Source organism: Harmonia axyridis, chromosome 3 (assembly GCF_914767665.1).
Source record: "Harmonia axyridis chromosome 3, icHarAxyr1.1, whole genome shotgun sequence".
In the NCBI taxonomy this organism is placed as follows: Eukaryota; Metazoa; Arthropoda; class Insecta; order Coleoptera; family Coccinellidae; genus Harmonia; species Harmonia axyridis.
In genome coordinates, this window is record NC_059503.1 from 56395829 (window position 1) to 56540007 (window position 144179).

At 34.8% G+C, this 144179-nt stretch overlaps 2 protein-coding genes and 1 long non-coding RNA gene across 3 annotated transcripts; 1 reads left to right on the forward strand and 2 right to left on the reverse strand.

Annotated features, from left to right (window-relative positions):
- Positions 1-30612: 30612 nt before the first annotated feature.
- LOC123675803 lies at positions 30613-79398 on the reverse strand. The gene is made up of 7 exons (XM_045611323.1): positions 79052-79398; positions 48447-48586; positions 47823-47919; positions 47588-47762; positions 47084-47506; positions 46563-46643; positions 30613-33545 (listed from the first exon to the last, which is right to left on the reverse strand). Exons 2-7 carry the CDS (start codon positions 48577-48579, stop codon positions 31407-31409), a joined length of 3048 nt encoding a protein of 1015 aa, XP_045467279.1. The 5' UTR covers positions 48580-48586; positions 79052-79398; the 3' UTR covers positions 30613-31406.
- Positions 79399-85400: 6002 nt separating this feature from the next.
- On the reverse strand, positions 85401-86391 carry LOC123676421. Its single transcript, XR_006746936.1, has 3 exons — positions 86217-86391; positions 85767-85887; positions 85401-85698 (listed from the first exon to the last, which is right to left on the reverse strand). It is a non-coding gene; the product is annotated as an uncharacterized LOC123676421 (long non-coding RNA).
- A 46871-nt stretch (positions 86392-133262) lies between these two features.
- On the forward strand, positions 133263-133655 carry LOC123675480. The gene has a single exon (XM_045610838.1). The coding sequence runs from the start codon at positions 133263-133265 to the stop codon at positions 133653-133655; it is 393 nt and encodes a 130-aa protein (XP_045466794.1).
- The last annotated feature ends 10524 nt before the right edge of the window (positions 133656-144179 follow it).

The following is a 144179-nucleotide window of genomic DNA, read 5'->3' on the forward strand; positions in this document are numbered from 1 at the left end:
TCATGTTTGTTATAAATGGACAACGAGTATTATAATTCATTTTAATTGGTAATTGGTAGGTGTACAGGGTGGGCAAATTTCGATGTTTTAGCACTACAACTTTTGAACCAGAGGAGATAGACAAAATCTGATACCCACTTCTCGATCTCTTTTTCTGAGAAACTAAAAAGGGTAGTTTTCGTTTTTGACCATTTTCTTTTGTTTTCGAGTTATAAGCGAAAATTGGAAAAATGGCGAAATCGTTATATCTCCGCTAATACTCATGATAGAGCTCTGAAATTAAAACATTATACAGGCACTTTTTTACGTAGAATCCAGTGGCGTGCTCGTATTTTCAAAAGGGTTTTTAATTACGAAGCTATGACCCAAAGTTATGTTTTTTTAAACGGGAACCCTGAATTTTTGTGCCATTTTCTGAAAGCTTAATTTTTTCTGATTTCAAAAATATATAACATCGTATGATTCGGATCAATATAAATAATAGAAAATGGCCAAAAACCTCTTTTCACCTAAGAGTCTCAATACTTCTATGGTTTCAACTGTTGATGAACACAGAAAAATTGAGCTTTCTATAACAAGAGCAGTGTCCTTCCGTAAATCTGATTATTTCTATGCTTTTCACTTATTTCTACTGAATTCGAATCTAGATATGTTTTATAAATTTTTTATCTAAAAATTGATTTGGAAATAATGGAGAAACCACAAGATCGAATTTTTCAATCGAAAGAGTTGTAATGAGATGCATGTATCAGGAGATTATTTACATAGGTCTCCAGAATCCAATACGCACAAGTACCAATCCATTTTACCTAAACAGCATATGAAACAATGCATATCTGATTGAACTCAACATTTTAATTACGAAGGGACAAACAAGAAATAATATTTTCTCTATTTCTGTATCGTAATGAGTTCATTACAGTTCTAAAAAACAGTGATGTAATGAACTCATTACAGCATCGTTTTCAGATATATTTTTCGTTTTGTGGTTGTCTATGCTGACTTCCAATCCTATCAAATTTCAACAAACGTCAATAATTGTCAATATAATATAATTTGGAGATATAGAGAAATGATTTGCTACATATTCGCAAATTCTCATAATTCTGGTGGTGTTCAATCGATTTCGTCAGACATAATTCACGAATTTAATGTGTAATTGTAAATTATGTCTAAATTCCAAACATACGATTCATATTCAAATTCCGTAATCTGTCAATTTTCGTAACAGTCACACCAACTGCCAAGATACAATACAAAAGTCACTAGGATATATAATCTGAATTTTTCATTGAATTTCGGCAATATTTCGCAAAACTTGACTGAAATAGAGAAAATATCGTCTAATACTCGTTGCAGAAGGCAATTCCAACACTCATGCGTTCCAAAACTCGCTCCTTCGTCGCTCGTTTTCGAATTTCGCATTCGTGTTGGAATAGGAGCCCATTCTGCAACTTGTTTTAGAATATACTATTACCTAATAATGACAACAATTGCACAATGCACAGTCTCTTCTCGATATTTCAATAGATGAATATTTGAAACTGTGTTCAAGCTACCTAGGAACCTTTTTCCAAGTTCGTTTATCTTTTCGAAACTATTTGTATAAAATAAATATAGATTCGAATTTTGTAGAAATAAGTGAAAAGCATAGAAATAATCAGATTGACGGAAGGACATTGCTCTTGTTATAGGAAGGCTCATCAACAGTTGAAACCATAGAAATATTGAGACTCTTAAGGAAAAAAAGGTTTTTGACTATTTTCTGTTATTCATTTTGATACGAATCATACGATGTTATATATTTTTGAAATCAGGAAAAATTAAGCTTTCAGAAAATGGCACAAAAATTTAGTGTTCTCATTTAAAAAAACATAACTTTGGGTCATAGCTTCGTAATTAAAAACCCTTTTGAAAATACGAGCACGCCACTGGATTCTACGTAAAAAAGTGCCTGTATAATGTTTTAATTTCAGAGCTCTATCATCAGTATTAGCGGAGATATAAATGTTTCTCGATTTCGCCATTTTTCCAATTTTCGCTTATAACTCGAAAACAAAAGAAGGTGGCCAAAAATGAATACTACCCTTGTTAGTTTCTCAGAAAAAGAGATCGAGAAGTGGGTATCAGATTTTATCTATCTCCTCTGGTTCAAAAGTTGTAGTGCTAAAACATCGAAATTTGCCCACCCTGTACAGTTTTTATCTGTTCTCTTGTATCATACGTTGAAATGTATGATGCCCCGTTACATTTCCTCTGCTAATACTGAGATTCATCGACACATATGCTTGATTGTTTGAAATTAATATTTTGTATTTGCTCTTTCTCAAAAGAATATATCGGGTGTCCCAAGGTAAGTGGCCTATTAGATTATTATGGAAACTATTGATGGTAAAGATTTCAAATTTTGTGGATAGATATTTGGCCAGTTAAGGTACATTTTTAAAATAATTTCACATTTCCAGTGTTGCCGGATGTACGACAATTTGGCAACAACTTTGTTATTTTGAATGGGACATCCGGTATTTCTATTTTTTTATGATACTCCATAAAATATTAAATCTATTCACTCTTACTTTTCCATTCCTATCTTCAACGGTTTTTGAGTTATTAATTATTTTTCGAAATTTTAGATCAAATTGGCGTATTACGAAAATGACTCTAGTTCGCTCAATATTTGAGATTTAAGTCAGAAATTTTGCAAGTCGTTAGATATTGATCTGATCTGTGTCACTGCTTTTGAATTATGGTTGTCAATAATACAGGACGGACCAAAAAAAATCATCATTTACCAAGTTACAAAATAGTAAAAAAGTCTGTGTAAGTGAATAGAAAAATTGTAGAATGTGTTGTACTGATTCCAAAAATTGAAAAATATACTAGGTGTCTAATTTGAAAAAATAAACTTTTTTACAATTTTGTAACTTGGCAAATGATGATTTTTTTTGGTCCGTCCTGTATTATTGACAACCATAATTCAAAAGCAGTGACACAGATCAGATCAATATCTAACGACTTGCAAAATTTCTGACTTAAATCTCAAATATTGAGCGAACTAGAGTCATTTTCGTAATACGCCAATTTGATCTAAAATTTCGAAAAATAATTAATAACTCAAAAACCGTTGAAGATAGGAATGGAAAAGTAAAAGTGAATAGATTCAATATTTTATGGAGTATCATAAAAAAAATAGAAATACCGGATGTCCCATTCAAAATAACAAAGTTGTTGCCAAATTATCGTACATCCGGCAACACTGGAAATGTGAAATTATTTTAAAAATGTACCTTAACTGGCCAAATATCTATCCACAAAATTTGAAATCTTTACCATCAATAGTTTCCATAATAATTTAATAGGCCACTCACCTTGGGACACCCGATATATATATATATATATATATATATATATATATATATATATATACAGGGTGAGTCTTTGACTTGTACATATATTTTAACCGAAGGTTCTTGAGGTCAAAAGAAACACTTTTTTCATTTACCATTTTTTCCGATTCGGCCCTGTTAAAAAGATATAGCCATCTTAAATTTTCAAAATGAGCTAATTCACCCCTGAAAACCGGAACACTGAAGTTTTCTCAAGCATAAGATATACCTCTTGAACCTTGGAAATAAGCTACTAAATTAGAAAAACCATCATAAACTCACGTTTAACATTCCATTTGTTGAACAAAGTATTGTTTATAATCAAATAAATGAGTTATTCCAATTTCGTTGACGCTAAAGATTAAATATTCTTCTCTTGATTTCTATTTCATTTTCGATAATTATAACGAATTGAGCTCGCTACCACCCATATTAGCTCTGATACTCATATCCATTCATTCATTATATTTCATTTATATGATATCGTTGTTTATTTTTCGTGCAAGAATTAACCTTAAAATCTCAAATAAATAATATTCATCTATGAAAGATCTAACACAGACTATAGTAATCTGTGGTTTTAAGTTTGAATTTCAAATTTCGAGTGATGCCAAATATAAACACAGCAGTTCGGTTCGAATAATCTATGTTCTAAGTTCTAACCTAAAATTTTCATTTACAGTTTACACTGTTATTGTTATAAGATATTTGTTATGAAATGAAGCATTTGATTTGTTCCAACTATCTCATAAAAATATTGAAATGCATCAATATTTTTGAAACCATCAGTATGAAAATATGGAAATATGTAAAATATTATGGCTCTGTAATCAATGGAAAATGTTAGACTCCACTTGTAATCAAATTTGTTGTTAATGTGTACCTACATTATAGCCAACTTTACTACTTAATTCATCTTGATTTTGGCATTGAAAATAAATGAGAAGTATTCAATGTAAATATCCACAATAGAATATTTGGTTTCTTTCAACTCACCTAATTTGTTTTCACATTAAAACAATTATGGCCCTCTTGGAAGTATGTCAATCATAAGCTCTTAGGATGAATTTATGGAATAGCAAAAGAATAAAAGTATTCAATCTCAATCACATGAAAATTTGTCTAGTATGTACCTAGTCCTAGTGATATGTTTCGATGTGAGTTTGAATGAGCCGAAGAAGAATACAGTATTGTTCGATAGGAGCAGTCTTTAGTGGGATATTGATTGTTGTCATTATAATGGGACTATTTTGTGAAAACTTTTTTAAACATGGGTTTTATGAATAATCTGGACTTTTCAAAAAGAATGTTGATTTTAGTGAAGTATCTTCTTATTATCAGAGCTGTGCCAAAGCTCAGTGATTTTTAATCAAATCGAGGAGTTGAGGTGAGCTTATTCAAATAACTTCATTTTCAAACTAAGTTGGCTAGTACTTCAATTCTAAAATCTGAGACATGACTTCATAGTAAATATTCATTTCTGTGGTTTTTTTTTCCACAATAGAACAGAGTTGCATTCAGCCAAAGTACCCAATTTTTTGAATTTCACAGATAATTTTTTTTTTTTAAGATCAAGTTATTCGAAAACGGCGCTTTGTACGAGAAAATATGAAGAATACTTTTATTTTTCAAATTAGCCAAATATTCTTCAATGAACGTTCAAATTACTATTAAGAGTTGGTTTCTTCGAATTTCTGGTATTTTTATGGTATTTTATGTTCATAACAAAGAAACAGAAGAATGTGTATGGAATCTGGTGTTCGGAGAAGATGTATCACATCAAAAAAAAGCTATATTTCAAAAATCATTTCCTTCGATACAACCATTTCCGAGATATAGCCGAAAATCACATTTTTTTAACGATTTTCAACAGCCTGTATCTTTTTAACCGGGCCGAATCGGAAAAAATGGTAAAGGAAAAAAGTGTTTCTTTCGACCTCAGGAATCTTGGGTTAAAATATATGTACAAGTCAAAGACTCACCCTGTATATATATATATATATATATATATTATATTCAAAACCGTTATCAGATATATTTCAGTATTATGAGAAACTAAATTTCAATCTAGTCCGATCTGTTGTTACGGAAATGAGGAGAATTTTTTCGATATCTTGCTTGAATTTCCAATTGTTTTGTTTACGCTATCAACATCAAATTGTGCATAAAGCTTGAAATTGTTTTTATTCCTTCACATGGAAAATTTCAGATTTATTGGATCTGATGTCAATGAAATATTATTATTTTTTTATATTCATATTGAATTTTGTATGGTTATGATAAAGCTATCAACACGAAATCTACACGAAGCTAATTGTAATTGTTATTTGATATCCACACGCAACATCTTAACAAGATCGGATCTGTTGTCACTGATATATTGAGGTTTTTACAGATATTCTTGAATTTCCGCTGGCATTATCAAATCAAAGAAGGTAAAGCGATTAGATAAAATATTCTATGGATATGAATACCTACCCATGAAAAATATTCAGAGGAAACACTTTATTAGGGGAAGTGGCCTCCTGTCAAATTGGCTGAGTTTTTGATATGTTGTAGTCTAAATCATTCCAAACAAAAAGTTGAATACGCACAAGTTTTTCTATAGGCCAGTTTTGATGCAGGAGGCCCCTGAAAACTTTCATTTTTTCTCCATCGTTAAACAATACAAAATGTTATCCTGGATAATCATTACTATTCTGAAAAATCAAGATGTGAACAGTTCTCAGTATGAGATAATATTAATAGCATTGTTCTTTGGTGTTGTTGTTACATTTGGTCAAATATAAAGTGTGACCCAGCTACATACAATTTGGCCTTAGAGATCTACATTAAAAAATGTTTATAACTTCTATTTCACACCTTAGGGGTTGTCCATCAATCACGTGATCTTTTTTTACAATTTTTAACCCCCCCTCCCCCATTGGTGATACGTAGTGAGGTTTAAGAACACCCCCCCTCCCCCTTCTCAACATCACGTGTATTTTTAGTACCTACAACGAATCTTAAAATTTTCTGAATATTATCTTAATTTAAATACAGGTATAAACTATAATCTTTCTTCTGAAATTAAGGACCATAATAAAAATGTCTACACCAGGTTGCAAGTTTTTTTTGATTGCCATAACAATAATAATAAACGAAGAGTGTAATCATAGGAAAAACATGTATTGTACTAGTACATGAATATATTTAATGTAGTCAAGGCCACTACACGCCGCGCCGTGACGCTTAATATTTGTTTAAAAATCGCGCTTTTGACGAAAAAATAAATACACGTGATATCTTACTACACCCCCCCCTCCCCCTTGTGATATTTTCGTGATTTTTATCAAACCCCTCCCCCCCCTTTCAAGCCTCACGTGATTAATGGACAACCCCTTATTCTACTTCACATTCGAAAAATATACGGAGTGTTCCTTTCAAAAGAAGATGAAAGTGATATTCGAAATATTTTTCAGTTGTAGAATGAGGAGTACAATGAAATTCATAAAAATTTTATTGTAGATCGCTGAAGCAATTTTCGAATAATTGAACTTAAAAAATGTAAGTAGGTGGAACACGCTGTATAATTGACCAAATGTAACAACACCAAAGAACAATGCTTTCAATGAATAGTAGTATCTCATATTAATGACTTCTCACATCTTGATTACTCAGAATATTGATGGTAACCCAGGATAACGTTTTTTATTGTTTAACAATGAGTGTTTTCAGGGGCCTCTAGAATCTAGATTCAAAACTAGCTTATAGAAAAACTTTTGCCTATTTTGTTTTGTGTATAATGGCTTGAACTATAATATATCGAAGATTCAGCTAATTGGACAGGAGGCCACTTTCAATAATAAAGTAAACTGTATCCTTTCAGTTCGAGAGTTACATGTTTACGGACAGCCGGTCGGTCAAAATCAAATGGAACACGGATTGGACATCTGTAAATGGAGTCTCATCATTTGTGACCATTCCAGTCTCAAAATTCGAAAATCAAAGACATCGCGAAGAAATGATAGAGCTTCATGTTCAGGGAACGAGCACTCAAGGAATTTTAAAAGAATACGAGTGACGCCTTTTGATTTTTTCCAGTGTTCTAATATACACTTCCCCAATAAATCAACGAACCACTAAAAATTAGGCAGAACGATAGGATACATTTTCGTCCAAACTTCCTGTCCGATTTAGACATTTTTTATTTTTCAGAATTTCAACTCAAAACACCTAAGTTGATAGAAATGACCGTTATTACTTATTCCACATTATAGCCAATAAGTTTTATTGATTCCTGAAAAAAAAAATTTTGTTTTATTTCATTGCCATTGTTAAATTAAATCCTGTTCCATCTCCACAACCTCAGTAAGAAATATGGTCTGAAATTTCTCAATTTTCCTGATCCACATATGACATGATCAAATTTCATCATATATATTTTATTTCATCATTGAATTAAGGAATTAAGCTATTCGAAATGAAATATTAAAAAAACTATGTACATTTAATTTAATTCAATAACGTAAAAACATTATGTAGGTATGTATATTTGTTGAATGAAGTCGATTTATTATTATTATTATTATCATTTCTAGATTTGTTTTCATATGATTTTGACATTTGACTACCTCAGAGTAATAAATTGCCTATTTTATTGCTTTTAGATTCTTGACAGATGGCCCACGTTAGCATCTCTGTTCGTATCAAGGAAACTCATGAGTTCTTCTCTTTCTAATACTTTCTCCTCTACGATCCTCTGAAAAATCACGTGACACTCGGTCCATGGATATTAGGTCTATGGACGATACGAAGTTGAGTTGCTCGATTCTCATATGCACAGTTGTCCGACACCCTTAGTCGTAAACGAGGAATAGTTATTATTCAGATTGACTCGTGGAGTTATTCTTCCATGTCGAATAGAGAGATTTTAAACTTTAAATTGATAGGCGCGATAGTTTGCCTTTGTACTTCCTTGAAACCCATGAATGATTCCATATCGTTTGTATTCAAATGAAGTGGAAGGTTCTATGCTCTGGTCTATAGCATGGTTTATATAGAAATGAGTTGAGTAAAACCTTCAATGCATGTTTCGTTCGTTGGCGATCGAGTTTTATTTGAAATTATAAACGATCGTTAGTTCATTGAACAAAGTGATTCTGCTTTTTTACTGGGGTTTTTTTTTGCAAAGTTTATGAAGTTCTTTATAGGCGTACAACTTTGCTTCCGCCGTTTCTTTCCCAGAATTCAAGGCTTCATTGTGAAAAACAACTTTTATCAATTTGAAAATGTTGAAAAAACTAACTGTGTTTAATCCAGGGTCCTTGGAGGCCACCGAATATATTAATTATCCGAAGTTCACAGAATATCAAAGATGGGCAATTGGTTGATAAGCCGTATGACTGAAACTCTTGATAATACAAAAACATTAATTGCGTTCGATAACGATCGCCTGTGATTGTTTCAATCGGTTTTAACAACTGATGATACACTACGCCTAGCTGGTCCCACAATATACTGAGCATGTCCTTGGAACCGTCAATATTCGGTTTGGCCGTCGACTTGGAAGCATGACTGGGAAATCCCCAAGATTTTCTGCACTTGGGATTATCGTGATAAACCCATTTTTCATCCACAGTCACAATTCAATGCCGAAATCCCTTCCGTCTTTGCCTTGCAAGCAGCTGTTCATAAGCAAAAAAAAAGCCGTTCAACATTTCTCGGCTTTGACTCGTACACCTGAATTCCTTATTTCTGAATGATTCCTATGACTTTTAGGCGATTTGAAAAGGCTTGTTGCGTCACTCCCAATTATCCTGCCAATTCTTGTTGCATTTGACACGAGTCATGTTCAAGTAATGCCACCAATTCTGCATCTTCGAATATCTTCTCTTTTCCACCTCCATGCAGGTCTTCGACGTCAAAATGACCGTTCTTGAGGAGTTTAATCCACTATCTGCACGTTCTTTCACTAATAGCGGCCTCACCATAGGTATTTGAGAGCATTCGATGAGCCATATGCAAAATACACCATGGCATGCCGTAAGAGAGGCCCAAATATTGTGCGTGCCGAGAAATGGATAAACTCTGATCTTCTTCAACACTTTCACCCAGAGCAACGATATTTTCTGTCAAGCGTACATTTCGATGATGGGCCTTAAGACAACATTAACAGATCTGATCTCTTCAAAATTTGTTACTATCTTGCCAATTATACCCTCAGATTCGGGCGAATGAAAATCGTTTATTTACTGGCTGATGATGAAACAATTAGATATGTTAATTTTGATTAAAGGAGTGTGTTTTTAAGGTAGTGAACCTCTGAAGAAGCCCAAATATTGGGTGAAACGTCAGGTGAACAATAAAATAAAAAACCTCAAAGACTTCTATATTTGTTCTAGTATCCACTAATCAATATAACAATTATATTTTGGGGACCCGAAACAATTTCACATCATGTTATTTACTACATCAAACTGTTTAATGTTTTAATGGACCTTTTATCCAAATTAACTTATTGATTATTCTGTTCACAGCACAGACCTGTTTCGATGACATATGCCGAAAAGAACTGACATCCGAAGCGTCTTATGTTCAGTTGAAAATAGCCATTCAAATTGTTAAATGGCAATTACCCATACCCCTATTCCAACAATTTGCTAATAAAAAATTAACAGAAAAAATATTATTAAATTCAAAATAGCTGTTGTCAACACAAAGCGAGAACAATTCAACAAATTCGTCAAGTTCAAGCTTTGTATGAGGTCGGATCATTGACCAACGTTGTCTTACAAGGTCTACACATAATTCAACTGGTACATTCGTAAAAAGTGACTTGGCGTCTAATGAGACCAATATATACTTTTCCGGTATAGGTGTCCCAGATAACTCGCTAACGACTTCAAAAGAATTTACGACATGTTTCTCATCCCTTGTGAAAGCATCAGATAGTAACTGTGATAAAACTTACTTAATTTTTTTTAAATTTAAATGGGGAGGCAACCAAGCTTACAATCGGTCGAAGGGGAAAGTTTTCTTTATGTGTGTGGTAAGAAATTGATTTTAGGACAACTTAGGTATGGGAAATGAGGACAAAATGAACTTTTAGATTTTTTCAAAAGTGGCTCCGTATAGTTCGGGGTTTCACAGTGATGCAGTTTCTGCTAGTGATGATGGCAATCCTGCGAAGAAATTGACATCCTACTGTCTGTTTCACTGGTGCAATAGCTACAAATGTGGTTAGGTCGGTTGAATTTTTTTTGTTCACTTGGTTTCTGAATTGCTTCTGGAGAGTGTCATTACAATATTCGTTGTTTTTTTAATGTATTCTTGTTGGTACTGTTATGACGTAATAATATGTATAATTTTCAAGATGGATATTAATTTTGTTTTGAAATTATGCTTCAATATCATAAAAAAATATGTATCGGACAAAATGAGATACTATCCTGATGGACAAAACGACATAGTGTGTCATTTTGTCCGATACATGTCAGGAAAGTATATTTTTGTAAATAATATGGAATTTTGTTGATTGATTTCCACGTGATACTAATGAGCTCTTTTTCATGTTGTTTTGTACTCATTTTGCACGTACCATACGCGATATAACGTGAAATTCTGGTAAGTATCTTGTAAAAAATACGATACCCTTTCCTATTGAAATTCTTTCACCACTTCCTCAGTGACAAGGCATAAGAAAGCCAAAAGCTCATAAATGCAATTGTCACTTAACGTTAACGCCTTATTTCGACAAAACAAAGGCTAAATCTGCTGCGACCAATCCACCCAAGAAGAAGAAACAAGAAATTACTGAAACATTATTAAAGGATAAAAAAACCCTGTGGTAAAAAAAACAAGGCCGTTGAAAAAAAAAAGTCGTTGACGATGAAGAATTTGGCACTGAACCGTTTCAAATCAAAAATAAAAATGAAGATGACGATGACTGTCCCTGCATTTATTGCAATGACGTTTTTTTTTCGTTTCATACCTGGTGAGCAGTGGCTACGTTGCATGCGGTGTTTTCACTGGGCTTATAAATCGTATGCTACAGTCTCGAGAACCAAAACCTACATATTTTCGAACTTTGCATTCAAATATTATATTTATTACTAGTATGTCATTTTGTCGTTAGTATACGGACAAAATGGTTTTTGTTAGAAGTCAAAATAATTTCTTATATCTTTTATTTTTTAAGTTCAATTGAATTTTCAGCTTATAATACTTAAAAACATTTAACCTGAGTCAGTATTTAGAATCAATGGGGAGAATTATTGCAAAAACTGAAAATATATTATTGAAAAACAAAACAAAATGTCATTTTCCTCTATTTGAAAACATAACGCCATCGAAATATTAGTCGATTTGTGACTGCATCATAAAGTTATTCTCAATTAAACAAGTCAGCTTATGAGCCAAAATCTTGTCATTAGCGGAAGTTTTAATTTTCTGTTTTAATATGAAGAAATCTGAGGCTGAGGTTCATCGAATGCTCTCAAATACCTATGGTGAGGCCACTATTAGTGGAATAACGTGCCGAGAGTGGTTTCAACGGTGATTTTGACGTCAAAGACCAGCATAGCGGTGGAAGAGAGAAGGTTTTAGAAGATGCAGAAATGAATGCATTACTTGATCAAGACTCGTGTCAAACGCAACAATAATTGGCAGGATCATTGGGATTGACGCAACAAGCCATTTCAAAACGCCTGAAAGTCATTGAATTGAAAGTCATGAATTGGGTGCCGTACAACCGTACGAGTTGAAGCCGAGAGAACGGCGTTTGTTTTATTGTGAACCGCTGTTTGCAAAGTGAAGACGGACGGGATTTCTGCATCGCATTGTGACCTGAGACGAAGAAAGGGATCATTACAATAATTCCAAGCATATAAAATCATTGAGATATCCCGGTCATGCTTCCATGTCAACGGCCAAACCGAATATTCACGGTTCCAAGGTCATGCTCAGTATTTGGTGGGACCAGCTCAGCGTAGTGTATTATGAGTTGTTAAAACCGTCCGAAACAATCACAGGTGATCGTTATCGAACGCAATTAATGCGTTTGTGGCGAGCATTGAAAGACAAACGGCCTCAATACAACGCGAGGGACATGATAAAGTGATTTTACAGCATGACAATGCTCGACCATATGTTGCGGAATTGGTAAAAACATACTTGCACTGAGAGAAGTGTTTATTTGATATTATCGAAAATGCATTTTAGTTAATAAATCATTTATAGGATATATGGACCAACAAATATTAGTTTCATTGAAATAAATAATTTATTCGAAATCCCACCAATAATCATCATTGATTAGTACACTTCATTTATTTACGCATAACTTATATTAATAATGCTGAAGAAATATCCATTTGAAGGAAATAAATATAGTTGAGGTTAATATATCATTGAGTAATAATTGATAAACCTTATTTATATGTAATATGTATCCATGCCTAATAAAAAAAAAATATTTCAATTCAGTAATGGTTAACGTATTTCTTAGATAATTACTTTGGTTGTTTCTATTATCCGATTGTTAGGATCTGAGAAGAACCGTTTGCCTAATTAGGTAATTCTTTAGAGTTCACATTGACTTTATACGGGTTTGAACCCTAGTTAACTTGATCGCATATGTTCCCTCAAACCACTGTTCTGCCAACATCACACTAAGCAGGTACAAACGATCTAAACTCAAAATTCAGTACAATAAGCCCATAGTAACACAGATTTTATGTTTAAAAAGGAAATTCAAATCAAAGGAAAAGTTCAAGGACAGATCCTTCAAGGAGATGCGCTTCTCTTTGAGTTTTCTCTGCGGAGTAGTATGTATCACAATTTTGTTCGAGTAGTTTATGTTCCTAGAATCGGGCGGCTGAGTTCGAACAAACTAGGTTTTTAATATGTTTATGTAATTTTTTTTTGTCCGAATATTCTTGCTGGAGTTACGACCTTGCGGAAACATATTTCAATTCATTTATTCTGGTAACAAGGAAGAGAGAATTATCTTTCGGTTGATTATAAGAAAGATATCTTTCTATTGGTATATTGGTTTTTATTCTCTGGTTAAACTCGAAAATCGGGGATTTCAATATTGGAATTTATTGTTACCCCTCATCTACCCCACACACCATCAAGGGTAAGATTTAATTTCCGTGCTCCAGAGAGAATATTCTAATTGTTTTGTGTGTCATTTTAGGGTCTTTATTTTCTCTTAGAGATATTACATAATTTACACACCTCATGTTATCTGGAGGGATATTTCCATGATCTATTGAAGGCATAACTCATAAAGGAAAATTTCACCATCCTCATTATTTGTGTGGATAAGTACCCCACGGGGGATCTAGAGTAATTAATTGTATATTAATTATCATTTATTGTAGTTTTAGAGTAGGTAGTATATAGGATAGGTAATAGACGTAGAGTAGCAGATAGGTAGGTTTAGGCTAGTAGATTATCAACTTCAATATATTTAGAATTAGAATATCAATCTTTTATTTTTCCATCTCTCATTTTCATTCATTCATTTTTTCCATATTATGTCAAAAGTTTGGTAATTTCAAAAATAAGTGACCATAAATATTTAAATTACCTGGCGCCCTCAGAACTCTTCAAATTTTTTTTATTTCATGCTCCAGAGTGAAACCCACCCTGAGTGAGCTAGCTGGTCACCTTTGTTACAACTGGCAAATTTGGAAAAAATATTCACTTCCATATTGAAATTAACCCTGTTTGATTTTAAAACGTAACAATTTGTCCTTAAACTTTTCCACAGATTGGATCGCTAGAATTATGTTAGTTTGTTAATTATTAATAAATCCTATATTCCGAGTGAATAAATTATTGAATTCTTGTGAGAGTTTATTTATAAATAGCCAATGTTCGTTAACTACCAGTTGAAAATTTGTTGATAATGAATTTATGTTATTTGTGGAGATAACGTACGTTCATATGAATTATTTATAACCGAAATATATTAAATATTATCAAATACCTTGTAAACAAATATTTTATTCTCTATTAATAAACTTTTTTGAATGCATAATTTAACTATTAATGAATATATTAAATATAAATCTGCTGTAATAGTTGTGAATAAATAACCTCCAAAGAAGTGCTTTATTAATAAAAATATATGGATTTCTCTCAGTGTGGAAACGTTGAAGTGGGAAGTCCCACCCCGCCCTCTCCAGAAGTTGATCCTTCAGACTATCACTTGTTTCGATCAATGGCACATGGCCTGGCTGACCAGCACTTCCGGTAAGTAAAGAAGAAGTAAAAAATTGGATCGATTCGTGAATTGCTTTGAATCATCAATGTATAACCAGTATTTTACAATAAAGCCTCGACTTTCGGAAAAAACGGCGAAAGCAAAGTTGAATGCTTATGTATTTCGCATTTCAATAATTAATCCATAAAATCGCGTGACCCTCTAACGAACGTCATACTCTTTTCAAGTCTCGTCTGAAGTCAATTGTTAGCCAACCAAATAACAATTCCAGTTTGGTGCTGACGTTACCCAAACGGTCATAGAAGAAAAAACGATATCGAACAAAATAATGAGTTCCTACCGATTATCGCACGACGTCAGACCATTGTTCGGGCGAACTTTTACGATTTTTACGTTCGAAAGCAGAACAAAGGTAATTGCATTAAAATTACCGACGATAAAACATTATGTCCACTATAAAAATAATGGAACGGTCGGTAGCAATGACTTGAAATTGTGAATTGCTAAGTTCAATGTGAGAATTTTGAATCGAATGGAAAATTCACGATCAAAATAGTTCATTGTCGAGCATTATGGCAATTTGAAGTTGAGAAATGTTAGTTACATTTCGGTTTATAATTTTTAATTAAAACTACTTCTATCTATTTCGTGCGAGGAAATTGTTCACTTCAAAGCAGCTTTTATTACTTTATAAGGATCAAGTGCTTCCAGCTATGGAATATTGCTCTCATGCTTGGGGTTCAGCTCCTAAGCACTCGTTACTCCTACTTGATTCCATTAAAAAAAGAGCAGTGCGCCTAATAGACGATCCAACGTTAACTGCCAACCTTCATAGTCTCGATCACCGTAGGAAGGTTGGAGACTTATGCCTTTTTTACAGATACTACCACGGAAGGTGTTCTGCTGCCATTGCCTCCATGATTCCACCAGGGGCTCAATTTGATCGACGAACAAGGCTAGCCGATAATAGTCACCAGTTTGTCGTGCATCTTTCTACAGCTAGGACATCGGTGTATCAGAAGGCTTTTCTTTACCGAACTGCAAGGCTATGGAATACCCTACCTCAAGATGTATTCCCCCTTGGTTACAACTTACAGCAGTTTAAGACACGCACAAATCGATTTCTTCTAAATTCATCTCGGGGCGCTTGAAAGGGCGTTATAAGCTCAGTCTTTTCCCGAGAGATGCGTATAAAAAAAAAAAAAAACTTAGTAATTGCTGAACTAATAAGTTACTCTTCATACCATTGTGAAATTTTTCTATTTTGTAATTTTACAACAGTACTTTTCGAAGATTTACTATGCTCTTAGTACAGGGTGTCCCAAATTCGGTACACACTGAAAGCATCTCGAGAACTATAGGACTTGGAGAAAAAAACTTTAAGGACCCCCCAACAAAGCGATGAACCGTCTATACCTAATCATCGGAAGAAGTAGCCGAATGGACATAAACACCAAACTCAGGATAATTAAAGCCGTTGCCAGATCCCAACTCACGTACGGCTCAGTGGCTTGGGGATACGCGGCCAAAAACCACATCAAGAGAATTCAATCAACGGAAGATAAATATCTAAGATGGGCAATAGATGCCCCTTGGTTTGTTAGAAACATCCAAATCCACAGAGATTTAAAATGGGACAGAATAACTGACTACATGAAGAAAAAAGCCGAAAGAATATTGGAAAAATTGATAGTACATCCCAACGAAGAATTGAGAAGATTAATTGACTACGATCCTGCCAAAGATGCAAGAAGAATGAGAATATACCGCAAAAGACCCAGGGATCAATTGCGAAACGATGACCTTAATAAATAGGAAACTCAAGAAAACACATCAAATTGAAGAAACAATCCGAATAAAAAGGACTCCCGAATAACCCGGCACAATAGTGTGCCAGTAGAAATTTATCCGACCAAGAGATAAATGGTTTATAGGCTTTATGCCCGAAACCTAAGAAACAGCAGGTTAGGTTTAGTGAGTATTCTCGCACTTGATGAGCCTGGACCCTCACACTAGCTCCTTTGGATAAGGTTCGTCTGTAAATGGATGCCCCCGGCATTGAAAAAAAAAAATTAAGGACCCCGATCTAGTTTTTCTGAAAAATAGGATATCAGAAAGAAGATCATAGATATCATGTGTTTCACTATATTAGAACTTCTTTTACTTTTGCAGTCAGGCAATTAGCCTTTTACTGCTCCATCTCAATAGAATTCACCTCTGGTGAGCTATTTTGATTCTGCTCTAGCAGGTGGCATATTGCCACTCAGAAAGTTTGTGTAATAATCATTACACAATCTCTGTGCCAGTAAGGGTTTGGCTTTAACACACACTTCCTAGGGAAGTGCCATCTTCGGTCGTTTGTGTTTTCTAGGAGCTTTTTCATCGTAGTCGCAAGCCTTCCTCATAAGAGGGTTTGCGTGATTTTCCATTTTAATGAAGGTCTTCACGCTCAGATCTTTCAGATGGTCGTCTAGGAATTGTATTTGCAGGTCTTCATGTATCCGTACGTTGCTGACAAACCATGGTGCATTTAAGGCTCGTCTTAGGATCGTATTCTGCACGACTTGAAGTCTCTGCAGATGCGTCTTTACGGCGTTTCTCCCCAAGCCGGGCATGCGTAAGACATGAGCGGCCAAATGGTGGACTTATAAAGAAGAAGCTTGTTGGAAAGAGTAATTTTGTTGCTTTTGCGAAGTAGCGGTTGCAACACTGCCGCTGCTGTCTTTCCCTTCGTCACAACTGATGTGACGTGTTGGTTCCAAGTGAGCTTCTTGTCAAGTATCACTCCCAGATTCTTGGCCTCGTTTTTCCATTCGATCCTCCTACCGAACATTACGACGTGTTCGAGGGGATCTTTTTTCTTTCGGCTGAAAAGAACTGCTTCGCTCTTTTTAGGGTTTACTTCAATTCTCCATCGAGCAAACCAAAATTGAAGTCTGTATATGGCTTCTTGTAGGTACTTCGTTGCCATTTTGGGACACCAAGAACTGGCAAGAATGGCGGTGTCATCAGAGTACAGTGCTGACGATTTCATCGTTTTCGGCATATCGGATACATACATTGTGAATAATATTGGAGACAGCAGAGATCCTTGCGGAACTCCGGCTGAAAGAGACCTCTCTGAAGACAATACTCCGTCAACTCTGGCTCTAAACTTGCAAGAATGCAGGTAAGAAGCTGAAAGTTGGACCATGGAGAGTGGGAAACAAGCAGTTTGTATTGCAGTCCTTTGTACTATACTTAATCAAATGATTTGGCTGCATCCAAGAACACAGCTCCTGTGACTTGTTTACGGTTATATCCATCCGTGCTTTGCACCACTACTCGGAACACTTGTTGCACAGTGGAATGTTGGCTTTGGAAACCAAACTGTTCCAACTGTATGATCTTCTTTTCTTCCGTTATTGTCTTCACTCTTTTCAGAATGACCGCTTTCGTAATCTTCCTATGTACCAGAGAAGACTGATTGGACGGTATTTCTGTGGAAATTTAGCATCTTTTTTTCACTATATCTTGGTTTCTGTTCGAGATATTCAAAAAATTCTATGTTTCGTGTTTCGATCAATGGCACATGGTCTTGCTAGCCAGCACTCTCGGTCTTATGAAGAAGTAAAACATTGGATCGGTTCATGGATCACTTCGAAAGATGACTAGTTTTTTCAACACGGTATTCGTACGCTGCCCGAAAGATGGGAGGAAGTAGTGGCCAGCGATGGACACTATAAATCATAAATGTATAACCAGTTTGTTAAAATAAAGCTTCGAATTTCGGAAAGAAACGGTGAATGCAAAGTTGTACACCTAAAATATAAATATTTTTTATTTGTTTCGAGATTTAATTCATTTTATGTCTATTTTATAATTGTAATCAAGCCATATTTAGAATGTCCCACTTAAAAATCACCCACTCTCCTCTATATCGCTAAAACGTTAATAAATTTCTATTTCTATGATCTGTTATGAGAATTATACATATAAACTTTAAAAATTACTGAAAAAAAAGTTATAGAATTTTTCGAAAATCTCGAACAGAAACCAAGATATAGCGAAATAATTTTCGAAACAATCATTTTTCAAAAACGCCCTGTAACCTCCGAACAAATCAAGTTATCTACTTTCGAATGTCATATTATTTCGAAAAAAAATATCAAAGATCCTTGAAGATTTTTTCTGTAAGTCCTATAGTTCTCGAGATGCTTTCAGTTCGAATTTCGAAACCCCTGAAGAGCAATTTTCTTCATTTAATTAGCTTACCCGTTCAGACAAAAATGGGACTTTTCATTTGATATGATGCAATGAAAAGACGAATACTCACACAATTCAAGCAGTAAACAAAGGAACAACTATAATGAATTGATAAGGCATCACATCTTGACACATCATTGCAAGACTAAACACTTCATAATACTCCAGGATTATTCATTCTAGAATCAATTGCTCGAAACACCATATTTTAGCAGGCAAATTTGAAATGTTTTGAGATTTTTGAGATATTTTAGGAATGTTCCACAACTCGAAAATCAAATTTCTCTCCAACATTTCGAATTCTTCGCTCATAATCGATTTCAATGTGAATTTGTAAAAATTTTAATTTCAAAATTATCCCAATTTTATTGTCATAGAGTGTCATCTCTAATCCATCTTAAAATTCTAATCGGATCACTATTTGTTTGATTCCGAAAACATACAAAGCAAGGTAATATCTTACAGCAAATCATCAAGTTATTAATGATGACCATAATATAGAATCCTTTTTCAAATAATTTAATTAAACGGTTTCCGAAGGTTGTTGGATTATTCATAAATCCCCTGTGTTATATATCCTTAACAAGTTACCCACCATTTTTTCGAGAAAAATTGATCCAGATTTTTTTTTCAACAATTCTATGGATATTATAATTAGAGTATTGATATAAAACGTATTACACATCCTGTACATGTTCCATTGGGCAATGAACTCTATATTCAAGGTTGGTCATGAAATGATGTTAAATATTTTATGATGATTCAGTTCATTTCATGGATAATACAACAGATTGCCTTAACACAAATGTGAAATTAAATTCATTTCAAGTTTCAGTAGAGCCAATTATTTGATTGAAGGTGAAATAATAAGAATCTGTGAACATTGATTCGTTCTAATTTATGCGATTCTACTAGCCTTTCACTGATCAAGTTTGAAAAAATCTCGATCTCTCCTTATCAGGAAGAAGTTATTAAGTTGCAGAAAGGCAAGCAGGCAAAAAAGCTCTATTTTCTTTCACCATTTTTCCGATTCAGCTCGGATACAGGTTGTTAAAATCAAAACAATAAATGTATATTTCAGGTATATTTCGCAAATGCTTCTATCGAAGGAAATTATTTCGGAAAGTAGTTTTTCATTTATAAAGGGTGTTTTTTTTAGTGCTATAGAACTTTAAATTGCAATAAAATAACGATGGATTATTGGATTGACATGAATTTTATTTATCCGCAAGATAATCTTGTTGCATTACATTATAAATATGATTTCTCTAATTCTATGGTTATTCCGTTCATTCTTCCACATCTTGTAGAACAAAATCGTGCGAGAATATATCAGAAACGCACAGTTTTCATGGTTATATTTTATTATTCTATATTGGTACTCCGAACTTTCCGCCACGGCTTTATCTGTCAATTCATCAATTTGCCTTAAAGAAATGAGTTCTGCCAACCAACATTTTTCAATGCAAAAATCACTAAAATATATTTATGGAAATATTTCATCAATTTCAATGAAAATGCAATGAATTAGAGAAAATAATGTATAATACTCGTACAGAAGGCTCATTCTACCACTCGTTCATTCCAAAACTCGCCACTTCGTGGCTCGTTTTTGAATTTTGAACTCGTGGAAGAATATCAATGCCTTCTGCACTTGTATTATAAATAACTATTCTGGCATATGACCGCCACGGCTGGCTCGGATGTAGTCCAATCTGGACGTCCAATTTTCGATGACTTTTTCCAACATTTGTGGCCGTATATCGGCAATAACACGGCGAATGTTGTCTTCCAAATGGTCAAGGGTTTGTGGTTTATCCGCATAGACCAATGACTTTACATAGCCCGACAGAAAGTAGTTTATCGGTGTTAAATCACAAGATCTTGGATGCCAACTCACAGGTCCAAAACGTGAAATTAGGCGGTCACCAAGCGTGTCTTTCAATAAATCGATTGTGGCACGAGCTGTGTGACATGTTGCGCCGTCTTGTTGGAACCACAGCTCCTGGACATCATGGTTGTTCAATTCAGTAATGAAAAAGTTAGTAATCATGGCTCTATACCGATCACCATTGACTGTAACGTTTTGGCCATCATCGTTTTTGAAGAAGTACGGACCAATGATTCCACCAGCCCATAAAGCGCACCAAAGAGTCAGTTTTTTCTGGATGTAACGGTGTTTCGACATACCTTGAGGATTAGCTTCACTCCAAATGCGGAAGTTTTGTTTGTTGACGTAGCCATTCAACCAGAAGTGCGCTTCATCGCTAAACAAAATTCGCTTATGAAAATCGAAAATTTTCGAAATGAAATTGCACTATTTGCAAGGGTTGTTCAGGCGTGAGTATATTCATGACGAATTGCCAAACCAAACTGAGAATAAATTACTTGACAGCTGTTAAATCGGTCGCCATCTTGAACAGAAATGCCAATTTAAAGTTATATACCTCGAAAAAAAAAACCATTATAATGAATCTCCGAACACGAAATTCCATCCACATCTTCCGGTTTCTTCATATTGACCATTAAAATCCATAAAGATACCAGAACCCAACTCTTTAATCTAAGTTGAACGCTCTTCAATAACTATTCTTGTTATTTTATGGGAAAATCAAGAATTGATCACAAATCACTAATTTATGGCACAGCTCTGCTTATATGAAGATAATTTATTAAAGTTAACATTCTCTATTGAAGAATTCGGATCATTCTCGAAATCCATATTTGATCAAGTTTTCTCAAATACCTAGTCTCGTTATAAAATTACTCCAATATCCTCATATTCGTAGACAGGAAGACAGGTCAAGAAATCTTGGGAAGATTTTTATTACTACCCGAACTTATTTCTAATTGTATCATACCTCCCAGATACTAAAACTGCCTTTATGAATTAGTATAGTATATCCAAAGTTACTTGAACTTGTTCATAAAAACGCTTGGCCATAGATGTCCCTTTGAAATGGATACCGCGATCTGCTAAGTACCGCGATTTATTTGAAAGTATTGTTAGGCAATAAATTCACTAACCCCAAAGGAATTTCTGGAAACATGGACAACCCTTGTATAATCCAAATATTCAGCTTCCTCCAAGTGACTTTGGATAAACTATACCTTCTTTCAATCTATTGAAAGTGACAAGGAAATTTGGCGTTCGGAATAGAGTTCTTGTAATGTTTTCAACAAAAGTCTAATCTTTGATCTTTCAGAGAAAGTTCTAGGTTTCTATCTTCCTAGGCAAATTGGGTGTATTTTACATTGACTTAGTACTGTTCATGGTCGTTGTAATAGTATGCTCTGCAAATGGCATTCTTTTGAAATCCCACTATTTGAGTTTGGTGTAGAAGAAAACATCGACCACTGAGTGAATACTTTTCCAATTTATAAATTTCATGGTTGTGTCCAAGCCATCCATTAAGTTCCAGATTCTTTTTTAGAATGGGTCGCTAACTTAAGATCAATAAAATGGAAACTAACATTTATTACTCCTTTCAGGTTCTTTCCTTTTTTGTTTTCAGATTTATAATTAAAAAGTCGTGAACCGTTGGCGAAGAGAAATGATGGAGACGATTTTGTTTGGATGAAATTATGAAAAGGAAGCCCTTCAATAGTTCAATATAAATATGTCAGCTTTTTATGTAAACAAATATAAAAATCAATCACTACACCTAGGGAAAACAGAGTTTTTGCTGAGGTTTTTATCTATACTCTTGTATCATTATTATTATTACTGGGGTCGTTTTACTCTTGTATCATACTTTGAAATGTATGATGTCCCGTTAACATTTCCTCTGCTAATACTGAAATCACATCTACACATGCTTTGTTGTTTGAAGTTAAAAAATTTTTGTATTGCTCTATCTCAAAAGAATATATATACCAATATCACACTGAAGGCTGCTGCTACCGAATATTGCTGTATTCTTCTTCAGATCATTTCATTTCAACTTTTTCCTTATGCACCACAATGTGCATTTTGTGTTGCGAGGTCCTGCCGCACCAAACTACTTTGCAACTTTTCCTTGACTTTTCACTTCGCATATTTCGAGATTTTTCTTGGGAAATTCGAAAGAAATATAAATTACCCGAAGCGGCTATTTTCACCGTTTGTCTAGTGTGTTTATTAAATGAAAAAAGTTTTCTCTTCTTCCTGGTAACTTACTCGGAAATGTCAAGTAACATTTTCTTCGATCTTCAATAGTTTTCAACTTGAGAAGACAAAACGACTCTTCGATTTGGAAACACTTCAATTCAACAATTCCCAACTTTTTTGAATTGGATGATTTAAACTTTAGTTTTCTATGAAAATGATAAAGCAGTGGATAAATTGACAATAGAAGTGATTGAAAATAATTTCAGAACGGCAATCAAGAAAAATATAATCTTGTCAGGTAACATATTCAGGAATAACTAAATGTTCTACAACTTTCTGAACGTTGATCAAGTCGTTCTAGATTGTTTCATTTCAAGAAAATATATTTGACAAGCTTTAAGATGTTCATTCGAATTTTGGATTTGTTAGATCTTCCGGACTGCAGCCTATCAGCGTGGAAGAGAAAACTCCCCTCGTATTAGACTCTATCACTCCCGCTGAGGGGACCATTCACTTGGGGGTATTTGAAATATAAGGATTGAGTTCGGTCGTGTCTGACCCTCTTTATCACGATTTCGCAAGCTCCTGGCTCTGTTGTTAATTCATTCCTGAGGTTGATTGAAATAGTTGTTTTCATTGGAAGCATTTCCCTTTGCCTCCCTCATCTGAAAATCGAGTTACCCCTATGAGAAACCTTTTCGACTTTTTTTTTCATGTTTGTTTTTATTTGGTTGTTACTTCGATGTGAATTAGTTTCTAGTATAACAGAAAATTATATAAAATATAGATAGAAGGAACGGGAAGTAAACATTTGTGCTCGATCACGAATACAAGTTTATTGTCACCAATCACAATCGAGCTAGCCGATAATCGCTAGCACGCATAGGCGTGCAGAATCCTGGTTTGATTGTTGAATGTTTTATCAGGAATCCTTTTTTCAAATTTGACAATAGCTAAATCATACAACTGAGAAAAACATGGACCTTTTTGGAGCACCAAAGAATTTTCATTAAAAAATCACGTTGTAAACTATTTTTGGGCATCAATTGATAATTTCGAAATAAATCAAATTATGTCACGCTAGGTACTGCTATAGTGTTCCGTCAGACAAGGATCGACGAAGGTTGGAATCAAAACAAATGCATCAGTTACAACTTGTTACAAGGTGATTTCCGTTCCTCTTATTAATGTTCTAAGTGGATTATCCATGTCCTGGCCTGAATTTCACAGTTCCTATGACATATGACCAACAAATCTTTATCCGAAGCGTCATATGTTTAGTTGAAAGTTAGTCATTTAACAATATGGTTCGTTTATCTACTGCTGAACGTGTGAAAATTATGAAAACTAACTAACTAAAAAAAATGATGTTAGTGAGATATTGGCTATATTGAACTATTACTATCACACTAGAGGTGAATCAAACCCAGTTGAACCTTGTCGAGGTTTCGGACATTTATTATTTTGATTTTACATCTGGAAAACGGGATTGAAGACGTTTGAATTTTGATACTTCATTTTACATAGGATTTTTATTGTGATGAAATTAGATTAGATTAGAGATAATGTTAGAATTAATTGATGTCAGATTAACACTTCTAACTTTATCACTAGTATGAGTCCACATACACAACATCGTATTGAATTAAGATATATTTGTAATTAAGAAGATGACTTTTTTAACTCATTGCCAAATTTTGTGTTTTTTAGTCATGATAAAAGACAACAATTATATGTTAATTTAAGATAATAACTATCCGAAACGTCGACAAGGTTCAACTGGGTTTGATTCACCTTTCCCATAATAGTCTAATATAGTCAATATCTATTACTAACATTAATAGAAATGGACATGAATAATACTTTCATTTGAAAAAATAATGATTCTGTAGGTAGTTTCGAGCATTACGGACACATTATGGTCGAGATAGTAATCCTTCTGAGCGTACCATTGGTTTGATGAATTTATCCATAACCGGTCTAAATTTATCCATAACCAGACTCGCATAATATTTGGGCCTCTTTTAAGGCACGCTAATGGAGTATTTTGCATATGGATCGGCATCTCCGAACTAAAGCCAGATGACCAAGAAATGCGTGTAGAAAATATGCCGATTGGCTGCTTGAACAACAACGTTAGAATGATTTTTTGCATCGAATTTTCTTTAGCGACGAAGCTATATAAACAAGCGAAATTGTCGCCTATGGAGCAGTGTAAATCCTTATGTAACTACTGAGAGACCCATTGCATTCTCACGAAGTCACTATATGGTGTGCAATTTGGACTGGTGGATTGATAAGGCTGTAAAATTCAAAAATGAAGAAGGTCAATTCTCATAGCTATATCCAAATGATGACCAATTTCTTGTTTCGGTGATGTGAATTGGTCACCATGATCTTGTGATTTTTATGTTATGTGAAGGATTGTGTTTATACCAATAATCCATAGACATTGATGATTTGAAAACCAACATCCGTCAAGGTATTGATGAGATATTGCCCCAAATGTGCCAGCGATACATCGAAAATTACTTAAATCACTTGAATGATATTGTATTCCACTCATAATGCCAAGGTACGAGCATTATATTGAAATGAAAAGGAAACCGCACACGTTATTAAAGAAAGTGGCCTCATGTCAAATTGGATGAATTTTTGATATGTTATAGCAAAAGTCATTAAACAAAGAGTTTAATAGGCACAAGTTTTCCAATGGTCATTCTTTGATGTTGTTACATTTGGTCAATTACAGAGTGTGTTCCAGTTAAATTAAGAGTTCAATTATTCGAAAATGGTTACAAATCGCCTTAGCAATCTACAATACAAAAATGTTTAGGAATCCTATTCTACATCATCATAAATATAAGAAGTGTTCCTTTCAAAAGAAAGCGACAGTGATATTTGAAATGTTCCGTAATGAACAATTCCCTCATTTGCAGTTTCATTCCGTAAAAATCACAGACATTACAAAAAAAAAATTGAAGAGAAAATCTTTTCAAGGTCGTTTCATTAGACAGATTTGTGATATTTCTCATATCTCGAAATTATGATGGTCGTAAAGTATTTTTAAGTACGGAACAATTCGAATATAACTTTGTCTTTCTTTTGGAAGAAACACGTATATTATTTCGAATGTGATGTAGAATAAGGTGTACCTAGAATATGATTCCTAAACATTTTTGTATTGCAGATCGCCAAAGCGATTTGTAACCATTCTCGAATAATTAAACTTCAAAAAATATAAGTAGCTCGAACACTCTCCAGATAATTGACCAAATGTAACAATACTAAAGAACAATGCTTTTAATAGTATTTCATATTACTGACTGCTCACATCTCGATTACTCAGAATAGTGATGATTATCCAGGACAACGTTTTGTATTGTTTAACAATGGAGAGCAAATGAGAGTTAGCCTATAGAAAAACTTGTGCCTATCGAACTTTTTGTTTGGAATGACTTGGACTATAACATATCAAAAATTCAGTGAATTTGTCGGAAGGCTACTTTCTGTAATAAAATGTGCGGTATCCTTTGATGGATAATCTAAATGAAAGTGTGTTAAAAGTGTGTTAACATACGCAGCAGAAACCCGTGCTGAAACTTCCAAAACCAAGTCTATGATGAGAAGTACGGAGATGAAAATCCTAAGGACAATAAAGGGAGTAACACTGCGGGACCAAATAAGAAGCAGTGTTATACGGGAAGAACTGGAAGTGCAGGATATTGCTTGGTTTGTACGATCAAGGCGCAGGAACTGGAGAGATCACGTGGAACGAATGAGCAATGATCGATGGGCAAAGAACGAAAAGCCAAACTGAAAACGCCCTCCCGGCCGACCACCAAAGAGATGATTGAGAGTTGGACGTCAACATCGCAAGAGGCTGGATGAACAGAAGATGACAAGACATGGTCTTAAGAATAAGGAAGAAGAAGAAAGTGTGTTTTATTCACGTTTACTTTCGTGACCACAAAACCACATGATAACCCTTTATCTCTCCAATAATATAATATCCGGTTTCTTGTGTGAGCCTACTGCCTACTGTATTGCATCAGGGATTGCCATATTTTAATACCTGATACTAAACTTGATGTCAACTCATTATCTTCAGAAACTAAAGGTCACAGTTTTTGAGGATTCGTAGTCGAAACGGCAAATAAAACTCCGTGGTCAAAGGTGTGGTTTCTTTAGCTTTTTAGTACCGAGTCCAATGAGAACTCGTAATATTTTAAGCTTCATTCACTCCAACTCGTAAGAACGGAACGGAAGGCATTTATGATCGTAGCATGAATTTTGAGTTATTATTCAGACAGAACGGAGACGTAGGCTAGATTCGATTAGGTCGGAGAAAACTCGAGAGAAAACCAGTTAATTATAGAAAGTCTCTTTTGTAGGTTTACCTACATTTGTTTTTGAGAATGAATGAGCTAGAAGAAACGGTTCTTCCCTTTACGTAGGTTGAAGTTGCACGAAGAATAAAAGAAAATGTGGATATGGATCATGTTGTAGATTTTGTTGAATCCAGAACTAGAATGAAAAAATCCGTTCGTCTAACACCATTAGCATTTTTCGAAAACTTAAGGGCTTTCCTATTATAGGTTTAGTAATAATAATGATATTGAAAAACTGAGTATCTATATCTAAATAGAATAATGAATATTTAAAGCTGTTTAAAGTTTTTTAATAAATAACCGAAGGATATACAAAAGATTGATCAACTTGAACCTTTCAAAAAAAGTTTTTAGTTTATTATTGAACATGGAACCATTCTTTTTTCGACACTGTTTCTCTTCTCTTCTTGTTCGTAACTTGAATTGTTTGGAAATAAAGATTATTTATTATTATTATTATTTCATTGTGAAGAGGAAGGTATGCCATTAATAATGGAAAACGTAATCAGCCAAATGACAGCTACAGCTACGGATGCAGCACCATAATCTTTCCATGAAATTTTCCAATGGCAATTCGCACATTTGATAACTTAACGAATTCCATCTTTTAGGTCTTGAATAGATTGTGGAGCATTGGCATAGACCTTATTTTCCATGTGGCTCCAAAGGAAGTAAAAAGGTGTTGAATCACAAGATCTCTATTTTGCCACTGATTTCAACTGAGAACTGAATTTAACTTAGATGTTAGATAGGATGGATATTTCGACAATTTTTGAACTACAAAACGAAAAACTTGTATGGTACCTATGGGTTCGATTACAAACAGATTTACCCATTCAAGCTTGATCAAAAAACCAACTTGTTAAAAATTAAAGTACCACATGAGATTTATTGGGTCGGAAACAACAGAAAGGAAAAATATAATTGACATCAAAAACCATGAAAGGTGGCGCATTAAACTCATAAATATCCAGATGTAGCGTAATCCCCTCATAGTCCTGTTTACGATTTATTGACGCTAAAAAACACATGAACTCATCAGTCATCCCTTTTCTAAACGTTGCCGAATATTTTGCGTATTTGAGGCGGTTTCTGGATGTTTCAGGTATTTTTTTTCTCAATTCAGTGTTATCACATTCTGAATTTTTCGATTCGCCTTTAGATTTGAGGATTTATATAGGTTATGATGCGAATGGAACATTATTTTTAATTCGAATAGATGTTGTAGGTATCCTCGATGCAAATATGTTTAAGATTAGTGAATTTGATGAAAACAACTATCTGTGAAATTCGTTGAAATAAAAAAAATATTTTATTCATTCTTCCAGGAATCCAGATTTCTCGGAAAAAGTAGATAATGCCGCCCCTCTAGAGCGAAACCTGCGGTTTCAGGTTTTTCTGCTCAGTTTTGACTTTATAAAAAGCTTGAAAATGCTGTTTTCTTTTCCTTGAGATTATCGAGTAAAACATTATTCTTAATTCGAATGCGACCACGCTTACCACTAGTTAATTTCTAATTTGATATAAAAACTGAAAAATATTATAATATAATAATAGAATGTGGTATGAGATAATAAAACTTCTTATATTTATTAGGTAGGCTAAGTAGGAAATGGTGAAATGGAATCGTTTCTCGTATATTTTGCATTCTATTCTGATCGGAGAATTAAAATGGAAAATAACCCAGAAGCCGTCCCAAGTGGCAATAAAATTCGGCAACGTTTATCAAAGCGAACGCCGACAAGCCGCCTGATGAGTGAATGTGTTTTTTTAGAGTCAATAAAACGTAAACAGTACTATGAGGGGATTTTCACTAATTCTATGTAATGATCTGCCTAAATGAATCTCAACAAAATTTTTTACTACTTTTTTTTTTTTTAATAAACTCAGTTGAGTTAAACACAAATACAACATTTTTTTATAACTTAAATGATAATCATAGGCAAGTTAGCTATTTTATTCATCTAAAAGAAATGAGAAATACTTACATTTTGATTATAAAAAATAAAAACAGACAGCGCACTTTCTCCCAACAGTGCTTGAGATTACTTGCCTCAACTTTTCAGGCATAAATGGTCAATGTCATACCCTAAGGCAAAATCACCCCATTTCACCAGTGCCATTGTTGAAATTTTAGCCATTTCTTTGTACTCTTACTGTCACATTACGCTGTCTCTTATAGATGTTCGGCTCGAAAGTCTACCTTCAATTGAAAGAGAAAATTATGTTTCGACAACACCACCAACGGCAACTTCCAATGGTTTAGACACGATTGTTTTCAGTGCTTGTCGCTAGAGGGGGGAGGTAGCAGGTGGGGCCCAGACCTCCATCAAATATCACATGATCAAAAGAATACAACATGACTTTAACCTGAACAACTTGGGACTCTCCAAAAAATCCTGGCACCTTCTTGCCCCCTCCCCATTCCTAAAAGCTGGCATCGCCACTGATTACTTTGTGAATATTATTACCTTAATTCATTGCTTTGTAAATATTATTACCTTCATTAATTGCTTTGTAAATATTATTACCTTCATTAATTGCTTTGTAAATATTATTACCTTCATTCATTGCTTCGTGAATATTATTACTTTCATTAATTGCTTTGTAAATATTATTACGTTCATTGAATTCTTTTTGAATATTATTACCTTAATTAATTGCTTTGTAAAAATTATTACCTTCATTCATTGCTTAGTAAATGTTATTACCTTCATTAATTGCTTTGTGAATATTATTTTATTACCTTTGTTCATTGCTTTGTAAATATTATTACATTCATTAATTGCTTTGTGAATATTATTATCTTCATTCATTGCATCGTAAATATTATTACCTTCATTAATTGCTTTGTAAATATTATTACCTTCCTTAATTGCTTTGTAAATATTATTACCTTCATTCCTTGCTTTGTAAATATTATTACCTTCAATAATTGCTTCGTAAATATTATTACCTTTGTTCATTGCTTTGTAAATATTAATACATTCATTAATTGCTTTGTGTTCCCCCCCCCGTGGATCCGCGCCTGGGTATAGCTCATTGAAGAGCTTTTGTCGAATATATCCATATTTTTTACTTTATGGAGTAACTTTTTAATTATTCTGACGATTGTTTTCTTTAATCGTCAATTTTCGACAAATTCGTCTGAGATTCAGTTTGTATTTTCAAATTTTTTCGTCTATGGGTTCCAAAATGAAATTGTCCATTCACTTTATTTTTCGACAATTCTCAACTGAATTCTTCTAATGAATCATCGATAAAGGTGGAAAAAATTAAAACATATTCTAGGTATTTTAAATTTTAATCATCGACATCAACATGATAATACACAAAAAATTAACGTATAAATTATATACGCAATGATTTGGATAAATTACTTTATTTTTATCTATAAGTACATTTCTACAAATGATCGATATTGGAGCAGTCTATAGGACACTATGCAATTTAGATCAGAAGTCTGTCAATTATATGATATCTTAGCGTTCTAGTACACAGTGGACAGAAAGGTAAAGAGATGAATAAACATTCTATTGAGACAGACGTCATCAAGGTACATCAATTACTTCATATAATGAGTTTACTACTCGATCGAAGACAATTCTATTTCCCAACTCTTCTCCAAATATATACAATCAATATTTCTTTACTTTTTTCGAAAATTTTTACAAATTGGTCGATTATTGGAAAATAATTGCAACAAACAAAACATCCAATAGAAAATTACCATTCGACAATCAAGAACTAAAACTACATAAATTTTATATACAATATAGGTACACGAATGATCCAAATATAAACAAATAAACAACGTTGATAACAATTACAATAAAATATGTAAAAGAAACCATCAAAATAAGTCTTCACTAATCAGGAACTCATGTGTTTAAAAAACTCAAAGAGAGAAACATACACGACATAAACAAATATTCAATAAAGAATAAATAGAAAGATTTAAAGAGATGAAGGAAATAATTCAGGAAACATTCAACAAGTAAAGTTCACTAAGGATCTCCAAACATACGTAGGAAAAACTCAACTCAATGCCCTCAATTGAACTGACCAATTCATAATGTTCAAACTGGTATTTCTTGTTTTTCCATTATATTGTTAGCCTTGGAACTCACAGAACTTGGCACAACACTTAAACTTTCTTTTTCGGAGTTTGAAGCAACCGTAATTTGCCTGTTCTGGGTCTGCTTGCTGATCAACAGGCTTGGATTCGGTATGTTGCGTATGTTGAGATTTGGATTGGGCCTTGGGGAACGGATGTTGCCGACTCCGGACATCTTGAATTGCGTCTTTTTGATCTCCGTCAGTTCAGGCATTTTGGGCAGAATCGGCCTCGGGTTCAACGAGGCAGAAGTTGTGGGAGTGGAGGTTTGTATCGTGGTAGAGTTCATAGAATGCAAACTGTTTGGTCTCGGAGATTTTGCGATGTTTTGGGCTTGCTGCTGCAGTTTATTCAGTATGGGATGCTCAGAAGCCACTTTGGACAGCATTTGCAAGTTGCTCAGATTCGAAGACTTCTCAGCGTTAGGCATTGATTTGAGAGCGCCCAGGTTCCTATTGGTGATCATCATGTTGATGCCGTTTTTGGTGATCGTGGTCGCCGGTTTGGGGGAACTATCGGGACTTTTGTTCGACAAATCTAGAGCTCCTATGTTATCACAGACATCAGGTGTTTTAGGTATGATGCTAATACCAGATTTCAAGTTGATACTCTTCCGGATCCTGTCCAGAGGAATCGTAGAAGGTAGCGGCCTCTTTTGGACGACCTTTTCAGCAGCTACTCTGTTTGCCACGAGTTGGCTTTGGGATGTTGGAGGTATCAAAGTTATCTCCAAACTTGGCCGTTTATCCGGCATCTCTCCATCGTTTTCTGCTTTTCTCTTAACGCCAGCTTCGATTTTGCTAACGGTGAAACCTGGAGGGTACTTGTGCAGGATCTTCGAGGTGGTGTCTTCAACTTTTTCGTGCTTGGGTGTATTTGCAGGAGGGGTGCTGATCTTCCTTGGCTCAATGGTATACTGCGGTTGAGCGTTACTCATCTTTGCCAGGTTCTGTTTACGCTTCGCCTCCATCGTGTTATGTTTGATTTTTTCTATATTGTACTTTTCAGTATAAGATTGGAAAGATTTCAGGAAAGTTTTTTGTTTTTCACTATCTGATCTTTCGAGTTTCAATACAGGAACTGTTTTTTCAGTGACGCCCCACTCTTTAATAGCCGGTCTAACATCTTTATTCACGATCTTCACACTGGGTTTCTTACCGTCTTTAGAGTTGTTAACGAGATTTATCGTTATACTTTTGATCTCTTCTTTCTTTTTCTCGTTTGAGGAGTCAGACGTTTCAGGTGTTTCAATAAACCTGACCTGTTTGCTGTCGCTTTCTTTCTTCTTCTCGAATTCTTTTTCTTTATTCAATTTTATTTTCTCTTGTATTTTATCTACAATTGACTGTTTAGTAGTGTTCACGTTGCTCGTTGATACAGTCTGCACAGTTTTATCCTCGCTACTGACGTGTTTATGTCTGACTTGTCTCATTTGTAAGAGCTTCTCTTTAGTGCTGATCTCGTATGTTTTATCCGCGTAATTTTGGGAACTTCTGTGATGTTTGTGTTTATGACTATTATGTGGAGTTATCTTGACCTTCAATTTCAGATCTTCCTCCTCGTTCGATGTGATTTCTGCATGTAATTTTCTCTTTTTGTGTACGGATTCATTCTTTGAATGTTTGGACTTCTTCCGTTTTTTGCTCACGTAATATTCACCGTTTCTCTCGTCTAGTTTCTTTTGGAGAGCCCATTCCCTATCTCTTTTCTCAGCGAATCGCTTGATCTCTTCTTTGTCTGGCTCGACATATTCATATACACACACCGCTTCTTTTTCTGAAGTTTTCTCTTTCTCTTTTTCAGGAGTCTTAATTTTTATCTTCTTAGTGCTTTGCAATTGAAGATTGGCCATAAGCGTTTCTTTGTCGAAACTCTGGTCCTCGGTGTCTTCAGCAGGGCTTTTTGGAGGTTCTGGTTTAGGAGTAGGAGGTTTTTCAGGTACTTCTTCTTGCACCTTTTCGACTTTTTCTGGTTTCGGTTTATCGTCCACTTGAACGATTTGAAGCTGTTTGGAACCCGAGGTCGAGGTGGTGTTTATTATCCGTATCGGCTTTATCTTCATGGGACTGAAGATGCGGTAGAAGAAGCGCATCGGTTTAGTCTGTAACAAGAGAGAAAATTATTGTAGTGATGCTGATATTGAGGACTATAGATAGAATGGGTCTGGATTTGAAGGGAAGAACATACTGCGGATACTTGGGATGTTTGGATGAGCAAATCACTTCCAAAATACCGTTAAATTTTAGGAATTGGATCTAGACTTCTTCGAGATAGAATCGCCAAGTCGAATCAGTCTATAAAAAATTTGGTAGTTCTTATTACGCTAACAGCAGGGTTGATAATCGATTTATGCAGGTTTGTAGCTCAAAAGAGAATATTACGTTTGATTTTTAAATTGACGTGATTGATGTAAGCCTCTCTTCAAGGGATATAAATCTTTTATTCTTCCAAGTTTGTTTATACGGGGTGTTCTAGCATTGACGAGACGTTCTATTATGGTTAAGCGCTGATATTTTCGAAATTTTTTTCGACACAGTATCATTAGGTTCCACTAGAACTACATTCTTGAATTGTTTGGAAATATACAGGGTGCACCAAAAAAGTGTAAATGAACAAACATACGTTTTTTTTTTATGAAATACCCTTTGTTTATTGAATTTTAGCCGGATCTTTGGAAAAATGTCATAACTTCGAAATGAATGAACTTATTTCAATGAGATTTTGAAAGTGAATACTAGAAGAACCGACTTTTGATTATCAATGAAAACTTCAGTAGGTGTTCAGAATTAGATGATTCATCATTCATCATCCAAATGACACACCCAATATTTTATTAACCTCCGTTCAATCAAAAACAGGGTGTTCTATAAAAAAACACTTTGAATATAAAATCAACAAGTGTCCATCACTATTAGTTCTACTAGAAATGATCCTACTTCTGCTCGTGTAACTACTAGATTTGAATGTTTTTTATTTACCAGACCAGCATTTACCTATTTCTATTAAACTGTCAAATGTAATTGAGTTGGTAATTTGTGAATTGTCCTAAAAAAGCTATTTTACAATTGGTGAATATCTAGCTGATGAAACCTTATTTGTAGATATGGTATTCGCGTCGAAAATGACAGATTCCTCGGATAATTTCAAGAAAAAGGCCTATTAACATGAGCCTGCATTTGTTTTCGAGAAACAGGGTGTTGATGTTTTTCAACCTATTTTTTTTATAGCAAATTCCCTACACAAGATTAAATATCTTGTGAAAGAAAGGTGCCATGAGAAAAAAATCAACTCAAATATGGCATAGATTATCTAATTCAAAGTTTTCATCACGTGATATGCTTATTTTGAATGCAAATCTACAAATTTTTTTCTTCTGTAATAGTGCCCGCTTCATTCCTACAGAACTCTTTTTTGGAGGACCACTGGTAGTTTAGAAGAATGTAAAAAGAAACTTTAATCCAGTTCTGTACTTTCCGGTTTCTTCTAGTTTTGTCGTATCAATTACCGGTTTCGAGAAAAAAAAATTCAAACAATTCTCTAGTAATCCTCAGGAGAATCCAAATCATTATAAAGATCCAATAAGTAAACTGTGATGAATGAATTAATTACAAGGTTGGTACTTATTTACCCAATCTGTAGCGAAGATTCATAAATATTCGATAAACTGGTATAATCACACAAAAAAGTAGGACTACAAGAACATCTCGAGAAAAAAAAACGTTTGCGAGCCGATATTTATAGGACCTTTTTCCTGAAAATTATCCAAGGAATCTCTCATTTTCCTTTATACTTGCCAGTATAAAGGATGTTTAGAAATTAAATTTAAGGAGGTGTTAGTATCACTCATTTGCTATCGATAGAGCCATATTTATTGATAACCGAAAATCAACAGTTTCCGAGATGTTTGAGTTCTTGTGTTTTTTGAAAAATTTCTCATTTTACTTCATTCTTCGTCAATTTTTTCTCCGTTTACCAAGATTGATTTAAATTTCGATTTATTTTCATCAGAAGAGGATATGATATGTATGAAAAAAGCAAAATTATGCTGTATTAGATGTTGAATAAGAATTACTCTGATTTTAAAATTGGTATATGAAGAGAAGAATAGTAAATTTCTAATACAGATTTGCCTGCAACTTTCAAAGTCCACAATTCATGTATGATAAAAAATTATTTTAAAAACTTGCCAAATTCCTTCTTCATCTCCTGAAAAAGTTTTTGTTGAAATGCAGGCATTGGTTTTGTTTCAGCATATTTCGATTTGAAAGGGAAAAGAAGCAAAGAAAGGAAAGTATTGAATTCAATATTTTTATTGCAATCAAACTCAAAATTTGCTAGAAAATGTATTCATAAATCACCCTTCCATATGAAGGGTGTTTTTTTTAGAGCTATAGAACTTTAAATTGCAATAAAACAACGATGGATTATTCGATTGACATGAATTTCATTTATCCGCAAGATAATCTTGTGGCATTACATTTTAAATATGATTTCTGGCATATGACCGCCACGGCTGGCTCGGATGTAGTCCAATCTGGACGTCCAATTTTCGATGACTTTTTCCAACATTTGTGGCCGTATATCGGCAATAACACGGCGAATGTTGTCTTCCAAATGGTCAAGGGTTTGTGGCTTATCAGCATAGACCAATGACTTTACATAGCCCCACAGAAAGTAGTCTAGCGGTGTTAAATCACAAGATCTTGGAGGCCAATTCACAGGTCCAAAACGTGAAATTAGGCGGTCACCAAACGTGTCTTTCAATAAATCGATTGTGGCACGGTCTGTGTGACATGTTGTGCCGTCTTGTTGGAACCAAAGCTCCTGGACATCATGGTTGTTCAATTCAGGAATGAAAAAGTTAGTACTCATGGCTCTATACCGATCACCATTCACTGTAACGTTCTGGCAATCATCTTTCTTGAAGAAGTATGGACCAATGATTCCACCACCCCATAAAGCGCACCAAACTGTCAGTTTTTCTGGAAGTAACGGTGTTTCGACTTACACTTGAGGATTAGCTTCACTTCAAATGCGGCAGTTTTGTTTGTTGACGTAGCCATTCAACCAGAAGTGCGCTTCATCGCTAAACAAAATTCGCTTATGAAAATCGAGAACACCGGCACATTATTTTCGAAATAAAATTGCACAATTTGCGTTGTTCAGGCGTGAGTCTATTCATGATGAATTGCCAAACCAAACTGGGAATAAATCACTTGACAGCTGTTAAATCGGTCGCCATCTTGAATAGTAATGCCAACTTAAAGCTATATACCTCGAAAAAAAAAACACCCTTTACAAGCACGTGCCCTCTTCTTATTTCTTCATTTATTACCTTCCGTCTGAAATTTACTCTCAATCTACTCGCTACTTCGTCTTTTCTAACCATGGTAGATCCGGACATTTCGCTGGCCACGAATATAAACCAAAATTTGAATCAAATTTGTTATACGTTATTGTTGACGAAAAATGAAGTAAGGTGAGAAATCTTTTGAAAAACACAAGAACTCAAATATCTCGTAAACTGTTGATTTTAGGTTATCACTAAATATGGCTTTAGCGATAGTAAATGGGTCCTTCAAGGTTCACATTTAATTTGGAAACACCCTTATTCTTATTATTTGGGCAATAAGATACCCTCTTCTCTCCATCTAGCGCGTTGAAATTTCTATTATTCTCAGTCCGCATCTCCTACCGGCAATCATCGATCGTCTTTCCGATAGGAACCGGCATGCGGAGTGATTTCGCCTCTGCCTGAGAGGCACTCTCCGATTCCGTCCACGTACCTGTCCGGTAGTTACAGAGGCGCATATGTCAACCGGCCGACGAGCCATAGAAATGTAAATGAGGCTGTTATGACAATTAACGCTTCACGAATGGTCGGATATGACCTTTAAAGTGCGATCTTTCGGACTATTTTTAGAAACCGTCGGGCATAACTCGGCCTGTAGTCGGTTCTCTCGGTCGCGCACACATCGGCCTGGCGCGTTTTTTCTAATCGTTCGCGGACATTTAGATTGTACCACTTGCGCGCCGCGTATGGGCATGCATTTTTGCTCTTACCGCGTACCGGTTTTAGCCCCGATACGACCGCCGGTTAGGCCAGATCGGAAGCGACGAAGATTTCTGGACGCCCGGGACGCGCATCGCGACTAGCGAACCCAATCCCGTAAATTATGGATCCCGCAAATGCAGGATCCCCCCCAAATTCTGCGGGATCGAAATTGCGGGATTTGCCATGCGGGATTCAATATTAAAACGGGTGTTTTTTTTCAAGGTAGATTCATTGGCATTACTGTTCGAGATGGCGACCGATTTAACAGCTGTCAAGTGATTTATTCTCAGTTTGGTTTTGCAATTCATCATGAATAGACTCACGCCTGAACAACGCTTGCAAATAGTGCAATTTTATTTCGAAAATAATGGTTTTGTGCGGAATACGTATCGCGCACTACGTCCATTTTATTTTGTTTAGCGATGAAGCGCACGTCTGGTTGAATTGCTACGCCAACAAACAAAACTGCCGCATTTGGAGTGAAGCTAATCCTCAAGTGTATGTCGAAACACCGTTACATCCAGAAAAACTGTCTGTTTGGTGCGCTTTATGGTGGAATCATTGGTCCGTACTTCTTCAAAAACGATGATGGCCAGAACGTTACAGTCAATGGTGATCGGTATAGAGCCATGATTACTAACTTTTTTATTCCTGAATTGAACAACCATGATGTCCAGAAGCTGTGGTTCCAACAAGACGGCGCAACATGTCACACAGCTCGTGCCACAATCGATTTATTGAAAGACACGTTTGGTGACCGCCTAATTTCACGTTTTGGACCTGTGAATTGGCCTCCAAGATCTTGTGATTTAACACCGGTAGACTACTTTCTGTGGGGCTATGTAAAGTCATTGGTCTATGCGGATAAGCCACAAACCCTTGACCATTTGGAAAACAACATTCACCATGTTATTGGCGATATACGGCCACAAATGTTGAAAAGTCATCGAAAATTGGACGTCCAGATTGGACTACATCCGAGCCAGCCGTGGCGGTCATATGCCAGAAATCATATTTAAAGTGTAATGCCACAAGATTATCTTGCGGATAAATAAAATTCATGTCAATCGAATAATCTATCGTTGTTTTATTGCAATTTAAAGTTCTATAGCCCTAAAAAAACTCCCTTTACATATATGTTTCGAAGTATTCTCCGACCGCTGGGAAGACCGCCTAAACGGTGGAAGGACTCGTGGACGTCAATCTCCCAAGAGGCATAAATAATTGGGAAATACAAGCCACTGGCTTAAAATATGTAGAAGAAGAAGTATTCTCCATCCCTGGTCACTACTTTCTCCTCTCTTTCGAGCAGCGTACAAATCCTGCGTTGAAAAAACTGGTCATCATTTGAAGCGATCCACGAATCGATCCAAGTTTTTACTTCTTCATAATAATATAACGAGACTTCGTGTTTTTGTTGACTACAAAAGTGGTAATTTCAAAAGGCTGAATAATGGCCTTCCTCAAGGATCGGTTTTGTCTCCCATTCTTTTCAATTTAAACTTATGTGACATCCCTGTTACCTTCTGAGAAATGCAACTATGATATTACTCTCTTGTTTCGTCATACTGATTTCGGAATTTTTGTAATAATTGTACTGAAATACCACTTGTTATAATGGTGATATATCACAAGAATTTATTTAATAGAATATTCACGGAAATCTGTGTATTCTTCCTCCCCTCATACACTGCTTGTTCGAAGCTGGAAGTACTTTACAGACTGCACAGATTTATCTCTCGACTCCCCCAAGTGTTATTCAGTTCAACTCAATCTATTACTCCCCTTCAAATGTTATTATGTTGGTTGAACGGGAAAGTTGTAAATTATAAATGAGGTTAAACTCGAAGAAAAGTGATTTTTCAAAAGTTTCTTCTGTGGAACGCCACTTCCCCCTTCTCCGGAACGAGTGTAAACATCTCAATAGGAGCTGTTATGTCTCGTTCTGGACCGCCGAGATCAAACACATTCCGCAGTTGTTTTTTTTTTACAACCTGTCCTATTTAAGCGGAAAAGAAGCCGGTAATTAGCTGAGACAACAGTGCTGTCGTTCTGTTTGCCGTTGTAATAAAGACCTGGTCGCGAAGAATAGGTGGACAGATTTGTTTGTCAAGTAGGTATCTTCTCTGTCAGTAAGGAAGGCATTTCCGAAGGTTTCTTTGGTGAAAATTGTTTTTTTTTTGCTATTTTTCACAACCTTAAACCAATACTGATAAATATTATAAAATCAACTCATTTTAGAATTGACAATAGATTCGACAACTATCTGAGTAGTTAAAATCAGTGTAGATCAACTTTTAGAAACCGGCCAATTAATGACCTTTTTTTGTTCTACCTAATATTGAGAGGCTTATCGTTCTCTAGAAATTTGCAGTTAAATGTTGTTGTTTTTATTCAAATGTTGTGTTTTTCATCCAAAAGACTAGACAGAATATTCTAAATAAATCTCAATGGAATACGCTTAATTTTAATGAGTAACTCTGATATTCGAGAACGAATCAAGATATCTACGATTTTTTTTCAGATATCTTATCATTTCGAAAAAAAACCCGGAGGTGCTTGAAAATTTTTTTCTCTTAATTTTATACTGCTCGAGATGCTTTGAGTGAGTATCGAATTTGGCATACTCTGTACTGTCATTGATCATTTGGAAATGGTGATATTATATGGTTTGGTTTTGGTTAAAACTGCTTCCCATTAATTAATAAGGATGTATCAATTGAAAGAAGATTATTTGGAATTTAGTAGAAATCTCCTAGCCGTCTATATTTATGGTCAGAATGTTTTCTATTATTTCAACGAATAGTTGGACAATTTACGACTAAAATTTCATGTGAATGATTCAAAACGAAATTATATATTTTTCCTCTTCCAACCTTCGAATTTTATTGGGTTTTCATATAATTTCTTCAAACAATAATTCACATTGTAGAATGACAATATATTCATTGTGCGAATGGAAAAAAAATGTTGGTAACTTTTCGTTTTTTGCAAAAAAAAATTGATATGTTCAATGTACAGGGTGGGCAAATTTCGATGTTTTAGCACTACAACTTTCAAACCAGAGGAGATAGACAAAATCTGTTATATCATTCTCGGTTTCTATTCCAGAGAAACCAAAAAATGTAGTATTCATTTTTGGCCACCTTTTGTTTGCGAGTTATTAGCGAAAATTGGAAAAATGGCGATATCGAAAAACATTTATATCTTCGCCAATACTGATGATAGAGCTCTGAAATTAAAAAATTATACAGGCACTTTCTTACGTAGAATCCAGTGGCATGCTCGTCTTTTTAGCAGGATTTTTAATTACGAAGCTATGACCCAAAGTTATGTTTTTTCAAAAGGGAACACTAGATTTCTATGCCATTTTTGGAAAGCTCAATTTTCCCTGATTTCAAAAATATATAACATCGTATGGTATGTATCAATATAAATAATGGAAAATGAAAATAATTGTTCTTCAACTTTCTTGATGAGTCTACCAGAAAAATGTAGGTATACAGCAAAAACGTCCTCCTTGTTCTGTTCGTTGAACGTATAACCTCTTTTTTCAGGTGCGCGCGATACGGGTGAGAACGGAGGAGAGCAGTAATCGTGAAAAATTGGTTTTCCGGTTGGGTTCAAGGCCAAAGTGGGTGCTCTCAGGCTCGACTTCTGATCAATAGCTCGCGGTGTCACTAATTGTTCCTTTATCATGTAAATTAGGATCGATGGTATCTTCAGAACGACAGCTATACTAAGTTACTCGTTAAGAATAAGCACCACTCACGTCGATATATTGTGTTCTGATGAGTTTGAATTCATAGAAATTTTTTTTAGATTTTGACTGTCTTGAGGACAAAACATCGAGAAATGACGAATTGTTTGATTCGTCATTTTTCACAATTCAATTGAAATAATGCTATTCAGTACCTGCTAAATTTCATTCTCAAGAAATGTTACGCTTTTCTTTCCTCTTACATTATTTCTCCTCGATTTTCAGAATGAAAATAAAAACTATTTTTGACTATAACAGTTTAAATATCCTTCCAAACTAATCATAAGATTCGATTGAATTAAATCTTCGATAATTTGACATCAAAAACACATCAGAACGCAGCAATTAAATATAGTATCAGTGATACCTATACCTGTTTTTCTTCAATTTGTTATCCAACTTCTTGAATTTACGAGGCATGAAAGTACAGGGTGTTCAAATTCGATACTCAAGGATTTATCTCGAGAACTATAGAAAAATATCAGATATGAGAAGGGAGATCATGGATATCTTGATTCGTTATCGAGTTATAGCGCGTTTCTGAAAAATGACTGTTTCAAATATTTTGATATATCTTGGTTTCTGTTTCTGATATTCGAAAAATTCTGAACCTTTTTTTTTGTAATTTGCTTTATGATAATCATAACAGATTATATCTCAGATTCAGATTTAGCATCTCAAAAAACATATAAAATCGAAAAAATCAAAACTTTTCCGTGGTGCCCTGGTCGGCAAATTGACTGGACTATCATTTCGAAAAAAGGGATGGGGGTTCCTTGAAGATTTTTCCTTATAAGTCTTATAATTATCGAGATGCTCTCAGTAAGCAATTTGGGAAACCCTGAATTTATTTTGAATGATTGAGAAAAGGTTTGATCTTCGAAAAAAAGGTAACAAAAGTACCAGAAAACAAAAGAGAAAGTATAATTTGTTTTTTAACTGTATATTTGTATAGCCGTAAGAAGACGCTAATTTCTGAAATTACTGAACGGTTTTTCCTTCAGATGCCTTTCATTTCCAGGTAGACTGAGCGATAATTATGTTCTAAGCTCAGAGTAATAAACATAAATAGAGGGAGCATCTGTCATTTTCAGTAAGCAAATTTTTTCTCCAACAGGAACTATCAAATTTGACATGAAGCGCGCAGAAATGAAAACATATCAGTAATACGATATTTCACTCAATTCGCGAGTTTCTCCACAAAGAACGCACTACTTATGTCCCATAGTGAATCAACGTTTCATATTAACTCAAAATATATCGAAATAGCGGGTGTTTTTTTAGAGGTATATAACTTTAAATTGGCATTACTGTTCAAGATGGCGACCGATTTAACAGCTGTCAAGTGATTTATTCTAAGTTTGGTTTGGCAATTCATCATGAATAGACTCACGCCTGAACAACGCTTGCAAATAGTGCAATTTTATTTCGAAAATAATGGTTCCGTGCGGAATACGTATCGCGCACTACGTCGTGATCGGTAGAGAGCCATGATTACTAACTTTTTCATTCCTGAATTGAACAACCATGATGTCCAGGAGCTGTGGTTCCAACAAGACGGCGCAACATGTCACACAGCTCGTGCCACAATCGATTTATTGAAAGACACGTTTGGTGACCGCCTAATTTCACGTTATGGACCTGTGAATTGGCCTCCAAGATCTTGTGATTTAACACCGCTAGACTACTTTCTGTGGGGCTATGTAATGTCATTGATCTTTGCGGATAAGCCACAAACCCTTGACCATTTGGAAAACAACATTCGCCATGTTATTGCCGAAATACGGCCACAAATGTTGGAAAAAGTAATCGAAAATTGGACGTCCAGATTGGACTACATCCGAGCCAGCTGTGGCAGTTATATGCCAGAAATCATATTTAAAATGTAAAGCCACAAGATTATCTTGCGGATAAATAAAATTCATATCAATCGGATAATCCATCGTTGTTTTATTGCAATTTAAAGTTCTGTAGCTCTAAAAAAAACACCCTTTATAAACGCATCAAAACCAGGACGGTCAACAACGCATCGTCGTATCATCGCACGTTAACCGGCCGAGATTCCGATTTCACAGACGTCGATACCCGACCCCTCGATGTCGGACCCGGGCGTCGTCGAACAAACACTTAAATCCATCTGATCCGATCACAATAGATCGTATTTGTCAGTACTAACGTTCTTGTTCGACCCATTTACATACAAAAGGCCGAAGGCGATGAGCTGAGACCGATAACGCGCCGTGAAAGAGAGCCCATAATGCCTTCCTATTTTTACCTCGAGGAATGTTACCATATGCGTCCCAGCCTTTCCGATTCCGCAGAAGTGAATATGAAAGAAGAAGAATTTCACGAGCTGACAATTGTGTAGAATTTTTTTTTTTGGGTCTATACATTTTCAGCAATCAGTTAATTGTATTTACGCATTACACAAGGCCTGGGGGATTTTAAACTTAGAATATAGATAGAAAGAATGGAATATAAACATTTGTGCTCGATCCCGAATACAAGAGAGATAGAAGTTTAGTGTCGCCAATCACAATCGAGCTAGTTGAATGTGTGTGCGAGCCATAGGCGTGGAGAATCCTTATTCAATTGTTGAATGCTTTATCAGGAATCCTTCTTTCATAACTTCACTATAGCTAAATCAGAAACTGAGAAAAACATTGACCCTTTTGAAACACGAAAGAATTTTTATGAGTAAATCACATTGTCAACTATTTTTCAGCATGAATGGATGATTTCGAAATTAATCAAATTATGTTGCGCTACTGCTATAGTGTCCCGTCAGAAAGGAGTTGACATCAAAACAAATGTATCAGTTACAGGGCGATTTCCATGCCTTTTAATGTTCTAAGGCTTTTTAAGTCGGTTTTAAGATATATTTGGGATACTGAATCTGTACATCCAATCCGTTTTTCTCTATCAGCTCTACTTTTTTAGGTACATCAACTTATCTACCAATGTGCGTGTCATTCAGTATATTCATTCATGAGAGTTCTAAAATTATTATATATTCATTATGTAGGTACAATGATTTCACTATAAGTCTGTAATTGAGTAAATTCTAGGTAAATCTATAAATAGTGGAACCATTACCATACTATTAAAGTATCACTAATATCAATAGATGATTTGTGTCGACTTAAAAATGGTAAACTTTCTTTTTGGGCAGCAAAGTGGTTACACGAAATATCCGTGTTTCTTGTGCATCTGGGATAGAAGGGACAAAACACACCACTGGGTTGGAAAAGATTGGCCTCAGAGAGAAAACGTGGACGTTGGGGAGAAGACCATTAACTCTTCGCCTAATGAAGCAATTTGTAAAGGCTCTTTATAAGAATGGGTCATGTTTTGCATAAATAGGGGTAAAAATGCATCAGTTGAGCACAGAAAATCTCAAAGCAGGAATATTTGAAGGCCCACAAAGAAGACAATTAATTAAGGATTCTGCCTTCATAAATTCAATGAATCAATTTGAACGAGAAGCTTGGACATCATTTGTTGCAGTTGTAGAAAATTTTCAAGGCAAACACAAAGCTCAAAACTATGTTGAAATGGTTAACAAGTAGCTTACTAGTTTCAAATCCTTAGGGTGCAATATGAGTATTAAAATACACTATTTACACAGCCACTTAGACCGTTTTCCAGAAAATTTAGGAGACATGAGTGAGGAACAAGGTGGAAGATTTCACCAAGATATTAATAAAATTATGGAGGACCGCTACCAAGAAAGATGGAACATGCACACGACAGCAGATTACTGCTGGAGTTCATAAAGAGAAAAACATTCAAGAATACCGCAGAAAAAAGCTTTGGAAGTGTTGAGTGACTATTCGATTTCTCCAATGTTTTTTTTGTTTGTAAGTAGACATAATATTGTATTTATTATAACTAAAATAAATATTCCGTATCTACTCTTGTTTACTACACTTACGGATTTGAGTTGAAATAATGTAACTTAGGTATATAGCTCTAAAATTGTGAATCTTAAAAATTTGAGCTCCTGGGTAAAAATGAATACGTTATTTGAATTCAGGACATCAAATTGATATAGAATCAGCCCAAAAAACCTAGATACCAAAACAGCTGTGAATTATTTCACGTTAGAAACAATCGATTCATACGAGGTTTTCAGTTATAATATCACAAGCGCTTAGACAATATTCGATTATAAACTGATTCACGAGACCACTCGTGCTGCGCTCTAGTGATGTTTCGCGAACTGCGTCGAGTAAAGAGGTTCGAAATATATTGTCTATGCTCGTGTTAGTATTCGTTACGATTATATAACGAATAATTCCAATATCGTCGCATTTCGACAATTCAATGACATTTCACGGATCTTAACCTTTTTTTTTTTTTGGCGAACGTCCAACAATGTTACTATGGAAAAGATCTCAATATGACAGGAGGTAAAACACCAAAACGATTATACCACGTTGTCAAGGGTATATTCACTTATCAATACACCGTAACTAAGGGAAATTTACGGATTCTATTGGTTCATTAAAAAACGAGTTATATAATTTCTACTGGATTCCAACTAATCTGTTTTCAATAGATAAATCCACATCAATCAATGAGAAAGAAGTATTTTCAAACCAAAAACGAATAATGTCGCCATTCAAAAATGATAAATGGCAGTAGGTACATGTACCAGGTTTCGATGCTCACTGAAAGCATCTCAAGAACTATAAGATTCAGAGCACAAATTTTTAAGAACCAATCTGTTTTTTCGAAATGATAAGATATCAGAAACAAACTCGAGTTACTAAAAAATCACTGTTCAAAATATTCCGCCTCGTATTCCCCTATATTTTGGGACACCCTATACATAGTTCGGTTCATCTTTTTATGCTTCTTTCAAATATTTGAGCTGATGGAAATTCGAAAAAACAAGATGTTTTTATTCAATTTTTGGTTAATCCGGACCTGGATTTTTCACCTGACTGATAGCAAATCGTATGGATAGTAGTAGGAAAACGTGTATACCAAATATTATGAAAATATACTGGGTGGTTTCCCGATGTAAAACAAATCAATTCGATCCACAACAGTTTTTATTTGTCGATTATAATAGTAAAACAAATAAAATGTTATTGAACATTCATGACCGTTGTGTTGGGAAAACAAAAGCCCAGATAAGAGAAACGCCATAAAAAAAACTGTAAATAGTACGAATGTATTATTTATAAACTGCCGTCCAAATAGGAAACTTTATGGTTCGTGCAAATAATCATTTGATTCTAGGATCTGAGGACAATTGGGAATGGTGTTTGGGAGAGTAAAATAATTCAACTTACCCTTTGCCATTTGAACGTATAGGCAACGTCTATAAGTGTGAAGTAGTCTGCTAGGACTTCCCCTTGGTAAATGATATCGACCTGTAATGGAGATACAATGTGAACTACAGATAATAATATTAGGTAGATACTTTAGTGATAGATATAAAAATAATATCTCCAACTGAAGGTTGGTACTTTAGTGATAGATATAAAAATAATATCTCCAACTGAAGGTTGGTACTTTAGTGATAGATATAAAAATAATATCTCCAACTGATACTTTAGTGATAGATATAAAAATAATATCTCCAACTGAAGGTTGGTACTTTAGTGATAGATATAAAAATAATATCTCCAACTGATACTTTAGTGATAGATATAAAAATAATATCTCCAACTGAAGGTTGGTACTTTAGTGATAGATATAAAAATAATATCTCCAACTGGAGGTTGATTTTCGAAAACTATGCAACTATGCAACGATTTCACAAGAATCATAGGACAACACCACTATAAAATTTCTATGAATAAATACTCACTCTATGATTGAGGGTGAGTCCATACTTCATTCTAACGAATTTCTGCAAAAGCTGCATCGACACAGCAGCCGGACACTTCAGATATCTCTTTCCGTCCAGCCTGTGTTCTTCACTATTTTCTACGTCTTTATTATCACTACTCGGCTCACTCATAACCGAACTATCACCAATTTTATTAGTCGTATCCTTAACGGGTTCACTATGTTCACTATTTTCACAACGAGACGTATCACCTTTCGTTTCACTATTATCTTCTACACTTTTATTGTCGCTTGCTTCACTATTTACAATCGTGTTTCTCACAGTGTCTTTCTCACTTTCGATAGGAGTATCGTCCAAGTGCTCCTGGTAGTACTCCATGGACAGAGATATCATGTCGTCTGTACTGAAGAAATCGGTTTTTTCACCAACGTTAGACGTTACCTGCAAAAGTACAGTGTTTTGAGGTTTTCTTTCTTCCGGTTCTTTTCGTTTTTCAGTCGTTTCGCAAAGTGAAAAACTCACCATTTCCTCTTGGTCCTTCAAACTATCTCTTTCTTTGTCTATCACGCTATCGTCGCTGCAGGAACTGCTGGCTCTCACTCCAGTACTTCTGTAGAAATCTTCTCTGGTTTGTAGTTCTCTCGAGTATAAATTTGGTACTAGTTTGTACACAAGGGCTTGTAATATAGGGTCGGACCTAAGAGAAAGACTCAACGTTAATATCGAAGAGTGACATGGTGTTAGTTAATTGACTCACCTGAAGCATATTTGATTCTTTTTCTTATATATGATGTTGCAGTTCGGACAAGCCGTTCTACAATTGTCGAAATACTTGATTATACATCCTCGACAAACTGAAAAAACCAGTAAAATGTTAGTTGTTGAATATGAAAAACAATATAAAACATAAGTAGTAACAATATCTAAGGCACCGCGACTGCCAAACAATACCCAATGCTACAAAGATAGTTTCGGAAGAGGCCAGACATAACAATGTTAATTTGGACATGCGCTCAGAATACAGAGCAGAGTAGAAAGTTTCTTCCGGAACAGGAAACAATTAAGACTTGGGTAAAAACGTAGACACAAAAATGGCTTGAAACCCAAGGCTAAATCGTAGCTGAATATTGCTTAAAATGACAGACAAAACTGTTCGAATCTGTTCATTAAGGTTGACAGATTTCATTAGTATTGATTTTTTTTTTAAATTAGGTAAACTCATAACAAAGCCTGACCCATGGAAATATTTGAAATTCTCATGATAAAATTCGAATTCAGATTGCAATGTGTACTCTTCTGAAATTTTATTATAAACAACTGAACAATTACATCGAAAAATTAAATTGTGAATTGTTTTCCTATTACAGAAGAGGATACTTACAGACATGAAGACAATCCGCCAAGACGGTTGCATCGATCAGGTACCCTTCACAAAGCGAACATGTCAACATAGGATTCAAATCCTTGACAACGACTTTCCTCTTGCTTCTCATCTTATCGAATTTGTACGGCATTTTTAATCTGAAATAATGAAAATTGAAAAAAATTAGTAAATCGTAAAATAACTTATAAAAAAAAAATAACTCCACTATAAAAGCACAAATACACAATAAAGAATGTAAAAGATGCAAACATTTCATCAATAGTGAATACATATAATCTTATACATTTATCGACGATGAAAACAATTTCAAAAATATTATTGTTAGAAATATACTATTGATGCTATTGTGATGCTCCCTCGGTATGTTATTTGGGATTTTCTTCAAAGTTTTAGTTCTATTCACCAGTTCGCCAAAAATATCATTATTTATTCAAAATATCAAGGCGTTATTCTAATATCATGATGATTGGAAGCAATGTTTTTTGCATCACAAATTTGACAGATAATGAATAAATTCGCGACAGGAGAGTTTTGAGTAGCAATATATAATAATGAAAAATAACCTTGAAATCTGTGTGAAACTGAGAAATTCCAGCACGAAATTGTTCTACAAGGAATGGCAGAATGAATGGATTTGCCACAGAATTGGAGAAAAATATTTTAATAGATGTAATGGTGACTCGTTAATGGCTTGAGGATTGTATTTATCCATATTCTGCTTATTGACAAAGCCATTCAACCAGAAATTACCTTCATCATTGAAGACTATTCTTCGGCAAAACTACTCATCTTCGGCAGTTACAAATTAGCTTAATCAGCACGTAAACAATTGTCATTTGGTTTTAAGTCTTGTACGAGCTGTATTTTTAAGGCACGTAAGCCAAGATACTTACGCAAAATGTTTCAATTAGTCGAAAGACAAAGGCCAACAAGTTGAGAACGGCGACATAATATCCCTTTTAGGTAAAACTGGTAGCTGACATTAATGCATATTTATTTTTATAGAGGAAAAAATGATGGGACGATGGATCATATATGGATTTTTTGCAGCCTAGAACTTTCAAACTAGGGATTCAGAAGTCAAGTAGCTTGATAAGACTTGAAAAACAGGCTCGTGGCGAATTACATACTTGATACGATTTGAGATATGTATTGCTTGACTAGATATCAAGCTACTCGATATTATTTGAGCTTGATACGCACGGCATATATTTCTGTAAGCTCTTATTTCTGCGCGCTCAGACAAAATAATCATCTACAAAGGATAAATAGTGTGAATTTGACATCGATCTCATAAGTTCATTCAAGTAAATCGAGCAAATGAAATGGCTTGGCGTTATGAAATAGATAAATTCCTGGTTGAACCACGTGCTGATAGTTCTGAAGATATTTCATTAGAATGATGGAAGAGACACGAAAGCTTTTTTTCCAAACTTGGCTAAAACAGCCAAAGATTGTTATCAATTTTTCAGAGCTGCTCTGACTGTTACAAAAGCCACAATAGATAAGGCGAAAAATCCATAAGATGCCTTATGTGTCTTAGATCCTGGATGAAAAAATGATATTGTCAAAACAGTGCTTGGAGGTTTCTCAATATTGAGAAGCTATATTCTTTTTTATATTTTATTATGTTGTATAGTGGTTTTAATAGTTTCCACTTTGAAAAGTTGATATTTTCGGTACGATAAGTTTCATTAATAAAAGTGTTTTTTCCAAGGTTCTCATTCCTTCCTTCTCATTTTTAATGTTTAATTGATGTGCTCACTACACAATAAAACTGCCAAAAGTCAAGGAGCTTGATAGTATGTACTCCATTTTTCGTACGTGATAAATAAATACTAGACTTGACATTGAAAAACCACAACTTGTTTTGAACTTTACTTGATTTCAAGTCAAGCCAAGCCAATTAGCTCGAAAATCAAGTCAAGCCGTGAATTTCCAATTTTAACAGAGTTTTTATTTTGAAAATTTGTATTTTTGATTCTTTTATAAGATAAGTTTCATAAATAAAAATAGTTCTTGCAAGGTTCCTTCTCATTCCATCATTGTTCAATGACCTACACACTACATAATAAAACTCCTAAAATTCAAGTAGCTTGAAAGAATGTAATTGATTTTTCAAGTATATATTTGATAAACAAATACTTGACTCGACATTGAAAAACTTTTACTTGTCTTGATTTCAAGTCAAGCCAAGTGAAGCCATTAATCTCTAATTTTAAGAGTGTTTCCATTTTAAACAGTTGCTTTTTTTTATTCTTTTATACGATGAGTTTTTTATTGATGAGCACACTACACAATAAAACAGCTAAAAATCAATCTACGTATAGAACTTACTTGATTTTGCAAGTTATTGATGAATAAATACTTGAAAAATTACCTACATGACTTGAAATCAAGTCAAGTTCACAATCTAGTATAGAACGTACTCGATTTTTCAAATACTTGATAAATAATTACTTGACTTGACTTTGAAAAACTTGAAATTACTTGACTTGGCTTGAAATCAAGTCCAGTTCACAATCTACGTATAGAACGTATTTGATTTTCAAGTATGTACTTGATAAATAAATACTCAACTTGACATTGAAAAACTTGAAATTACTTGTCTTGGCTTAACTTGAAATCAAGACAAGTTCGAGTGAAAATCAAGTCAAGCCGTGGATCTCTATTTCAAACTACGCGTTTCGTCTTCATAATATTGAATCACCAATGAAATTGAACAATACCAACACCACAGTCCACAAAGCAATAGATATAGACTAAACAAACGAAGTTGGCTGCCGTACGTCACCCGTCAATGATGATAACGACGTTAGTCACGCGTCGGATACAATAAAAAAAAACGGGTTGAGGAGCGTTAAGCCACTCGGATGCCCATGTGATTACCGCCAGGGGTCAGACTATGAGGAAGTGGGCGGATAAAAGAGAGGGAGGGGCTCCGGTCTTGGTCTCGATATGAACTTAACTCTTCGGTTTGTCCACCGGGTCGATCCGTGGCTACCTCTACACGCTCGTAATGTGTTAATGGTCATGTATCATTAGGCTTTAAGCTGGGGGGTCGGGATGTTGGCGAAGCCACGTGCTCAGAAGTTATAATGGATTATTTACGATTATATACGAAGAGAAGGGGGTCGTTCGATTTTGGGTCATTTTTACGACTTGAATCGATATTCAAGTTACTTGACTTGACTTGAAATCAAATGGAGTTCAAGTCAAATAGTAAATTCTCAATACCAAGTAAAGTATTTATTTATCGAGTACATAATGGGTGTTTTTTTTTCGAGGTATATAACTTTAAGTTGGCATTACTGTTCAAGATGGAGACCGATTTAACAGCTGTCAAGTGATTTATTCTTATTTTGGTTTGGCAATTCATCACGAATAGACTCACGCCTGAACAACGCTTGCAAATAGTGCAATTTCATTTCGAAAATAATGGTTCTGTGCGGAATACTTATCGCACACTACGTCCATTTTACTTCTGGTTGAATGGCTATGTCAACAAACAAAACTGCCGCATTTGGAGTGAAGCTAATCCTCAAGTGTATGTCGAAACACCGGTATATCCAGAAAAACTGACTGTTTGGTGCGCTTTATGGGCTGGTGGAATCATTGGTCCGTACTTCTTCAAAAACGATGATGGCCAGAACGTTACAGTCAATGGTGATCGGTATAGAGCCATGATTACTAACTTTTTCATTCCTGAATTGAACAACCATGATGTCCAGGAGCTGTGGTTCCAACAAGACGGCGCAACATGTCACACAGCTCGTGCCACAATCGCTTTATTGAAAGACACGTTTGGTGACCGCCTAATTTCACGTGTTGGACCTGTGAATATGCCTCCAAGATCTTGTTATTTAACACCGCTAGACTACTTTCTGTGGGGCTATGTAAAGTCATTGGTCTATGCGGATAAGCCACAAACCCTTGACCATTTGGAAGACGACATTCGCCGTGTTATTGCCGATATACGGCCACAAATGTTGGAAAAAGTCATCGAAAATTGGACGTCCAGATTGGACTACATCCGAGTCAGCCGTGGCGGTCATATGCCAGAAATCATATTTAAAATGTAATGCCACAAGATATCTTGCGGATAAAAAAAATTCATGTCAATCGAATAATCCATCGTTGTTTTATTGCAATTTAAAGTTCCATAGCTCTAAAAAAAACACCCTTTACTTGATTCGACATTGAAAAACTACTACTTGACTTGATTTCAAGTCAAGCCAGGTCAAGTACCTAGCTTGAATATTAAGTCAAGCCGTGATTCCCTAGTCATTTTCTCAATTTTTTCATCGCCTGCTTGGGGGAGTTTCACACAGAGAGTTTTCCAATACGTGGTTTCATTTTGATAAGCCGGCTATCTAGGCAGCTGTCTTCTTCTGGCATTTGACAAGTAAAAACTAAACTAAACTAAAAACTAACTGGAAATTTTGCAGTTCGAAACACTAGTGTGAGCATATTTGGCTCGTCGTGAAGCATCTTCTCGGACGGCAATAGTGAAACTGGTGGAAAAATTGTTGTGACGATTTAGCGATACGAAGAAACAAAAGCGTTGTGTCGCTCAAGAATAACTGAGAACAGTCGAAGTTTTTCGATTCCTCGTCAATCTTGGGAATTAGGCCTTCCACAAATGACATAACAACGTATTTTGCATAAAGACTTATTAGATCTTGAACCTCCGAAAGTTCAGTTAACATAAAACTTGAGCCGGTCAATCACAAGCAACGTCATATCTGATTGGTTCCTTGAAATGCATAGAAAAATCATTTTCAGTGATGAGGCCCACTTCACCTTGGAGGCTACGTTAATAAGTAAGCAGAATTTGAAGCTCGGAAAATCAAAGAATGATTGTTGAAGCCTCTTCATTGGTTAACCATCAGCGTATTGTTACTTCGACTAAAAATTTTTTCCCTGCTTCCTGTTTTAGTTGATATGAATCATAGATAGGTTGAAAAAAATTTCGAATCAAATAGATATTCATTCAAGCATGTTATAAAAGATTGGTTATTGGTTCGACATCAAACACACGGGAAAAGAGTGAAATATCAGAGTTGAAACATAAAGTAACAACCTATAACGTTTTCTATAACTATTTCACAATTTTACAATCGTATAACACCAAGTCTCCTATATATTTCAAAAAATAATCTATAATCTGTTATTAGTATCACATAAACTACAAAATTTAACGAAGAAAACGTTTCAGAATGTTTCGAATATATAAAGCAGAAACCGAGATAAAACGAAATATTTGAAACAGTAACATTTCAGAAACGCACTGTAACTAGAGAATGAAGCAAGATAGTTACGTATGATCTGATTTCAGATATCTTATTATTTCGAAAAAAGAGATCCTTGAAGATCTTTCTTTTAATTCTCATAGTTCTCGAGATAATCTCAGTGAGCATCAAATAGGCAGATCCTCAGAGTAATAAACATAGATAGAGGGAGCATATGTCATTTTCAGTAAGCAAATTTTGTCCTCAACATGAACTATCAAATTTGACAAGCAGCACGCGGAAATGAAAACATATCAGTGATACGATATTTCACTCAATTCGCGAGTTCCTCCACAAAGAACGCAATTCTCATGTTCTATAGTGAATCAACGTTTCCTATAAACTCAAAATATATTGAAATGAATACCCAAGTACATCAAAAATTCAGAAAACAAACTTCAAGCGCGTCAAACAACAGGAAACAACGGATGACACTAGGAGAGCAAAAGTTGCCAAACCTTGGATTTCAGCAGAAAATAATAAATATTCTTCTTATTATAAATTCGACAATTACGAAAAATATTGGATACCAAATATTCATATTTGCATAATTAATCGGGAATCACTCAAATCAATATATTTCATTAAAAATAATATACATTCATAATGACATAGTAAATTTGTGGATTTAAAATATATCACAATCCGACAACGTAATCTAACCATTTTGGGAACATGTAAAAATTGCGTACCTATACTCCCTCTATCTATGTTTATTACTGTTCGATTGATTCTTTCTACATCTACTGAAAGACATGCGCCCCACGCATACTCTATGGTCAGACCCTACAGGTACAGGTTTGTTCCAAACGCCAGAAGAGAGCATTCCAAGTAATAAAATATATTATATCTAGGTAAATATCTATTATGAACAATTTGATAAGAATCAAGAGAGATAAAATTGGATTACTTAGATTTGAATTATTACCGGGAAATCCAAATAAAATTGCTGAGTAATAACAACATCTGTTCCGACTAAAACTGTGTCAAAAATCCACTTACATACAATACTTTTGTACTCCCAACTAGGTGTTACGTCCGAATTCTCAACAAGTCTAAAGAGAAACGTCTGCTTATCTATTATTCATCACCAAGGCCTTAAACGTCATTTCGAAATTCCAAAGTACAAAAAGCACACAATGCAGCAGAACTAATGGGCGGTCTATTCCCATTATCGCCACCTTGAGGGCCGTAATGGCCTAGCTTCGGGCACAACGGATATCATCTACTCTCTATACACACGGCGACGTTGCCACGCCTACGCCCTATTCCAGATCCCCGCGCCGAGTAGAGGCGGCAACGTCGCTTCGACGCGGCCGAAATTTCTCCTTCAACTTGACACTCGCAGATGGAGCAGTGACCTTAAGCCAACCCCTAAACGCGTGGTAACGAAGGGTTCGCTACCAGGAGATTAGGAGTGGGGAGGAGATGGGTGGTCCTTCGAGTCGGATACCCGGGCTTAGGCCTCTTCGATGATTCATCAGCCTAAAGTGCGGCTCCCTCTCTTCAAAACCTCACGCCTGAAGGCTTGTTGGAAATAAGTTTCACGTTGTAAATGAGGGTGATAGTGTAGATTGGGGTGGTGTCGTCGATTTTCGGGTAGAGGAATATTCAGGGTGGGTTGTTTTGTAGGGAGGATGGGTTGGATACCTCTTTCGTTTGATGGTTTACTGTGAAGTGGAACTGGTGGCAGAGCGAAGGGGTGGAAATTTATCCGAGTTGGAAGCAGAATGTAATGATAAATAGCTTTTTTCGGCAACCGTCCGGGAAGTGCTCACTTCCCGGACGCTTTTTCTCTGAGAAAGTAGCATTTCCCGGCCTAGTCCGGAAAGTACGTACTTCCCGGACTAGGCCGGAAAAGAATCATAGAATCCATAGCAACCGAGATAACGGCTGACAGTTCATATGAAATTAGTTGTCAAAAATTTGCATGTTTTTTTATCGCAATCGCAATAAAATATGGAAAGCAGCAGCGATAGTGTTATTTTACATGGTTGCCGAAAAAATATTGTACGCAACACGCCCGAAAATGTTTTTTTTGGACTCACAGACTTCCAGGACTCGCTTACGCTCGTCCTGGAATTTTGTCTATTCGTCCAAAAAAACCCTATTTTCCGGACTTGTTACGTAAATTACTATTTTTGGAGGGTTATAATGGAATATATCATATCTCTTCATATAAAATATGTATACCTACTGGCTGATGGTATTTTGATGACTTCATATGTATACTTTTCGTAAATTCAAATAAAAAACTTATGAAACATACTGAAAATCTTGCAATTAAAGTTAGGTATAAACTTTATCGTCAAATATCTGATTTTCACGTAAGATATTTCTCACATTCTCATATTTATACTTTTCTTTATAGTTTTTGTTCAGTGTACTCAAATAATATCTGAAATAGGTATAGATAATTACGTACGTTGAACAAATTTCAATTAATTAACAAATAATTTGATCATTATACGACATAACATACTTACATTAATTTGACATCCTGTTGATAATAATAATTAAATTTGCTTTCAATAGTCATACCAAATAACGTTCAAACCTCCACTCAATCCAATTGAGTAAATGAATAGGTAGATAGATATATTCATTTGACCAAATAAAATAATTTCTATAATGTCTATTATAGAAATAATTCGAGTGAATTCTTTTATACTAATTCCAATGACCTGTTTATTCAATGAAAATAACATGTTAGATCTAACGACATCACAATTTTATGTTTTATTATATCCGTTGAAATGTTCCATTGACAATATGACAATAATTTGGACAGTTCAATGGATAACGTAGCATAAATATTGAATAAAGACGTCCATCATAATTAATTTTTATCTGGGGACTACCTACTCAATATTTTTTAACGAAACAATAGTCATTTATTATACAAGCATTGATATGCTTTCAGGAGATTAAAATTCAAAAACGAAAAATCCGTATTTCCCTGTGAATTATTTCAATATCCTATCATAAGCAGCTCAGAAATAGAGCAGAGAAAAGTTTGAGTATTTTCGTCTTTTTCATTGTCATCACGTTAGCCATGATATTACAGCCGAAGGAAAATAGCTAGCACAAAACTTTATATGTCATTCGAAAGCCTGCAGAATGGAGAAGTTTTTACTGCAAAGAAAACATATTCTCATTTATAGTTTTTCATTCATAAAACGATTGGAAAGATACAACTTATTTCGCTCTCTTCAGAATATTTGTATTCACCACTTCACTGCTCATATCAAGGCAAATTTAATGCTTTTTCAGAATATATGATCAAATTCGATGAGGACGCAGAAATGAATGAGATATGATTGGTTTCACGGAAAAAAGTGATGAAATCCGTGAAATCAAAAAATGTTAAATTGAAGAATAACCACCAACATTTCGAGCATGTGGTATATGACATATTTTGTTGCAAATGACTTGTTTAATCTCCCCTTGAAGTTAGACCGTTTTAAAAGTGTACACCCTGTATAACTTAGAATATTACAAACTTGTCAGATATTCATGTGAACAGCAAGTATGCACATTGAGGCGCTTGCAAATATAGGTAAACAAAGGTGTACCTAAATCATAACTACAAGGTATATCTATACGAAAAGGGGAATGCTTAGAGAAGGCGTACACTTGCAGAATTTGATTAGCTCGAACCAGGACGATTCGAAATCTGCCATGATTAAATTTGAAGGACAATACGTTTTCCGTCAAACTATTGAGTGCCTGCTAACTATCAGTCCAATTCGACCAAACGATAGAATGGTATGAAATAAAGTAACTCTACTAGGTATATGTACTGGGGCATTGTGGTTTTGAAGGAAACGAAAAAGACGATGAACTTGCAAAAAGGGCATCAAGGTTAACACCTGTTGGTTCTGAGGCCTTCTGTGGACTTGGAAAAGTCCAATATAACACAGTGATCCAACAATGGGAGTGAGACAATAGAAAAACCCTCCGGGTCTTGCTTAGGCAAAGAAATTTGTAGTACTTTCACCGATCTCTACCAGGAAGCTTCTGATTTCTGAAGCTACCACGAGCTGAGCTTCGGGTAATGGTGGGACTGCTGACAGGACACTGTCGGTGTAAATACCTATTGTACCGCATGGGTAACTCAGTAGATGAGATCTGCAGACTTTGTGGAATGAAACAGCCGAACACAGGGAACAGTCAGTTCTAGATACTCACGAAGTAATAGCCAAAGCTCCTGAGGATGTCGTCTGTTTCGTTAACCGTATCGACGGCCTCCCTGATGGGTTTGTATGAATAGGTAGAGTTAACAACATAAGATTGAATTGGTCGCAGTTCGCGAAAGGCTAAAATAGCCGCAACGATCCCGATTCAGTGAACAATAATAATAATGGCGTCATTTAATAGTATATTAGTCAACGAGCGGTAATGTAGGTCATAACTCACGCAGATGAAGTGATCAAGTGAGTTATGACCATTACCGCAAGTTGAATACTTACTATACTTCATCTACGAATCTAACAATAAATACTATAATACAAGAATAGAGAAAAAACTTCATTGACAAACCCCAAAAGTTACCTATAAACGTCAAAATTATCAAAGTGATATTTCTCTCCTCAAAAACAATAATGGTTGTCTTTTCGAACAACCGAACACAGAAGCATAGAAGCACAGAGCCATCTTTTCCGGTTTATTAAAGTGAGTTATTATAACTCACGTTGTCTGTTAATAGATACTATTAATTGCTCAGAAGCAGTTGAAAAATGAATGTATGATTCAATAGGTAGATAAAGAAAAATAAATAATGGTCAGTAGTGTGTATTTTGTAGTGTAATTTTCATTAGTTGATTTTTGCGATTCTGAAACAGATTTCCAAAGAAAGACAAACGTGAACCATAGAGTTCTATATCTCATCTCAATACCTAACAGAAATTTGTCATCGCAGCAACGTGACCCGTCAATAAAATCAATCAGACGTAGTCGCCATCGACAAATAGACGCGATACCTGGTCGTTATAGCGACCGCTTTGATTGATGATGATTATCGACTCCAATGGGAAGCGAACCGAGAGGGTATACAGCCGATATAATGAATATTCGTGCGAAATTGCACGGCATCTAGCAGGCCGAGAAATGAACAGTAGAAACGGGTAATTAGAAGTATCGAGGTGGAAGCCTTTCACCGACCGGTCTCGCGATTTCCCAGGCCACTTTCTTTTCTGAACTTGGGCGATTGTTGGCGAGATCACTTATGTGCTGAGAGATGTGCAGTTTTACTTGAATTTCATACTGATTGCGGAATAATTCAAAATTCCATGAATGAAGAACTGAAAATTATTGAAAATTATTTTCTTGAGTAGCGCTTATGCCCTAATCAAAATAAAACACAAGTAATTTTCAATAATTCCGTCTTGAATCATAATTATACTCCCAAATATTTTGGAGTTAAACTTAATTCTTCTTTGAATTTCAAGGTCCACTTAGAAAATTCACGTTTGAAATTGAAGTCGAGAAATAATATCCTTCAAAAATTGGCTGGTTCTTCATGAGATGCTGATGCCAGCACTCTTCCTGCGGCAGCTTTGGCCTTGGTTTTTTCTGCTGCTGAATACTGTTGTTCTGTTTGGTTCAATAGTGCTCATGTTCATAAAATTGATGCACAGCTTAACGTTTCTATGAGAATTTTTAGAGAAACTATTAGATCTCCACCTTCACATTGGTTTTAGTGCTATCGCCTCATATTCGTAGACAGGCCTCAGTCAAGAAATCTTGGAAAAAATTCATTTTTAACTCGAACTTATTTTCAATTGTTTCTTACCTCCCAGATACTAGAACTTCCAGATTAAAGTCACGCAGACCTTTATGGATTAATACTTCCCTTCAATCTAATGAAAGTGATAAGGAAATTTGGCGTTCGGAGAGGAGTTCTTGTAATGTATTCAACAAAAGTCTTATCGTTGATCCTTTAAACAAAGTTCTAGGTTTCAATCAATTTGGTGTATTTTAAATCGACTTAGGACTGGTCATTGTAGTTGCAATAGTACGCTCTTCAAATTGCATTGTATTGAAAGCCCACTTTGTGAGTGTGGTGTAGACGAAACCATTGACCACTTGGTGCATACCTAGTTGTCCGATTCATAAATTTCATGGTGGTTTCGAAGCTATCCATTCAGTTTTAGATTCTTTCTCAGAATTGTTAACATCAAATCAATATAACGAAAACTTTAACATGTATTACTCCATTCTGGTTCTTGTCTTATTTGTTTTCAGATTTAATTCCACATCTTATTTTAAAAGAATTATTATCTTATTTATGTTTTCATTTAGTCTTTGCGATGATCTTCTGTATTGTGTTTGTTATTTTTCAATTATCTTCCTTATAGTTTGCAGATTTCATCTAGTAAACATACCTAGTCTGTAGTTCAATACAAACTAAGTATTTCGAATTTCCATATATGTAGATACCCCCACACATTCAGAAAAGTACAGATTAATTGAATTTTATTTCAAGAATTATCGAATCCTTTTTGAAAGTTGGGTCGTATTTGGTTATAAAACTTAATTAGATAATGAATTCCATATTTCCAATTGTCTTCAGAATGAAAAAAAGACCTCACACTCAAAAGAAAAATTTCTTAAAAATCTGAAATTTGTTTGAGATAGGTATATTAGTTTTTCACGCATTCAGATGTTATTTCTTTTCTTTCAAGTCTTCCCTTGAAACATTGAAACAAATATTAGAAATCTTTCTATATAACCGTCAAGTGTCAAAAGCGATGTTCAAGATGAATCAATACAACTTATATTCAATACAACTCTAAACAAAGAAATACTAACACAGCCTTGCACTTACTACAAATAGCTACAAACTCCTGTACCCTCACTCTTCAGGTATAAACAATTATCCCTCTCTCTACTCATAAACAACCACCATCCATCTGCCACCCCGATTCCCAACAATCCCATTGGCTTTCACGCACATCCCTTCTCCCCTCCCCCCTAGACCTTATTCAATGTCAAATGAGTGGGGGACAGCGCGTAAGGGTGCGTAAGTTGGGCCCGCCTACTACCTCCTCCCTTTTCTACGTTCCTGATACCGAGCCCTTTACTTCCACGTGGTTTAGGGGTTGAAACAAGGTCGTATGGGCTAAGAAGGCCCTTTTCGGACCGTTTCAAGGGTGAACGAATGCGTAGGGCCGAAAACCGACACCGTGAAGGTCTCAGCCGTGAACTTCCGAAATAAGAAAGTGCGTACGAAGGGCTGCGACGTTGCCATTTTGTTCGGGAGTGGGGTGCGGTGTTGATGATTGGGCGCGATGGAGGGAGACGAGGGAAAATGGTGGACGTCGAACGAATGGGATTAGGGTTCGAACGGTCTTAAGGGGGTTTCACACGTTGATTAGCCCTGAAGTTGCATCAATGAATGCATTGTATTGAACTCCAGACGTTATGGGGACTTTTATAACCGCTCTATTATGTTTATAGGAACGTAAAATACGCGAAAAAATAATAAAATCCCAAGGTTTTACTGCATGTTTACTGCAAGCGTTGGAGAGTTCAGATATATCTGTCTTATTAACGAAAACTCATGAAGGTTATATTTAGATTTTAGTGCTACAAATTCCAATCTAACAATAATATTACGCGCGAATATGAGAGGGCTCTGTACACACTGCACAGGCTATCGCGCGTTGTAATACCCACCAATGATTCATTGATTTTTCATCGGGAATTGGACAGATGAAAAATTTTTTTGGTTGTTCATTTTAGCCAAATATAATAATAATTTTGAGACTGTTTCTTTCAGTATAAGTATAGCCAAGCCACATGGACTTTATTATTCTGCAGATAAAAAATGCGTTATCAATTGAGTTGACCTGAGGATGATTATCATGCTTTTCAATTCAGTTGATGTGGTTGACAAAAGATTAGCTTTGAACAACCTATATGTTGTGAGCATTCAAAATATTTTCGAGTGTCACATGCAAAATTGCACGAGGCTAAATTCGGCCAAAACATAATCTTGAGCTTGATTCTGGTGGATACAATAAACCAATTTTGTTAAACATTTGTGAACATAGGTAACTTTGATGATTTTTTTTATTACACTTCCATATTTCTGATATTGTTATAAAGGGTGTTTTTAGAGGGTGAGTCACCCTTTTTTTGGGAGAAAATCTTTCGTTGTATTTGTTTTGGTGAAAAAATGAAAGCATTCGATGGAGCATAACTATGCCGGTATGAATGTATATTATTGAATGAAATATATTTATTTGAGTGATTCCTGATTAAATATGCAAATTTGAATATTTGGAATCCGATATTTTTCCTAATTGTCGAATTTATGATAAGCAGAATATTTTTTATTTTCTGTATCTACCTGCTGAAATCCAAAATTTTGCAACCTTTGCTCTCCTAGTGTCATCGGTTGTTTCACGTCTTTTGGCGCGTTTGAAGTTCGTTTTCTGAATTTCTGATATATTTAGGTATTCATCTCAATGTATTTTGAGTTACTATGAAACGTTGATTCACTATAGGACATAGAAAGTGCGATCTTTGTGGAGAAACTCGCGAATTGAGTGAAATATCGTATCACTTATTATGTTTTGATTTCGGCGTATTTCAGGTCAAATTTGATAGTTCATGTTGGGGACAAAATTTGCTTACTGAAAATGACATATGCTCACTCCATCTGTGTTTATTACTCTGAAGTAGACTACTGATTGAATAACCATTTAGAATCTCTTCTTTCGATGTTATTTCTTTGTATTGACAAACGTGCCATCTACCTCCGTTCAAGTCTTTGTATGGCCGTTGACAGACGTGATAAGCAAACTAGACGCCGATTGAATAATTAAGCCATATAGTCCGCTTCCGGTCTCCCGACCTACTCGACCCGTCCTTCCGGTCTTTGGACAGACCTCGTTTATGTGTGCGGCTTTGCTCTCTGATGCTCCCTTGGTAGAAGTGGTTAAATACAATGTTGTTTGCATGGTCGGCACAGGAAATTACTATAGTCGTATAGTCGCGAGGTGTTTGTCGATTGGAGAGATAAAGATAACTTTAATCTGCAGTTGCATATTAAAAGCGAGTTGGTTAATCAGAATTCTGATAACTCCGTCACTTGCTGAGTAATACAAAATATTTATCAATGAACAAGTATATTCCATTGATCGTTTGAAATTCTCCTCTCGTTTCGCATATTTTTTTTTTTACGTAATTCCTAAATCCATTCTAAATTGCAAGAACAAACAGAAATGACAGATTCCTAGGATCATTTCAAGAAAAGGAAGTCCTATAACCATTGTCCGGTCAACATTTTGTTTTCGAGATACGGATGTTGAAATTTGTTTTTTTTTAAGCACCTTTCCTTCACAATATATTCAACTTCAATTCAGGATAGATATTACAATTTGAAGTTTTCATTATTTGATATTTTTTCTGGAACAGTGCTCGATTCTTTCCTTTAGGACTTTCTCTTGGTGGAACTGCCAGATTAAAGTCACGCAAATATTTATGGGTTAATACTTTCCTCCATTCTAATAAAAGTGACATGAAAATTTGGCCTTCGGAATGAAGTTCTTGTAATGTCTTCAACAAAAGTCTAATCGTTGATCCTTCAGAGAAAGTTCTAGGTTTCAATCTCCCTGAGAAAATTTGGTGTATTTTAAATCGACTTGGGACTGGTCATGGTCGTTGCAATTGTAAACTCTTCAAATGGCATTCCATTGAAAGCCCAGTTTGCGAGTGTGGTGTGGAAAAAAAACCATTGACCACTTGGTGCATACTTGTCCAATTTATAAATTTCATGGTGGTTCCCAAGCTATCCATTCAGTTTCAGATTCTTTTTTAGAATGGGTCACTAACTTCAAATCAATAGGTATAATGGAACCTAACATCTATTGCTCATTTCTGGTTCTTTTCTTTTTTGTTTTCAGATCAAGTTATAAAGTCGTCAACCGTTGGTGAAGAGAAAGGATATAATAATAAATATAAATATGTCAGCTTATTCTGTAAACAAATACACAAACCAGTCACTGCACCTATACGGGGTGACAGAATTTTTGCTGAGGTTTTTATCTGTGCTGTTGTATCATTCGTTAAAATGTATGATGTCCCGTTTACATTTCCACTGCTAATACTGAGATTACATCTACACATGCTTTGTTGTTTGAAAGTTCATAATTTTTTGTTTTGCTCTATCTCAAAAGAATATAAATGTAAACTACCAGTAAGTAGATATATAACGGGTGTTTTTTCCGAGGTATATAACTTTAAGTTGGCATTACTGTTCAAGATGGCGACCGATTTAACAGCTGTCAAGTCATTTATTTTCAGTTTGGTTTGGCAATTCATCACTTTTGGTTGAATGGCTACGTCAACAAACAAAACTGCCGCATTTGGAGTGAAGCTAATCCTCAAGTGTATATCAAAACACCGTTACATCCAGAAAAACTGACTGTTTGGTGCGCTTTATGGGCTGGTGGAATCACTGGTCCGTACTTCTTCAGAAACGATGATGGCCAGAACGTTACAGTCAATGATGATCGGTTTAGAGCCATGATTACTAACTTTTTCATCCCAGAATTGAACAACCATGATGTCCAACAAGACGGCGCAACATGTCACACAGCTCGTGCCACAATCGATTCATTGAAAGACGCGTTTGGTGACCGCCTAATTTCACGTTTTGGACCTGTGAATATCCAAGATCTTGTGATTTAACACCGCTAGACTACTTTCTGTGAGGCTATGTAAAGTCATTGGTCTATGCGGAGAAGCCACAAACCCTTGACCATTTGGAAGACAACATTCGCCGTGTTATTGCCGATATACGGCCACAAATGTTGGAAAAAGTAATCTAAAATTGGACGTCCAGATTGGACTACATCCGAACCAGCCGTGGCGGTTATATACCAGAAATCATATTTAAAATGTAATGCCACAAGATTATCTTGCGGATAAATAAAATTCATGTCAATCGAATAATCCATCGTTGTTTTATTGCAATTTAAAGTTCTACAGCTCTAAAAAAACAGCCTTTATATACTGGCGAAGAGTAATAAAGATTCGACTGGTATAATCATCACAAAAAAGTACGAATCTCTGATTTTCCTTTCTACTTCCGATTTAGAGACACCCAGAATAAGAAAATCGTTATTAACTAACAAGCCTGAAAAAAATTCAATTTAAAATGCTATGTTTCAGGAATAAAACATTCATGAAATAGATGAAAATGCAAATTTTTTATTCCATTTTTCAGGCACAATTTTTTTAAATCCATATGATTACCTATAACACAGAAAGAGAGAAAGATAAAGGACACCGATAAAAAAAAATAAAACACAAATAAGCAAATCGTAAAAAGGCATAAAACCACAAACGTCGGTAAAAGACATTGACTCAATTCTTCAGCACTAACAATACGAGTACCGCCAATCCGTTGTAGGTACTCTGCGGTACCCACACTGACCGAGCCGACAAGAAGACGAAAAAACCAAGTGGAAAACTGCTCGAAGCGCGTTCAATCAAGATTAAGCACCAGGTATTTCACGTCTGCGAACGGACCGGCTTGTACGTGTGTGGCAAAGCTGGATAGGACGTCTGTCCGTTCTTCGGCTTCATTGAAAAACCAGCCGCGTATGTGTACCCCGCTGATGAAGCTATTTGTTTACAAATAAACCGCAATGCCGGGAATCTGAAGCATTGGCGTGGTCACGAGAGGTAAAAGGCGACAACAGATGAGATAAGTTTGGCGTATACTTTACTAATCTACGAAGAAAGTAGTCAAATAGCAAATTTAAAAGAACGAGTTGAATCAACAGAGCCTTCTGAAGTAGGTATACAGGGTGACTCAGAAATAGAGATTTTGCAAATTAGAGTTTACATCACGTGATATGTCAATTCAATCTCAAATATTCAAGGTGATAGGCTTTTTTTCGGTGTTTGAAGAAAAAACTTCGGTTCGATACTTAACTATTTTGTTTCTTAGAGTTTTTTCGTATCTGCTATCGATTTCGAGAAAAAAAATCAAACAATTATCCTAAGGAAGATCCAAATTCATTCATTTCATAACATATAAGGAATCTGAGTTGCTATAGAAAACACCAGTCGTCCTGTTTCCTTCAAGCACTTTTCAGATGAGTTATGAAATAAATCGACAGCCAATCAGGGACTAGAGTCAAGATTGGATTATCGAGAATTCAAACTTAACCACTTCTAACACTGTAACATTCTATGAATATCTATTCCTAATTGAATAATACGGTTGATCAAATCCATTTATAATAAGTTCAAGCGCAATAATAGGATATGAAGAGGCATGATTTATTGCAGTAGTGATTGCCAATATTGATTTTGACATGCCAATAGTCTGTCATTCACTTCCAGAATTGAATTAGCCATAACCGTTTGAACGGTGTGAAGAGCTTATTGAGTAATAAATTACTTGAAATTTTCGTGCTTCAATAGCTGCTAAGGCACAATATAAAATATATACCATATAATATTCGATTTCATCCTTTGAATTGTGGGGAATTGTTATGAAAATGAGCTTTTATAAAAATACAAGTAAAGAAATAAAAATTAATATGTTAACTATGTCTAGTGAACTTTAATAGATGACAATATTTTAGATAACGGTAGTAGGTACTGAAAGAAGTCTAATGTAAGAAATGATAGTTCGACGAAGCACCTAATTTAGAGAGTAAAACAAATCCCCTTTCCCTTCACAAAGCCTTCGGATCTCCCTTAGATCCCAGCAGCCACTTATAATTTGGCATCAAGGGGGTGTAAATGCAAATTATCTTCTCGCAACTATTCGTTGAAGAATTACCGAACTTGATCTCATTATATAAATTGCCGAGTTACTGAAATGGATATTTGTAATTTTCTATAAAATGTAATGTATTTTGATCTATTATTGAGACGGTTTCAGTAGCAGTTTTATAACGATTATTATTATTATTATTGATGTTCGAAAACGAAAACATTTCATTCTGCAATTAAGCTTATTCAGATTGAATGACTGGCTATATTAAAATAAAACGAATATCCATTTTGATGAACGTTATATGTACCTTAACAATAATTGAAAGGAAACAGTAGATACAACTTGAGAAATTGGTGTGTTGCAGGCGTGATGGTTTGTATCAAGTCCCTAAGTAGCTGTGTAGGACAGAGTTCTAGTGTCTATAATGTAATCGATATTCAGAATCAGTAGCGTTACACACATAGTGCAAAAAGGAACAGAACATTAAGGATTCTTAAATTCTCAGACAAGCTACTGGAATAATGATTTTCAATTAAAAATTACTATGAATTTAAAGGTACCAATCATTCGAAACCGATAAATTCATTTTTTATGAAAATTTCTATTCCCTCTATGCCAGAATTATGAATGATCGTATAGAACATCAATTACAAAAGTAGTTACAGTGTTCACCAGACATTGCAATGGGAACATTTGGATTGAAATCGAGTCTATCGACCTCCTCAAGAATCACAAAAATTGAAAAACGAGTAACGAAGAAATTGAAAAACATTAATTCAACAGTTTATGAATAAATTGATAGTGGCTCCTGAAAATAGATGAACAGAATAGGTACTAACAATGAAAATCTTCGACAAATTGGAAAGCTGCACATTGAATTCCATATGACAAGAGAAAAAAGTATATAGACCAAGACCATAGGGCAAATATAGAAGGGTAAACAATTGAATAATGTAAAAAGTCAGTGCAGCAATATCCCACTTGGTAACCATGACACTATTCAATGATGACTCCTTGGACTGTGAACTAAGGTCGTTCATTTCAAAAATTGTGGTAGCAATACAAATATTCAAGTAATAACCATCTTTATTTTGAGCAGTGCCTTATTGCCCTTATTAGTATTGTGTTTGGTAAATTAGATTGGATTTGGGGGGGTTCCATTGCACTGCGACCTAATGGTCTATTGTGCCCCCCTTCAAAGCTGTTTTCGTCATGTGATCTACAGCTTGCTTTCCAGTTCCAGAGTGCTAATGAATTTTAGTATCTTGGATGGCTTCAAGGAGGGTAATTCGTCACTTATACAAGGTTCTTGCTCAAAGCATATTTTGCGTTGGCTAGCGATGGCGAGGCATTCCGTCACAAGGTGAACCTCCTCACAGAATCTGCACTCGTCGTTTTTTGCTGGACTTATTCTCATGAGGTGCTTCCTGAAGCGATAATACCCTGCAAGGAATCCAGTGAGGAGTAGTAGCATATTCTTGCTAAGATCCAAGATCCAGATACTTCTTAGATCTCGCAGTGTCAAAGTTTCGAAAAAACATTTTGGAATGATCCAAGCCAGGATTCGGTTTTTTCCTCCTCCTAAAAGTCTTTTTTGTAGGCACATTTGCCTATTTCACAGAAAGGTACCTGGCCAAAGAAGAAGTTTGTGCTTATTTTCTGGTTATTGTGTTGGTCTCTTCATGCCCTTTAATTCCCAAGTGACCGGGAAGCCAACAATAAAAAGACCTTGTTATTCTTGCCTATTTCGTTGAGTTTTCTTCGGCACTCCAATACCATCTTACAATCGATGATATTGAGCTCAATGCTTGCATTGCTGCCCGACTGTTTAAAAAATTAGTTTGAAATGAGAGATGTTCTTTCACCAAATAAAGCTTTTGTAGATTTATAAGTATGGCTTTTCAATTCTCGTTTCTGAAGATTAGGAGACACTTTGACTAAGCATTATTTAAAACCAGACAACAGTTAGCTTGATAGGTATTAAATTATTGTTGTCGATGTCGCACAAAACAAAAAATCAGACCGCCCCAATTATTCTTAGAAAAAACAATGTATAAGCATAATTTTAAGGTTCTGTCGATACTATATTCGATTGCAATTTTATTTTAGATTTATCTTCTACCGCATTGCAATAGTTAGCGAAAAAAACTTCTCGATCCCATCGCCTTATCTGAGACACACTCGAAAATCAGCTTATCTGTATTTAGCGACTGAACTTCAACCCTCCTGGCTGTTTTCTATTTCTAGAATTGCTGACAGACACGTTACAAACATTTCTCAACCCGTATAGGGGACCCTAGCGGGAGAAAGCGAGACGGACTGATAGTTTTGCAGCTGTCACCGGGACCGAGTTGTTTAAAATTTATTGGGAATCTCTCCGTACGTCCTTGTCTATCGCTGTGGTCGTCTCGTCTAGATATCGTCGTGGGCATGCACGCCTATAGTTCGATAAAGAGCCGTAGTTTTAACGGAGATACATAAATCAGCATTAATGTTTTGTTGTTTAGCCCCGTCTTGGTGCGTTCGGGCGATGATCGTGGTCGGGCACTTTGTCTATTTTGACGGCTCAATTCCTAGAAGAGACGGCCTGGACGATGATGGGATTGAGCTTATCGTGGACGTTCGTCAAGAGTTATGTTATCGGATTGGGTCGTTGACGAGAATAACGAGGTGAAATATAAATGATGGGTCATATAAAAGAGGTGGAATTGGTAGCCGCTGATCACAATTTTATCTATCAGAAAATAATGTGTCCCTGTTGGAATCACTATTTATTCCAGTCTCGAAGAAAATCGAATAATCCTTACTTTTTTGAGGTCATGCAAGACTACGAACCAATCAACGTTAAGAATATTGAATATTCTTAAAGAAAAATGTGTCGTAAGTGTTAGTTTAAAGTACGTTTTTGACATTTATAAACTTTCAAAGCACTTTCGATGACGTCAAAAACTACATATTTAAAAAGAAATTTCACGATATCTGTGTAGAACTCAAATTTATTGAAGGGTCCTTTCAGGAGCGAAAGAGAATATAATTCACAATTTCAAAAAGAGTTGATATACGGAGTTTTCGAAAAAGAGGTTTAATTTTGAATTGCCCGCTATGTAGCCAGCTGTCATTTTTGAAACTGTCATTATTTGACAAGTAAAAACTACGCTATTATTGAGAATGGAACGATACAAGTTCCAACAATGCAATGAAATTGTTAAAATTCACTGCAGTCAAAATTCGCAAAACTAAATCACTTTTGGGTAGTCGTGAAGCAATAAATAAGAACCCTGAAACTTTTGAAGTTGAACAAAAATTGATTCAAACACTACATAAAGAAAATTTTGTACAAAAAAGCCTGCACTCTCAGTGAGCATCGAATTAGGGACACCCTGTACAATGTCTTTCATTGTGTTATGTCAAAATTACGCCAACTTGTCTCTTACCGTTGCACTATATGAAATTTTCATTTCGACTACTTTTGTAATAACGTTCGCCCCACTTAATATATAACCCTGTGTGTCTCATAAACTGGTCATAGCTAAGCCAATACTGTTTGACATTATAATTTTGTACTCGAACTAAGAGTACTGACAAAAAATTGTAAAATTCCACGTAAGACTTTTCAATTGCAGGGTAAATTATGAACTAAAAAAAAAAAAATTCGTTTTGAATAATGTTTGACTTACCCCGTATCTAACAATATTTTTTATTGAAAACCAGTCTAAAATTATTAATTTATGGGTAACAATATTTGTCGCGTAAAAGTGTTCAAGATGTTTTCCTATGAGAAATATTACTTTAAAAAAAATGCCATTCTCCAAATTCGACACCCTGCATTGCGAAAATTAGTCATAGGATGAGTTGAACCCATAGATTTTCTTGTTCAGGTCATTTTCTACAAAATACAAAAAATTTAGAAAAATTAACATTTGACAATTTTTCCTTTAGCGGTTTCATTTACATTTTTCAAGAAAATTGCATTCTATTGGTTCAGGATGTTACTAATTGTTGAATCATCCTACATATTGAGGAAGTTCAATATCAACTTTCTGAGAAATCAAAAATGCATTTTCAAAAACTGCGTTCGCGTAAAAGTCAACTAAAGGGTGTTTTTTTAGAGCTATATAACTTTAAATTGCAATAAAACAACGATGGATCATTCGATTGACATGAATTTTATTTATCCGCAAGATAATCTTGTGGCATTACATTTTAAATATGATTTCTGGCATATGACCGCCACGGATGGCTCGGATGTAGTCCAATCTGGACGTCCAATTTTCGATGACTTTTTCCAACATTTGTGGCCGTATATCGGCAATTACACGGCGAATGTTGTCTTCCAAATGGTCAAGGGTTTGTGTAAAGTTATATACCTCGAAAAAACACCCGTTACAAATTCTGAGATGATAGAGGCCACAGTTCAGAGGGATTACCACCACGTGGCTTTCCAGGTGCTCGTAGTGATTTTTTTATAGGTTTATTTTTCACGAATATTTTGAAAATATATCAGTGTTTCGTACATTGAATTCTATTGCAAAAAACAAAAAGTTGCCAAAATTTTTCTTTCCATTCTCAAATTGAAAATATTGTCATTCTACAATGTAGATTATTGTTTAAAGAAATTTTGTGGAAAATCGGTGATTTGTAAGGGAAAAAATCTATAATTAATTTTTAATTGAGCAGTCACGTGGTGGTATTCCCTCTTAAGACGGTCTGAATGTCGTGTAGGCCGAGACTCATTCAATAGAGGAAGCTTCCGCAAAAATAAAACAAAGGGCCCCGAAGATGACAAAAGAGGAAGTGAAATTCCCGCAAAAACAACGAGTCCTATCTGTCCTAGCCTCGAGCCAGGTTTCGTTCAGAAAAGAATAAAGAGAACCAAGTCGAGGTTATTACTTGAGCACGACCCGTAACGTCAAGAGCTCGGGTGTGTGGATCGTGATATCACAGCATTCGTGGATCATTTTTACTTTTCGGAATTATCAGGTAAACGCGTTCACGTGATACTTCGCTGTGTGGTATTGTGGTGGTCCCCGATGCGAGTATAAGCCGGTCTTGGTCCGATTCATAATATACGTTCTACCAGTTCGCCTTAACCTGAAAAATGGCATGGACTGTATAAGCGGATTTTTGCATTTCGAATACGACTTGAAATTCGGAATTATTGACAACTAAACCTTGTACGCATTTGGGAATTTTTCGTGAATGCAATTCAGAAGATTATAATTATTGGCGAAGGATAAGTTCACGATAAATAAATTATCAGTTCTACCGATGTAGGTATACTAACTGACAAAGAAACTCCAAACACCAGAAGGAACTGTTTAAAATTTAATTTTTTTTTTTTGTAAAATATAGAAAGTGTAGCAAGGCGTAAATGATTGAAATTTGGAGAAAAAAATCGAGAAAGTTTATTCATGTAAACAATTTTTGTTACTTAAATAGTGTAGTCGTTTTTTGCAAGTTTTCAAATTTTACAACAAATCAGCTGTTCTCAGAGATCCTAAGTCGATGTTTAGTTGTTAAAATGACTAGAGCACGTGTGCGCAGAATTTATCGCCAGCTAAGTGAATTTGAAAGAGGTCGAATTATTGGTCTACGTTCGAAATCGCTAACCGTACGAACATAAATCCAAATAATGTTATGGATGTTGTCAAGCGCGGTTTGATAATGTCCAAAATCGAAGGAAAGTAGGCACCAGACGTCGAAGGGGCACAAATGAAGTTCAAAATCGACGTCTAAGACTTATGGCCATTAGAGAACTATTTGCGACAACTCGATATTTGGCTGATGAGTGGTTTACCGCCTTTTTGGTCTTTTGGACTGCAATATTATCGACCCCATCTTGTGTTACCTCTGACGGTTGAGCATCGCTGGCAACGATTACAGTGAAGCAGAGAACGTCAACATGGAAATGTGAAATGGCATCAGGTCGTCTTTTCTGATGAATCTCGATTCTCCTTGGGTGCATATTATGATCGAAGAAGGGTTAGACGACGTCGGGGAGAAAGACGTGAACCTCAGTTTGATGTTGAGCTTCATGTACACCAGACAGTAGGCGTCATGTTATGTGGTGCTATTGCATATGCAAGTAGGTCACTTTTAGTCTTTATGGCTCAAGAATCTATTATTTCAGCAAGATAATGCCAGACCTCATGTTGCCAGAGTTAGTTTAAACTCTTTCGAAGCGACCCATTTGAATCTTTTGCCATGTCCACCAAGATCCCCCAATCTTTCGCCAATAGAGCATGTTTGGGACATCATGGGTAGAAGAAGGCTAGGAAATTTACCCCAGCCCCCACGTACTTTGAAGGCTCTGAGACATGAAGAACAGGTAGCTAGGGATAGTATACCACAAGAAGAAATAGACCATCTTATTGCATCAATGCTGAGACGTGTTGGGGAGTGTATAGAAAATCGCGGTGGACAAACACATTATTAACAAATATATTAACGAAAATTGCAAACCCTTCGTTTTTCGCCAAATTTCAATAATTTTCTCCTTGCTATACTATCTTTGTTTTACCAAAACTAATTTTAATTTAAACAGCTTCTTCTGGGTGTTGCAGTTTTTTTGTTCAGTTAGTATATCAATCAATAATCGATATCAACGTGTCTATCAATCAAAAACGAACGGTAATCAACGTGACAACCTGTCAAAATTTGTAATTGCTTATCGCGGCGTATTTGCACATTACAATCAAATTTCGCAACGACGGCAAAGAAATCAGATCGAGCACGTGACATCGACGTATAGCGACGAGAAATCGCATCCAATTTCCAACAGCGAAACTGGAACGGCCAACAGATAACTCACGGCTTAATGGGCATCAGCATCGATCGATATAGATAGACCTCGCGCCGCGTACAACCCAGAACAAGTTATTTTGTAAATAATTCAATTATATGCCAGTAATGAATAATCATTAACCGAAATGAGAACCGTCTACGTGAATAAACAATTCAGTAACAGTGAGAACCCAGTCGACTTTTTGTATTTATGGTGTATCTTGTCACGCAAACCAGTCTCCATCCTCGTCTACCCGTCCCTATCTGTCCTTATCCGGCCGTCGTTACAACCTAAATAGCCGCTTTTTAACTCATTTATAATATCAGAGTCGGTCTCGTTCAAATTATATGCTTTCTCTCTGTCGCCGCTCCGTCTCTGTCTCGAATTTGTTGTTAATAATGTTATCCCCCTCGGTTAGGATTCCCTTTCATCTAGTCGCAGCGTGCGTAGAAATTCGTTCCTGTATCTGGAGATATTGACGGCCGGCGCTCTGTGTTGTATTGGTACGGGGACAAACCGCCGAATTCGATTATAATGTGCTTCTTCAGCAGCTTCGTGTTTAAAGGTCGATAGACGCATTCTTGCATAATCGTATTGAGTGGTGATGCAATAATTATTCATCGTAAATCCTGTGAGATTTGTGTGACTTATTTGTATTCGATAAATTAAGTAACACTCCACTCAATAAGTTTCTGGTCTTAGAGAAGCTCATTTTTTCTTAAAAATTCGATTTTATTCGTCAACACAATCGCCTCCAAGAGTGATATACATATATACAAACGCTCCTCTAACTTTCCAATATCTACCTTTTCTGTAGAAAGATTAATCTTTGCTTTCGAAAAAGGTTTCGACCTCGGCAAACACTTCTTTTTGTATTAGGACTGAAATGTTATTCCCTACGCCTCTACTTCCACTAATTTTTTATACTGTTGTTCATTTGGGAGAGTTTTCTCCCTTCTGCATGGCACTATTTTTCTCCATTTAATTCTTTGAAAGAGGTATTTCTTCTAGTCTGTTTTTCTTGTTGGAATTTGTAATATCTTTCTTAACCTTATTTTCCCTTGCGCTTTAAGCGTCTCTATTGTCTTCTTTATTTGTTTGTTTACTATTTCCTCAATAGTAACTATTTTCAATTCTTCTCTAATTTGTTCGTTGCTAATATTGGCTAACCGCTGTTCTGATTACTGTATTCAGTTTTCTTTGCAACTAATCTCTCTTATTATCTTTCGTATTATACCAGGTTCATCCTGCCTCCTTAATGTTTGGTATTAGCACTATATTCATTATCTTCAGCTTGTTTTCTAAGGAAAGTTTACTTTTTGGGTTGAGTCAGTACAGTCTCCCGTGAAATTGCCTTGCCTTTTGTCTGTTTTCCTCTAGCTGTTTGCTAAAGTTCATCATTTCATTAAAATGACTCCCAACTGTTTTGCTTCCTTTTACCATTATATCGTCTGATTGTCTATTTTGACTTTTTCTGCTTTCCCTTTCTTCACTGTTGTTCCTCCGAAGTAGATTGCAACTGTTTTCGCCGTATTCTCTTTGAATCTCCATTTCTTGAAGTATTCCATCAGTTCATCTAGGTCTTTCTGTAACTGCCTAGTAATTTATTTCTGCATTCTACTGTTATAGTAAATAGCGGAAAAATCAGGGAACTGTGCTATCTTGCATCTATTCAAATTCGGTATGTCCGCAATGTATAAGTTGAACAACAGCGGTCCTATCACCGATCCTTGGGGAACTCCAGCTTCACTTTCTCTAATCGTCGACCTGATACTAGCAATATTTACTCTAAATTGTCTATTTTATTGACCTCGTAACCTCACTTTACTCACACCTGTTTGCATCACCAATTTTCTGAATAAATAAATCATTATTTAAAAGGATCCCTTCAACAGTTTTATACCAACCACGCAACTCAAACTGATTCTGAAGTATCTCCCGTACATTCAGTGGTTTCTGTTCTGTACAGGAACGGGGATTGTGAAGTTATTCCACGCAGAGGGGTTGATGTTCTATCTCTCTCCCACCCCTGGATTCTCTCCGCGTTCTCAGTTGGTTAGTAGAGGGTGAAAACTAAAAAATATTGCCAGGGGTCCGTGTCTGCTACAGGGGATGCACTCAATTTTGAATGAAACCAACTTTGAATATCCAAGGGTGGTTTTTATGAACGTTTTGCGTTTTGTTTTTTCATGCCAAGTTCGTATACTCTTAATTGGTTTAGTTAGAGGTTCTTTCTTTTCGACTTCAGCAGTGTGCCCATCTGAATGGTTGTAATTAGGTTTAATTGGAACAATATTTATTATTTAATTTCACTAAACAATTAAATCAGTAACTATGTATTGAAAATTCAGAGTTACAATTTCATTCTGAATTACTGGTTATTCAATGTTTTTTTCAATTCTGTGACAAATCTATTCATTCTGCCATATATTGCAGAAAAAAAAATCAGTTTCACACAGATTTCATAGTTATATTTCATTTATTATATGTTGGTACTAGGAACTCTCCTGTCACGGATCAATCTATCTGTCAAGTTAGTTGTAAGGTGAAATCAATAAATGTCAAGTTAGTGATACAGAAAATTTTCCCAATCAACATTTCTCGATGCAAAAATCACTAAACGATATTTATTGAAATATTCCAACAAAAAAATCAGTGAATTAGAAAAAATGATACCCGTCTACATTCTAATTCATTGTAAAACTCGACACTAGTATCTTGTTTTAGGACTCCTTGAAAAATATCAATGCCTTCTGCACTTGTAATATAAATAACTATTCTATCACAACTCTTACAGGTCTTAAAACGTCAAAGTAATAGTAGGTAATATAATAAATAACCCAGTAAAGATAACAAATTCCAAGACAAAGAGAGAAGAATTTGTTGTCTCCTCATAGAAAAATCATGAATTGTAATGTAATTGACACCGTTATTGTAGATGATGCAAAATGCAAACATCGCAAAATATAGGTATCTTTCATTGAAGATAACAATTTACTGATTAACAAACAAAATAATATATGCATTCAGTCAACTGACTTATCATTATCTTCTCTATACGAGGACGTTTCAACTTCCTAGTTTTTATCATTGGGAAGTTCGTCAGTCACATAATGATTCTTTATAATTTAAATGAGAAAAACCTGTGTATAGGATTTTGTCCTCTGTTTCCAACGTGAACAACCTGAAATGTTTTTTAACTTGCGTGTCTACACGTTCTTCTTGACAAACCAGAAAGTTGTAATGGAATAGGTACCTAATAGATAAGAATATTGAAACAGCCAGCAATTGAATTATGACAACATGTTTATACCTACAAAAGTCATAAATAACTTGTTGGGTATGTGAGTTGATTTTTGGATTGGCGTATTTCCTAGAAATACAAAATAAATCAGTCTGTGAAGCCTATTTACAGTTTCGATATTTATAAAATTTCGAATTCTCATCAGTGAGCATTTCCTCAAGTTTCTCATCAAACACCTATGAGATGTGCCACTAGCATAAGCCACTTAACCTAGGTACCTATAATTTTAACGACTCTATTGTGTTTGTTAAACGATGCGACATCCCATTCTCTTCAGGTGGTTCCTGAAGTCGAATGAGTATTCGAGTAGCGTACTCTCTTCACCCACAGCTTCTTCCATCGGTGTATGTTGTAGGAGCAAGGTCGTGGACCATCCAACGCCAACGTATACAGAAACATTGCTTATACCGAATGACTGTTTAATAGCTGAGATCACCTGACGTGACCTATTGAAGGGGGTGGGGATAATGATTACAATGGATTGAGGGCGTGGCTCTTTGGTGGCATAAGTCATATTGTGATGTGGTATCCCGAGTAAACAATCTTTTTTTATCGGAGAGGCACGATCTTGATGGCTCAATCCAGTCGCAGGTGGTACACACGTGATTCACACAGAGAGGTGTTCTTACTACTAAGGGACTCAATTCTCATTTGAATTGAGTGGGTAGAATCTCTTCCTTCGATTATCGACAAAGTTTGAAGTTTACATATTCGTCTGAAGAACATACTACTGTCGATATGAACTCTTGAACAATATCTATAATCCCATGACCTTCTTTCCTCCATGACTTTCTATGTTCCGAGTCATTTCCTCAGAAATAGTGATATGTTCCATATTCCCTTTCCTGATATCTCGAAGAATTCACCTCGCTGCAAAATGATGCGATGCTGATGAAATGAATGAATGATATAGATTTGTTTCATCTAAATCAAAATTGAATCAAGCAAAGGCTCAATTTTTTTAATCGATTTCCTTGCTAGCTTCTCCATACTGCATTTTTCTTTGTTTTTATTATTTTACTATACCTCATGAGTCATGCTTCTTCCCTTGTTCTACATTTTTTCATTATAATTCAGTCTTCATTGTTTTTATTGTTTCACTATGTCTCATTTGTTTTATAATACAGATAATTCCTTCTTGCTACAAATTTAACATTAATTGATCACTTTGTCACACTTAGTTCTTCCAAATAGTGGATAATGAATGGTTATCATCATCTGTTTGTATTCCTGTTTATCTAAATAAATAAATATAGGTAGTTCTTCAATGAACATAAAAGTGTAATCTGTGAGAAAGGTCGGGAAATCTAGATTCAAGAATTTATCGAAGATTCATGAATTTCTGATTTGATAATATCCACTGATTAGATACAAGAATGATCAATAAGCTTCATTGGGGCAATATCAAGACGGCTACAACATAACCATCATAAAACGTTATCTTATTGGTTCAGCGACAGTCTTGGCTCACAGTAGCAACATTCCTAAGTAGTTAATTGCATCAGATAAGAAATTAGATAATATAGCGTACATACGTACTAATTCTGAATTCTAGTAGGTACCTAAAAATCATTCGACAAATTCAACTAAACAAAAAAAGGTACATTTTTCATTTACCAACACTTCCAATCAATTGTGTGAAGTTAAATCTGAAAACAGGTATTCGTATTTTTCAATGTTCCCACCAGAATACAACTTACTACCTCTCTCAGTACTATTAAGTTTCCTGACCTGAAAATCACAAAAGACTTTCACCCCTTAGAAGTGATAGGTACGGCAAACCAGTACCTACACGTGGTACTGGGCCCTTTAAAAAATGCCTCGTCCTTGAGTTGCATCAGAGCGTTCATCTTATCAGTTGTCTCTTAATTATGCTAGGAGCATTACCAGCGCTCGTCTCAACGTAGAAATTATGCAAAATTTATCATTAACCTTGACAGAGGTTATCGTCTACTTTCCGTTTAAGTAGCGTATTTATTGAATATTCATGTTCTCAATATTCATGAGGGGACCTTCAATCTAACGGGCATCAAATCATCCACAAGTTACCATGACAGAAACAGAAACTTCAGTTGTACTTCATTTAAAAGATTGTTATATGGAGTGGTGGGGGGTGAATAATGCGTAGGCGGATCCAACTAATCACATGACAACGCGTCAAGTAATCCTTCGATAACTATCGAACGTAATACAGAAAATTTCACAATCCAAAAACATTCAAAAATCAACAACAATGAAAATAACTGAACTGCAATAAATTTCAACAAAGAACAAAAAAAGTTCAAACTACCATAAATATAATTGCATGCATTAAATCCAACTCGATAAATTATATTACCACTACTCTATTAGAATCGCGTAATAATAGCGGAATTACAGTAACTAAAACAATAAACCAGTTGAGCAATTCAGCTGAAAACAGTTCCAAAGCCGTCATGCATGGTGAAGGTACAATGACACAAAAAATCACGTTACCTCAGACTTGCGCTGTTCCCTGTCACTATCCAAGCAATCCGTGGCACATTACTCTAAAAATCCGAACGGGGCACCGGCAACGTAGCGAAATACATCGTCGATTCAGCTGGCAACGCAGCATCGCCTACATAGAGATACCACCGAATACATGTTAAAATATTCCTCGATTTCTAACACGATTTGAACGTCTTAGCGTACTCGGATTTTCACGAAAATCACTCGGTATACTGTTCGAAACTTGTACTAACACGTTGTGCACTCGAATTTCGAAAATATTAACTTTTTTGGGATTTTAACGAAAAAAACGACAGAGCATGTTACGCGCGTTGAATTTCGGAGTATACTACATAGAGAAGCTTGGTTTTCTCCTAGCGGAGCACAACTTCGACCGTTCAGGCTCCGCCCATAGCCAATGATTGTCGAGTATTTCACCCGAACGAAGTCGACTGCTATCGATCCTTTCCGAACAGTTAAAAACGGCGGCGTCAGGCTTGTTCTCCGATACTTACCATTTTGTTATATTGGAACATATGTTGGTTAGAATTCTGATATTTTTGTACCGTAGGGACTTTGGGTTTTGATGTTGGTAGCCGTAGGAATTTGTAACGTTCGGAGTTCGGCAACTTTCGTCGAGCGCTCGCTGAAACGTCATTTGTCGAAACGTCCGTTTTTATTGCATGTTCGGAATGGATGACGTTGTTGTAAAGTAATAAAACCTACGGGATGAATTTATGAAGTGAAGATGGTAGAGGATGATCTTTGTGTTAAATTTTTGTCGCCATCTTGAGTAATATGTATAGTTTTCATGACAAATTTGGAATCATGGAATAATTATAACTATAATAAGTTCTTTCAATATAAAGTAGGAAAATATTGTAAGAAAAACTTAGAAACAAAATAATAAGCATGTTTGTTATTAGGTATATGTATGTCAATGTGTAAATAAATGTTTTGATTCGATTTGGTATGTTTCATCTGACTACGAAGAAAATTCAACTTCTACAGAATATTTGTCGATTCGACATTACGCATTTGATTCGATTGTTTGGAATTATTTTTCTGCTGAACTGCTTTCCTTTTTTTTCGATTTTGATGACAACATGTTAGTATTCCATCACTTGATAAGCTAATAATAATACTACGTATAACACTTGATTCCGTTTGATAGAAGAAAACAGAAAAAAGGCAATGTAATTTCACGGGAGACTCTACTCGCTGGTCAACCCAAAAAGTAAACTTTTCTTAGAAAACAATCTGAACCTAATGAATATAGTGCAAATATACCAAGCATTACTTATGCAGGAGTAACCCGGTATAATACGAAAGACAATAAGAAATATCAGTTGCAAAGTAGGTACAATGAATATTGAATACAGTATCAGTACAGCGTTTGACGCTCAATGGAAGGTAAATACCTTCCAACGAATCAAAGAAGAATTAGAAATCGAAACAAACAAATAGATAAACAAGACAATAGAGACGCTCAAAGCGCACGAGAATAGAGAATTAAGAAAGGAAGCTAAATCCAACTAGAAAGACAGACAAGAGGAAATACCTCTTTCAACGAATCAAATAGAGGAAAATTGTGTAATGCAAAAAGAAGGAAACTCTCCCAAATGAACAACAGTAGAAAATTGGAGGAATTATAGCAGAGGCTTAGGGAATAAAATTACAGTCCTTACACAAAAAGGAGACCTGTGATGCCATTAGTAGTTCTACTGAATTACATTCCATAACTTGTTTAGAATGAATACATATTACGAAATTATATCGATAACCGAGAACAAAATCTATCTATGATCCGAATTGATTGTAATATTCATTACAGTTTTCGAAACGTCATATTCATTTTTGAATTACATCATTCATACTTAATCATATTTAGCGGTGAAACAAACAAAAATGAATGCGGGAAGCAAGTCAGATATGGAATTTCAAAATACCCCACCTGAAATTTTTTAAATAAAAGGATAAGGGCCTATACCTATGGAAATTATTATACTTGATCGCATTTTATGAGCTAAAAAGAAGCAAAAAAGAAAGATTTTTTGTCAGAAAACGTGGCATATTTTCATGATTTATCATCATGATCATCATCATGATGATTGTTCATCATGATTTATCAATGAAATGGTAATCATCCATTTTTTGGAAAATATCACTATTCAAAAATTAAACCTACTAGGAACGTGAAAACCGACATTGACATATTTGAATATAAAAAGTTATAGCGTTCTTAAAACACAGTTCGATGGATATTGCCTTTTGAAATCGATATTATCTAGTCAAGATATAAAGTAGTACTTATTAAGAACAAACCCTGGATCATATCTAGGTATTTAGCAACAAAGATGGGATAAAAATAAAGATAAGATCATCATTTGCCAATTCTTTGAATAAATTAATTTTCAGGTTCCTCTTTTCTTCTTTTCTTTTGATATCATGGAAGCAAATCGACTTCGAAGAGATTTTCACAGTCCAATATTAGTGTTGATAATCTTTTCATTATACCTAATTATTAAATGGGGCGTTGTACGAAACATATAATCGGGATCAACAGATTGGGAAGTGATGGTTATTTTGATCTTGATAATCCTGAAATATAGGTACACTACACATCAGTTACTGTCTTAGTGGATGCATGAGCCGATCTAACAGAACTCAAAAGACTTGGAATATGGATATCTTTGGAAGCTGCTGGAAGGGTACATTGAAAATTCAATGCAAATTCGGTTGAATGGAGCAAATACGTTGATCTCTTCAATAACTGGCTATAGCCCTGTATTGAACAAGTCCGCAACGAATAATACGTACCTTATACAAATATCATCTTCTGAAAAAAGTCATCTGTAAAGAAATTTTCAATTTCAATAATTGATGAACAACAATAAATAGGTATTATGAAATACGTTTTGATGTTTTTGAGTTTCTATTTTTGTTCTGTTGTTTCTTGATAAATAATAATAATAAATGTTTTCTTTTCTATTTTACCTAATTCAATGATCGAGGAGAATTTTAGTCTGCTATCATTGTCCTTTTTTACTCACTATTTAAGTTCAAACATATTATGTTTGAATAGCTTATAGTATAAGTACTTGAATATGAAATTGAGGTAATTTTTCTCTTTGATACTCCGCTGTCAAATTGATAACCAACCTCCTGTTAAATATTCCCTTACGGAATATCTTAATATCCATTAAAATAGAGGTTATTCTCCGGGAAATTCCGTGAAAGAATATTAGAAAATTAGATTTTGGTTAGAATTCCACGTTTGCGAACTAATCTCATTTCGATATTATATTTAATCTTTCATTCTTTCGTTCTTCTGAAAAATATTTTAGTATTTATTCTCTTCAATTCTGTGGCAAATCCGTTGATTCTGGATTTTCGATAGGTACCTTGTAAAACGAAATCGTACTTGAATATTTCAGATTCACACAAATTTAATGGTTATATCTTATTATTATTTGTTGGTAGGTATTCTGAACTCTTCTGCTACGGATTCATCTGATATCATATCAGAAAAGTACAGTGTTCGTTGGTTAGTGTTTTGTTAAATTTTGGTCTGAACTTTATTATCGTGATGCAAATTCCAATTTTGCTATTTCTTGACGATCTACACGAGTCTTACGTTTTCAGCGCACCGAATTCCATTTTGAATCCAAAATTATAGACAGATTTTTGTTCGATATTTCAACTTTCCTTCCTTACAATTGCATAAGGCATTTGTGGCTAACTAACGAAATGGATCAAAGGATAGTTTTTTACATAACTATTTGACGGATGACGCTCAATCTGCGCGTGAGCATAGAGGACAGTATAATTATGCTAACTGAGCGATAAACTTATAGATAATATGAGGAAACATTGTTACTACCTACAGGTAATCAGGTAAACAATTTTCAACTCGATATGAAGACAGTCTATTCAAATTCGTTCCAAAAAAACACCAACAGTACTTACGGATATTTTTAGAAATCTTGATATCATCAGCTTTAAACAAACGTTAAAAATACTCAAAGAATAGATTTATAAAAAAAAGCAAAGGTCTAGGATATAAACATTGCGAGGATTCGTAGGTAGTTATTCAATATTAGGTATTATTTATTATTTTTATATATGTGAATTTTCGGAAAATTTTTTATGTTGAGTCCGATGTATGGCAACTATTGTTGTACAAAATTCTTATTCTGGTTGGAAAGACTGTCTGCGACATAACTTTCTGTATTGATGTTATCCTCAGCCACCGTGTCTCTTTAGGGCAAGGACGTTGAATTCAGAATTGGCTAACAAAGTAGCTGAAGTCGTAGCCGTCTTTATTAGACATTATAAAGACGGTTGGTGCTGAAGTTCTCCTAAACGAATTTGAGTCTAGCAATTTGGCAAACCCAGAAAACTTGCAATTTTGCTTGAAATTTACGAAAATTTGTTTTTCCTAGAGGTTGACCTGATAATTTAACATTCTGATACCACATAAAAATCCAATGATGTTTTTAATATCCAGGTATTTATTGAAAATTTTCGAGTGACATACACCTTTTTCCTCACTTGCCGTAATCTAATACCATTTTTTGAATCTGGTGTATAGGCAATGGCGATATTTTCCAACTTTCGAACATCTTGTCAGCGGAGAACCATCATATAATAATAATAAATAAATTTATTCCTTCAGTTAGAGTTTACAAATATGATATTACAAAAAAACCATGTAGGAAAAGGCGAGTTTCAATAAGTGCCCTGTTCAATCTAACCTGTGATCCACAGCATTGCCGATGCCAAAATCCGCTACAAAATATAAATAATAATTAAAAATAAATAAAATCTCATTTGTAAATATGCAAATGAAAGAAAAAATATATATTCTTTTCATAAATCTACAATATAAAAAAATCAAATCTTCCCTGTCAAAACCCACATCTGTTCATCAAACAACAAGTTGAATAGTGAAATTCTGAAGAGGCGTTGACATAGGTAGGCCGTTTACACATTGCGCTATGAGTTAGGTATATGAAAATAATCGTTTGAATAATTCACTAAAATGAATAGGTGGCCCAGAAACGAATGTTCAAATTATGGACGTCAGAACAATAGGTAATTTTATTGTATAGGTAAGTAGAGGTCTTAGTGTTGATAATTTTTATGAACAAAGCAATTGAGTGCAAAAGTCTTCTATTCTACATGTTGAGCCAGTTGACGATGCTAAGTGTGTAACTGATTCTTTCATATTTCTTTATAACAAAAATCAGACGTATAGGCATGAATTTTGCAATTTCTGTATCCTTTGTTTATCGTAGACATTCAAACAAGGGTTGTAGACATCAGCATAATTTCAATGTGATAGAACGAATGAATAGCTCAGTAGTTCAACGTTCAAAATTCACGATTTTGATAGATTAATCTCAACATACCGTATATGCTTTTTGTAAGCAGACAGACACTGGCTGTTGGATGGAATTCACTTATTTAATTCTGAAGTGCGGTTCAGCTTAATTTAATTTGAGAGAAAAAAGGTGAAGATAAATGAAATAATAAAAAAGGCAGTGAACTGTGTTTTTGTGAATTCTGAAATTTTTCCCAACACAAATGAGGAAATAAATGTACCCAATCAACGATGAGAATATTAATCTTACCGTTATCAGCATGTTAAGCTGAAGTGGATCTTAGATGGTGTCTCCTATGACCAGACCAACTATCATGGACACGAAGAATTCTAGTGATGATTGCTTCTACACGCAAAAAAATCTATTCTCAAATTGAGTGAGTAATATTTGGTTGAAGTATATGATAGATTCATATATAAGCAAGAATATAATAAATTTGGGTCAAGTATAATTTATTCTCCAAATTTAAATATACCAAGTATTCCAAATAAGTATATGATATTCTTCAATTTAATAAAGTCGGTATTATTGGTCCGAAGAAAATTCTTATATTTGCTGTGAGTAAATGACTTTACTTGAAATGAGTGTTTGATAAATTTCGTTTGAATATAAAATATTTTCAAAACAAGATATTGAATTCCTCAATTTCAATCATTTCTTCGTTTGAAGGTAGTGAATCATATACTCGAATGAAAGAATTGATATACTCAAACCAAAATCAAGTTAGTGTTAGAATAAGTATGTAATATGGTAAATTCAAAATTAATTTTATGGTTGTTCCGAAGAAACAGTAAATTCACTTGAAATGAATATTCATTTCAAATCAATTCTTTGAAATTATTCGAAAGAATAAATGCAATTATCTATCCAATCCATTAGATTTCTTAATCTGAATAATAAATGAAATACAGCATATATAAAAAACGAATTTATTTCTCAAATCATCATATAACAAATAAAAACCAAAAAATAAACAATATCTACATTGGAAAAAAATTGTATTACATTTATACAAATACAGGATAAAACATTGTACTACAAAGGATTAAAGGAACATAGTTATCTCCTAAAGAATAAATTATTTAAGTGGAGAGAATTCGAGATACATTCTTAAAAGTTCATCTAAATCTATACAACAATTTGGAAACTTTTCGGCTATAATAGATATTCCCCTGATACCAAAAACACGTTGGGCTTGGCAGTTTGATTCCTCTGTGTTGCTCTATTTTTCTGTTCTTGAATGATTTGTCCAATATCAATTGAGATCTGCATAGAAAGAAGAAATTTGTGATTAATAAATTTTATCGTGGACTTTTTCGAATGAAAAATACTACCTGGTCCTGAAGAATTATGCCAAAATTGTATCTCACTCATATCGATCGATATCTATTGATTTGCATTTTCATCAGCAAATGATAACGTAGCTTCCAATTGTTCATGAACAATTTCCATATTCTGCAAAAGAATCAAATTCAATTAACATTAATCAATTATGAACAGGAAGTTGTATTCAAAAAGTGCATTAATATTTCGAAAATAATTAGAAATCTCTAGAAAATCTTCATAATTGACCCTATTAAATATTAACGCATTTGTTCTGAAAAAGTTAGAATTTTGTTGAAAATATCAATTCAAAAATACCTAGTCCTCAAAGAAATAATACAAAGATATCAAGCTGAATTACAATAGTAAAAAACACCAAGAGCATCATGAAAAGGAAAATGAAATCCGAATTAATGAAAAAGAATTAAATGAGTTGAAATTATTTCTCAATAAAAACTTACCTTGAAATGTTCCAATCAGACACTCCATGTATCCCTAATTCCTTATTAAATTTTGCTTTTTGCAGTATGTATTCAGTATCTAACACTTATAACACAATCAAAACTTCCGTAGACCGATCAGTCCTATCACCTAAATGAGACTGAAGGGGATCGAAAGAGATATTTTCTAATGCAAACTGCAGAGAGAACGCATTTTAGTATATCTTCGTATAATATTCTTGAATCTAGTGGATGAAAGCATTTATATACTTGAATTACGACGAATACTGCCAACAGGTGGATAAGAACGTTTTCATTGGCGCGGCATATCAAACGAGTCGAATCATGTTGACGAAGATGCAGGGAAAAGAACTCGCGTTTTAGTATATTTCGGTATAATATACTCAGATCTAGTACATGCAAATATAATTCTGATTATGAATGGTTTATGCTGAACTGGATCATTTGAATTTTTCAAAAATCAAAACAAATTTTATCACTCATCTTATTCAAAACGAAATCCGTGATCAAAATATTTTAGTTTTTTTTTTATTTGAATATTTCACTCATCAATCACTTGGGTCATTAGACACCACTCAAAGGAATTATATTTTGTAAAATACATTTATATACATTAAATAATTTTTGGCTTATTCCATATCACACATATAACGTAAACTGTTAACGATTATTCCCATGTTGTGTCGGTCACGAGAACCTTGCTATCTGTGTGTTTGATTGCTAGTACCTCATCACCTCATCCATTTTTGAATGTTGAAACAAAAGTTATTTCAAAAGACTGGTCAAAATTCAAATAAGATGAAAAATGTGTTTTTCTTATCATTTTTTAGGTTCATGATTGCTCACCAAAATCAATTCCACTAATATTTTTATGTATCATTAACACATCTCAAAAAATCACATAACATAACCTCAATATGGTACCGCTATGACAATTTTTAGCGTCAGAAACTAGATGTATTGTGAAACGGTATATTAACAAATTATCTAGTATGGCCTTTATTGAGTTGGTTAGTTACAATGAACATAAAAAGAAAAATAAAATTCATATTATCTGCTAATTAAATCACAGGGTGGAGTTCAGATGGATTATTCACTCCCCTTCTAACACTCAAACCCTAATATTTAAATATTAAAATGAAATATGTCTCACTATGACGAAATTTTGTCCACAAAATATCATATTTTCATTTATTATGATTAGTCTCGAACATGAAAAATGAGCAAATAGGTCTCCAATTCATATTTGTGACTTGGGCATATTCTAATTACAACTAAAATGTATCACTCGCAATAATTATAATGTGTAAACCAATTCTTCAAAAATATAATGATATCTTCGAAGTCGCAATATCGTATGTTCGAACAAAATGTAGCAGTATTCTTGAATCAATAAATTTATTCCTTCATTTTGAATACATCATTTACTTGTATGGAGTATTATATATTTATATGAAGTATATGTATTCGGTATTCTATTTATTCATTCCAAGTATACCAAATTTCTTGCTTTACTTTTTCCGATTCAATATATACTTGGATCAAGTTTAATATTTCAAGAATATCCTGTTTCTTGATTTGAGAATAGATTTTTTTCCGTGTAGAGTTGAATGGGTAACACTTATCCTTGTGGTTTTCATAAACCACGCCACTGGTAACAAGAATCAAAATTCACACTGTGTATCGAAATTAGTTTCAGTATATATTACCTTTTGATAAACTATGTTTATTTGTTGAATAAACTTTATTATTATTATATAACCAAAACTGAGGAAGCAGAAAAACGATTTCCGAAATGAAATAAAAATCAATTGAATCAATAAAATGCTAATTTTCAGGATTCGACCGATACGAATGAAAGACCCAAATTAAGTATCGTAAGTAATTGCAAAAGTGCATCAAAATTACCTATAATTTTGCAGCGTGTTGTCATGAAAACTGCATGACAAGTGTAAATACCAAAGTCATGTAGGTTTTGCACACTTCGATTTATGTGTGAATATTTACCGAAATATTTTTTTTCGGCAACCGTCCGGGAAGTGCTCACTTCCCGGACGCTTTTTCTCTGAGAAAGTAGCATTTCCCGGCCTAGTCCGGAAAGTACGTACTTCCCCGACTAGGCCGGAAAACAATCACGTCGTTTGTGTCATTGTGGATATGAAAATCTTGGTAGGTATATTTTTAATAAATTCAGTTGATCATTACCATAGTAACCGAGAAAACTGCTAACAGTTCATATGAAATTAGTTGTCAACAATTTGTATGTTTTTTGATCGCAATCGTAATAAAATATGGAAAGCAGCAGCGATAGTGTTATTCTACACGGTTGCCGAAAAAATATTGTACGCAACACGCCCGAAAATGATTTTTTTGGACTCACAGACATCCAGGACGAGCGTAAGCGAGTCCTGGAATTTTGTCTATTCGTCCAAAAAAACCCTATTTTCCGGACTTGTTACGTAAATTACTATTTTATGCGGCTTCATCGCCCTTTGTGGTACTCGTATAAATGAGTTTGCTCTGTGTTGGATGACTTGCTTAATCAAGTACTGATTAACACACATTATTTCTTCACCTTTTCACACACACTTCTGTGAAATTCACATCAGTCCTCGGTGAAGACCTTAACACAGAAAGTTGTATTCGAAATTGTGTAAAAACTTGCATAATTTCGTGTGGAACTCGAAAAACACGGGAATCCGTTAGATTTTTTTTTAAATTATGCAGATAAGTTTTTACTTTGTAATTTTGTAGAAGATCACAATCGGAGACCAATAGATAATAATTCATCGGTGAGCCATTTCATGTTCAATTTCCGAAAAAATGTTATGATGAATCGAGTCCATACTTTCATTGGGTAACGCGCAATAGAAACAATAACGAAGTGGTTGACGTAATATTCTTGATAATGGATAATTTGTGAAAGAATTATTAACCAACCATATAGAAATGAAATATTAACAATATCACAAATCCTTGATATAGTTTCGTTTCGAATAATATATTACTTCAAACATTTGCCAAGGCATTTTGTTCAAGTTATTTCAAAGAGCTTCAATAAAGATAACTATTTTTTAACGTCAAGCCATCTACTAGACGTTCAAGTTATTCTGGCACAATATGATGAAACTTTGTATTTAATATATTTTTATTCCAATAAACCAACAGATTGCAAGCCAATTTCATTCATACATTACTTCATTAGATAACAACCTTCAACTCCGTTCATCTTTCAATTTTTTCAACGATAAATGTGGGGTTAATCAACAACATAGACAGACTTTTGAAGATTTTCTAATCATTTGCAATGAAAATTATTGCATTGCAATGGCTTCATATAATATTATCATTGTAAGATGTAAATTTATCTTATAGTGTGATCAATTTATATTATAGGGGGAACGAAAAACACACAAATTTTCTTTTTTGTTGTTGTTGTTGCAAAGAGATTATATGAAAAATCCTTGAAAATTTGTGTTTTTTTACATTCCTTCGATTCATTATCATTGTGTTTGTATCTATATTTACATGGATAAATCACAATTGCTCTTAAATATCGCTTAGTAGCTCTTCGAAACTTCAATCACTCATTTTGTAAGAGTGAAACTGAAAACGTCCGGTTCAAATTTATTTACAAAATGTCAAACTGTCAACTAACATGAAGTAACAGCAGCAAAGAGACTAGATTTATATTTTCACAATTTTTATCAATTATATTGATACATATTTGCCAAAGTATCGTTATAGTGGCACCATACGTTTTTTAGAGAAACAACCTTTTTTTGTTACGTCTGGAAACAGTTATGTGAGGTAGTCCCAAATATTGTTTTTTAGTCCCTTAGGGACCACCTGTATGTCAGCAGTCTGCTTTAATCAGAATCCTGCCAATATGTGTAACCGTTTTCAATTTGTTGCTTCAAGTTTCAGATCCTTAAATAGAGAAGTGCTTTCAGTCCCAATCGAAGAGTTTTAAATTTTTTATTTTTATTTTTTTTCAGGTGAGTTTCTTTTTTCAAATAACAAATTTTTCTCAACTAATTTATTATTATCTTTATTGAATCTTTGTTTTCAGTAATCCACATTTCAAGTTTTATCTTAAAGTTCCTTTTTTTACATACAGATTATTTTTCTTAACTGATTTAATATTGTATTGATGTTTCATTTTGTTAATACTTTCCTCGAAATCAGAAAAAAATCTTGTATACTATAAGTTACAAAATGAAATTTTGTGATCTTTTGGCATTCAATCAGATTTTATTACCAATTTTCTTTATAATTACACTTCATGTATTTTTCCAATCACACAAAAAATAGAATAACTTTGGCTATGACTCTGAACCTATATTCTAGTCCAGCTTTTCTCGGAATATTAAATATTCAAGCATAAATCAGGGGCTTATCTTCGACACACATTCCTTCCGAACGTGAACGGATACAGATAGGATCGTCAATTTCCGCATCGACGATAGACTCTTTCGTGTTCACGTCGCAGTCCCATCGGGTTATATTAAAATACGGACAACGCTAGGGGTTGGAACGTGGGGGAGAACGCCAAAAAATGAAACCCTCGTAGCTTATTCGGCGCACACAAAAGCTCGAGATGAACTAATGAAAATTTGGTTTGTATACGGACAATATGACGCAATCTGTTAATCAAGGACTTTATTGCATTTCCTCTGCGTTTGATGCGGTACAGGGTGTTATTGTCAATATTGAGGTACGGTGTTATTATTGAAAATTAACAAGAGTTTAGGTATCACACCTACTAACTCGAAAAATTAAAACGTTTGTGAATTATCAGTACACTCAAAAATTAAAAAAATAAAGGAAATAAAAGGCAATATGCAATAAATATTATTATAACAAATGATTTGAATTCAGTACAGGGTCCTGTAGGATTCAATATATACACATTAATGAGTAGGTACAGTTTGTTGTAAGTAGCTGAACACAAAATGAAAATAATGTTTGGACAAAGCAATTACAGAAAAAAAATACAATTAAGGTAAGAAAAATAAATTGAATGAACAAAGATGAATAATAAAAATAATAATAAAGTTTATTTACTTTCAAGACAACCTAATATAATATTCTATTAAATATTGCAAATATAGAATGAAGAATGAAGGAACAAACTTGATAACCGCGTTATTCAATGTTTTTCAACAAAACGATAGGACAGATCAATTTTAGTTTTTATTGAACCACCTTATGGCACAAAAATTTTACTTATGACATCATTTATTTTCAGAGAGTGACGTTATAATTTTTTTTAAATAAATACTTACCCCTTTTTTTGTCGACAAATGATGGTATAAAAAAATTGCCAGAACCATAGATAACATTTTTTTTTCAGAAAATAACCCATTTACTGTAAGAAATGAAAATGAAACTTTCATGGGAGAAAATCTTTTCTCTAATTCTGTGATTATTCCGTTCATTCTTCCACATCTTGTAGAACAAAATCGTGCGAGAATATATCAGAAACGCACAGTTTTCATGGTCAGATACATTTTATTATTATATGTTGGTACTCCGAACTTTCCGCCACGGCTTTATCTGTCAATTCATCAATTTGCCTTGAAGAAATCAGTTCTGCCAATCAACATTTTTCAATGCAAAAATCACCAAATGATATTTATGGAAATATATCATTAATTTCAATGAAAATGCGATGAATTAGAGAAAATAATGTATAATACTCGTACAGAAGGCTCATTCTACCACTCGTTCATTCCAAAACTCGCCACTTCGTGGCTCGTTTTTGAATTTTGAACTCGTGGAAGAATATCAATGCCTTCTGCACTTGTATTATAAATAACTATTTCCTAATTCTGTGGCTAATCTGTTCATTCTGCCCCATCTTGTAAAACTAAATTGTGCGAGGATATCGAAGATTCGCACAGATTTCATGGCTATATTTAATTTTTTTATGTTGGTACCCGGAACTCTCCTGCCACGAATTAATTTATCTATTATAATTATCTGTCAAATTTGTGATACAGAAACTGTTCAGCCAATCCATTGGCTGGAAATATGGAATTTGGAAATATTTCATTGATATATCTAAATAAAAATTCAGTGAATAAGAGAAAATAATGTATAATTCTTGTACAGAAAGCTCATTCTACCACTCGTTCATCATTCAATTTTGACCACGAGGTAGAATATAAATGCCTTCTGCACTTTTATTATCAATAACTATTCCCTTATTATGTGGCAAATACTTTCATTCTACCATACTTTGTAGAACAAAATCGTGCGAGAATATCTCATATTCACACAGATTTCTTCATTATTATTATATTGTAATACTTATATATTGGTACTCGGAACTCCTTTGTCACAGATTTTTCAGTTATCTGTCAGATTTGTGGTACAGAAAACAGTTCTGCCAACCACATTTTTTCAATTCTAAAACCACTAAACGATATTTATGGAATTATTTCATTAATTTCAATAAAAATTCAATTAATTAGAGAAAATAATGTATAACACTCGTACAGAAGGCTCATTATAACACACGTTCATTTTTGAATTCTGCCTTCTTCAATTGGATTATAAATAGGAGGATATCGGTCTCTCTAGTCTTCTGATGGGTGATTTATATCCTCAGTTATAAACTGTTTATACTAATCAACAATTTTATTCATAAGTGACAAGTGACAAGATAGTTATTCATCCTCAAAATTTGTTTAACTGTATTCAAATTGTCTTCGGCGTGAAATAGGTTGGAACTGAAGTGTACCGATCTGTGAATCAAATTTTTATATTTATTTATAATAATACATTAAACGTTCAGAAGTACAGGGCTTCATATGGGTACTAACAGATTTCCACTCCCTTCTCTAATAACCCTAAGATCCAAAAAAATCCTTCTTCTTCTACATGGAATTTGCGTCTTGTAAATACTGACTATATCTGTTGGTTTTCCTTTTGTTCTTCTCTTTTTGTTCTTCTCTTCTCAGGATTCGCTCACTTTCTCCAATTATTCATCCATTGCTCTAATTTATAGTGCAGTGTTTCTGGATTTCCAATATTATTTTGGATTTTACTCTTGAATACACAGTGAATTCTACAAATGCTGGTACTGAATATCTGAATGGATTCAATCACAAAAAGGTGGATAAAAAACCTGAAAAAAGGACTGTAAAATTTGGTAAAGATGAAGAACACTTTCTTGGCCGTTAGGATTTGAGGTGTTCTTTGAAAACGTTGAATGTTTTAGTATAACACAGTTCTGTTTATTAATATGTAATTTAAAAACTGTTTATAAAGATAGATTTTTATATTTGAATTCATCAAAATTTATAAACTAGTATCTTTATAGTAGTATCTATCTATTAGTTTATATAGGTATACTAGTTTTTATATACTAGTTCGTAAATTAATGATCTAGTATATCCAGGGTGTTTTTGAAAAGCTGCGAAAAATTTTAAGAGGCGATTCCTTGTCAGAAAATAGAGTGGGACTTTTTTGTTCGGCCCCCTCCCGTTTAGTTACAGCCCTAAAGATGGCTCCCGAAAGTAAGTTTTTAATTTGTGAAAAGTTCATAATTGTTTTTTTTTTGTTACATTTATTTTATATTCGTACCAGTTCTCAATAAAATATCGTTTAGACATCCCCTATTGGATAAATTTAAGGTCGAAAATAATTCCAGCTTCCAGCGTATTATCTGTTGATAATTTTTTTTCTGAAAAACCTTGGATTTTAGCAAAAAATTACAAGAGACCTAAATCGTTAAGAATTGACCTCTCTATGCAAAATTAATGTTCTTATTTTAAAATACAAATATAGAAAAAGTTATTTGCGAAACAAGATTGAGATGTGGCTTTTCTACCCCTTGGAATCATAGATGCACACCACCAAAAGATTTTTTGAATGCCTTCTTGCCCGCAAAAAAGTCAGCTTAATTTAATTTTTGTGAATTACTTGGTTTTCAAGAGAAAAATCAAAAACAACTTTTCGGGCGCCATCTTTAGGGGGCTGTAACTAAGCAGGGGGGACAAGGAATCACAACTTAAATTTTTTTCGCAACTATTCATATACACCCTGTACATACTAGTTTTTTTGATGGATTCACATCTAAAAGGGAATAAAATAGTTCAGAAACTAGGAAAGAGCAAACAAAAATGGGTTAGTCCAAAATATTCAACGTGTTCATTCAAAAGAATATTTTGGGACATGGACAGGTATAATTCACAAAATATTCTTTTGAATGAGCATACAGATGTGAACTCCTCCCCTTTATTGAATTTCTTCCAGATAGTTTGGAAATTCCAGGCAGAAAGTGTTCAATTTACCTACCTGTAAAGTTTATGATGTCCTATTTAGTATTCATGTTTTTTCGGGAATGTGAAGTTTTTTTGTGACCTACATAAGGTTGTCTACAAGCTGTATTTTGTTAGCAGTCAAAAATGTAACCTGACGATGCCAGTGTTGAAGAAAAGATTGTCGTAGACAATGAAATACATGTAGAAATTAATTACTTTGTTTCATTTTGTTTTCAGTATTGGGTAGATCTTTTCAGCTCTATAAACGTTATGCATTCAAATGTGGGATTTTTTTTTACGTTTTTCCTTCTATTATCTCTTTCGTAAATATGTCTGGTATAATTTTTTCTTCCTCCATAATTTCCACGTTTTTATATCATATAGTTCTACTTTATTTCGAGTAACTTTGTCTGGACACTGATATACATATAATTCTATCATTCGGCATTTTTTTCTTGGGTGATTTTTAAGTATGTACGTTATTGTTGATTATTAACTGAAGGAAGGCAGAGCGTTTGAGTGATTCAATCGTTATTAATAATGATGAAAAGAAGAAATCCTTCTTTTCCTGCATTTGAAAGTTGAATTGTATTTGAGCATGTCCTATCAATGGTGGTTTGGCATAGTTCCAAAAATCTTTCATGTGGTCTTTCGCAGATCATTCCAATCACAGATATTTCGCTGAAGTATTTATCAATAAAATATTTATTCATTCATATTGATTCCCTCTAGACTATTGAGAATATTAGTTTCTTCTGCATTTGTGATGCATGTTTTTAAAATAAAATAAAATTTTCCTTTTGAATTTAAATCAATAAACCATAACAGACGGCTATCAAAACATGTTGCAGCATATCTCGAATTCAAATTATAATAATTCATAAGAGTTTGATCATAATTTTAATTATTATTCTAGTCTAAGGCTCTTTGAAAACATCTCGAATAAATGTTTATATTCCAAAATATTCTTTCAAATGACTCTACAGATGAAAATTCTTTTCTACGTTGAATTTACCAGACAGCAAACTCCAACGTACCTAGCTGTTAATTTCATTATCTCTCTTGTCATTTTCCATCTTCATATTTTTCTGTTTTGTACTGTTTTAAAAGAGAAATAGTAACACAACTCAGTTTACTATAACGACTTCTTTATACGGTTAAGGTACAGTGCTCGAATTTCATAGCTACTTTTTCATTTTACAACCGGGTGGGTTAGGTAGATTACAATTTGCATATGGTATTTAAATGCTTGAGGGTGATTTGTTGGAACTTTGAAAAGTGGGCAATTCCACAGGTTCGTTTGAGGAATGTCCCAGGAAAATTCATCTCCATAACTGAAATATATTTATTTAGTTTTGTTTGCCGTAGAAATCTCGATGTTCACATACATCCCATACTTCATCAGAAAGTTTAATATAATTGGATCGATTTTGTAGATTTCCAAAATTGTTGAGAGCCAACATATCATAAAAGAGTTTCTCTGTTTCTTGACGACTTGATTGCATATGATAAAATTTACTACTACTTGTTCCTTCGATCCTTGTGCATTTTTGGAGTATCCTTTCAGCTCTGTAATAATCATTAAATTTGTCTCGCTGTTTGTAAAAGGTCCTCCATAGATCTCCATAGATCGACGATAAATTAACAAATCTACAGCAGCAATATTCTCAGTTGTTCGTGAGACCCGCAAACGGTTTCGATGCATTACATCACTTGTCCCAACAGCTAAAATTTTCCCACCAGTTTTACTCTTGCCGGTCGAGAAGGTGCTTCACGACGAAACAAAAGTGCTTGAATTTTGCAAACTGTGATTGCTAAATTTTCACCATTTTTGTGGTAAATTTCAACAATTCCACTGCGTTTTTGAAGCGCGTATTGTTCCAATTTTTTGTATAATGGCGTAGTTTTTACTTGTCAAAGATGATATTTCAAATGCGACAGCTACTCAGATAACGGGCTAATGAGAATGAAACCTCTTATTGGAAAGTCCCTGTACCTAGAACCGAGATGCTTAACATTATGTGATGATTTAATATATGGTTGATAGACATGTTATTGATCTGTACTTTAATATAGGGTGTTTTTTCGAGGTATATAACTTTGTTGGCATTTCTGTTCAAGATAGCGAACGATTTAACAGCTGTCAAGTGATTTATTCTCAGTTTGGTTTGGCAATTCATCATGAATAGACTCACGCCTGAACAACCCTTGTAAATAGTGCAATTTTATTTCGAAAATAATGGTTCTGTGCGGAATACGTATCGCGCACTACGTCCATTATATTTTGTTTAGTGATGAAGCGCACTTCTGGTTGAATGGCTACGTCAACAAACAAAACTGCCGCATTTGGATTGAAGCAAATCCTCAAGTGTATGTCGAAACACCGTTACATCCAGAAAAACTGACTGTTTGGTGCGCTTTATGGGCTGGTGGAATCATTGGTCCGTACTTCTTCAAAAACCATGATGGCCAGAACGTTACAGTCAATGGTGATCGGTATAGAGCCATGATTACTAATTTTTTCATTCCTGAATTGAACAAACATGATGTCCAGGAGCTGTGGTTCCAACAAGACGGCGCAACATGTCACACAGCTCGTGCCACAATCGATTTATTGAAAGACACGTTTGGTGACTGCCTAATTTCACGTTTTGGACCTGTGAATTGGCCTCCAAGATCTTGTGATTTAACACCGCTAGAATACTTTCTTGTGGGGCTATGTAAAGTTATTAGTCTATGCGGATAAGCCACAAACCCTTGACCATTTGGAAGACAACATTCGCCGTGTTATTGCCGATATACGGCCACAAATGTTGGAAAAAGTCATCGAAAATTGGACGTCCAGATTGGACTACATCCGAGCCAGCCGTGGCGGTCATATGCCAGAAATCATATTTAAAATGTAATGCCACAAGATTATCTTGCGGATAAATAAAATTCATGTCAATCGAATAATCCATCGATGTTTTATTACAATTTAAGGTTCTATAGCTCTAAAAAAACACCCTTTAGATACGAAGTGTTTAAAGAATCCTTCGGTGGTACATGTTGTTAAAAATGTTGGCGTTTCCATTGGATTATCCATTAAACCAGTTCTAAACAACTGAACGCTACTGAGAAGGTCTTCAACATCAGAAGGAACAGCAGGGCCGGCGTTAGAGGTGAAACGACCGTTTCAGGCGCCTCTATTTGAGGGGCGGCAATGCGGCCCAGTTTGCTAGCCGCCTTTTCATATTTCATTCTTGATTCCTTAGAACAATATAAAGTTATTTCTCTCCGCTGAGTTTATCAAAATGCCGCCTATGTCATAAATAACACAGGCCAACACACATTTTGGTGCCTGCGATTTTTTAACTGTTCCTGAGTAATTTTTGGATGCAGAATGTAAAAAAGTTCTCAGATTTTGTCTATCAGATCTAGTTTTTGAGATTTTTTAAAAATTTTTGTATATATTTTACGTTATAACTGTTATAATATATAATATTACTATTGACAGTTAAAAAAAACAAAGACACATGGATTTAAGTATTTATTGCAAAAACTTAATTTACATAATTACATTAGTCACTAATCACATAAAAATTTTCTTTTATACGATTTTCTAGAATGGAGTTTACTAGGGCAGTCTCGCTGAAGGCTCCAGCAGTAGTCCGCCATCATGTGGCTATCCCATCGTCCTTGATAACAATCTTCCATAGTTTTAATATCCTGGTGGAATCTTTCCCCCTGTTCTTCACTACAATCACCTAAGTTTTCTGGAAAACGATCTAGGTGGCTGTGGAGGTAGTGAACTTTTATACCCATGTTACAGCCGAGAATATCAAAATTTGAAAGCATAGTTTCCACTAATTCTACGTAATTCTCTGCTTTATGATTGCCAAGAAAATTTTGTACTACTTGAACAAATGAACTCCAAGCGTTAGATTCAGTCTCGTTCATTGATGTGGTGAATTGTGGATCTTTAACAAGTTGCCTTATTTGAGGACCATCAAATATACCAGCTTTTAGTTTTTCCGTGCTAATGCCAGGAAATTTACGTGACAAATACCCAAAACAATTTCCATCTCGATTTAAGGCCTTCACAAATTGCTTCATTAGGCCTACCTTGATATGCAAGGGCGGAAGTAAGATTTTTTCTCTTGAAACCAAAGGTTCGTTGATCACGTTTTGTATTCCTTGAATCATGACATCTCTTGAAGGCCAATTTTTGTGAACCCAGTGCTCATTTTTAGCTCTGCTGTCCCAAAGGCACAAAAAACAAGGATATTTTGTATAACCACTCTGCTGTCCAAGGAGGAAGTTAACCATTTTTTATTTGTTGTCCTTTATCAGAAAAAAATATATCATTTAACCTGTAACGTGTATCTCAAAAACTAGAGCTGATAGAAAAAATCTGGTGGCATTTTTGGAATCAGCACATTAAAAACATCTAAAATCAGATGTTAGATTTCTGGCACCAAATTTTTTTTTTCATTTTGTTGGCCTGTGTAATACATGGCAGCCCAACCAATGTAAACAGAATTCCCTATTACTCTCATTGAAAGAGGGAAAAAAATCATTATGTATTTGGCAAATACGAAACATAATACTTCGAATTGTTTGGAAGCCAATGTTTATTTACACATTCAACAAATGGAAAATTCCTATGATCCTATGCATCCGAAACTAATTACTGATAATTGCCATATGTGATTTCAGTGGAACACATGTTTGTTATACTAATTATTTAGACATTATGATGAATCTTGCAAGTTTCATCATAATGAAAAATTTTACAGATGTGTAAAATTTTTCGATGGATGTAGGGATAGTTTCCGTATTGGATAAGTGTTGCACTCCCAGCATAGCGTGATGAGGAATTCAAGATGAGGTGATCGCTCTTTCATATGAACAAGGGATCGAAGCCTTAAAATCGAACGATCTTTACAAATACCTTGCAGTAAAACAAAACCAATGAATCAACCATCAAATAATGAAGAAAGACTTAACGACTGAACTCATTAGGAGAATCAGACAAATTCTTAAAACAAGCCTCAACAGCAAGAACATGACAAGTGCCATCAGTACATCGGACATCAGACAGACACAGACAAAACCAAATTTGTGCAGGATACATTTTGCGTGAGCAAATTTTGAAAAGTGATCATGTATGTACCGGGTTTTTCACCGTAATTTGACCCCCCCTTTAACTTTGATACTAAAGCAGGTTCAAAAAAATGTTTTCTACGAAAGTTTCACGAAATCGACTATGCTTTTTAAAAGGATTTCACAAAATATATCCAGGGTGGGCAACATATTGATTGCAACTTCATATTTCAAATGGAACACCCTGTATATTTTTCTATATTTGACTAGCTCTTTTTCCCCTGACATCGAATATATAACATATGTTTGGTCTATCTCAATTATTCCGAGTACCATAGAGTTTCAAATTTTAAGAACTACCTGGTAAGCTTGGTAATCAGTTTTTATGTGGAAGGCTGCGATAATTCAAAATACCCTTTTATGATTTGGCATATATGAATGAAACTATTCATCGAATATGCACTACATTTGTAATTATTTTCACTTTATGTGCAGAACAATAAAAATGAGAAAGCTACAAGGAGAGAATATATAGAGTTGCGTCCAAATCATCCAATTCCAATTTTTAGTGAGAAACGTATGTCATATCGTTGCCAACGAGATAACTCAAAAAAGGGCATTTTGAATTATCGCAGCCTACCACTTGAAAACTGATTACTGAGCATGCCAGTTGGTTCTTAAAATTTGAAACTCTGTGGTTCTCAGAATAAGAGAGATGGACCAAACATATGTTATATATTCGAAGTCAGGGGAAAAAGATCTAGTCAAATATAGAAAAATATACAGGGTGTTCCATTTGAAGAAAGGAAGTTGCAATCAATATGTTGCCCACTCTGTATATATTTCGTTTTGTCCTTGCTGTGGTGGGTAGGGGGTGCTGGGTGCTCTCTGGTTCACATATCGCATATTACTTTTATTTCTGCCATCTCGTTATTTCAATTTTCATTAACCTTATGCATTATTAGTCTGGCTTCGTACATCATTGTGGGGTTGAGTTGAATAGCTTGCTAGACTTCGCCGTCATGATTGCCAGGCATATTATAATCCTGCTTCTCTGAATAAAGACGTTATTTATTTATTTATTTATTTTATAAATCATTTTAGAAAACACTAGTAAATTTCGTGAAACTTTTGTTAAAAAAATATTTTTTGTACCTCTTCTAGTAACAGAGTAGAAGGGAGGGTCAAATTATGGTGAAAAATCCGGTACAGCAAACGATGAATACCCGTACAAAATTCCAACAAAATTCAATGACAATTGTAGAAGTTAATAGGGCTGCTACAAGCATGGACGAACAAACCGACAAACAGACAGATACAGACTAATCCAAAGTGTCTGGGATACATTTCGCGTGAGGAAATTTTGAAATGGGATCATATCCCTCTACCTTCAGTAGATTCGAAAACAAAAAAGGATTATAATTCATTCAATCGAAAAAAGATAATCATTTTGTATTAAGAAATGCATTTCAGCATGATTAGAGGCAGTGGAATATACAGAATATACGAAACTCATTATAATGATTCGAATAATGGACAGAATAAATGGTTATCGTGAGTTTTCGTCGTTCCTCGTAATTCAATCACCAAAGGGAGCAGCCTACAACGAAGCGATCGATTGTTCAACCTGTCAAACTCAGGTGAAGTATCGAATTCATTCCTATGGAATGAATATTGTTTTTTTTCATACCATTCGTCCGTCAGCCATTCAGAACTTTTCTCAGAAGCCATGTACATTTTTTGTTGAAGGAGTATTTTTTATTACTTTCAAATTTTGTATTATTTTCGTAATTTATATGTACAAACCGCCTAATACTCTGGCCTATAAATTTCAATATTATTCTTTCTTATCCTTCAATTTCTTGTGGTGATTTCAATTGTCATCATTTAATGTTGTATATAACTGTTTCATTTATTACTCCTTTCTCGTTATTTTCTTTATATTTTCAGATTTAATTATAATATATGCATCGGTGAAAATGAAAGATGATAGGATTTTGTTTGGATGAAAAATATAAATATGTCAGATAATTTTTTAACCAAATACATGAACCAATCACTACATCTATACGGGAAGTTTTTATCTGTTCTCTTGTATCATACGTTGAAATGTATAATGCTCCGTTCACATTTTTTCTCCTAATAATGAGATTTATCGACAAATCGTACTTAATTGTTTGAAATTAACAATTTTTGTATTGCTCTTTCTCAAAAGAATAAATAAATAAATTTGAATAATAAACGGAATTAAAATTAAAATAAGAAAATGTACATGGCTTTCGAATTTGGTTCGATTGAAATTAATTTAAAGAGCTTTGCGATTCAAAACATTAATTTCTTGTTCCAGGACGGTCAGTGCCGTATCTAGAGCGTGGCAAAAGTGGCACTTGCCACGGGCGCAAGGTCCGCAGGGGCGCCCAAAAATATCAAGAGGAAAAATATTGAAGCACCAGGCGAAATAATTCGAAAGATCACAACTCTTGAACTTGACTTGATTTGCGATATTTATTGCTTACCCGAATAAATCTAGCAGAACCACTTTTGGAACTTTTGGAAGATTTATTTTTGGCATAGGTAAATTTAGCCTAATATATTATCGTATTGAAATTTTTTTCCTCTTTATTGTCGGAGAAATCGCGGCTTCTGCTTGCTCAACGTTAAGCTAGCAAAACCTAAAAGCCTAATTATGTAATCAAACAGTGCTTGAAGGTTTCTAAATATTAAGAAACTGTATTGTTTATATTGTTATTATCATTATTTATAGTGATTAAATTTTGGTTCCCATTTTAAAATTGTTGGTATTTCTGGTTCTTTTATACAAAATAGTTTAATAAATGAAAGTGCTTTTTGCAAGGTTCCTTCTCATTTCATTATTTTATTTCTGATGTAACACTACAGAATGCTAAAAACCATGTAGCTTGATAGAAGTACTTCATAAATAAATACTTTACTCGACTTGAGATTGAAAAACTATTAGTTGACTTGAACTTAACTTGATTTGAAGTCAAGCCAAGCCAAGTAGCTTGAATATCAAGTCAAGCCGTGAATCCTCAATGTATACGCCTCGCAACGAACGATGCCGAGGAATCTGGAAACATTGAAAATATTGCTAGCCTTCCCTAGAATTTGCGTACTAAGCCTAAAATGATCAGTAAAACGAAAATATATGACTTAGGTTATGAACAAGAAAATATAATAAATGAAAAAAATTGTTCGAAAATGAGGGGCGCTGTCTAATATATTGCCACAGGCGCAATAGCACCTAGATTCGGCTCTGAGGACGGTACCATAAAAGTGGTGTGATTTCGTAATATATAAAAATATGAAATGTTCAGAAAATATAAGACAAAATACGAGTGTTTATAAACAATCTCGTCTGTCAACGCATCACTCCACAGGATTTTCTGAATAAAACCTCTGTGTATAACAAAAATGAAGTAAATGAGGACGACATATGAACAGTTATGTTACAGAGGAATCAAGCCACAATTCAAAACAATAATTTTTCGAATCGGACAAAGGATTCAAGACAATTACAACCTTTGTTGAGATTTTATTTATTTCTCTAATTTTGCCGGTTTGTATAGTTTTGAAATTATAAATGAACAAAATGTGTTATCCCAAAAAATTTCTATATTATGAAAAGATACCTGAAATCCTACATATTTTGCATAGCGGACAAAAATGTGTTCACCATCTTATCATATTTTTCAACCCTCTTTTAGTTTCATCACCTTTTTTTGTCTGAATCCATATTAACAGTCTGTAACATTTGTAGAATCTTCAGAGTTTGATGATGAACTTGTAATCAGTTTGAAACAGCGCAATTACACAATGTAATTCCAATGTAATGTTTTTTCAACAATAACAACGTCATGATTTGGCTGATAGAATCATTAAAAAGTTCTTATTCCCCTCCGCCGGAGGGAAAAGTGTTGCTACGTCAACGATGAACTACTTTTTTAATATTTATATTATTACTTTATCGATCCCAATATGGTTTCAGAAGCTGTAAGTCAACTAGGCAATGATCGATGTACTCGATAAGATTATTAAGGGATCTAACAGTGATGAGGATACTGAGCTACCCTCCATTAACCTTATAGGTAGTAAGGCTTTCAATGGTATTCTACATGAATGTCTACTAAATAAGCTCAAATATTATAGCATAAAAGGAAAGACCAATGGAATGTTCGCATTATATTTGACAAATCAACCCCAAAAGGCAAAAAATTCTTTTTCGAACGCAAGGTCAAGACCGGAGTACCACAAGGTTCTATATTGGGACCTATATTTTTCTATTCTCTTTACGGATTATTTATATGTGAATATAGAAGCTATATATAGACGATACGGCAGTTCTCAACATATCCAAAAATAACATGGAAAACAACACAGCAAAATCCTCAGAAGTTGCCAGAAAATGGTTTTACGCCAATGGTTTGCAAATAAAAACCTAAAAACTCAAAAACTAATATTCTCTATCGAAAAGCAAAATAATGCATCTTTAACAAACCTACCTACTTAAGGTTAACTTTTCACTCATCGCTCATCTGAAACAAATATATTGATTAATTACGTGGATGGTTCTCGATGGCGACATTTCTGAAAAAAAAAAATAAAACAGATTTCAAGTGTGAAAACTGCTAAACTAACATATTATTCGGCGTTTGATGTAAAACGTTATCATTATGTGGGAACAAAATATGTACTTGCATCGAAAAGGTTCTACTGAAACAAAAAAAAGGCAATAAAATCACTAGCTTTCGTCTAAAACAAACAAAAAACTGCTGAGGTGTTTTCAAAAGTGAGAAAATTCTTACTGCGGTATTATGTTTCATACTTACCTTCGTGAAGTACGAATATGTTTATCAGAATAAAGACACTTCCATGAATATCATCAACAGTTTATTAAAGTGAGAATATAAGGACAATTATCATTATGTAGTTAGTACCTACAGGGCGTTCCTAAATTAGAGGTACAAATGAAAATGAAAGATTCCTTTGGTAATTTTCTATTTTTTCGAGATACAGGGTGTTTCTTGTAGTCCTACTTTTTTGTGATGATTATACCAGTTTATCGCATCTTTATCAATCATCAATACAGATTGAGTATATAGGTCCAAAACTTTATATTATTTTATAATTATATAAATATAATATATTATGATATTTAATAATTTATTCATCGCAGCACAGCTTACTAAATGGATCTTCATATTGATTTGGACTTTCCTGAGGATTACTAGAGAATTGTTTGAAATTTTTCCTCGAAATCGGTAGCATATACGACGAAACTAAAAGAAACCAAAAAGTGTAGTACTGAAACAAAGTTTTTTTTATATATTTGTAAACTACTATTAGTTCAACAAAAAAGAATTCTGGAGGAAAGAAGCAGATACTGTTCCAGGAAAAATGTCAACCTATAAATTTGCATTCAAAATTAGAAGACCACTTGATGAAATCTCAAAATTGGAATATCCATGCCAAATTTAAGTTGAATATATTGTGAAGGGAAGGTGCTTTGAGAACAATAATGAAAAAAAATCAAACTTTAACACCCTATTTTTCGAGAACAAAGAGTTTGTGGGCTCATGATTACCTATAGGACTTTTTTTTTAAATATTCCGTGAGCTCTGTAATTTTTGTGAGTCAAAAATGTGTATTGGGGGTAACAGTACATTGAAGAATAAGTATAGTTTGACAAATAAACTTATGGCCAAAATGCATACTAAGGGAGATATGTCTTTCCTAAGTTGATTTAATGAAAAAAATTCTAAACGGAGAATGGCACCAGATTGAAATTTCGTGCATAAATGTATGTTGTTGAAATCTATTTTTTTAATATACTTCAACATTTCTGATATTGTTATAAAGGGTGTTTTTTGGGGTCAAGTCATGTTTATTTTTGAGACAAAGTCTATCGTTATTGATTGATCGCGCGTCGCGATGAATGAATCAGTTGACAACATGTGACTACAAAAACCCAAATATCTCGAAAACGATTCATTTTTTTGTATTTGGATAAGAGTATTTTCTTTATATTATTTTTTTGTCTCCATCGAATGCTTCTAATTTTTCACCAAAACGAATACAACGATGGAAGTTGTCCCAAAAAAATCATTACTGACCCTTTATAACAATATCAGGAATGTAGAAGTGTGACAAAAAATGCATTCACACAACATACATTTATCCACAAAATTTCAATCTGGTGGAGAAGTTTATTGAATTTTATCAACTTTGGAGGGATATATCTACCTTAGGTACTATGAATTTTGGGCCATAAGTTTATTCATCAAACTACACTTATTTTCCAATCTAGGTACTATAACCCCCGAAAGCTCGGTAGGTACACATTTTTGACTCTCCCTGTATAAGTAAATATTATCATTATTATTATTGTTATTGAATTGTTGATACCAAATTTTAGGTTGTAAAAACATACAAATTATCAATCATTATTTCAACTAACTAATTATTTTTCCTATTCTCCTCAAACAACTCTACCATCGATATCATAAAACACCCTGTAGAATATGCAATCAAATGTTCGTATCCCGCCTAGCCAATTAACAATTACTTGTAAAAGCGCCCGAGGCCGGTGTCAAGCCGAAATTACCACCCGATATCGGTCCTCGGCAATCCACGGTCGGAGGACCAGGCGGCAAAGCGGAGCAACAAATGGCCCTGCCGGCTGTCTGCATCGAGGGGGAAGGCCATAAAGAATTCGTAATGGACGTCGACGGCACGGCCGAACGACAGGCAGCGGACCCTCGACCTCTCGTCTCGGACAATCGACGGGTGGATTTGGGTGGTTGCAATCTACGCCGACCATTGCTGTTCTCACAGATTCTTTTATGATATCCTTTCATAATTCGGTATTGATTCCGAGGAAATTTTAGACTCTGCTGGTCGATGATTGCCAGATTAATTATCTTCTATGGTTCGTTGACAGGTTTGTTGTTGTTGACAGAATAGAGATTCACGGATTGACTTTATATTCAAGAACCTGACTTGGTTTGACTTGAAATCAAGTTTATCAATGTCAAGTCAAGTATTTATTCAACAAATAAGTGAGCACTTCCCGGACGGTTACCGAAAAATTATATTTTTAACTCGGCAGCAAAGTAGGTTGACTGCCTTGTTTGAACTATCAGCAGTCAATCTACTACTTTGCTGCCTAGTAAAACAAAAAACTATTCTCAATATTGAGAAACCTGCAAGCACTATTTGAATGCATTATTTTCCATCCTGGATCTAGACACATGAGGCATCTTATGGATTTTTTCCTTAACGTATTGCGGGTTTTTGTAACATGGAAAATTGTCTTTCAACAGGAACGGAAGATGCTGGCATTGATAAAATAAATCTTTGGCCATTTTAGCCAAAGTTTAGTTTGAAGAAAACTTTTTTCGTGCCTCTTCCACCATTCTATAATATATTCACAACTGTCAGCTCGAAGTTCAGTTAAGAATTTGTCCATTCCATAACGCCAAGTCACATCATTTGCTAGATTTACAGAAGATTTCCTGAATAAACTGTGTTGATCGATGTCAAACTGACCTACTTCAAAGATGATTATTCTGCTTACAGAAATATATACCGTGCGATTCATGCGTATCATCAAGCTCAAGTACTATCAAGTAGCTTGATATTAAGTCAAGCAATAAATGTCTGAAATCAAGTCAAGTTAAGTCAAGTTCAACTCGGTGTGTAAACAAGCAAAGACAATTTCATGCGATTATGAAAAGATGAAACTTCATACGTATTACACCATGAATTTTTTGGTTAGACAAATTTCATTCAGAAAGAAATTCAAGCGGTTTTCACTATAGAATCATTCGAATTTCAACTCCAGTTTAGGTTGCTACATAGATTTCAAATTCAACTAGTCGACATACGAAAAGAGCAGCTACTTTTAGGTATAAATAAAGAGATATCCAATAAGAGGCTTCATTTTGATATTATGCGAAAATGAGGAATCAATGGATGTTTATTTCATTGTGATGAGGAAGGTGCCATTAACGATGGGAAAAGAGATCAGCCAAATGGACGCTACAACTAGTTGCAGCATCATGAAATTTTCCATAACCAATTCGCACATTTGCGGCTGTATGTCCTCGATAATTTCATTTTCAAGGTTTGAGTCCATTGTGAAGCATTGGCATAAGCTCATCTTTCGCGTGACTTCAGAGAAAAAAGTCAAAAGGTGTTAAATCACGAGACCGCAGGGCCAATTGTGATCACTTCTGGTAGAAATAAAACTGTCAGAAACTTTTCTTGCGAAACTGCAATTATCTTATTGAAAATGAACGTCGTCCATATCCATAATTTTCAATTCCGCTCATGAAAATTCATACTCAATGGTTTCCGTAATAATTTCAAAACTTCGAATTCATTGAAGATGCAATTTCTGCAACTGAAAACTTTCATGTTGCTCGATTCACCAGAAGCAGATAAAATTTAGGCAAAATAATTAAAAAAAAAAGTAGCCAACACTTACATGACCACAAATAGGACAGATTTGAGATTTCTCAAGTCAATATACATATAATAACAATTTACCAAAATTTTGTGGTGATCGCGCTATAGATCCCATTAAAAAATAAAAATTTATATTCTAGATACAAGTCAGTTGGAATTATGTACGTAAAGGTAGGTATAATAACAATCTTTATGAGCTTTATACGAAATTTCATGTTGTTTACATTATCACAACTATAAAAAACTCAGTTCAATATCGAAAAAGAAATGTTGAATATTTTCTTCATAATTTCTATTTTATCCAATATTGACTATTTCCTGTATCAGATATCTACGTAGGTAATTCAAAATCCTTCCAGATTTATATTCTCAATCTAAGTTTTTCGCATACAGAATTGCTCCTTACCAAATAATTCACTTACGTAAGTAAACAAATACTCCAATCATAGAAACCATTTTTAGAAATCGACTTCTGTACAGGATGGGATTGTCTTTTATGTCTTCTATTCTGTTGAAGAATTTACGGTGCTTCGAAGAAATAATTTGAGTTCTGGTATGAGAAAAAAAACAGTTACATAAAAATTCCAGGAGAATACCTTGGTTGTTCAATAAGATCTTTCAAGTTTTAGGCCACAAATTCATCCTGAAGTCGAATTCTTTAATTTTTATCCATTTCTAAGATCACTCGATATCAACTGAGTGCTATAAACAAACAAAACGCACATCACATTCAAACTCCGTGTAGTACTATAGCGGACAGTTATACCAACTCTAAGAATACAATTGACGCAGAAAGAACGATCCCTCAAAAGCTCCTGCCTTTACGTTAGTGCTTTCCTCTTTTTTTCTGTTGATATTCTCTCTGAATTTTCTATAGTTTTGACACCGCTATCAATAAATTTTCTACGATATTTGAAACTGATATTATGTAGGTATACCTATACACGCAGAATTTCAACTCTGTCTGAACTGTTTGATCGCATAGTTATAAATCTAAATGTTCTAAACTTTTAGTTTTCGAAATATGCCCCCGAAGTTCAATTATTATATAATACAGTAACTCATTTGATCTGCAAATTGATATGCCATGAAAAATTAAAATAACAATGCCTACCACTTTTATCACAATGCCATTTATCCAATCAAATTAAATTTTTTTTTTTTAGGAACTTGACAACAAAAATAATGACGAAATTGAAAAAAATATTGCCACAATAGTAATGAATATGATATTATTCATCGCTGAATAATTAATCAGTCTTTGAATTCTTAATTCCGGATTCCTGGATTCCACCACTGGATAGGTATATATCCATAAAAAATTTATATTGATGATTTCAAAGTTTTTATTTACGGTCAAAATTATTTTGCGTTGAAGAAGGAAATAATAAGCCATACTGTGTTTTCTGTTAGAGGTTGCGAGCATCCTCTAAGATTAAGTGTATTTTAATACCAAGATCCCAACGATTATGACGAATGTGATAAACGAATGAAAAACAGAACTAAATTTGTATTATAGAAAAATCGCAAAAAACTCATTTGAAAATCTCTTTACACACGACCGACAATTTATTAATATACCTGCTATTTACACAGTCTATTAGATATATCCAGGTCCCCGAGGAGTATTTTTGTTCACTGGTATATTTTAAGAAAACTATACATCAACCGGGATCATTAGATATGAAAATTGTGGGAGTTAGCCAGAGAAATTTTTGTATCCCGTTGGTGACCACAGAACTGTTTATAAATTCCAGTTCAACCGGATCTATTGTGTATGGAAATATTAGGATTTTTTTTAATATTTTGCTTGAATTTACTAAGGTTCAAGTTACTGAAATCATTTTGTAAATCCATATTCTGAATTTCAACTCGGTCGGATCTGTTATCACTGAAATATTAGTTTTTTCTGTTTTTATATACAAATGATGCGATGAACAAGAAATTTTGCATCCAGATTGGAAATGTTATTCTTTATATGCTTATATTGAACTCAACTACGGGGCATTCGAGTTCTGAATCAACCCTGACAATTTAAAGTTTCTAGGGTGTTCCGTTCAAGAGTTATTGTGGTTACGGACGGCTGGGCGTCAGCACAGAATACTATCATCGTAACGAAATGATCTATTTTAAATCGATAGAAGGCTTAAAACAGAATTTGCGTAGAGTACTAAATTCGAACCCTGAAACTGGGCAATTATTTTTTTTTATGTCACGTGATTATGATTTGACACTTATCCTAATGTCATCATAATGACCTTCATTAGCGCACCAATGCTTTTTCCCATTACCGCATTATTGTGGTAATGATATTCAATAAAATCAAGCTCATAGTAGACAAGTTTGAATTAAAATAATTTGGAATACGATTGTATGAAAATTCCTTTATTGTATAAGCGTTAACAACAGAATCTATACACTTCTATAAATTAATTCCAAATCCTGACATGCCTATAACCTATAACACTTTACTGGGAAATATATCGTCAGTGTGTACGTCCTTCATGGATGTTGTTGGACTAATATTTTTAGATGCTGAGGCAATATTATTCGCTGTTAGGAAGACATCTTCTTTAACATCTGGAATTATTATAGCCATTAATTTTTTGGTGCCCTTTAGAAGTTTGAAGTAACCTTCAGCGATCATATTAGACTTTTCACGGTTGAAAGATTAGCAAAGAAAGATTTTGAAAATCTCCGAAAATGGTTATGCCCAGTATATTCCTTTGTATTAGGCAAATGAATAAACCGTGTTACAAGTCTCGAAACACTTTCTATGATTTTTATTCTAATTAACCAATTGGTATAACAATTAATAATTGGACGTAGACCTTGGAAATGCACCAAGCAATCGCTTGATGCATTTCCCAGGTCCAATTAAGATTAGTGAATGGTCGTAATCATTAGGTCTCATTTTGATATATTTTCTGATCACATCTACGAGATCCAATCCTATCAACTTTTCCCTATATTACAAAAAATTCTCTATACAATTTTGTCCTACTTTGGTATTACGGATTAGTATTTTTCCTTCGTCTCTCACATTTTCTACTAGTAGATTTGTTATTTCTTCTAGTCGACCCGTTTTTACTATAGGCCACTAATCTAAATAACCTAAACTAATCATTGCATCAAATATATTTAAGCTCAAAAAAATATTTACAATTCACCTTCATGCAGAAAAATATTTAGTCTGCAGCCTCCAATAAAAATTTGGTTGTCCTTCTTTTTGAATACGTAAGGCTTATACCGTTTTAGAAATGTGATCATATATTTCTTGATATCGACATTATTTCCAAAAAAAAAAAATGAAGGCTTCTGAGTTTTGCTCAATTCATTGGAATATCCTAATAATACTTTCTCGCTGGTTATATGAAGAATTTTTTTTCACTGCACAATTTCGTATCGATCAAATACTTAATGAGCTTTGGTATTTCGTCTGTGGCTTATTCGACATAAGACCCGAAAATAATATTGAACGTTCTTTATATCAGGAATGAGGATATCGTTTGAATTCAATGCATAATATGCAATTTTCAGATGAAACTCTGGCAAAGGTTGACAACAGTAAGTATATTTCAATAGGAGTCTAGAAAATTGGCTTTTTCCTGCATGCGCAACAAGTTGTCGTGCAAATTATATTCTTCATTATATCTATCTATCTGAAAAGCATTAATTTTCAAGAAACACTTATTTTCAAAGATTAACGAACAAAATAATGTATTTTCAATCTTTATCAATTGAAATATTTATGGAACCTATGTTTGTGTTGTTGTAAATAGCAAATTCTTCAACTGCTACTTTATTTTCGATAACTGTAGTGGAAATTTGAAGGTTCTGCTATAATAGTATAGAAGTATTCAGTTTGCGATTTCACCCCACTTCATTGTATTCAGATGTTGGCGTTGTTCTTACTATTTTCGAATTCACGAGAAACTTAATTTTTTCTTATTACCGATTCTTCGATGTAGCCTTCACCCACAGTCGAGGAACGCCAACCACCTAACCTTTTAAAAGAGAACAAACCTTCTCCTGCTTCGACTAACATAGATGATGATCACAGGGGCAGATCCAGGCGATGTTTGAGGGGGGGCATAGGTTAATATAGGTTAGCAAAAAAGCGTAAATTTTTGTTGGTACCTACTGGATCAAGTGTTATTTTATAGAGAGATGGATTTTTGTAAATCATATCATCTTCAGTTTCCAAAATTTTTGTAGAACAAAAACAAATTAAAAAAATTTCACATATTTCATAGATGTAAATTTATTTCACAAGAAAACGCATGAAAGTACCTATAAGAAATTGTAAAAAGAAATCCATTATTTTTGCATGAAGACCAAGGCTTCAATTACCATAGTCAGAATGGCCCAATTTAGATCAAATATGCGCTGTTTCGTTTGATAACAACAATTCCAAGTTGACAGTTGTGCCTTAGGGGAGTAGCTCTTCGTAGATAATTCCCTGCCAATCTCACTAAACACACATCAAAATCTTCCTGGCCGTTTCCGATGGCTCATCGCGTTTCGACCACGACCGTTTCTGCTTGACGTTGTCGTAAATTATCCACTTCTCATAACCAGTTATCAAGCGTTTCAAAAATGGGGCGATTTTGTTGCGATTCTGCAGTGATTCCCAGTGGAAATTCGGTTTATGTAGTTTTTTGCGTTAACTCATGTGGTACCCATATATCTTCTTGAGATTTATTGTGCACTCTCAAGCTCTTGAGCAATCGAAACAGGACTAGGTAATGTCCATGATTTTATCGATATTTACGACAATTGGCCTCCCAGTGCGTGGTGCATCTTTGACATCGAAACTACGGAACGGAATCGACTAAACCAAAATTGCACATGATTGGCTCTTACAGTATCAGGTCCATAAACACTATCTACATTTTCAGCCGACTGGCTTGTATTTTTGCCTCTATCTAAGAATAATTAAAAACATAGCGTTTTTTCGGCTAGCGTCCATCTTTGTGGCGCGCTCAAACTTAACTGAGTCAACTCAAAACAAAACTGTCAGAATGATTTTTCCAAAGCCATATAGTGGAACCCGATCGGACTTGAACAACGCGAGATACAGATAACTAAAGCCATCTATTGGAAAAATAATGAATTCCTTTTACTATATCTCTTAAATAAAAACAAATGATCAAATATTACAAGGGGCATGCCTCCCCTGGATATCCGCCCCTGTTGATCATCGTCTAGTATAATCTTCTGGATTTTCTTGGTACAGGTATTCAGCAAAATTATTGCAGCACTGATTCATCATTAAGATACGCAATAAATAATCTTTTACTATTCATGTGTAAAGGTCCCAGATTAATATATTTACCTACGATAAAAATTACATAGATCAAAGAGTCATCCTTCCCTTGTAATTGTGAATCTTTTTGATTTATAATGTTTGCCATCTGGAAGGAATACTATATAAAACCGACCATTATCTTCCACGTTTTCCAGGGTTAGACGAATCGAGTCCTCTCAGCAGACACCGAATATGTCAAATATTGAAATTATTTCACTCAATAACCACTTCTCGTCTTGTGCTTCAAATATGAATAGGACGATTTGATCAGCGGTTAATATTTAGGACTTTGTCGATGTGTAATCAACACTTTCTCCTTTGAGGAATACAGTAATTTTTGCTGAATTATTAACATTTACATTTTCTTTTACTGGCAGAAAAATCTTTAACTCAAAATTTACAATTTACAAATTTACTCCATAAAGTTGAAGCTTTCAAGGATTTGCTTTTCTCTGACAAATCATAAGCATATTACATTTAAAACTTTTTTTTTTGTGCCAGTTGCAAAATAGACGAACTGGTTTCATATCTCATACGTCACTTCTTGGGTATTATTGCTGCGCTTACTTTTGCCGCTCTACGTAATATTTATTTCTCTGGTGGAATCATTTTAAAATATTTCCACTGATAATATGCGAATATTGTCACAGGACAAGCGTCCCGTTGCCCCGTTGATAGGGAAATATACAAACAATTTGCGATTTCTGGAGAATTCTCAATAACATATTATTTTGTTTCGACCTGTAAGTAAATAGGCAACTAATCTGCTAATGGCACTAGAGCGCACGGAAAATGCCTAAATTCGATGCACTATGAACATGTAAATACATATAGTGTTTTCAGATAGTTATTATGAAAAATAAAGTCAATGAAGATTTCACCTATGGCCGTTGCCAAGGTGAAGCGCACTTCATTTATGTATAGAATGATTGAATTAATTAATTTTTCTCAAATTACTCTTTAAATAATAAGAAGATAAGAACTTGTAGGTAACAAGACATAAAAAGGTGCTATCTTATTAATGTAATCCTGCATTTAACTACTCGGCCTACGGCCTCGTCATTCAAACTTTCACATTCGTGTCTTAATTATATATATATCCAACTTGTTACGTAAATAACTATTATTTAACATATTTGTTGATATATATTCTGAAATCACTTAATTTTTACATTTGGAAGTCGAAAATCCTAAAAATCCGTTCTTCATATAGGTACAGAGCCCAAAAAACTGCGGATCATAAATTCTGCAAGTTGAAAAATTGGAGAGTTAGATAAGTACGAGTAACTGAATATAAATTTTTGGGGGTTTTTCAAAAGGAGGTTTCATTTTGAATATTCCGCTATCTGGGGAGATGTCACTTTCGAAGCTGTCATGTTTTGACATTTGACATGAAAAAATTATGGCACTACTATAATGGAACGCAGCGAAATTATTAAACTAATTGTCTTACTAATAGACCTACAAATTTTGCAGTCACACTAAAGCACTTTTGGTTCTACGAGAATCACCTTCCCGGCAAACAATAGTGAACGCGTGGAAAAATTAGACCTTCTGAGACAAGTTAGTGATGTGAATAATCCAAACCATATGCGTCGCTCAAGAACAACTCATCGAACTTGGGATTAAGACATTCCACATGGCCGGAATTTGAAGATATATGTGTATACGGTGTTTGTTTTGAACATAACAGCACTACTTTTTCAAGAAGAGTTCCTGGTCGTTTTTTTTTCTCGAAGAGGTAATCACAATTTGCCTCCAAGATCTTGGTATTAAACACCTTTTTTCACGTCAGTGCTCCACAGTCGATTCAAGACCTTAGAGATAAAATCCGTGAAGTAATCGAGAACCCAAATGTGCGAATTGGTAATGGAATATTTCATGAAAAGGATATGTTGTTGAAACCGTAGCCGAGTCATCTACTTGGACTTGTCGTTTTCCATCCTTAATTGCTTTTCTTCCTCTTTACAATAAATTAAACATCCATTGATTTCTCTCCAAATATATTATATTTTTATATCAAAATGAAACTTCATTTCTTCATTTTCAATATTTAGCCTGAATTTTCCATACTGTTGATGACACAATCAAAACGAAATTTTGAACGCAACTTGAAATCGTTATTACACATGACAAAGAATTTTATGAAATAGATGGCAGAAAACTATTAATGAAGATGTCCTGCTCGGATACTCTACCGATCTCTCTGAAACACTTTCTTCGAGTTTTTCATGGCCTAAATTTTCAATGGTGAAGAAGACTTTGATGGTTACTAAGAAAATAAATATCGATAATTGAACCATAGGTTGGTCTAATATTTGAGGCCAGGGTCGTTTTTTAATGAAATTGAGAATATTTACTGGTCATGTCAAGCCGAATTAAATAAACCTACGTACCTCTTCCATTCCCTCACTTTCACTGGCCCACAATGTTGAAAAATTCAAACGTTTCAAAATAGGGCAGAGTGGGGCAAGTGAGTCATACGAGGCAAGTGCGCCTTTCGCAATATCTTCCTTGACCGGCAAAAATGAATACAGTTCACGAGTGAATCAATTACCTCGTGGTATCAATGAAAAACTTTATGAAAAATAGTGAAACTTAAGTAGAAATGGAAATTTATCGGAAAACAACTTTTGTCTTGTTATATTGCAGGTGAATTGAACAAGGATTTTTCATTTCTTATAGGGAAATTCTAAATATTTCATAGAATACATCATATAACATCAAAATCATGTTAGGCTTGATATTTAGAACATTGCCAAACATAAGCGTACTTCGCAAAACATTAATTTCACTTTTTATGACACATTGGTGAAAGTGAGTTTCGAGTACTAAAATAATAACAAATTCATCCTATGAAGACCAACTCAAAGAAAAAGCAAAAACAGCGAGAACCAAAGCAATCAAAAGGACTTTGAGAATGCTGGATCAAATTCTTCGAATAAAAAAGAGGAAATGAGAATAGACTCTGAGAAAAAAAAATTAACCGGAAAACCACCACCAATATCACATGAAGAAAAAAACACAATATAACGAAACAAATTGATACAATTTTCATGAAGAATGAATAATGTGTATTAATATAGCGCCTCGATGAACGGAGAGTAGAAGGACCCCACGATAAGGGGCAAGTGAGGCATTTGAAGTTTTTTTGTTCAAGTCAGAAATTCTCACCTAAGAATTATTATTTTGTTAATTTTGTGTATTGGTGTATTGAATAAACATCTTAAGTTGTGTCTCATTCAACACACATTGTTTTATTCGCATTTTTGAGGAAATTATACCTCGTTAAACCTTCTTCTCAGTTGCCCCACCCTCCGTGACTGTAGGTATCAGCTTAGTTATATGTAGGTACTATAATACCAGTACACGAGATGTCGGTTGCTTTTAAACTGAGACCATGTGACTACGGAAATAATTATGTAGATTCTGTCCGACACCCTATAATAAAATAAGGTGCCGGACAATACATAATCCTGCCAGAATGTTACCTGGCTACCTTGTATTCAGTAAAACAAATCCGACTTTCAGTCAGAGTCAATTTTTTTTCTATTCACATCATTTTTTATTTATTTATTAGATATCAATTGGAATCCTAACAGGATTAAAAGTATTCAACAAAAAAAAATTTACAGTTCATTCTGATTGAATTCTGAAATTTCTAAAATTATATTCTTTTCCTTGAAACTTGGGAAATGTTGAAAATTTCCTTAAGAAAATGTTCCAGTAATAAAATCATCGTGATTCTCAAAAAATGGAGTGATAGTTTAATGATGTGGGATTCATATTATCTATAACAGGAATATTTTTCTGTTGTGAATTTTGATTCAGCATCGATAGCTGACTTCAAGATTTAGGATGAGAATTTTCATTGTCTGGTAAACCTTTTGTTATTATCCAATAAGCTTATTAACAACAATTGGAAAGAACGTTATCCTGTAAGTACATTTATGGATAATCCGAAGTACCCTATTATCCGAACGGACCAATTGGTAAAATGATATGATATAGACAATCCTAATAGCGTGAACTCTGTAATCCGAACAGAAGAATGAATTATAGAAGATTTGATTTCTTTGAGAGTATCAGCAAAGGACTAGATCAAGGTTTTGATTCAGTGGAAATAGTGAACAAAAAAATACTTACTATAATTCAATAGATGAAAGAGAAAATCAAAAATGGACCCGATTCATGTGATGACGAAGAAAATTGAGACACAGAGTTTTAGGAAGATGATGAGATATTTGCTGATGTCAATGAGGAAAATGAAAGCTCTGACAACGAAGATGAATCCGATCACAAAGTGTCCACTAAAGAGCGATCATACCATACAGTTCATGTCATTGATGGGCAGAATTACATATTTTTATACAGGGTGTCCCGTAAAGACCAAGTCAAACCGAGGGAGAATGTAGATGAAAGGATAACCCACCTGCTATGACAAAATTCCCATTATAAATGTCTTACCGTTTTCGAGATATTTTTTTTATTGAAAATTAGTTATTTATTATACAAGGGAAAAAAGTATTAGATTTTAGCTCTCGGTTTTTTGTCACCCTCCGCTTCGCGTCGGGAGACAACATAACCTCGAGCTAAAATCTAATATTTTTCCCGTGTATAGTACACTATTTTTTTCTGTGACAGGAAAAACGACAATTTAATAGTGAAAGAACATATTATTACAATATATTAAAGTCAGAATTTTATCGATATGAATTTTGAATTTTTAAACTAGTAAGCTGCAAATAGACCTGCGTTGCTAAGGGAAACTTCAAAGTAATCAAATATCTGTCAATTTAATTTTGTGATTCGTTTCAAAAATTGCGAACTCAGTAATAATTGTTTAGTAGTTATTTTGTTGAATAATATAAAGTTAAAAAATGTCTGATTCCGAGTTTTCTCTGACTCCACTGGAGTTGATAGAAGCAGCGCAAGTAGCGTCACGAAAATTATTGCCAGCTAAATCGCGGAAAATTTACGAAACCGCGTATTCAAGATTTATGGAATGGAAAATGAAAAAGCATGCAGTTCTTTCTCGGAGACAGTGTTATTGGCTTATTTTTCGGAATTGGCACAACAACAAAAGCCATCAATAGTGTGGTCGAATTATTATTATTCCTTTATCTATATGTAGACAAATATATATCCGGGAAAAAAGTACTCACTTTTTTCCCGGGGAAAAAAGTAATTTCGTGAAAAGTCATATTTTGTTACAGAGATAAAATGTCAAATTTTTTTCCCGTCACAGAAAAAAATGAATTTTTACCCCTTTCAATAGTTTTGCCCTTACGGTTGATACAATTTTACATCTTTCTGGTTAATTTTTTCAGTAAAATATTGCTGAAGAATGATTTTAACGTTTACATTAAAAACATCCTCCGAAAATTTCAAAGGGGGGCTATGAGAAATATTTTTATTGGAAATTTTGGTAGTGGATTATTTTGTTCATGAAGTTTAGCCTATCGTAGTGGAAAAAAAAATTTACCGAGCTACTGCTGCACATTACACCGAAAAATTTTTTATTTTATAGTGATTTCAAAGAGGTATCACACAAGTCATTTGTTATTAAAAAAAAAAAGATATCAAGTTTGTCAATTTTGTTAAGAAATCTTCGATGTTGCATTACTTAGTGAACAATGGCAATTGTTTAGGTGCGAAAATATTACTCGCATAATTATTCACCTCAACGAAATTCAATTTTGCCGGCAAATTTTGGAAAACATCATGCAGATCCAGATTTTTTTAATAAGATCATTTGAAGCGACGAGTCTTCCTGTACCAAGGATGGGTACATGAATCTACAGCATTTTTCATGAAAATGATTTTGCACGCTCTAGAAATATTTCTATGATCCAAACGACGTTCGGATTATGGATATCATACAATATGATTCCTATAATCCGAATGATTCGATAAACCGAACGGGTCCTGCCAACTTTCTGTTCGGATTATCCATATATTACTGTATCGTTAAAAAATATTCACAGTAAAACCTAAATGCAGTGCGGGACCCACAACCTGTATATTATCCATATGCAATGTTATGTAAACAAGTGACCCAAACACATTATGATTGACATACTAATAGTTCGATTTAATTTCGTTTCTAATAAAGATCATTGTGTAAAGTAAATAGAAGAGATACTTACACTGACTTTTCACCGAGGCAACTTTCTCCTATTTACTTTATATAATGATCTTTATTGAAAATGGAATGGAATCGATATTAGTATGACAGTCTAATATATTGTGTTTCAATTATTTGCTTACATAACATTGCATATGGATAATATACAGGCTGTGAGTACCGCATAACATTTAGATTTTACTGTGAATATTTTTTCACCACTTATACTTGCATTGTAATACTTATTCTATGAATTCAGGAGCGTTAGTATGTGAAAATTTTAGCACATTGCAATAATCTGTTCGGTATCCAGGTAAAAAATACAAATCCATTTCTTTATTTTGATTCTGTTCCTTCCAAATCCAGAGCAATTAACTCCAAACAATAAAGCATGAGTAGATAAATCTCAGTACCTATTAACAGAGGAAATGTGAACGGGGCATCATACATTTCAACGTATGATACAAAAGCATAGATTAAGACCTCAGCAAAAAATAATGAATCAAATTAACTGTCGAAAAAGCAACAATTCAAAGGAACACTTGAAATATCTTTTTCTCTGATTCTGTGGCAAATCCGTTCAGTCTGCCGTACCTCGTAAAAAAAAATCGTGTGGGAATATTTCAGTTTCAAACATTTCGTGGTTTTAATTCTTTATTATTTGTTGGTACTCCTGTCACAGATTTATCTAGTATCTGTCAAATTTGTGATGTAAAAAGCTGTTCTACCAACGTTCATTCTAATACTCGTCCATTAAAAAACTGATGGAAAATAATCCATACCTTCTGCGCTTGAACTAACCATTTCCTGCATTGTTATTGAAATAATGATGCAGGTTAATCAAAAAGTGTAGTGTAGGATACATGTGCATCATTTCTTCCTCCTCATCTTATACTTGAAGAATTTACGTTCGAAATTGAAGTCGAGGAGTAATATCCTCCAAAAATTAGATGGTTCTTCATGAAGTGCTTATGCCAGCACTCTTTGTGCGGCAGCTTTGACTATGGTTTTTTCTGTTGCTGAATACTGTTGTTCTGTTTGATTCAATAGTGCTCATGTTCATAAAATTGATGCACAGCTTAACGTTTCTATGAGAATTATTTTTACCGGTTCTATCACAGTTCCACTTCATATTCGTAGACCTCCGTAAAGAAAACTTATTTCCAATTTGATTTAACCTCTCAGATACTAGAACTGCCAGATTAAAGTCACGTAAACCTTTATGGATTAATCCTTTCACTTAATCCAATGAAAGTGACAAGGAAATTTGGCGTTAGGAATGGACTTCTTGTAATGTCTAATCGCTGATTCTTCAGAGAAAGATCTAGGTTTCAATCTTCTTAAGAAAATTTGGTGTACCTATTTTAAATCGCCTTAGGACTGGTCATGGTCGTTGCAATAAATTGCTCTTCGAATAGCATTCTATTGAAAGCCCACTATGTAACTGTGGTGTAAAAGAAACCATTGACAATTTCAGATTCTTTTTTAGAATGGGTCACTAACTTCAAATAAATATAATAAAAAATAACATTTATTATTCCTTTTTGATTCTTTTCTCCTTTTTTTTTTCAGATTTAATTATAAAGTCCTCAACCGTTAGTGAAGAGGAACAGATGGATGAAGAAGATTTTGTTTGGATGAAGAGGAAGTTCTTCAATGCAAATATGTCAGCTTATTCAATAAACCAATTCACAAACCAGTCCTTGCACCTATACTGGCAGAGTTTTTCGCTGAGGTTTTCATCTGTGCTCTTGTATCATACGTTGAAATGTATGATGCCCCGTTTACATTTCCTCTGCTAATACTGAGATTACATCTACACATGCTTTGTTGTTTGAAGTTAATATTTTTTTGTATTGCTCTATCTCAAAAGAATACATATATGTACTCGAAATCGTAAAGTGTGCTTCAAAGATTCATCCCTACACTCATGTTAAGTCATATAACTCAGTAGAATTGTGAAGAAAAGGACTGTATTTGTGTGCGTTTGAAGTTGGAGCGAGTGTGAAATATAATACAACAAATGAAAAATTGCTGTCAACAGTGATGACTTACGGAAGTATGCGTCAGGTTCAACGAAAAGTACGAATAAATCATAAATAATGATTTCAGAAATTGGGAGAAGAACACGCTTAGCATGGGCAGCATTCGGCAAACTGAGTTTCATCTTCAAGGACAAAAATATTCCTCTACACTTAAAACGCAAAACCTACGGCAGTGGCAACTGTCTAGAAACTATGGCAATAACGAAAAAAGTGGCAGAACAACTGAGAGTAACTCAAAGGGACATGGAAAGGGTTATGCTGGGTATAAGCTTGAGGAACAGAATTCTGAACATCGAAATACGAAAAAAGACCAGGGTAATTGACATCATGAGTAGAATAACGAAATTTAAGTGGCAGTGGGTGGCACATGTTAGAAGGCATAGTGTGGAGAGATGGTCACACAAAGTGACGTTTTGGAGACCTTGAGAGACAAAAAGAAGCATAGGAAGACCGAGAAAAGATGGATAGACGACATAGTCGATGTAGCCGGCAAGCAATGGATGAGACGAGCAAAAGACAGAGAAGCATGGAAAAAAATTGAAAGAGGCCTATGTCCGACACTGGATGAAAGAGGGTTGAAGAAGTAGAATGATTTCATATGTATCCTCGCGTTTTGGTGGAGCCCACCAATGTTGAATTGTTCATGCGAAAACTTATGATATTTTTCAATCGCTAGAACTTCATAATTATTCCTTACACAAACAACTTATGTCTTATCTTATATTCCAAGTAATTATTTGAGGTACCGTGAGAGTAAGCTATGCTTGGAAGTTGTTGATAATTTTCATGAGCGTAAGAATTACTTGCCAAATAATGAAAATTGAATCAAGTAATTCCAGATTTTCTAATTCGAATTGCAAATTTCCTATTTGTTCAACTACGCATAAAACCCTCAGTAATTACGTCGTCAACTCGGATAAGCACTCAACAACCGATCTCCAAGTATTCAAGACGTCCCGAGTTGTTTCCAACTCCTAATCGAATAAAGCACGTCAACTCGTTGTAACAAAGTTAACTGAAATGAAAAACGGCCGTTCTAATTAAATCCGCCAAATTCCCAAAATACTCCTTGTCCCAATCGAATCAAAACCGGAGTTCGAAACTTCCGTCCGCTATACTCCAGACGTGTACAAGTTTACGCGGTCGCCTAGGCAACCGTCCCCCCGGAAAGCTTGCCAGACTCCACACCTCGCTTTTCCTTACGTCGGGGTTTTCCCCCCGTGTCGAGACCTCATTCGAAGACGTTTAGACGGTTTAGGACGCGATACAGACATCAAATGAGTCGTAAAAGGAACGCGAAATGTTTTCGAGATTGCCTCGTAAGCCATATGCGGAATGAGGTTATGTTGATAGGAAAATTTACGATGGGAAAAGTCGAGGATATGGGAGGAAGAGATGGAGGAGAATTTATGGTCGATATTCAAGGTCGAAGCCTTAAACTTGCTGCTCATGAAGCAAGGATAACTCAATAAATACTGTGGACGATTAATAACATCTGCCATAAGAATCAATAAAGTCTTTCGAACAACGATATATCACTTGTTTCTACTTTGTTTGTATTTTATTGATACCATATCATTACCAATTTTCACTTGTATTCGAAGATTATATTTAAAGAAACACTGGAAGGAGCTCAGGGTGGAATAATTATTAACGGAAGTAAAGGGTGTTTTTTTTCGAGGTATATAACTGTTCAAGATGGCGACCGATTCAACAGCTGTCAAGTGATTTATTCTCAGCTTGGTTTGGCAATTCATCATGAATAGACTCACGCCTGAACAACGCTTGCAAATAGTGCAATTTCATTTCGAAAATAATGGTTCTGTGCGGAATACGTATCGCGCACTACGTCCATTTTATTTTGTTTAGCGATGAAGCGCACTTCTGGTTGAATGGCTACGTCAACAAACAAAACTGTCGCATTTGGAGTGAAGCTAATCCTCAAGTGTATGTCGAAACACCGTTACATCCAGAAAAACTGACTGTTTGGTGCGCTTTATGGGCTGGTGGAATCATTGGTCCGTACTTCTTCAAAAACGATGATGGCCAGAACGTTACAGTCTATGGTGATCGGTATAGAGCCTTGATTACTAACTTTTTCATTCCTGAATTGAACAACCATGATGTCCAGGAGCTGTGGTTCCAACAAGACGGCGCAACATGTCACACAGCTCGTGCCACAATCGATTTATTGAAAGACACGTTTGGTGACCGCCTAATTTCACGTTTAGGACCTGTGAATTGGCCTCCAAGATCTTATGATTTAACACCGCTAGACTACTTTCTGTGGGGCTATGTAAAGTCATTGGTCTATGCGGATAAGCCACAAACCCTTGACCATTTGGAAGACAACATTCGCCGTGTTATTGCCGATATACGGCCACAAATGTTGGAAAAAGTAATCGAAAATTGGACGTCCAGATTGGACTACATCCGAGCCAGCCGTGGCGGTCATATGCCAGAAATCATATTCAAAATGTAATGCCACAAGATTATATTGCGGAAAATAAAATTCATGTCTATCGAATAACCCATCGTTGTTTTATTGCAATTTAAAGTTCTATAGCTCTAAAAAAACACCCTTTATAACTAATAACCTGAGATACGCTGATAACAGCGTCCTATTAGCAATGTAACGAATCAATCCAAATTCTATTTGAAGGTTATTAAAGTAAAAAATATAGTGTATTAAGTATGAAATTGTTAATTGGATTGCTCCGCCACACAAATTTGTGAATTACCCGATACAAAAGAAATGGAATTCGCTTAATATCTGAGATTTGAGAGGAAAAACCTTCCGGAACAGTCAGAATTAAGGAGAAAAATTCTAACAGGAAAGGGACTCACCTGGTCTCCGTTAATTCTCTGACTTTCCACCTTTCAAACTCAAACTAAACAATCTTCTTCACTTAACTAGCGATGTGTCCTCTCACGTAGCTGTTAACGCACTTAAAAACTAATAGAGTTTTTGTGCGAAACTGCGATTTTTTTCCTTATTCAAGATTAGCGAAGAACCATTAAAAATAACAGTGCGTAACGTCCGTTGTGGATGCGGTGAAGTGCATAAAGTGTGCTGAAATTGTGGTAGGGATGGGAAAGTCAGGATCTGAGAAAGTTTTTCAATATGGAGATAATTCCTCTCAAATCCTCGTTCTCCGTCAATTTAAAAACAACCCGCTAAAATTCGATTCAATATCGAACAAGCAAAAATCGTACAAGAGCTTCAGAATATTATAAATCCCGTTATCCATCAAAGTGAAAAGTTCGGCTTACATCTTAATGTGCCCAAAACCAAGGTTCTTCTTTTCCCAAAATCCTCGTCGAACATACAATTGCATGTAAAAGGGCAACTAATAGAATAGGTCACAACAATAAAATATCTTGGGCCCAATATCAAAAACCAGTGCATCAAGAAGGGCGAAATATTTTCCAGGATTGAATTGGCAAGGAGGGCATGAAGTCATTTTTTCGCCAGATCAGACCTCAGCCTGATGCTCAGAACTCGAATGGCCTGGTTTTAAGTTTTCTCGGTCTTGTCTATGGATGCCAGAGCTGGATGATGGACGCGCAAAGGGAAAAGAAAGTGGAGGCCTTCGAGATGTATGTGTACCGAAGGATGTTGCTAGTTTCATGGATGCAAAAGGCTACCAACGAAGAAGTGCTTCAACGCATGGGTAAACAGGGAGAGCTACTGAACACCATCGAGGAGAGGTAGATGCAATATTTGGACCATGTAATGAGAGACGAAAGATTTTAATTGACTCGACTGATCATAGAGGGTAAAATTCAAGACAAAGGATCGGTGGGAAGGCGTCAAAACTCGTGGCTGGGGGATCTGAAGAGATGGTTTGGCCGTTCATCAGCAGATATCTTTCGCGCTGCTGTTTCCAAGACTACGGTAGCCATTTGGATCACCGATCTTCGGAAGGAGAGGGTGCAATAAGAAGAAGATTACCAATTCAGAGATTCACAGCTTGACTTGATATTCAAGCTACTTGACTTGGCTTGATTTGAGATCATGTCAAGTATTAGTTTTTCACGTCAAGTCAAGTATTTATCATGTATCTACCTGAAAAATCAAGTACACTCTATCAAGCTGATTTTTAGCAGTTTTAGTGTGTAGTTGTCACATCAATAAAAAAAAGTTTATATGTAGAGAAGGAACCTTGGAAACTTTTTATAAAACTTATTGTATACAAGAACCAACACTCAAATATGGAAACACAAAAAAAACACTATAAAATAAAACAAAATAAAAAAAAAATTTTCTTATGTTGAGAAACCTACAAGCACTATTTGATTACATCATTTTCCATCCAGGATCCACTTGAGTCATCTCATGTAAAGGGTGTTTTTTTTAGAGCTAAAGAACTTTAAATTGCAATAAAACAACGAAGGATTTTCGATGACTTTTTCCAACATTTGTGATCATATATCGGCAATAACACGTCGAATGTTGTCTTCCAAATGGTCAAGGGTTTGTGGCTTATCCGCATAGACCAATGACTTTACATAGCCCCACAGAAAGTGGTCTAGCGGTGTTGAATCACAAGATCTTGGAGGCCAATTCACAGGTCCAAAACGTTAAATTAGACGGTCACCAAACGTGTCTTTCAATAAATCGATTGTGGCATGAGCTGTGTGACATGTTGCGCCGTCTTGTTGGAACCACAGCTCCTGGATATCATGGTTGTTCAATTCAGGAATGAAAAAGTTAGTAATTATGGCTCTATACCGATCACCATTGACTGTAACGTTCTGGCCATCATCGTTTTTGAAGAAGTACGGACCAATGATTCCACCAGCCCATAAAGCGCACCAAACAGTCAGTTTTTCTGGATGTAACGGTGTTTCGATATACACTTGAGGATTAGCTCCACTTCAAATGCGGCAGACGTAGCCATTCAACCAGAAGTGCGCTTCATCGCTAATGGACGTAGTGCGCGATACGTATTCCGCACAGAACCATTATTTTCGAAATAAAATTGCACTATTTGCAAGTGTTGTTTAGGCGTGAGTCTATTCATGATGAATTGTCAAACCAAACTGAGAATAAATCACTTGACAGCTGTTAAATCGGTAGCCATCTTGAACAGTAATGCCAACTTAAAGTTATATACCTCGAAAAAAAACACCCGTTATTTTTCGCCTAATCTATTGCGGGTTTTTGTCACACATACACCAGCTCTGGAAAATTGTCTTTCGACAGGAGCTGAAAATGCTGCCGTAGATGAAAAAATTTTGGGCATTTTAGCCAAGTTTGGAAAAACGTTTTCGTGCCACTTTCACAATTCTAAAATATTTTCAGAACTGTCAGCACGTGGTTCAGTCAGGAATTTGTCTATTTCATAGCGTCAAGCCATTTCATTTGCTCGATTTATAGGAGATTTCTTGAATAAGCTTGAGATAGCGATTTCAAATTCACCTATATTTCCTTTGAAGATGATTATTTTGTCTAAGCACAGTGGCGGATCAACCGGTACGCTTAGTACGATGATGCCTAGGGTGCGCACCCACACACGAAATAACTTTTCTTCAGGAAGAAAATTTTACCAGCAAGTGAAAATGAGAAATAATAAGAAAAGAATAACGTGTAAATCGTCACAATCGCACGAAACAACTAGAGCTAGAGCAAAAATTCAATTGCCAGTAAAAAAATTACATCAAATCAAAAAGGTTTCGCTTCTGCATGTTGTATCCAATTATTTTCATCTGTCTGCAATAAATTCCCGTAACAGAAGCAATAAAGTTGTCGGCATCCTTCGTTGAAATTTATGTAGGTACATGCCACCATCGTCCTCGTCGATATTGTGTGGAGAGAGGGATGCGAAGTGTTAGACACTTGTTTGGCATTTCTTGGGTATTTATCATTTTCCTATTAAATGAAGAGTGTTGGTGTCAATGAGCAATTCGATTTCCATTTTAGACTTCTAATTCGAGTGATATCATTTTATTTCTGAACTATAAAAGGTGAGCTTCATTGTTTCAGTTGTCAAATTCATTTATGGAAGCATTGAATTTTAGTTTCTTTCTATGTTTGCCGGTAGTCACAGACTTCTTCACGCAGTTAGAAATTGCGAGTTTTCCTCATTTAAAGTTCTTCCTCGATAACACTTGACGTATTTATATTCAGTGTAGGGTTTGCTTAATTAACCCTTCCTCTTTTCATACGTAGAATTTAAATAATGAAAAATATAGGTTCTAATTTGAAAATCTTTAGTTTTGATGAATTTGAGTTGTCCTAGTTCATGATCTTCTGATAAACACCCTTTACACTTTTAGTCCAAACAGCAAACAGTCTTATAATACTACGTATTTGCAGAATTGCAAATGAAAAAGGTTTTTCCGAAAATTAATTTTTCTGCAGAAATATTTGAAACAATGTGAGTGTAATCAAAAAAGCTATTTAATGATGAAATAATACACTGGATGTGCCATTTGAAATAAGGAAGTAGCAGGTAGAAAAGTGAAAATATTTTAAGGAGAAAAATCATTGTCTCAACTCTCAAACCCCAACATGTAAATTTTCAGCACAAAACTATGATTAGTTTTTCATGAACATAAACGTCTGATAAATCACCCCGCATATAGCTTTGAAGATATTTTCAACATTGCCAATAACGAGTTGCGAAGCAGAGCGTCTCTTTTCCAAGTTATCTATAATAAAAATGAATATTACTGTTGCCGGTCGAGAAGTTGCTTCACGATGACCCAAAAGTACTGAGACTGCAAAATTCAAGCCATCTTTGAATTGTAACTTTAACAATTTCACTGCCTTCACTTTCAGAAATGGCGTAATTTTTACTTGTCAAATGTCAGAAGATAACAGCTTCAAAAGTGAATGCTGCTCAGATAGTAAGCTTTTCAGAATGAAGCCTCTTATTGAAAACCCTTTATTTCAATAACCAATAAATCCAACCTAGTTGAAATTTGTACGAAATGTACGGAAACATTTCAATCTTTATGCAAAATCCATATTGATTGTGTCATATGGTTAAATCTTCAATGGCGCACTCACAATCATTAATAGTAACACCACGATAGAATCGACATCGAAAATGAAATTTTTAAATTAATGGTTAATAATTGCTTTTGTGATTAATTTACATTCTGTTTATATTTAGGCTACAGGTATTTGAATATATTTGTTGTTTTTCGGCCCAACATCTTCAATCTAACACTAACACTATCCCCTGTAAACTATTCGTATCTGTCTGATATAATATGAATCGGCTCAACTCCTGAGGTTTTGGTGTGGTCTCAACGGAATATTAAAAATGAAAAAGAATTGACCTACTCAATGAGTTGGAGTTGGAGCATTGAAAAATGCTTTTCAGAATGTTATCGTTGAATCGGTCAACATCCCCCAAAACCATTCTACCGAAGAAAATCTAGCTGTTCAACTCTAAGCGAGTCAAACGATGTGGAAATAAATTAATATCCTGTTTCTACACTCAGTGACATGTAGGTTCATACCGAATTTGGACACTTTCGGAGGGAAAGGCTTGCTTAGGCAGATATTGATATCTGAGAGACCATTGTTAAGATGAACAGTGGCGAAAAATATTCTCAAAAAGTCTGGTAGCCAATGTTATTTTTGTTTATGGTGAAGAGTTACCTTTTTATTCAATATTCTTTTGATTCAATATTAAGTAGTAAGTTCAGGGAAAGTACCGACAGTGAGGAAATTAGAAATCACAAGGCCTGGTCCTCTCTGATCGATCATTCGATATGGGATGATAAAGAAAACTAACATCGAGAAAACCTTCTTTACGATGCTATGTAAGTATTGAAAAAAGATTGAAAAAGGCAGACCGCAATCCGAACTCTCATAAGGAAAAACAATCAAATGGTATTCCACCCCCAAATTTATAAAATCACGACGGGGACTGGTGCTTGGTGCTGGCTCCAAATATGAGATATTATTGGAGTGAAGGACACTCAGTGAAATAGGCCAGAATAACAAAGTCTCTTTAGTCTGGGTTCACGGTCATTCGGGAATTGAAGGACATAAATAAGCCAGAAAAGAAGCACAAACTCCTTTTATTATTATTTTATCCTTACCAGTACCAACCAAAAAACCTAGAATTATGTCTACAACTAAGAGTGAGTCTTGTAGGGTTTGCTATTTTTTCTATTAGAAAGAATAGCTGGAGCTTGATGTGAGATTGAGAAAACGACGTCATCTACATATTAAATTTCATTGAGATAGAATAGGTAGTTTCGAAATTATCAGAACAAAATTGCAGACCATGTGACAAAATGAAAGAGCGTTCTATTCGAAGAATGAGAACGAATGGAAATAGACAATAAAAATCACATATCTATATGAGGAGAGTCAACCCTATGGTGAAATAACTCGAAAGTAGCTGAAAATGGAAATAATCCCAAAACTAAATCAACATACCTACTCCTGTCACCGCAAGTAAGCTTACTTTACCAAAAAAATTCCTAATCATAATGAATAATAACTCCTTATAAAGGGTGTTTTTTTTAGAGCTATAGAACTTTATTTTGCAATAAAACAACGATAGATTATTCGATTGACATAAATTTTATTTATCCGCAAGATAATCTTGTGGCATTACATTTTAGATATGATTTCTGGCATATAACCGCCACGGCTGGCTCGGATGTAGTCCAATCTGGATGTCCAATTTTCGATGACTTTTTCCAACATTTGTGGCCGTAAGTATATCGGCAATAACACGGCGAATGTTGTCTTCCAAATGGTCAAGGGTTTCTGGCTTATCCGCATAGACTAATGACTCTACATAGCCCCAAAGAAAGTAGTCTAGCGGTGTTAAATCACAAGATCTTGGAGGCCAATTCACAGGTCCAAAACGTGAAATTAGGCGGTCACCAAACGTGTCTTTCAATAAATCGATTGTATCACGAGCTGTTTAACATGTTGCGACGTCTTGTTGGAATCACAGCTCCTGGTCATCATGATTGTTCAATTCAGGAATGAAAAAGTTAGTAATCATGGCTCTATACCGATCACCTTTGACTGTAACGTTCTGGCCATCATCGTTTTTGAAGAAGTACGGACCAATGATTCCACCAGCCCATTAAGCGCGCCAAACAGTCAGTTTCGGTGTTTCGACAAACACTTGAAGATTAGCTTCACTCCAAATGCGGCAGTTTTGTTTGTTGACGTAGCCATTCAACCAGAAGTGTGCTTCATCGCTAAACAAAATTCGCTTACGAAAATCGGGAACAACGGCAATCTCATTTTGCACTATTTGCAAGCGTTGTTCAGGCGTGAGTCTATTCATGATGAATTGCCAAACCAAACTGAGAATAAATCACTTGACAGATGTTAAATCGGTCGCCATCTTGAACATTAATGCCAACTTAAAGTTATATACCTCGAAAAAAAACACCCTTTATAAACGGTCCAAAAAATCGTTGCATGTGTAGGTACCCTTTGTCTACAAAAACTAAATATTCTAGAACATTTTTGGCGGGAATTGACGTTTTCATCTATATCCAATCGCTGGTGAAAACACCTTCATCCGGATCCGACATTCACTTTGTCCCCTATTCCGCATATTTTAATCTTTTTCGAAAACGGAATCTCAACTCAATTAGTTACATCAACATAACATTTCTTTTCAGCATCAAAAATGTATTCCATTGTTGGTGAAGCTTGAAGAAGAGAAATTTGTACAGTAACGACTCATCTGGACTCCGCCATATTTCTTGCTCAACACGTATATCAATTGTATTTTTGTTTGTTTTTCTTTAATTGATGTAAGTTTAGCTAGAAATAAAGACAATATACATACATACATACATATATTTCGTATCAGTGAGCTATTTCTGCAAAACCGATAGTTGCAAATTCAGTCTCGGTATTCATCAATAGATTATTTCAACATTTTTCAATAACTTGGCGACTCAACTTGTTCCATGCGGAAGCTAAATTCATCATTGCACCCCTCAGTGAGTTTGTTGAGAGTAGATGCTACCAATAATTGAACGAAGAAGGAGATTCCTATAATAACAGTTTTTGGAATCTCAGCATTCGGTTGTATAAGAAGCGTATAAAATTTGGTGGCATAAACATCACAAAAATATTTCCATCACTGGGTTTCAATTCCTCAACCGATTAATGTTATGGTGCATGGTGCATTGTCTAGAAGAAGCAACACTTTCTCAGGATTATTTTGAGTTCTGAGAAAGTTTATAACCTCTGGAACAAACTGTTGGAAAAAACCAATTCCTAATAATAGTACATGTCATCCATGTGTTTCTATTGTTTCCGTATAAAATTGCATTGGATTGTTGAAGTTCTTGTAACTGCACTCGGATTCTTCTCCTTACCATCAACCAAAGGTTTAATTTTGGGCGAACTCGAAGCATTTTAATAGCCTAAAAATTCGAATCTTCATAGCAGATGCACTTTTCTCAGCTAAGGACTATCTGATCGCAATAGCCAGTATAAGCCTGTTTTCTCAGCGTTGATAATCTGATGTTCGTTGAATTCATCTGTCTCACATCTTTCTTCAAATGAGGCAATGAGTTCTGGGTGACTTAAAAGCCAGTTTGAAAGTCTCCTGTTATTTTCAAGAATGTAACACCATAACATAACTTTCTCTGAAGCGCTGAAGCCATTTGTTGCTTGCATTCGTTTAAAAGATCGCATAAACTCAGTAATTCCTCCATGGTATCCGCTAAAACAGCTAATGAGAAATCATAAGTGAATAAGATCGCTCTTAATAATTTTGTAAAATCTTTTCGATAATTGGATTTTTTATGACTATCTTTTCCAAATTTTTTGGAAGTACGTTGATGAATAGTAAGAATAAGAGCGGTATCAAGACAGAGCCCTGTGGCACCCCCAATTACAGAATGAGTTGCATCCCTGAAATCTTGATTCTGAATTTTGAATCACCCTGTTTTTAAATTAAATTTTTCTTCATGAGAAATTCATGCAATCAATCTTTCAAATCGATTCCTATTGCCAAAATTCATCTATCCCACAATGATGGAGTCTACGGTCATCGGTTACTCGCAAACGTACCGGTCTGACAGATCACGTTCCCAACGCCAACTTCTAGTCGACTATATGCAACACTCAACGCTCCACGTAGCACAAAGAACCCAGAACATGAGCCCGGAGCAAGGAGAGAACACAAAACGAGGGATTTTCGAAATACCCGTCCCTTCTATTTATTATTCGGCCGGCTCGCCGATGCCTACGCAACAATCCGGCTTGCTGCGACGTTGCCAAGTCGACGTGGCAATATCGATCCGGCCTTCTAGACGGACGTGGAAAGAGACTGAGAGTGCCTCGGATGCGGGAATGCCGTGAATTGTCTTGTCGTGTGAGTTGGCGCTGCGTCCGAAACGTTTATACGCGGTTTGTCTGGGATTAGGGGGATGATCTTAGGTCGTTTCGGATTTGTTTTGATTTGTGACGGACCGGTGGATTTTATTTATCGCGCTCCTCCTGTTTCTGGCTTAGCCTTGATGGCATTCCGAGACGTTGCGGTTAGTTGTTTTTCTCGTTTGGTAACCCTGCGTCATCTGTATTTTATGTGTGCTGAGGGTAATGAGGCCTAACTTACCCAGACGTTGTTTTCCTCGATAAAGCATTGAGGAGAACGATTATCCTTCGACAAAAACTCACAACAAGAAGAACGTACCCAAGTGAATATAGCCTCAAGAATCTCTGGCTATCTGAAGGACCTCATATGGAAAAACAAATACATGTCCGCCGATAGTAAAGTCCGTATATACAAAACAGTTGTAAGACCTATACTTACATACGCAGTAGAAACTCGAGCGGACTCAACAAAAACGAAGAATACGATGAGGGCAGCAGAAATGATAATATTGAGAACTATTAAAGGGGTAAGCTTAAGAGATCAAATAAGAAGCGAAGCTATTAGCGAAGACCTGAAAATTCAAGACATAATAAGATTCACAAGAGCTAGACGACGATATCGGAGAGACCACTCCGACAGAATGATGGAAGATGGGCAAAGGATGGACGACCGAATTCAAAGAAACCTCCAGGCCGAACTTCCAAAAGATGGCACGAAAGCTGGACATCTGCTTCCCAAGAGGCTGAATAGTAGAAGAAACAAGACTACGTCTTAAGAAAAAAGAGTAAGAAGAAGATTTCCCTTTGAAAATGAAAGCATGAGCTTAACTACTATCGCAAAGATGAAGAGAGAAGCCCCTACATGAAAGTCAATATATAAAATCATCACATCATGTTAAGCATCTCGTATCTACAAACATTGCGAGACAAATAATATAATGACAGCACAACAGAAAGGATGTTCCAAGAATGCACTAGTAACCAACCAACCAAGCCTTCAAAAACACAGAAATCTTTTTATGACATACACTGCGCAAAAAAATTAACGCACATTATGGAAATCTCAAATTCATTCTACAACTGAAGGTGTTCTCAATGATAATTATTTTTATCAGAATTATGCATGCATATGTTATCCACTTTCAACGTTTTTCTTCAATACTGATGTTTTTTCCCAGCAGGAATAAAAAAAAAATGAGATTATCAGATTTTGAATGTATTGGCTCCATTCTGAAATCAGTTGTTCTCGATCAATTCTAGTGATCAATAGTTTTTCTTTCGTTTGATTTTCTACACTCGATCGCTATGCAACGCGAAACATGCAATTTGACCCAAGAGGAATGCGCCCAAGCAGTAGTTTTGCGAGAAGAAGGGTGGACATACACAAGAATTGCAGAAAGGTTTGAAGTTTCCCATACAAGTGTGTCCAGAATGTTGCAGCGATTCAGGGAGACAGGTATGAATGTCCGAAGACCAGGACAGGGTAGACCACGGGTAACAACTGCCATTCAAGAACGTTACTTGAGAGTTTCTTCGTTGAGACAACGGTTTGCAACCGCTCGCCTCAAAATCAGCTTGAGCAAACTCATGGGGTGCAAATTAGCACTCAGACAATAAGAAATCGCCTCAGAGAATATGATTTAAGGCCTCGTGTCGCGACAGGAGGCCCAGCTCTTACCCCAGCCCAGCCCATCGAAGGGCGCGTTTGGATTTTGCGAGAGAGCATATCCATTGGGAATAGACTGCAAATTATGGTCAAACTGGTAGGAAATATTTCCAAAAGACAGAAGACAGAAACAATGAAATCGGACGATCTTTATAAATACCTAGGAATGAAACAAATCTGACGAGTAAACCATCAATTAATGAAAGAAGACTTAACAACTGAGTTTATTAGGAGAATCAACAAAATTTTAAAAACAAACCTTAACAGTAAGAACATGACGAGAGCTATCAATACATGCATATTCATTGCTAACACACTCTTTCGATGTAATTCCATGGAGTAAAACAGATATAAAAAACGTGCAACGCAAAATGAGAACCTTAATGACAAAAGCACACAAGCACCATCCGAAAAGTAACATTGAGAGGACGAAACTGCCGAGGAATAAGGGAGGTCTGCTAATCATCATGGAACTTGCCCATAGGCAAATAGAATGCATACGCACATACTTCAAAAACAAATCAGGCACGTCAGAGGTCTATAAAATACTGTGTGAAGCAGACGAATCAACACCTTCACAACTGCACAAGGAGCAATTGTCATACAACCACCTGACAATCCAAGAAAAACTGCAAAGATGGAGAGAAAAGCCCCTACATGGATGACATTTCAACGAGGTGAACCAGCATCATCGACATTGAAGCGTCGAACTATTTGCTCATATCTGGTGCAAAGTACCCAGAAACGGAAGGTTTTCTTTTGGCCATCCAAGGTCAAGTGATCTCAACAAAAAATTACAAGCATATCATGAAGTATCGAACTATTACTGACGATCGATGCCGTTATGGGTGTCCAACGAATGAGACAATCCAACATATCACGGGAGAATATCAAATGTTTTCAGGGAATGAAGGTAAAGAGAGACACGATGCAGTAGGAAATATACTACACCAAGAATTGGCAACCATATTAGGACTAATTCATCCTGAAAAAGTGCCATACTACTAGTACCAACCGAAACCATCCTGGAAAACGAACGCTATAAACTGTAGTGGGATCGTACAGTTTTGACTTATAAAACAGTCCTTCACAACAGACCAGATTACTACTAGTCGATAAACATCCAAAGACAGCATCACTCATCGACGTAGCAATACGATAGCAATACAAAAAGAGGTCGGAAAAATTTCAAAAATATAGAGACCTCGAATTTCAAATAAAGAGTCAGTGGGGAATGATATCAACGAGAACTATTCCGATTATCACCTCAACAACTGGAATATGAACCAAAAATCTCGAGAGAAATATCAAGCAATTAGGACTTATTGAGTATATTTGTAATAGGTTTTATTTTTGGTCTGTAATTGAGTTAAGTCTAGGTAAATCTATAAATAGTGGAACCATTGCCTATCAGGTACCTGAACTGACTCTTTAATTCTTGGGTAAGAAAGAGAAAAAAGCAGACTTCTATATAAAGTTGGGCTTAATGAAGTAAAGGCTCTTGATAAGAATAGGTCATGTTTTACATATATAGGGGTGAAAATGCATCAGTTGAGTACAGAGAAACTCAAAGAAGGGATTTTTGACGGCCCTTCACAAATAAGACAATTTATGATGGATCCTGCCTTCATAAATTCAATTAATCAAGTTGAACGAGAAGCTTGGACATTGTCATTATTATTATTATTAATAGCTTAATAGTTTCATATTCTTAGGGTGCAATATGAGTATTAAAATACACTATTTACACAACCACTTAGACCGCTTTCCAGAAAATTCAGGAGACATAAGTGAGGAACAAGGTGAAAGATTTCACCAAGATATTGAAATTATGGACATGCACATGATGGCAGATTACTGCTGGAGATTAAAAACGGATTGTTTAAAAAAACATTCAAGAATGTCGCGGAAAGAAGCTTTCGAAGTATTTAGTTACTATTTGATTTCTCAATGTTATTTTTGGTTTGTAAAAGTTCGACTAACATTTCTCTAAAATTGTATATCTCAAAAATTTGAGCTCTTAGGTAAAAATTAATACGTTATTTGAATTCTGGAAATCAAATTGATATAGGATCAGCTCAAAAAACCTAAACACCAAAAGAGCTGTTCCCTATGAATCAATCAGTAGGATCCTGGCTCAGATGCGGTACGAATATTCGCATTTGCCGTGTAGGTTTGTGGGAGCCTTAAAACATATTTCTTGTTTTTTTTCGCAAATATTTTGGTGTACATAATAATAATAATAATACTAATCTATTAGATCCCCCCAAAATTTTACAAGGAGTGTCAAAGAATTGTATGATAAATCTACATCATAATATGAAAAAAATGTATGAATCAGACAATAGCTAATAAATAAATACTTCTAAAATTTACAACAACCAATTATAAAACAAACTATTACACATAGGTACGAACTGAAACACAGAAAGATAATGACTAGAACTGGTACCTCATAAATTCATCCATTGAATAAAATGCACATTTAGTGAGAATGGCTTCAGCTTTCCGCTTGAATGTTTTATAATCCAGTGATGTTAGGGATTGTGGAAGTTTGTTGTATATTTCCATTCCATTGAATATATATGCGTATTTTGAGTCTTCTTCAGTCTACGCCGAAAACGAGATTTCGTTCACATAAAAAGCTTAACAAAGAATATTCTAGTTCTAGCTCTCCACAATCTTATCTCCTATTGAGTTCTGATTTTCGCAAAATGCAAAATGGACACCATATGTACAGTGAAAGGTACATTCGAAAGAGCTAAAATCTTAATAAAGTCATTTACAACTCCATCCGATTATCCATACAAATTTTCATCAATATCTCTTCAAAGCAAGGGTCGGACGAGGTTGGCACCAGCTGGCTCAAGATCGTATCAATTGGAGGCCTATTCATTCATTCATTCATTCATTCTCGCTTGTTGGGCTCAAATTGGAGGCCTATGTCCAGCAGTGAATGCAAAGAGACTGTTGAAGTAGAAGAAGAAGCATCTCTTCAGTAAAACCATGAATGGATCCAAGGAATTCCATCTTTGCCTAATATACTCAACGCTTATCCTTCATCTGATCATAGATCTAGAGAGATTACCGTTACTTCGGGAGTACCTCAGGGGTCTAACCTGGGACCGCTATTATTTATCTTGTTTATTAATGATCTTCTACAGATAATAAAAAATTTGAAGTTAGCTTATGCGGATGATTTTAAAATTTTTGCGGAAATTTCATCTGCTGATGACTGTTTGAGTTTGCAGGAAGACATAGATGTTGTAAATAGGTGGTGTAACAGCAATAAATTTCATTTGAATGTATCGAAATGTAGCGTAGTGTCTTACACACGGAGGAAGGAAATGCATCTATTTGATTACAACATTAGAGGTATAAATCTCTCTCGGCTTACTGAAATCAAGGACCTGGGTTTGGTATTTGATCAAAGGTTTTCTTTCATACCACATATTACTCAGCTGACTTTATCGGCATGTAGAATATATGGTTTCATTGTACGAAACGCGAGATTGTTTGAGAATTCGTCAACAATAATTCACTTATTCAACGCGTTGGTCAGAAGTAAGCTCGAGTATGGTTGCCTAATTTTGCGCCCAATCTATAACTGTCATGCTCACCATCTAGAGACTGTACAAAGAAGTTTTTTGAAATGGCTTTCATATCGTGAGGATGGACTGTACCCACCTAGGGGATACGATCATAGTATCTTATTATCAAGATTTAATTCGAAAAGCCTCGAATACAGAAGAGGTTGGCATGCCATAAAATTCCTTCATGGTCTTCTGGGTGGTAGAATTGACTGCGTTGAGTTGCTGAGTAAGCTAGATTTTTTCGTACCTCGCCCAAATGCTAGAACCAGATTTTTTTTTACATAAGTATACCAAGAACTAATTTGCTTTTGCAGCCACCACTAAGATTTGCTCATTCCGTTGTTAATTCTATAGCAGATAGATGTGATCTGCATTCTCAATCTATGGATTATATATGTAATTTGTATTTGAATGAAAACTTCTGAAGTTAAGATGAACACGCATGACATTATATTGCATTTGATTTCCATTTCTTTCTTGTATTTTGTTTTTCTTTTCCGGGGCCTGAAAATTGTCTGTTGGGGTGTTTATCTCTTAATTTTCATGGTTTTATTGGATTATGTTCATGATATAGCATTGATTTTTTTTTCTTTTTAAATTAGTATTAATTTTATATTGATTGTTGTTTTTGATTTCCTGTAATTGGGTACCAATACCTGTTGGAAATAAAGGCTTATTATAAAGGATTATTATCTGAAAAAAAAAATAATTTTTTATGGTACAATCCCCGGCCCAGCCTGCCGAATTTCGATAAAATTGCATAATAATAATTGTATAAGTAAATACTGTTAAAATGATCCGCGAACACAGACTAACACACTAACAATGTTCTCTTTCGGTAGACTCGGAAGCACAAGTAATATCAAAATGTTCTTTCAAAATAAGTTGAACTAAGCTTAACAAGTAAAGCTGATAAGCGGTTCATAAAATCCTCATTTATGACGTAACCCCGCGATAAATTATCAGACAAGGACAATCGTGTTGACATGTGTATGCGACGGAAGTAGTATTTCAACTAAATTGCCGAAGTAGGAGCGCGCCAACTGGGCAAATATGTGATTTTCCGTCGTGACGACTTTGATGCCGGAAATCAACAGATTTTACCGTATCTGTCAAGGTCAAGAACTAACATGTTTCAGAAAATGAGTCAGATCATAACGTTTTTAATGAAAACTTTTTTTAAATTGAATTGATTTTCATTCTCGAACCCAGATTATCATGATGATCTGATTTTCTTTTTATTAGAAACCAAACCAATCCGCTATGTTGTAAGAAACTCAGATCGAAAAAATAGCGTTAATTTTCAATGAAGGCAATGAAAACAATCAGGCAGGGAAGTGAAGTCCGCTAAAGCACTTTCATTCTTCCACCCTTGAAGATCACATATACAGTGTGTTTCAAAAAGAGGTGACCCCATCACTAGGATAGGTAGGAAATTGCCAAATAATTGGGGTTTGCTCATGAGTAATAATCATAGATAGAGGGAGTATACGCAAATTCTACATGTCCACAACATGGTTAGAGTTCGTTGTCGGATTGTGATATATTTTCAAATTCACAATTTTACTAAATCATTATGAATGTATATTATATTGAATGAAATATAGTTATTTCAGTATTCTCAATTGAATATGCAAATTTGGAATCCGATATTTTTCCTAATTGTCGAATTTATAGTACGCAGAATCAGGCGCGGATCCAGGGGGAACTGGGGGAACGTTCCTCCACCAAATGACCCGGGCACCTCTTAAATTTTGCCGGCCCTCCTAGAATTTGACATACTAAGGCTCAAATAATCACTATTTTTCTATGAATGCAGTTCTTAAATATTTTTGCCAATGGTGTTTTTATTGGGAGCTACTCAATTTATCATTCTCCAAAATTCCAGTATCTTTTGGCTCTTGAGTATCTAAAAGTTCCCCCCCCCCCAAAAGTGGGACCTGGATCCGCGCCTGCGCAGAATATTTATTATCTTCTGTATCTACCTGTTGAAATCCAAGGTTTGGCAACTATTGCTCTCCGTTGTTTCACGTCTGGCGCGCTTGAAGTTTGTTTTCTGAATTTCCGATATATACAACTCCACATGAGTTAGGAATATTGACTTAAATTGCAAAAAAAAAATAGTTTGAATGAGATTTTTGTGACGAAAATTCATATTGATATGATTTCAAGTTGCAGAAAATGAAATTCATTTTAGCCTGTAGGTCTGCAGCGTCTATAGGGTGGTTAAGAAAAATCGAGTAAAATAACGAAATTTTATTCTCAGAGAATTCAAGCATTGTAAGACATCAATACAATGTATTGCCTTCACGGGCATCGATAACAGCTTGACATCTTGTTTGCATACTACACACGAGGTTGTTGAACATTTCTTGAGGAATTTGGTTCCATAAACGGGGCAGAAGCTCTCTAAGATCGTTTAAGGATTCTGGGGTAGGTTGATGATTATATAATCTTCTTTGGAGCATATCCCATGCATGTTCTATGCAATTAAAATCTGGTGAGTGCGGAGGTATTGATAAATGTGGAATACCAAGCTCCTCGCGCGCATTCTCAACCATGGCTGCACGGTGCGATCTAGCGTTATCGTATAGAAATTGAAAAGTTTCACCAATAGCACCGTGAAAATTTGGCACAACATTGTCAATGACATGCTCCCTATAGTGGAATGGATGGACTTCTTGGACATAGTGACCATTACGGGGTATGCGTGGGATTGTCCATACCCTTATTCTTCGAGAATCTGAAAATCGTCCATATCTGGATTCATCAGTGAAAAGGACACTACACCAATGATCGTTCCAATTGATATGTTGCCTTGCCCATTCCAGTCTTTGACGCTTATGGTCACGTGTTAATGGAACTCCTCTTAATGGACGTCTAGAACCTATATTCACCTCTCTCAAACTTCGTCTGATGTTTTCGATGGAAACTTGGACCCCATCTGCATTTTGAAGAGTATTCCGTAGCATTCTACACGCAGATGTAGGGTTTCTTCTCGCCGAAACGGTGATGAAACGATCCTGGACAGGTGTTGTTTTTCGTCGCCCACCAAGCCTTGGTCTTTCCAACACGGAACCTGTCTCCCTGAACCTATTCCAAAGTCGAGATATCACACTTTAGCTGACTTGGAGCCTTTCCGCCAGAACAACCTGAGTTAGGCCAACCCTGTAGCATTCCGATAGCCCTATTAGCCTCAGCGTTTGTTAATTTAAGTCTTGGCATTTTCAGAAAACTCGTTTCAAATCGAAGACGTTGATGAACTGACTCCATTTCAAAATAAGAAAATTCATGGAGCATATGCAAAGAACCAAACTTCTGAAAAAAGGCGACCAGATTGACAAAATGTCACATACTGATTTTTATTGGATCGACTTGTCAAAACGATTGAATACGATATCCCTAACTCTTGTGGAGCAGTATATTTAGGTTTTATTTCAATATATTTTGAATTGATATGAAATGTTGATCCACTATAGGACTTAAGAAGCGTGTTCTTCGTGGAGAAACTCGCAAATTGATTGAAATATCGTATCACTGATATGTTTTCATTTCCGCGCGCTTCATGTCAAACTTAATAGTTCATATTGGGAACAAAATTTGCTTACTGAAAATGACATATGCTCCCTCTATCTATGTTTATTACTCTGAGGGTTTGCTCAATAAAAGATTCTCGTAACACCATCAGTATTCGAGATAAAGGGCATTGAAGGAAAAAAAATTACACATAATTAACGATTTTGGCAAAATTGTAATGAAATTTTATACGAATATATTTTGGAAGCTAATACAGCCCATGAATTTGTTTTTATATCTGACTCTCATAGTAGTATTGAAGATTTTATTATTAAGTGATAACCGATGATGGTATGAAGATAAAGTAATAATAAAGGTATTAATTAAACAAAAAGATTAAAATAAAAGACTAAAAGCATAAAATACACAAGTCTATCTTTTTTCTATTCTATCCATTCATCTTCTAAACGGTTGGGAATTAGCTATGAGGTCATTAAAGTGACGTTGAATTCTGTCTTCTAATTCTTGGCGTGAATTTACCAGAGTTAGCATAGACTTTTTCCTTGAAATACGACCAAACTATGTAGTCCAAAGGATTAAAATCGCATGACAGAGGAGGCCAATGGATCGGAGCTTTGCTGAAGCGTAAAACTGAATAATGTTTTAGTTCTCTTGATATTCTGATTAATAAATAAGGCCTTAAAAATGTTATGTTAAATGCTGCTTAGTATAAACCGTTTAACTAGCGCCTTCAATGAGAGAAGATAGATAGAAAATATCGTGGGAAGTATTAGCTTCCGAAATATTTTTGTATGAAATTTCATTACAATACTAAAAAAAATGGAAAAATATTTTTTCGGCAACCGTCCGGGAAGTGCTCACTTCCCGGGCGCTTCTTATCTGAGAAAGTAGCATTTCCCGGCCTAGTCCGGAAAGTACGTACTTCCCGGACTAGGCCGGAAAAGAATCATAGAATCCATAGCAACCGAGATAACGGCTGACAGTTCATATGAAATTAGTTGACAAAAATTTGCATGTTTTTTGATCGCAATCGCAATAAAATATGGAAAGCAGCAGCGATAGTGTTATTTTACATGGTTGCCGAAAAAATATTGTACGCAACACGCCCGAAAATGTTTTTTTTGGACTCACAGACTCACTGGAAGTCTATTCGTCCAAAAAAACCCTATTTTCCGGACTTGTTACGTAATAGTAATTTACGTAATAGTAATTTACGTAACAAGTCCGGAAAATAGGGTTTTTTTGGACGAATAGACAAAATTCCTGGAAAGTCCTGGAAGTCTGTGAGTCCAAAAAAACCCTATTTTCCGGACTTGTTACGTAAATCACTATTTTCTTCAACGCCCATTATCTTGAATACGGATGACGTTACGAAAATTTTTCATTGAGCCTACCCCGATTACTTCTAGACAATAGTAATTTCAATATTCCATGAGGATGACTACAATAAGACCTCATTGACATTCGGATTTTCAATACTGCTAAAACAGGAAAGCGGAAAGAGAGAGGCGGAATCTTCATGAATGCCAAAACAGAAAACTGTAAAAGGAAAAACAAAGATCTTTTTGTAGTTTTTCAAGCACGTTCCTGATGTTGATTTATTCTAAATTGAGATTGTCGTTGCCACTCAGTCTGGTGCGAGAGTAGGTAAATGTTAATTCGAACAAGAATGTATAAATATTAATAAATTTACAGATGCTAATTACATCAATTAGTATTCCGAAGCCGACTTCAACGTTATACTCTAATGACAATTATGTTAATTGAGCAATAATTATGAGTTGACAACTTACATGAGTTGACATTATTCAATTTCCTTTCTGGTATTTACGCCATTTTTTCTGAGGCGTATTTTTGAGGTACGCAGATAGGTTATATTCTGAATGACATTCAAATAATAAAAGCTGATAATATATGGAATAATTTAATTTAGATAGGATAAAATATAAATAATCAGAAATCGAACAATGAAAACTCTAAAATAATGGAATAAAAATCAAAGTGTTTAACCCTATTGGTGATATACAACGAATTTTGATCACATAGCATATTTGTCTTGAGAAAGTCGATTTCCTTCAGAGAAGCCTTTAATTCACGGCAAAATTCAAATCTGCATGTGGAGTATGAAAAAATGGGTGATCCATTTTGCGTTTCCGAAAAAAGACGCAAATAAAACACACTTTGATTTAGAACATCGATCAAATATTCAATTCAATATAATACTTAGAACTTGCCTTTATAAAGGGTGTTTTTGTTAGAGCTATAGAACTTTAAATTGCAATAAAACAACGATGTATTATTCGATTGACATGAATTTCATTTATCCGCAAGATAATCTTGTGGCCTTACATTTTAAATATGATTTCTGGCATATGACCGCCACGGCTGGCTCGGATGTAGTCCAATCTGGACGACCAATTTTCGATGACTTTTTCCAAAATTTGTGGTCAAGGGTTTGTGGCTTATCCGCATAGACCAATGACTTTACATAGCCCCACAGAAAG

What these genes read in the sequence shown, in the direction of transcription:
- LOC123675803 (XM_045611323.1), bottom strand. Translation starts at nt 48,579, where the DNA reads ATGCCGTACAAATTCGATAAGATGAGAAGCAAGAGGAAAGTCGTTGTC. An exon ending in AAGAATCAAATATGCTTCAG is followed by an intron (nt 47,763 to 47,822) that starts GTGAGTCAATTA and finishes TCTTTCTCTTAG; the next exon opens with GTCCGACCCTATATTACAAG. An exon ending in ATACGTTCAAATGGCAAAGG is followed by an intron (nt 33,546 to 46,562) that starts GTAAGTTGAATT and finishes CTCTTGTTACAG; the next exon opens with ACTAAACCGATGCGCTTCTT.
- LOC123675480 (XM_045610838.1), top strand. Translation starts at nt 133,263, where the DNA reads ATGTCCGCCGATAGTAAAGTCCGTATATACAAAACAGTTGTAAGACCT.